The 144,179-nt window shown below is 40.7% G+C and overlaps 1 protein-coding gene across 2 annotated transcripts; it reads left to right on the top strand.

Moving 5' to 3' along the window:
- The first annotated feature begins 92,113 nt into the window (after window positions 1-92,113).
- On the top strand, window positions 92,114-132,645 carry LOC110945581 (synuclein-like). Of its 2 annotated transcripts, XM_051959680.1 has the most exons (6): window positions 92,114-92,421; window positions 106,006-106,047; window positions 106,750-106,877; window positions 107,517-107,543; window positions 109,360-109,416; window positions 132,252-132,645. In XM_051959680.1, exons 1-5 carry the CDS (start codon window positions 92,301-92,303, stop codon window positions 109,414-109,416), a joined length of 375 nt encoding a protein of 124 aa, XP_051815640.1. In that variant the 5' UTR covers window positions 92,114-92,300; the 3' UTR covers window positions 132,252-132,645. The 2 variants fall into 2 exon arrangements, with proteins under 2 accessions (XP_051815640.1, XP_051815641.1); XM_051959681.1 differs by lacking the exon at window positions 107,517-107,543 and having other exon boundaries at window positions 92,116-92,421.
- The last annotated feature ends 11,534 nt before the right edge of the window (window positions 132,646-144,179 follow it).

Here is a 144,179-nt window from a genome sequence, read left to right as displayed (position 1 = left end):
AAAAATCACTAAAAATAAAGCTTTTACAGTAGCCAGATTCTGTAAAAAAAGAAAAGTTTTTCAGTGTAACTTTAAAACATTCAGTGACTGAGCTGTGATCAACAGATGTGACAAAAATCAGGGACTTTTCAGTTGAACAGCAGGCTGTGTTTATGCAAAGCAAAGAGGAGACAAGCCAGTAAATAAATTTAAAATGGAAATAGTTAATTATCTATAATATGTAAAGCCACCCTTTTATTTCCAGTGTTGGCAGCATCTGTGGACATTTGGGATAATGGCAAACATGCTGGTTCCAGGTTTTTTCAATATATGTAAAATACATACTAAAGAAATTCAACAGATTTCATTCTTTTTAGGTTTTATGACATTATAACTCTGTCATACTGCACAGAAGACATTTCTGAATTCTCTCTGCTTCTAGTCAAGGTTGTTCTGTTTCTATAGAGGTGCAGGACTTTACATTGCAGTTAAAATGAGCCCACAATGATGAAAAATATGTGACAGGAACAACAAAAAACACCTAGAATCTGCTTGGAGGGTTAACTCTCTTCATACAGAGATTCTGTTTTGAAGTGTTGTTTTAGGCACCAAGGTGAAACAAATTAAAGGAAGCCAAAGCTGACACATGAAATAGAATATAAAGATACACAACATCTATAAAATAGCTGGAAAACAGCTGTAGAACATCTGTAGTTTTATTTCTATGGTGACTAAAGTAAAATCAAATTCAACAAGAAAAACACTCAGAGAGCACAGTACTCCGCTAAGTTGTATCATTTCCAATAGATAAAGTCTTTAATAAAAAATGACCGTGCATTGAGCACAGGCATGTTATGTGTATGGATATTGAATGGAGTGACCTAAATATGCAGCGGGCGGCAGGAATTAATGGGACTCCCCCACAACTTAATCAATTGTTCTTTGTATCATTTCCAACGGATAAGTCCGCAGCGGCTGATTTGTAGTGGATTGCAATCAGCAGGCAGCTGACGTAGTGCTCACTTGTTGTCATAGTTAAAGTGACACCGTGATGATACACAAATCTTTAACAAATCAGTAGATCCAGACTATAAGCCAAATCACTGCCAAAATCTAATCACTTGGTCCTTGTGCCATTTCTGACCTTCCCGGAAAATTTCATCCAAATCCATTGGTCTCTTTTTTGAGTAATGTTGCTGATGTGGCCGGATGGTTTCTCCCTCCTTGCCACTGTGTGGCACTGCGCTATTTCAATCGTTGCTGTGACAGCGGGGAGGCATCCGGCACCGCTGCATATATATACACAGGTGGGTGGCTTTACCTCAGTCTCATGCTTTCTCTTGAGCTCTCCCTGTGGTGGTGACTGCAGCCGAGCGGGCTGGATCTGGTGTGACCGATCGGGACGTACATAATATCGCTGGTACAGGTAACGGGCTTTTTCCCTTCCATCTTTATGTGATGTGCGGCGCACTCAGTGACAGCTTGCTTTGCTTTGTGCAGTGACGCTGGGAGACGGGTCGCTCCGTTCAGCGTGTCGTGGGTGCTTCTGTGACGACAGGGTAAGCTACGTTGTCCGTGTTATGTGATCTGATGTGTTAACTGGTCCCTGATTTTCTTGTGTGGTTGCTGCAGTCTATTTGCTGCAGTTTTTGTTGGATCTCCTCCGCCTGCATTGCTGCTACGCTGCGCCACGGCTAACCGGGTACGTATCGCTCCAATGAGGAAGTGATCAATGAAACCCAGGTGATGTCATTTAATGATAATTATGCTTAATTGTTTACCTTTACTAGGTTGCAGCTAAATGTGTGGTTCATTGGACGCCATCGCTTCCCTGGACTGGCTGCTGTTTCGGCTCTTTCTTTTGGGTTACGGCTCTCTTTTGGTGTGCCTATAGCTCTTTGCTGCGGCTCTCTGTTTCGGCTCTTTGCTGCGGCTCTCTGTTTCGGCTCTTTTTGCTGGTTCTTTTTGCAGGTTCTTTGGTTACGGCCCTCTTTTTAGTGCCTACAACTTACTGTTCGGCTGTGTTAGCGTGTATTTTCTGTAGGCCTATCGCCAACGTGTTAGATTTACTGCATTGTACTTTTGACGTTAAAAACCTCAGGCTATGAGGATTATTATGCCTCATATTGTACATGTGTGTGTGTGTGTGTGTGTGTGTGTGTGTGTGTGTGTGTGTGTGTGTGTGTATTTTTAATCGTGTATATTGGTCTGGTCACCAGCACTGCTAAAATCGGGAGTACTAATTATTTGTTTCTTTTGTGCAGGTTTGGTGAGCCTCGGCGGCAGTTTAATCCCTGGTGGTGGTTCACGGATCCCCTTTTTCGTTGGTGTGTTGTGTCACAGGTGTGATTATTTGGACCCCCTTTTTCTTCTTTTTGGTTATTTTTGTTTGCCTACCACCATGGTAAGCCAGTCTGCCCCCTTTATTGTTTACGTTCAGTACTCCTGATTTTCTATTTTAAACTGGTGGCTTGCCTTTTATATTTAATAATATAATTAAATAAAGAAATTGTTATATTTTTTGGAAACACGTCTCTTGCTCAAGTGATTATGAACCTGTGTGCCTTCAGTGTTTAAATGGTCCTTGGTTGATCATGTTGAATTGAATGTCCCGGGGGTGAAATTATCCTGGGTAGCGTTGTCGCAACATTTATTTGAATCCTAGCCATTTTTTCCCCATTTTCCATTCCCCTCTTAGAGCTCCCTCGCCACGCCACACTGACAGACAGACAGACAGACACACTGATTGTCACATAACTCTGCCCTTCAGAGGCAGAGTAATAATCTGACACAGAACTGGATTCACTTTAAACAAAATTCCCTTAGACTTTAGAAAGAAGCTGCCGTGTTGTCACTGTCACGATGGTGACACTGATTCTGCTGCCGACCCACCTATGTCCTCACAGTTGTGTCCTCCGTGTCCCGGACAGCAGCGCCACAGCAGACTGGTGACGATCTTCGGTTTCTCCTTGTAGATCGGCCGCGTGGACAGCTTGTACCTGCACACAAACGAACAATAAAAATAATAATAATTATAATGATAATAATGACTGCACTACATAATACCTGTATAGCAAAAAGTAGGTAAGAACACATAAAATGCATATAAATAAATAGAATGTAGTGGAGAAAGAAGCGCATAGTAAAGGGGATTTATGAGCTGTGGCAGTATTGACAAGAACAAACACTCTAACAAGCTATTAAATTTGATGTTTTGTCTGTCAGATCGAGGAATCTCCAAGATACATTATCGTGAGCAGCTTCTAAAATATGGACACCTGATTTCTTAACAGTAAAATTTGGGGTTTTTGACTGCTGGTCAGATGAAACAAAGTTATTTAAACATGTTTACTTGGTCTCCAGGTAATAAAAACATGTATATATCACTACTGTCTGACATGCAACACATCGATTATTAGATAAAATAACTGTCAGGCATAAATCATCAAAGGTTGCGGCTTTAAAGTGCTTCTGATGGGATATTTACCAGCTTGATAGAAGGCATTTTGATAAAACAAACTGCACACATTATTTATATAAACAACATGCCTGACGATTAATTTCATGTGTGAAATGGCAGAAAAACATAAAATATAAATGTGATTATTCCCTGAAAAATAAGTACCGTATTTTCCGCACTATATGGCGCATTGGAGTGTAAGGCGCACCTTCAATGAATGGCCTATTTGAAAACAGTTTTCATATATATGGTGCACCACATTATATGGCGCATAGAATAGAAGCTACAAGACGAAGCCATTTCTGCCGTCCACACAGAGCCGTTTCCAGAGATCAGTTCACATGCCAGACCTTTGGGGGGCGCTGTATTGCTCTAACAATAAACAAGAGAAGAAGCCTGGGCCAGCCTGTGAGCTAAAGTTAGCACTTAGCATCCCATGAGATATATGTTAATCATGAATGAGAAGAGAAGACTGACGGTGGATTGTTTATTACGCTGAGTCGTGGACAGACAGAAGTGTGAAGAGTGTTTGGGAGGAGGTGTGTTCATCATGTTTAACATATGAAATCCCAGGTTTTGCCATGGTTTTTTACTCCCAGAACTGTGCCAGATGGCTCTGGCTACTATCTATTCATTTTGAAATGAGGACCATTTCTGAGGAATGTGAGCATTGTCCCTGATAATGGCTGGTGATCAACCGAGTGGAGATTGACAGAAATGACAAATCACAGGGATGTGATTTTTCCGCAAATTCGTGGAATTCCGCTTTTTTCAGGGATGGGAATTTACCGTGGATCCGCGGATTTCCGCCGATTTCATTTGTTTGAACGCCGATTTGACAAGTTTGAACACTTTGTCGCTGATACTCCCGCACGATGGTAACGATGTTAGCGATAGCTTGTTAACGATGATTGTAAACGGCCCAGCGATTGGAAGTCGCTGCGCCGCCCCGCCCCCCCATCAACAACTTTCCGCTAGAATCAGAGCTTGCTGATCCCATCCCTGCAATCAGCAAACCACACAGTACAAACCCACATGCAATGAGATGGATAAATGCCTGGGAGGGAGGGAGGTGCTTGGTGTGCTTCCCTCCTGTAATGCGCACATTAGTGCCTTGTTGTCATAACAAAAGCGTCTGTAAACCAGGGATTCCAGCAGGTTGGATGCCTTGCGACACCCCCCTGACTACGGTAGCTATGGTTAATCAATATTGATCCATATATATGGCGCATCGGATTGTAAGGCGTACTGTCGGCTTTTGAGAAAATTGAAGGCTTTTAGGTGTGCCTTATAGTGCCGAAAATACGGTAAACATGTTTTAACTACTTTTTTTTTTATCATGTATTTGTAACACTCCCTCTTGTGCCAGTGATCTGATGCAGTTAATTAGGAACAGCTGGGGAGAAGCACAGCTGAGCGCGATGACAATCATGAACAATCAGCTCAGTATAAAGCCTGGCTCGCTCCTCAGCTCCAGTGCTGCGTCATTGCCACATACCTGCCATCGACTTCCTGCATCATGTTCCTGCCCAAGACACACTGGACCCTGCTGCGACCATACAGCTCTTTGGACAACCCAGTCTCACATCAAATTGTGACATAGTCACGTTGGTCCACAATGCAAAACATTACAATCTCACAATTTGGGCCTGAAAATTGTGAAATGCTCACGTTTTTTCCCCCAATTCTTTTCTATGGGTCTGACGAAGGGTCACGTGACTGCTTGCTGCAGGCTTCTCAAAATGAAAACATGGCGGCTATTCCTTTTATTTTCCGTGGAAAATGCATTATTTTAAGATAGTTTGGACAGACAAAAACATTTTGGTGACATTTTTAGCGAGAAATATACAGTGCCTTGCGAAAGTATTCGGCCCCCTTGAACTTTTCAACCTTTCGCCACATTTCAGGCTTCAAACAAAGATATAAAATTTTAATTTTTTGTCAAGAATCAACAACAAGTGGGACACAATCGTGAAGTGGAACGAAATTTATTGGATATTTTAAACTTTTTAACAAATAAAAACCTGAAAAGTGGGGCGTGCAATATTATTTGGCCCCCTTGCATTAATACTTTGTAGCGCCACCTTTTGCTGCAATTACAGCTGCAAGTCGCTTGGGGTTTGTCTCTATCAGTTTTGCACATCGAGAGACTGAAATTCTTGCCCATTCTTCCTTGCAAAACAGCTCGAGCTCAGCGAGGTTGGATGGAGAGCGTTTGTGAACAGCAGTCTTCAGCTCTGCCCACAGATTCTCGATTGGATTCAGGTCTGGACTTTGACTTGGCCATTCTAACACCTGGATACGTTTATTTGTGAACCATTCCATTGTAGATTTGGCTTTATGTTTTGGATCATTGTCCTGTTGGAAGATAAATCTCCGTCCCAGTCTCAGGTCTTTTGCAGACTCCAACAGGTTTTCTTCCAGAATGGTCCTGTATTTGGTTCCATTCATCTTCCCATCAATTTTAACCATCTTCCCAGTCCCTGCTGAAGAAAAGCAGGCCCAAACCATGAGGCTGCCACCACCATGTTTGACAGTGGGGATGGTGTGTTCAGGGTGATGAGCTGTGTTGCTTTTACGCCAAACATATGGTTTTGCATTGTGGCCAAAAAGTTCGATTTTGGTTTCATCTGACCAGAGCACCTTCTTCCACATGTTTGGTGTGTCTCCCAGGTGGCTTGTGGCAAACTTCAAACCAGACTTTTTATGGATATCTTTGAGAAATGGTTTTCTTCTTGCCACTCTTCCATAAAGGCCAGATTTGTGCAGTGTACGACTGATTGTTGTCCTATGGACAGACTCTCCCACCTCAGCTGTAGATCTCTGCAGTTCATCCAGAGTGATCATGGGCCTCTTGGCTGCATCTCTGATCAGTCTTCTCCTTGTTCCAGGTGAAAGTTTAGAGGGACGGCCGGGTCTTGGTAGATTTGCAGTGGTCTGATACTCCTTCCATTTCAATATGATTGCTTGCACAGTGCTCCTTGAGGTGTTTAAAGCTTGGGAAATCTTTTTGTATCCAAATCCGGCTTTAAACTTCTCCACAACAGTATCTCGGACCTGCCTGGTGTGTTCCTTGGTCTTCATGATGCTCTCTGCACTTTAAACAGAACCCTGAGACTATCACAGAGCAGGCGCATTTATACGGAGACTTGATTACACACAGGTGGATTCTATTTATCATCATCAGTCATTTAGGACAACATTGGATCATTCAGAGATCCTCACTGAACTTCTGGAGTGAGTTTGCTGCACTGAAAGCAAGGGGGCCGAATAATATTGCACACCCCACTTTTCAGTTTTTTATTTGTTAAAAAAGTATAAAATATCCAATAAATTTCGTTCCACTTCACGATTGTGTCCCAATTGTTGTTGATTCTTGACAAAAAATTAAAATTTTATATCTTTATGTTTGAAGCCTGAAATGTGGCGAAAGGTTGAAAAGTTCAAGGGGGCTGAATACTTTCGCAAGGCACTGTACATACTCTTTATGTATGAGGAACCATAAACACACTAAAGACACAATAAAGTAGGCAAAAAAGGTAATGAATAAAGTTTCACACAAACAGACATAATGTATTCCATAAGGCCTGAATTTTAACATGATAAACTGTTTCCAAATTTAGTGGCCACAACTGTAGAAGCTCAGTCTCCTTCAGTTTTGTTGGTGAGACAGTTTGGAGACTTTAATCAGGTAACCACAGACGAAATGTAAATGGGGCCTACGCTGACTAATTGCGATTAAAGCTATTAAAAAATTGATTTTAAACAAAAGTGGGAGCCAATGTAATGGGGCTGAGTAATGTGAGGTGGCTGTTTTTGTGCTTGTTAGGAGTCTTCTGTTCAATGGTAGGAACACACATCGGACAAACAACCTCCATGTGACTAAAAACATCCATTACAGCATGTTCTATTAGCAATAGCACTCATACTGTAATGGACCTGTTTACAGCTAATACCTGATATGTGTTTGACCCAAAATGGAAAAAAGTACAAGTTTGATTAAAATTGCCTGGAAAATCCAGACTGACTTTATTTATGTATTAATATAAATACAAATAAAGGCAGTCTGGCATTGTGATGATTGGAGACGATTTCAAAAAGGAGGGGCTAACGAATGCAGCTTGAACGAGAAAGAACCAATCAGCGTAACACGGATGTGACGCACTAACAAATCGACCTTGAAGTCCATGTAGTCCAAACAACAATGGCATGCAGCCGAGAAAGCGTCGCGGTGAATGATTACTGCCGTTTTTGTCACAAAAATCTGCGAATACATGGGGTACTCTCAAGTACAACACTTATTTTGAAAAGGCTACGCAACAAAAGACTCCTTCCAAACGATTAGCGGTGTTAGGAATAACTTTAAATCGGAGCCAAACCAAGTCGGTGCGTATGTGTAAAAGTTGCTTAAATTTACTCACACGTTTGGAACGGGATTTTCCTCTGTACAAACAATGGCAAGAAGCCGAAAGTAACAAGCCATCCGCTGCCTCCTCATCGTCGGAAACGTCAAGTGAAAAGAGGCAACGACTAACGCCATCCAAAACGCCAAGAGACCACAAAAAGATTCGATTTGGCCCCCCTCCTCCTCCTCCGGCATCATCTTCGAGGTGCTGAAGATGACGCAGCATTAACTCCCGCCTCCCGTGCTATGATTGGTCGTACCAAACTGTGCCGGGAGGGAAACGCCATTCAATTCGCCCAATGCCAAACTGACTCTCCTGTATCTCCTAACATGGAGATAGGAGATTACATGGAGATTCAGTTTGGATTTTCCAAACTATGATTAAAGCAGAAAATTACAGTTTGTCAAACGTCTGCTTGAAGCTGCTTCAAAAACGAGTTAATCTCTAGGTTGTTGCTCGAGGTACGGACCCGTACCCGTAGCCTGTGGACTACGGATACGGCACTTGCCATTTGCCAATCAGATACGCGAGATCTGGTCACGTGACTCCCGGTAGACGCTAGCTGTACGGACCCGTAGCATCGGTACGACAGGTACGGACCCTAAACCTGACCCTAACACTAACCCTAACCTTAACCTTTGCTTACCTTTCAACAGTTTGCAGTGGTTAGCAGCTTCTTGACTCGCGAGACTCGTGTACGGGTCCGTATCTGTCTGGCAAATGGAAAGTGCCGTACCCGTAGCCTGTGGGCTACGGATACGGACCCGTATCCGTAGACACTACCTAATCTCTATGTATCCTTGCGTTAAAATGTCCAAGTTTACAGCAGTCTTTTTTGCTCCTATTTTGCCGTTCTACGTCCTGGTGGTCTGAAAATGTACACCAGTATTGCTTTAGGACCCAATATCAAGCATGTGCAGGTTGTTCCAAATCGGTCAAAGAATCTGTGAGATTTTGACCTTAATTGGCCTTTTGGACATTAAAGGGGCACACTTCCAAACTTCAACATGGTATCATCTGGCCCCCTGTTGACCTAGGAGGCTGATATTATATATACCGACTCACGGGGGCCCTAGTACCTGTGGTTAAGATTTCGTCCCGTTCGGGTAAAAAATGAGGGTGAGGGTCTAATTTCACTGGCAGAAGGCTCTCAGGGTCTAACAGTCCAACCCGGTCTCACGGGGATTCGTGAAACTGTCACGTAAGTTTTAGTTTCGGTTTCGTGCGCACCAACACGATTTCGTCATGTTTTTCGTGCCGCTCACCACGAAATGTTTTCGCTGTGGTAATCACATCTGAAAGTGGTTTATACCGGCGGATTCATGACGATCTAAGCTGTCCATCGGCGTATACTGCTTGTGTGATTGCGTTTGCGGCCGCCGGCCGCCGGACATTCTTGAAGTTCCTATGCAAATTGGTAAGTGTACCACCGGCTTATGGTTAGGTTATGGTTAGGTTATGGTTAGGATTATGGTTAGGGTTATGTTTAGGGACGATGTCATGCAAAATATAGCGTTGGATTCGCCGCGGTTTTACTTTAAAAATATAATATACACATTCTTTTGAAATACGTTCTGAGTGGCACGAAAAGTCCGCCGTTTAAAATACATTGGTGTGCATTTCGTGGTGAGCGGCACGAAAAACATGACGAAATCGTGTTGGTGCGCACGAAACCGAAACAAAAATTTACGTGACAGTTTCACGAATCCTCGTGAGATCGGGCTGAACAGTCTGACAAGGCTTAGGGTTTTCCTAACATGAACACTTGGTTAGATTTTTCTACTGGGACCCTGGGGCTGATCTTTTGGTATGTTATACTAGGCTATATTTGGAGCTGAACTGTGGTGGTTTGGTGTCTCTATGACTTTCCTGTGACCCCTGGCACAGGGTCAAAGTTTCACAATTTTGGACACTGAAGCACCATAAATTAGTAATTTTTGCATCAAATGAGCTGAAACTTTTAGGGGTGATCCAGGTGACCTTGGTGAACAATTGATTTGAAGCACAAGTCTCTAGGTCGTTCCTGGAGCTACTTCCGGTTTGGGAGGGGCTAGCAAAACATTTCCAGTGGATTTATATTTTACATGTTTCAGAGGTACCAGATCCCAGGTTTCAGCTCTCTGAGTGTTACAGAAGAGAAATGAGCGCAAAAGAGGGACATTTATGGGGGGCGCTGTCGGACATCATGGTGTGAAGACGTGTTTTTCGGGGCTCCGCTAAGTAGTGGCAAATTTTATTTTAAAAAGCACAATTTATTTTTCCTTTAGTAAGCTAAGTGACTTGGTGTACTAACTGGATGATATTCACAGTCCACCTGCTATTGTAGTACTTCTACAAGCCTCTCATTGTTTACCATCGAGGTAGGCCGCTAGCGAAGCCTGGGGATTTCCTGCTCAACTAGCTCCGCTAGCGGCTACGATCACCGTGAGCTCTGAGACAACCGAGACCTGAATTTTGCCATATGCTTCACTAATTCAGCACTTGACGTGGACGCTTCCTGCACTCGCTCCGCAGAGGACATCCTATTCGCCACGTGAGCGCAAATAAAGGCATTTTTCGGCATTTTTCTGTGAGCTACAGCTACGTTAGCTAGCTATGTTTAGCTATAGCGGCGGCGCTACGGCTACATAAGTCACGGCTAACTTCGACTTTATATCTACTTCTGTAACCTCCTTGGTGTGTTGTAAACTGTTACAATGGCTGACAAGAAGAGACCTATTCGCCGTAGCCCCACAGACTCTGATATTACCCCTGCTAGCTCTAAAAGCTCGGGGTTACAGCGGGATGTTTCTACGGTGAGAGGAGTGGAGAGCTCCGACAACGACTCAGGAGAGGCACCGCTAAGTGAAAGTGTGTTTACTAAGGCACTTGAGAGTTTAAGACAGGACATCTGTGACAAATTGGACTCCAAGATAGACACTGTGACTCAAACACTGCGATCTGAAATGTCCATGGTGAAGACTGAGCTGAAAGCTACAGTGCTAACTCTTCAGAAAACTGTGGATGCTCATCAGGACACTATAAAAGACCTGGAGAAATCTGCCACCACCTGCTGTGACGATATATCCTCTCTTCAATCCACGGTGAATGTTCTAAAGGATGAGGTAAACACTCTTAAAGCCAAGTGTGAAGACCTTGAGGGGAGATCACGGCGCAATAATATACGATTAGTTGGGGTCCCAGAAGGCGTCGAAACACCTCGTGCTAGAGAGTTTGTGTCTCAACTCTTAAAAGACATTTTGCAACTGGATGAGGCACCTCTGCTGGACAGAGTTCACAGATCCCTCAGAGAAAGACCCAAGACTGGAGCACCACCACGTCCACTGATCATCAGAGTGCACTACTTCCATGTGAAAGAGCAAATACTGCGTCAAGCTGGAGATGCTGCCCCCCTCCTTTTCCAGGGCAGGAAGCTGTCAATTTTTCCTGACTTTCCTCCTGCAGTTGCTAAAAAGCGCTCACAGTTTTCTGGTGTTAAACGTCTCCTCCACAATTGCCCTGGGATCAAGTTTGGCCTGTTCTACCCTGCGGAGCTGAGGATTACTCTGCCTGATGGAGTCGTGTGCAAGTTTACTGATCCGCTGGTTGCAAATGATTTTGTAACCAGGGATCTGAAAGACTCTTGTACTTCAGTCTCATAACTGTGATGTCATTGATTGTACTGATCCTTAGCTTTGCCTTGTATTCAAAATATTGACTGCCTCGGTTTTTGAGGTTCAGCTAAGGAGAACTGTTTACTCGAACTGAATAACTAGATTGATATGTGCTTTGTAACTTTTATACAGTTTTTTGTCGCTACTTTAGTTTGTTAGGTGCCTGTCGCTACTAGGACTTCTAATGTTTGGTAAGAGGTACCTGGTGGTTTGTATTAAGGGGGAAGCGCGCATCTTGTTTGGGAAGATGCTTCAGCAGTTAAGGGTAAGTTCAAGTGTTCTTTGTTTTCTGTTTTTTGGTCTCCTCATACATGGTTTCTTAGTCAATGTATTTATTTTTATTCTTAATATAAAATGACCTCACAGACAAATAGTGGTCAACACATGGGTATTTCCTTCAAGTTTTGCAGTTGGAATTGCAGGGGTCTGAATCAGCCAATTAAAAGGAGTAAAGTGCTCCACCATTTACAGCACTTAGGTGCCCAGATTGCCTTTTTACAAGAGACCCATTTAAAGGTAACAGATCACTCTAGATTGCGTAAAGGCTGGGTGGGTCAAGTATATCATTCTACTTTCCAGGGTAAGGCTCGGGGAAGTGCTATTCTAATACACAAATCAGTTCCATTTGTTTCGTCCAATATTATTGCAGATCCTAATGGGAGATACATTATTGTCATTGGCAACATTTTCAATACCAAACTTATTCTTGCAAATATATACGCCCCCAATTGGGATGACCAAACATTTTTCACGTCTTTTTTCAAAAAGATTCCCGATATGTCCTCCCACTATCTTGTTCTCGGTGGAGACTTTAACTGCTGGCTCAGTCATCTGGATCGTTCATCAAACAGACCTGCCAGACAGTCAAACTCTTCTAAAGTTGTTAATACCTTTCTCCAGGAATTTTCAGTAATAGATGCTTGGCGCTTTCTCAACCCCTCACGACAAGAATACACATTTTTCTCTCCCGTCCACCATACCTATACACGCATTGATTATTTCCTGTTGGATAGAAGGCTTATTCCAAATATTCGCTCCTGCTCCCATGGTGCTATTGTTATATCGGATCACTCTCCACTCACACTGGATTTAGTTTTGGGAGGACCTCGCCCCTCTAAACCCTGGCGCTTCAACACTCGTTTATTGTCAGACGAAAAATTTGTTACCTTTGTGACATCCAAAATTGACCTTTTTGTCGCCACTAATGAGACACCTTCTGTTTCACCTTCTCTTTTATGGGAGACCTTCAAAGCTTTTATTAGAGGACATATTATATCATATTCCAGCTTTGAAAGCAGGGAAAGGCGAAGGAAAAAGTCTGAACTCATGACTCGGATCTCGCAGCTTGACAGCCTATATGCAACTTCCCCCTCTCCTACAGTATATAACAACAGACTATCCTTGCAAGCAGAATTTGATTGCCTGTCATCTGTGGAAGCTGAGGAAATGTTACTCAAAGCCCAATATGCCCAGTACGAATATGGTGAGAAGGCTACAAAGTTACTCTCTCACCAGCTTCGAAGCACAGCCATGTCTCATCTTATCCCTCAGATTCAAACCTCTAATGGGATATCTTCTGACCCCCAAATTATCAATGATCAGTTCAAGAAATTCTATTCAACACTTTACACTTCTGAATATACTCCTGACAGTGCATCATTTGACTCATTTTTTGATAATTTAAATGTCCCCACGATTGATCAATTAACTAAGGGCCAAATAGAAGAATCTATCACACCTGAAGAGGTAATTCGGGCTATTGGCTCAATGCAGTCCTCAAAATGTCCTGGCCCTGATGGATTCCCTGTTGAATTTTATAAAAAATTTATACATAAATTGGCTCCCCTTTTGTTAAACATGTTCACACATTCTTTTGAGATTGGATCTCTTCCTCCTTCGCTCTTACAGGCTTCAATATCTCTGATCTTGAAAAAGGATAAAGACCCTCTCTCTTGTAACTCGTACCGCCCAATCTCACTATTGAATGTTGATTACAAAATTCTAGCAAAGCTGCTGGCTATAAGATTGGAAACTGTTCTGCCGGGAGTGATTAGTCCCGACCAGACGGGGTTTATCAAGGGAAGGTATGCCTTCTCCAACCTCAGACGCCTGTTTAACGTTGTGTACAATTCTTCCCAATCAGGTGACCCAGAATGTGTCATCAGTTTGGATGCTGAGAAGGCTTTTGACAGAGTTGAGTGGGGATTTCTTTTTTATGTGCTACAGAAATTTGGATTTGGTAGAAATTTCATTTTATGGGTCAAGCTCTTGTATACTTCCCCGCTTGCCTCTGTCAAAACAAACAATACACATTCTGACTATTTTCCGCTCTTTAGAGGCACAAGGCAGGGCTGCCCAATGTCCCCTTTGCTTTTCGCCTTAGCCATAGAACCCCTTGCTATCTCATTTAGATCCAGCACACAGATTATCGGCATTACAAGAAAGGGTATTGAACAGAGAGTTTCACTTTATGCAGATGATCTGCTTCTTTACATTTCCAAACCTAATATCTCAGTTCCCTCTGTGCTTTCCATTCTTCATAAATATGGCTGTATTTCTGGATATAAACTAAACCTTAGTAAAAGTGAGCTTTTTCCCTTAAATTTGGCTGCACGTCATCACCCACTTAACACACTACCATTTCAAATAGTTTCGGACAATTTTACATATTTAGGAGTTAAAGTAACAGAAAAATTTAAAGATCTTTTTAAATTTAACTTTACGACCCTCCTAGAGAAGGTCTGTCAGGATTTGGACAGGTGGTCACTTCTTCACCTGTCTGTTGCAGGACGTATTAATACAGTTAAGATGAATGTTCTCCCAAGGTTTTCTTTCCTTTTCAATGTATTCCTATATTCATTCCAGTTTCCTTTTTTCAGAAACTCGACGGGATTATTTCTAGATTTGTCTGGAGTAATAAAACACCTAGAATCCGGAAGGCATATCTTCAGCGCCCAAAAATTACTGGTGGGATGGCCTTACCAAATTTTTGTTTTATTACTGGGCATGCAATATTCGGATCCTTCATTATTGGATACGGGCAGATGGTTCTTGTACTCAGCCAGCGTGGTTACATTTGGAGATCTCCTCATGCATTCAATCAACTTTGCCCTCTTTAATATATGCTCCTAAACAACTGCCTAGTAAAGAGTACTACAATAATATAATAATAAAAAATACACTTAAAATTTGGTACCAATTCAGACAATATTTTAAACTTTACACTTTCTCATTGAGGGCCCCCATTTCTAAAAATCCTGCCTTTCCCCCATCTATTGGTGATGCAGCTTTTAAACTTTGGTCTATGCTTGGTATAAAGTCATTCAATGACCTCTATATTGATAACACATTTGCCTCATTTCAGCAGCTATCTTCCAAATTCTGTCTCCCAAAAAGCAACTTTTTTCGGTATTTACAGATTCGAAGCTTTATTAAAGAAAAAACGTCCCACTTTCCAACTAGACCTCCTAGTCAGGGTGTTGATATGATTCTGTCGCTGCCCCCACCATCCAAAGGTCTTATTTCTTATATCTATGAGAGGATACACTCTTTTCGTGACTCTTCAATTAGGATGGTAAGAATAACATGGGAGCAGGACTTAGGATTTACTATTCAAGATGACGCCTGGGAAAAAATTTTATTTAGAGTACACAAGTCTTCATTGTGTGCAAGACACGGGCTAATTCAATGTAAGATTTTGCACCAAACTCACTGGACAAAATTAAAGCTCTCTCGAATCTTTCCAAATGTAACTCCCGACTGTAATCGCTGTCATCAGGCTCCTGCCAACTCAGCTCATATGTTTTGGTCATGTCCTTCTCTCCAACAATATTGGACTGAAGTCTTTGCAATCCTGTCAGCTGTCCTCAACTTAGACCTCCACCTTGACCCACTACTTGCTTTGTTTGGCATTGTACCTATTACTCTAACCTTGCCCAAGTTTAAATCAGATTTTATTGCTTTCCTCACGCTACTGGCGAGACGCAGAATATTACTTTGTTGGAAATCCCCATTACCTCCATTATGCGAGGCTTGGATCAGAGACGTCTTACATTTTAGTAGACTCGAAAAAATCAAGTTCACTATTCATGGATCCACAAACAAATTCTTAAAAATATGGCAACCATTTTTTGACTGTGTTCAGACTTTGCAATCCCGAAGCATACCTCCCTGAACTGACCAATATTACAACTGTTTGTACTTCATTCTATATTTGTTTACCTTATTATTTATTTATTTATTTCTTACTATTGCCTTGTACTATTGCTTGTTTTGTTCACTGAAGAGATTATTTGACCCGAACCAACATAATTTAAGCATTTTTTTTTCTAGGAGACCATGTTCCTGTTTATTTTTGTTTTGTGTGATATGGTGTAGACTCATTTTATCCGCATCTAATGTTCTGGAAAAAGGCAGTATGTCGCTCTCAAAATACATGCATATGTAGTTATGTTTACGGTTCAACATTTTAATTTGTTTTATTTGCTTGATTCTGGAATGAGAACATTTTGCTTTATGCTGCCTTTTTAACACAATGTTTTTCATACAACTTTCTTTTTCTTTTTTTTCTTTCCTCTTTTTGTCTACAATATATGCACATTTTGTTGTGGGAAAAAAAAACAAGCTTAATTGAATTTTTGTAACTGTTTGCTAATGTCTTGCAAAAAGTTCAATAAAAATATATTTGGAAAAAAAAGAGGGACATTTATGAAAAAACATGTTTTTTTGGCCCTCATTCCTTCTTCAGGGCCCCCGGAGGTCTGAAAATGTGCATTAGCCTCTATATATAGAACCTGTGCAGTTTGGTCCAAATTGGTTAAGGAATGTGTGAGATTTTGACCTTTTTAGCCCGTTTTGAAGCATTTGGACATTAAAGGCTTAATCGTCGAGTGAGAAACAGGGCCGTGCTCGGGCCCCTTTTGAGCTAACTCTCTGAAAAAAAATATGCAAGGTCAGGGGGTGGTCTACTAGGAGTGTGTCCAATTTGGTGTCACTAGACCCAAAAATGACCGAGCAGGAATTTTTTTATGTTTGAAGGCCTCAGGCTTCATCACTACTAGTAGGCCTCACTGCTGAAAAAAGCGGGTTCCCATGGGGCTAGACCCTTGAAAACAGATACAGTGCTTCATGTGACTGCTCTGAATAGTCCCACACAATATCAGACTTGAATTCCACTGGGAATGACTTTTATGATACTTGATATGTTGCACAAAATGTCTCCTTCATTCGAAGTCTTCAGATTTAGTGACCCTTGACCCCTTCAAAGGTGTTTTCACAGCAGACTTGCTCCCAGAGCATTCAGCACACCCTGTTCTATGACTTTATGCACTTTGGTGCACTTTGATTGATGTTCTCACACTGTTTCTCATTCATTTTACATTTCCATCTTAACAAAGGCCCCTGTTCCAGTGTCTTTTTTGCTCCTATTTTGCCGTTGTAGGTCCTGGTGGTCTGAAAACGTACATCAGTATTGCTTTAGGACCCAATATCAAACATGTGCAGGTTGGTCCAAATTGGTCAAAGAATCTGTGAGATTTTGACCTTAATTGGCCTTTTGGACATTAAAGGGGCACACAGTGTGTCCTCTGCTTGTCTTGAATCATAAATCAACGTCAGTAAATTTCTCGCTCCTTAATAAGAGATGTAAACGAGATGCCATATTCATTCAATATTCATTACGGTACTGGATGGTTTAAAAAAAACAAAACTTTATTGCACTGTCAGTGAACAAAACAAACGATGAACACCGGACCATGATGTATGGATTGTACTTTATTTCATGGGGAAAAAAGTATTTAATAGGCTGCATAAACACACCCACCAGGAAGTTACGTCAGTTTGTTGATTATCTAATTAATCGAAATCCAAAATATTAAAAAAACTGATCAAAACATTCCACAGGAGATCCCCTCCTCAGATAACCACAAACTCTCTCCTCTCAGAAAGCTTAAACAAACAGACTAAGAGCCCAAAGTGTTTTTTTATGGCCAGAGAGAGCCCTGTATCATCTCGGATGCGATCCAGTACCATCCACCAGGACACCCTAGATTCATGTTTATGACGACCTCTGACATTGCTTAAGAGACTCCTTTTTGCAGACTATCACTATTTCTGTATTAAATTGGGACATGGATGCTTTCGTGTATTTCTAACTTCACATACAGACCCTTTTTGCAGAGAACTGTTAACACCTTTAAATTTAATTACCATTCAAATGTTTGTGGTCCACACCGACAGAACTTTCACACCTTCTTAAGGAACTGAACTGTTTGCAACTCTGAAAAGTGCTTTGATGAACTAAAGCCTCTTCTGGCTGCTATCCCTGTCTGCCATCAGATAAGCAGGGTCATAAATATTCTAATGACCTGCTCTCACCTCTGAAAGGCTGGCAGAGACTTTCTCCTTTGTCCAGTCACAGAACTTCTTAAACTCATATTCAGAAATGTATTTTTGTTATTCTGTGTTTACAAAAGATATAGTGAGATGTCAACATGCATTTTGAACCAACTCCCGTTTTTCTAGCTGGTTTAACCCTTTAAGCTTCAGTCAATTCCAGCCGTTTTCAGTCCAAAAAATTGCTAATATTCTATTTTTAAATTTAAAAAATGACGAAAAATACAGGGAATATTGGACACACATCGCGAGGTGCATTTCCTTGAAAACGACCGATTCGTGGATTTTTATACCGACTTCAGGACATGTTTTGGACAAAATAGTTTACTGGCTTGTGTTGTCTGGATGTAAAAGGTTGGATTCTGGCCGTTTTTTGTGGAATCTTTCTTTCTGTGTGTAATAATGAACCCGGAAATGTGAGTCGCACTGTGTGCGTTGAAGCCGTGTATAGAGAACGGATGGATGAATATTTGTTTTTGTCGGACAAATGTGTTTTTCTCACCCGCTGTGGTAATCACATCTGAAAGTGGTTTATACCGGCGGATTCATGAGAATCTAAGCTTTCCATCGGCGTATAGTGTTTGTATAATCGGGTTTGCAGCCATCGGACATTCTTGAAATTCCTATGCAAATTAGTAGGTGTACCGCCGGCGGTACACCTACTGCGCACTGAAGCGTAAAGGGTTAAATCAAAAGTTAGAGAAATCATGGTTCATTGTCTTTTCAGATTCATTTTGCTTCCACAGCTCAACATTGCTCCCTTTTGACGTCAGAATGCCATGACATTATCGAGGTTTTCACTGTATTAACTATAAAACTTTGCTTTATTCAGGTTTCAAAGAAGTGAAAACTGTTTTATTCTGCCTTGTATGAATGTATGTTACCATGTCTTCCCTGTGATACATATAATAACCATTAGAATGTACCCAAACATATAAAATAGAAACTTGAACTCATATTCTCAGACTAGCTTGTATAATCAGTTTATTTTATCTTTGATCGGTTAAAATATATTGTAAGGACCATGGAGGAGTAAACAGATCGTTCTTTTTGCGCGTTTTAATATTTTTAATCCTTATTTGATCCGGTTTCATCTCTCCCCTGTGAGCCAAAAGGTGGGAGGTTCCTTCAGATTCAAAGGAATGCGCGCCTCAGCCGACACTTCCACACCCCTTCTCAGAGAAAATCCTTAAAACCAGCCATCTTACGTTGCTCGACCTCTTACCGCTTCTTACCCTCTTACCGCTCTTACGCCTTTTTCGACTCTTTCGACTCTTCTTCCTAACCCGCTTCCCGAAACTACGTTTGAGCGATTCTTTTGTTGTCTTGGCGCCTTCTTTTTTTTTTCTTCCCTTTATTCTAAGTCTACACCAGCATCAGAGCAGGCCTCTTATAGCTGCGATTTCTTAATCATTTTTTTCTTCTAATCAAAGAATAGATATCTTCACTCACTACTTAAACAAATCAAGTCCATTTTTATTTGACGACAATTATTTTTAATCAAGAACTAATTCGATCCTGTTTCACGGCTCCGACAGTTTTTTTAGAGGCTTCTTTACCTATCTGCTCTACAGCCAAACCTACCGGCAGAGATAGACAAGAGCCTGCGGTTTTGTTTTGTTTATCAAGCTATTTTTCGGTCAAGTCAACCCCAGAGAAGGACGAACGGTTCCTGCGTTCTCCCCACCATCTGCTGAGATCCACCCAGCTGGCCCGAACAGAACCAGAGGTGCTCAACAGCTCCAAGACGGCAGGACTCCAAGACGTTGCCATAGCGACAGACTTCACGGCCGGAGAATCCGCCGACCCGTATAGTCAGGTCCGTTCAAGGCAACGCAGTCCCAGCTGGAACCTCTGAAGCGACGTCTCAAAATAGCTTGAAATCTTCCTTAAATAGCTCCTGAAATCTTCCTTTTAATAACTCTGTTTAGTCACTTATCAGTCGTTCATTTTCCAAATTATTAATCATCTCGTCATACCTTCAGCGGTCTGATTACTCAGTCCATAATCCTAGTTAGAAATGCAAATCTGAATAACACACACACACACACACACACACACACACACCTATTATCATCTACACCCACACACACACTACCTATTCTCACCCACACACACACTTATTATTCCACACACAAACACCATTATACTTATTACTGTATTAATCACTGTTTTGTTATTAGTTTAGTCAATAAATATCTTTCATTTAAACCAAAATTACAGTCTCTTTTGCGTTTATATGTATTGACTGGGGTCAGTGTTTTTCGAGGATTCTCGACATTCAGATATTAGACTGTTCAACTGAATTAATCCCTTATCAGTTATTTTATTTCTCTACTTTGTAGAGTGGTGCCCCATTTCATAACAAGTGCATACTTATTAAATTAACGTTTAATAAGGCAATATCGCTACAAAACTGATGCTTTTGTCGGGAGCGAGCGATAACATCCGGATTGTCTCAAAAACGGGGAATATTGAAAACTTTAAAATAAAACTAAAAGAGCATTACGTAGCACAAAATTTTAGTTGTTAGTTTACTGGGTTGCTTGGGAATAGAAATTTGTAAAATACAATAATTCATTAAATTAAATCTTAAACTTAAATGTAGTGACTGTAGTGTCACTACAGCAAGATTTTTTTTTTTTTAATTATACCATATATATTGAGAATATTACCAATAGCAAGGATGTAAGGTTTGGTGTTTTACTGTTTATGTGATTTATGTTATGGTTGGTTTCTGAGGTAGATTATTCTTTAATTATTACTGTTAGGTCATGGTATCTTTGAAGAAGAAAATTTTATTTTTATAATTCAAGGTGGGAGTATTATGTGTTGTATGCTTTTGGTTAGTACACGTTTTGTATATGTATGTTATTTGTATTGTTTATATATATTGCAATTTGATTTATATATATTTTGTGTACATGTTGCTTTTTGGTGTTGTCACAAATGAAATTATGAAGACCCCAGGAAGAATAGCTGCTGCTTTGCAAAAGCTAATAGGGGATCTTAATAAAACAAACAAACAAAAACAAACTGATGTGAAGTTCTTTATATGTGGGCAATGTGTCTTTATTAGTTAAAAGACAGGACATTGTAATTGTAAGATGTCATTGACTTACACCTGCATTTTGTGCTTCATGGCACTAGGTGTGCTGTTTGCATGTTGGACATTGTTTTACACAGACACCACCGAAGAAGAAAGGTGCCCGAAGTGCTGCACGTTGTTATCCCCTGTGTTTTCCCGACCACGGTCAGGAAGCGGACAGCAGGAAAGGTTAACAACTGATCACAGTGTCATCTCTCTACATGTTGAATCAAAAACTAAAATCTTTTCAAACAAATTTAATTCAAGTTTGCTCAAAAATGATGAATATTGTCAAATGATAAAACCACTTATCAGTGAAATTGAATCTTCTGAAGAACTTTCCACTCCAGCTAAAAAGTGGGAATTCCTCAAATTCAAAATTCGTGAAGCTTCTATTTCTTTCAGCAAAAAACACAAAAAAGAACCTGATCAAAAAGAATTAAACATTATAAATCAACTAAACAGTCTTTGCAGCAAACAAATGTTGAGTGAAGATGATAAACAAACAATATTAAAATTACAGTCAAATTTAGATGAAATCTACACTCACAAAGCTCAAGGAGCATTTATTAGATCTTGTGCAAAGTGGATAGAAGAAGGTGAGAAGAATTCAGCTTATTTCTGTGGATTAGAAAAAAACAGGCAGGAAAAAAAACAATGTGAAATCTTTGTTAATCAACAACAAAGAAATTAGTGATAATAAATCAATATCAATTGAAACCTACAAATTTTACAGCAATCTCTATTGTTCAAAATTCTCTAAATCTGATTGTGAAACGTTTCTACAGAACGTTGCTCAGCATATTCCAAAAATTGATGAGAAATACAGAGACACCTGTGATGGACCACTCACAATTGCTTAACTTGATGCTGTAATCAACCGATTAGCACTTAACAAATCTCCTGGTTCAGACGGCCTCACAGCAAACTTTTACAGACACTTCTGGATGGAAATTAGAGAATTGCTGTTCAATGTTTTTCTAGAAATTTTCGAAACTTGCTCTCTCCCAACTGCAATGAGACATGGTGTTATAGTTTCTATTCCAAAACCCAATAAAGATCCTAGAATTATAGATAATAGAAGACCCATTACGCTCAGGAACTCCGATTACAAACTTCTAACTTATATTTTTGCATCAAGGCTACAATCAGGACTTTCAAGTGTAATTTCTGAAACACAATCTGGTTTTATGAAAGGAAGATCAATACATAATAATATAAGGTTGGTTATGGACTTAATTGAATATTGTAATCTGATCCAAGACGATGGCTTTATTTTGTTTTTGGACTTTTACAAAGCCTTCGATTCGGTGGAACATCCATTTATTCTTACTGCACTTGAACGTTTTGGTCTTAAATTTAGAAATTTGGTTTGTGGCCTGTATGAAAACATAAATAGCTGTGTTCTTCTTCCAAATGGTTCTACTCCAAGCTTTAAGGTTGATGTTGGTATCCCACAAGGTTGCCCAATTTCTCCCTACTTATTTCTTCTCGTTACTGAGATCTTATCCATTTATATTAAACAAAGCGATGATATTCAAAAACTTAATGTACTGGGTACAGAAATTGTGATCAGCCAATTAGCTGATGACACATTATTTTAAAAAAATAAGGAACAGTTCCCAAAAGTAATTGAAAAAATTGGAAAATTATCTAAAGCTTCAGGATTACGTTTAAACATTAAGAAGTGTGAAATTTTTTCTCTTCATGACACCACTACAAAAGAAATATGTGGCATACCTGTGAAATCAGAGATCAAATATCTTGGTATCCAACTCAGTAAAAACAAAAAAAATATGTCAAACTATCAACATTGAGACAAAACTCAAGGAATGTAAAACCAAACTCAACATGTGGCTCCAAAGAGATTTATCAATATTAGGTCGTATATATCTAACAAAGATGGAGAGCTTGTCAAGGTGCATTTACCCTCTTTACTCAAATGCTGTTTCTTCAAATTTAATTAAATCAATAAACCAAATTAATTTTAATTTCATCTGGCGTAATAAACCACATTATCTGAAAAAAAGCCATATGGTCAAAGATACAAGTGAAGGTGGCCTAAAAATGATTGATTTAGAATGCCTTAATGGTACATTAAAGATAAATTGGCTTAAATCTTGGCTCAAAAATCAGAACTCCATATGGTACTGTATCCCTAACTACATTTTTAAAAAATTGGGTGGTCTAAATCTTTTGCTGGTTTGTGACTTCGAAATTAGTAAGCTTCCTATATCCTTATCAGAGTTCCACAAGCAAATCTTACTGTATTGGAAAATGTTATATGTTCACAACTTCTCTCCACATTTAACAGTAATTTGGAACAACCGTTATGTTCTTCATCGTAACAAATCCTTTTATTATGATGACTGGTATAAAACGAATATTTGGTCAATATTACATCTTATGGATGAAGGAAATTTACTAGATTATGAACATTTCTGTGCAAAACACAACTTCACCCCCCCTTTCTTAGATTTTATGCGTTTACGCAATGCTCTTCCCAAAGAATTTATTTTTTATCCAAAAACAAGTTAATCTCACTTCTCCCATGATTCATGGAACATCTATTATAGATAAAAAATGTAGTAACTCTCTTATTAGAAAATGTTTTGCAGATGAATTATTTCCTGAGGTACAAAATAAAAATGATATTCTTTCCAAATTTGATTAAAAAAAAAAGACCATTTCAATATTGAGAACAATGTATTTATCCTTTCCAGTTGCTCCTAAGGTCAAGGAAACACACTTCAAAATTATGAACAATATCTATCCTTCTAAAGAGCTACTTAGAATTCGTTTTAATATACAAGAAAACAGTTGTACATTTTGTAACGTTGATATAGAAACAACAGACCATCTTTTCTTTCACTGTGTGACAGTACAAAAGTTTTGGGACGATTTACAGAAATGGATAAAAGAAATATTTCCTTCATCACCATCCTGTTTTTCAAGAGATGATATAACATTTGGTATCCTGTTAAATAACAAAAAAGAAGAACTCTGTATTAATGTGATTTTATGTATAGCTAAATTCTGTATTCACCAAAGCAAATGTCAGAAATGCTCACCCAGTTTTTCCTTTTTCAAAAATGAACTTAAATTGTATTTAAAATCGTTGAAATGTATGAAAGGTCCTAAAGCCATTTTCTTATATAGGTGATACCCCACTGGACTCAAGTCAACAACAAAATGACTCCCTTTGAACTACAAACTGAATTTATTGTTCCGGACTCATACCCTTGCACAATTTGTTGCACTATTGTTTATTTTTTTGTCTAATTATTGTTTACCTACTTTATTACCTCTTGACTTTGTTCCCATTTTAAGAGTTTTTCATATCTTTCTTTCCAAAGCCATGGTTGTTGAATTGTACAAGTTTATTGTGTATTTTTAATAAAAAAAAAAAACACACAATACAAGAATCACGGACAACGTAGTTCTCACTAGTTATATAATTAGAAAACACATCTTTTAACTATCTGCAGGTATTTTTCGTATTTTGCAGGTTATTACACAGTTTAACATTTTATATTTTTAAGTAATTACATTGTAAAAATTGTTGTCATTTTGACATGATAGAATGTTTTCTTTGTTTGTTTTTGTAAATGCTTGTCGAAAAAGGCACATTAAGTTGGCCAAGATTCAATGTTGAAAAGAAATAATAAATTTTCAAAAACAAACAAAAAAAAGGTTAACAATAGATATCGTCAGTAACTACACGAATATGTTAAGAGCTCAGATAACGACACATTGTAACAAATAAATACAATAACATATAGGCCTGCGCCATTTGGTTTAGCCCGTGGACGTGTCCATAGCAACCACCATAGCAACGGTGGGAAACGTAACAATTCCATTCCGAGACGTGAAAGATTCATCATAATAACAAACCAAAGATCATACACAAGAACTGAACGAATATTGTGAAATTAAAATGTATATTTTTTTGATGTCACTGTAATGCCTCAGGCTCAGGTAGAAAGACAGGGGGATCTTAACCTGGCAATAGCCAGATTAATAATTGTGTAGTACTTGATAGTACTCCACAATATTAATCTGGGACCGCTCCATGTAAATCCGTTCGGAGGAAAGAGGCACGGATTGGACAATGCAACAGTATGTCCCGCCTCTGAGAGGTTTGTTTTTAGCCAATCGCGGGATCTTCACAACGAGCGGAGCCAATTGGTAGATTAAACTCTTACCAAAACCCGTAGGTAAAAAAGCACAAACATCTTTACCATCCAGAAATGTGCAAAGCGCCTCTCGTTCTTCCTTCAAAGAAGCGATAGGAGATTCAGCTAAAACTGACTTAATAGCAGCATCTACACGATCATTGTCCTCCGTTGCCATGTTTGTTTTGATCTACTGGCGCTTGGTGTCGTCTTCACACCCGGATATCCCGCCCCACACACGAATACTGCTGCGTGATTGTCCCGTGCCAACTTGGCTCTGTACGAACAGTGAATGCGGGAGCGGAGCAAGATGGTTTCTTGAGAGATTTGTGAACTCACAAATATCGCGAGAAATCAACTTGCTGGCAAGGTTAGGGGGTGTCGTTCAGTATAGCCTTCTTTAACCCTTGCCTCAGGTTAAATCAGGACCAGCTCTCCGTTTAAAGGGTTAGATTCTATCTGCCTATTAGTATTCCACCTAACAGGTTTCAGCAGAATAATTAAGCTGGTGTCGAGGAATACTCGCCTAGGTCCTAACTGTCTTCTTCCAAACGTCTTACCCCTCTTACTCCAATAAATACTCTCTTACTAAGCAGCCCTCCTAAGTAGTAGAATTGATTTATTGAACACGTTTGTTAACGACAGCTTTCCTCTTAAAACTGTGGCACTTGTTGATATTCCTAGGTTCGTTTTAGAGGTTTGGAAAACTAACCTCAGGGGTAATGTTTAAATAACTAGTTGGATTAAAGTAACCTTTAAGAACCATTAGATTTAATGCACACAATCAACTTAACTTTTTACCACTATGCAGAATAGGTGAATCATAATCATTTCATTAGACTTCTCTTTAAATGCAATATAGCGTTTTATTAAGCAATTATTAGCAGGGGCACAGCATTATTCATGATTAAACAATTTAATTATTTCTGATTATTTCTAACTTAACTAAATTAAACTAAGCTGAGCGTACCTAAGAATCTTCTCTAATTAGTAAATTTAGGAGAGAGAGCGAACAGCGTGGCCACTACCGTATCACTCGGTCTTGTCCTGCATCTAGTTGAACTCCTCCGTGGACCAGCAGACTCGGTACGAAGTCTTCTTTGTGGGCAGAGGGTGTTCTTCATAGGCAGGGGGAGTGGAGAGGTCCCGATAGCCAATCGTTGGTCTGGCAGTTATCTTTAGTAGCAGCTGGAACACAAGTGCGGGCGTCTCAGCTGTCTTCTCAGTCGGATGGTGGTGGTGGAAAGCCCCCGTCTCATCAGGCTGTGGTGGGTCACTGGGTCCTCCAGCCCCTGGAGTGGAGCAGCCCTCTGCTGCTGCCTCCTGTGCCTCTCTGGATGCCATGGGTGCTTGCCTCTCTTCATCTGTTTGGAAAACTGCAGACCTCTCAGGACTCTCCGTCTGGCAGAGTGTGGTCTTCGCTTGTTGAACAAAGTTAGAACAACTTTGCTTCCAACGATGTTCTCAGCGATCTCTGGAGCCTAAGTCCTGCGTTGTCTTCACGTCTCTTGGGCAAAAGGGTCCGGTGTCGACTCTTCAGAACTTTGGCGATGCTCTCCGGCAGCTCCGGCGAGCAGCATCTCTCCCCTCCGGGGGAGAACTCCCAATTCAGTGTCTGTGTCTCTGGGTTTTATACCCTAGTTCGACTTCAGCTTAGCACATACACATTTCTACACACAATTCTAACTAATAGGTACGCCCAGGTAATTAATTCATAGGTTTAAGACACAACCTTCTTCCTATCACGCATACATCATTCTTTCCATCTTTTCTGTTAACACATCCACTTGTTACACACACTTCAGTTGTCATGACAATGTCGGCCTGAGCCCATCCTGTCATCCTGTGGAAACTCCAAGTTCCTCATTTCTGAGGAGACTTCTGCTTTTCCCATCCTGTCTGCATACAGCTCAGAACAGCACAGATTACTTCCATTCAAAACTCACTTAGTTACACTGAATCACTTCTTTAAATCATTTTTCTTAGCATGATCAAATAACTTAATTTAAATCATTCTCTTCTATAGCAATCATCATTTCCAGAATATATATCAGCCTATTAAAATCATTCTTGCATCAAGCATAAGCATAATCATGTGGTTAACTTATATAGTTTCTCATTTTAACTTTTCATTGGTTTGCTTAAAGCTTTTATTTAGGTGGTGGTTGCTCCTGGGATCTCAAATAACTAGGCCCCACTTGACACCCTCTCCTTGAGATCACAGGTAGCTAACACCAGGTCATTTTAAAAGATACTCATCATCCTCTGGAGCAGACAGGTTAACCACATCACCCAGCTGCGTCCATGCATCGTCTTCAGTGGTGACGGTCACTTCCCCCACGATCTGCAACAGTTCAGATGTGTCCTCACAGCCGCCGATGACTTGCATCTCTGCATCATCTGACAGGATTCTGTTTTCAGCATCATCCAGTTTTTTCAGGGCTCTGCCTGCCCAGAGCCTCGTTGTATTTCTCTGCATAGTAACCACCCCTTTAACGTTGGCTACTCCGACGAAGGGTGGTAAGCCTTGTGTGCTCGTAGCCATGGTTTCTGGTTCCTGGTTTTCTTTAATCTGGAACTGGCTCTAGCTGCTCCACTTCTTGGATTACTCTTCTTTCAAGCAAAACTGTATTGCTATCTAAAACTTGCTTTATTATGTCAGGCTTCTCGTATTTAGCTCTTCTTAGCATGTCAACCACACTGTAGCTGTTAGCTTTCTTTACTGGTTTAGTAACCATATGGAATGACATAGAGTCCACCAGCACTAAAAGGTATTTCTCACCTCTTCTCCCTGCAACCCCCATTGGGCCTGCTACGTCCATGCAGATAGAACCCCAGGGAATAGTGCTCCGGATGGTGAGCCCGTCTACTCTTCGCCCTCGGCATCCTGCGTTGTATCGACCACATACTTCACAGGCCCTCGGCACTTGTCGTATACGGCACTCTGGAATCCAGAGTTGCAGCTTCTCCAGCTCCCTACGGGTAGGTAGTGTGCTCACATGGCCAAGCGCTTCATGTACGACCCGCACCACTTCTTCCACGTACTTCTCTGGGACAATTTTTCTTTTAGGGGTTTGGTCCCATTCCTCGATCCCGACAGCAATTCTTCTCTTCTGGACGAAACGATCTATCTCGTCGTTTCCCAATCAGTGAGCCCCCCAATCTCGTCTGGACTCTCTGGTGCTTCAATTACTCATTTCCTTAGTGACAGCTGCCATCCTCTACAGCCGCTTCTCTGCCTCTGCAGCCGGGGTGCCTGCAGCTGATGTGGCCAACTCTATTTTTGGCCTTACTTCCTCATCTGCGTCTGAGCTCTCGCCCTGCGATGCAGCATGTCCTGTAACTCTCATTTCCTCATCTGTGTCTCTTGCAGACAGTTGCTCCATCCCTCTCCTACCAGTACAATCTGGATCTGGTACACCGGAGTGGAACCTGGGTGAAGCTTCTTCGAAGCGGACTCTCTTACCACTTCACTGATCGTTGTTTCCCCGGGCACTGGGGTTTTGGAGGATGAATCTTCTTCCTCTGATTCATCGGAGCCTCCGACTTTCGCGTCTTCTTGAACTGGCTCTTTTTCTTTGGCAGGGACGAGTACATCTTTCTCTGGCTGGCTCTCAGCCATCGTCTTTGTCGTCTCGAGTTGTCTGCTTCCTCAAAACCTCTCGTAGGACCGTTGAGCAGGGATGAGTGCAGACTCTGTCTGGCTGCTCCGCGGTGCCTCTTTTCTGGGGTGCGCTGGCCCATGGTCACTGCGGCTTCTTCTAGCCTGCGGTTCTCACTGTACCTCCCGTCAGGCGTGATGATCCCGAGTCTCTCTGTCGGCTGATCACCCGTGCTGTGGATCCTCGGTCAGAAGGTCTCGTCCTTTTCCTTCCCCAATCTCCGCAGCTGTGGACCCTCGGTCAGAAGAGATTCGCCCTCTCTTCCCCAGTTTCCACTGAAAGGCTCTGGCGGTTGATTCTAGGTGTCGTCTGGATCCTCAGAATCTTCTTTTGGGCACTTCTCTCTTAGTCGTAATCAAGCCCTGCCCAGGGACGCCATGTCGGTCAGTATCATCTGACAGGAGTCCCATTTTAGCGTCTGTCTTAGTCGAGCCGTGCCCACCCAGGGACGCCATGTCGTTCAGTATAGCCTTCTTTAACCCTTGCCTCAGGTTAAATCAGGACCAGCTCTCCGTTTAAAGGGTTAGATTCTATCTGCCTATTAGTATTCCACCTAACAGGTTTCAGCAGAATAATTAAGCTGGTGTCGAGGAATACTCGCCTAGGTCCTAACTGTCTTCTTCCAAACGTCTTACCCCTCTTACTCCAATAAATACTCTCTTACTAAGCAGCCCTCCTAAGTAGTAGAATTGATTTATTGAACACGTTTGTTAACGACAGCTTTCCTCTTAAAACTGTGGCACTTGTTGATATTCCTAGGTTCGTTTTAGAGGTTTGGAAAACTAACCTCAGGGGTAATGTTTAAATAACTAGTTGGATTAAAGTAACCTTTAAGAACCATTAGATTTAATGCACACAATCAACTTAACTTTTTACCACTATGCAGAATAGGTGAATCATAATCATTTCATTAGACTTCTCTTTAAATGCAATATAGCGTTTTATTAAGCAATTATTAGCAGGGGCACAGCATTATTCATGATTAAACAATTTAATTATTTCTGATTATTTCTAACTTAACTAAATTAAACTAAGCTGAGCGTACCTAAGAATCTTCTCTAATTAGTAAATTTAGGAGAGAGAGCGAACAGCGTGGCCACTACCGTATCACTCGGTCTTGTCCTGCATCTAGTTGAACTCCTCCGTGGACCAGCAGACTCGGTACGAAGTCTTCTTTGTGGGCAGAGGGTGTTCTTCATAGGCAGGGGGAGTGGAGAGGTCCCGATAGCCAATCGTTGGTCTGGCAGTTATCTTTAGTAGCAGCTGGAACACAAGTGCGGGCGTCTCAGCTGTCTTCTCAGTCGGATGGTGGTGGTGGAAAGCCCCCGTCTCATCAGGCTGTGGTGGGTCACTGGGTCCTCCAGCCCCTGGAGTGGAGCAGCCCTCTGCTGCTGCCTCCTGTGCCTCTCTGGATGCCATGGGTGCTTGCCTCTCTTCATCTGTTTGGAAAACTGCAGACCTCTCAGGACTCTCCGTCTGGCAGAGTGTGGTCTTCGCTTGTTGAACAAAGTTAGAACAACTTTGCTTCCAACGATGTTCTCAGCGATCTCTGGAGCCTAAGTCCTGCGTTGTCTTCACGTCTCTTGGGCAAAAGGGTCCGGTGTCGACTCTTCAGAACTTTGGCGATGCTCTCCGGCAGCTCCGGCGAGCAGCATCTCTCCCCTCCGGGGGAGAACTCCCAATTCAGTGTCTGTGTCTCTGGGTTTTATACCCTAGTTCGACTTCAGCTTAGCACATACACATTTCTACACACAATTCTAACTAATAGGTACGCCCAGGTAATTAATTCATAGGTTTAAGACACAACCTTCTTCCTATCACGCATACATCATTCTTTCCATCTTTTCTGTTAACACATCCACTTGTTACACACACTTCAGTTGTCATGACAATGTCGGCCTGAGCCCATCCTGTCATCCTGTGGAAACTCCAAGTTCCTCATTTCTGAGGAGACTTCTGCTTTTCCCATCCTGTCTGCATACAGCTCAGAACAGCACAGATTACTTCCATTCAAAACTCACTTAGTTACACTGAATCACTTCTTTAAATCATTTTTCTTAGCATGATCAAATAACTTAATTTAAATCATTCTCTTCTATAGCAATCATCATTTCCAGAATATATATCAGCCTATTAAAATCATTCTTGCATCAAGCATAAGCATAATCATGTGGTTAACTTATATAGTTTCTCATTTTAACTTTTCATTGGTTTGCTTAAAGCTTTTATTTAGGTGGTGGTTGCTCCTGGGATCTCAAATAACTAGGCCCCACTTGACAGGGGATCTTGTTGTGGTCAAGAATAAAGTTTTTAGATCGCTGTGCGCTGACTGGTGTATGGATGAGCTCAACAAATTATTGCGGTAAAAGCACGTTCATGGAAATAAATACGGTTGTTTGGATTGACAACTAGAGACTTGTGGATCATTGAAATGCAACTTGTTAACAAGAGAGCGAAGCGCGTCAACTAATGAACGGCCAGGGAAGACATCTCAGTAACTAGCAGTAATCATTAAGAGTTGTATAAATGATTTAACAACTCAAAAAATTACACATTGCAACAATACAAAAATAAACACACCGCTTGGTTTCATCTGTGGCAGCGTCCTAATCAACCAGCATAACGGTACAAAATGTGACACTGTCACAATTTAATGCCGTGAAGTGAAATTCAGCGTAAAAACAAACCAAATGTGAAAGTGTTCTATATATATATTTCTCGCTAAAAATGTCATCAAAATGTTTTTGTCTGTCCAAACTATCTTAAAATAATGCATTTTCCACGGAAAATAAAAGGAATAGCCGCCATGTTTTCATTTTGAGAAGCCTGCAGCAAGCAGTCACGTGACCCTTCGTCAGACCAATAGAAAAGAATTGGGGGGAAAAACGTGAGCATCTAACAATTTTCAGGCCCAAATTGTGAGATTGTAACATTTTGCATTGTGGACCAACGTGACTATGTCACAATTTGATGTGAGACTGGGTTGCTTTGGATTAACGGATCACCTCGTCTGCCACCCCCGATACACACTGCACCCTGTTACCCGCACGCCGTCGTCTGAACTCTGGTATCAGTGAGTTACCTTGCCGGTCCTGTCCTCTTCACCCCGGAATCCCTCACAAGTTCTGCACCCCCCTTCCGTCAATTCCCAGTCCGCCTACTGCTCGCCCCATTCCCCACAACCGCCATCTCCCTCAGCTCTGCTCCCCTCCTGGTCTTCTGATTTCCCCTCCTGGACACCTTGTAAGTTTCCCCACTCCCTGTTAATTTAACTTTGTTTCCATCACAGCCCTAAGCCGTCGCCTTTTGTTTTGTTTAGTGTACCCTCCACCACTTTCCTGCACCGTCATTCTTAGTTTAATTTAGTTTTGTTTTGCCCCTTTCCTGTATATCCCTTTGTGCCTCCCTTATGGACTGCTTTATTGTTTAGTATTTGTTTAATAAATTCCTGTTCAATCATCCTGCCCGTCTGTCGCCTGCTGCATGGGTTCACACCACCTCATTCATAACAGTGTTATTGTTGTCTGCTTGATTTTTTTATTTTTTTTTACATTTTTTATTTATTTTATTTTTCATTTTACTCTCTTTAAACTTTTATTAATTTACTTATTCATTTTATTTACTTTACTACTCTTAGTATTTTTGGCTTTGTGTTGATGGTTTTGCCCTTTATCTTCTTTTTGTTCCACTTGTTCTTTTGCTTTACTTGGATGTGGCATTTTTGATTCTTTCGTTATTTTATCTGCTGTTGCTGTATTGATTAATTTAGAAAACATTTACCATATTTAACTCCATTTCTTTCTCCTTGTATTTGGACTGACCAGCCTTCTGTTGAATGGTCTTCCTGAGGATCCTTCTTTTCTTGTTTGTCCTGTTTGTAAAGCACTTTGTCATTATTATAACTACTTATTTTGTCTGACCAGCAGTAACAACCCTACTGCTGCTACTAACTGCTGCACGAAGTAGCGTAGAAAAAGTACCCAAGTAAGTGTCTTTAAACCACTCAGGTGAAACAAATTCAAGTCACAGTTAAACTTGAAGCTGATTTTTTTTTTTAAAAAAACATGAAACTGAGCTTAAAGATGCAAAACATCGAGGAAAGAGCTGGACAAACCTTTCCAGGAACTCTCAGGTTTCAACAGTTTAATAAACAGTTGGTAAAGTTCACAGTGGAAAAAAAGAGTTAAATCTAATTTACAGTTAAAGTTTAGAGTGAGAGCAGCAGGATATTGTAACTGTAGGTTTTTTCTTCAATAAATTCTCCTGTAGCAGTGTTTCATTTCTGCTTTTCTTCTTCACATTTGGTGTTTATTAGTAAGGATTTAAGGAGCAACAAATCAGTGACGTGTAAAAGTCCTGCATTCAGCTTAAATAAATGTTAAATTTACTTGAAGTTTCATAGCAAACATTTTTATTTTGTTATATTTAAAAAAAAAAAAAAAATTGATGCATATAAACTCAATTCATCCGCAGCTGGAAACTGTCTTTATGTGGAAACATTTAAATGCACATGTTGATTTTGGGAATAAGAACATGTTTCTGATTATGTGGCGTCGTTTGTTTTGCGAACATACAGTGTAACACACCTGTTTTTTTATTGAATTAAAATACTTCAAATTTGTTTTGACAGTCTTAGCCTCAAACCACAGTTGACAGAATGTAAAATCACTCACTTCCTTCATTTGATTCTGTTCTTTATTGATTAGAAATCAATCCAAATGAAACGTCTGTTTCGCAAAGCAACTCATCCCAACACCTGTCCACCCCCAAAACAAGATGGCTGACCTTTCACCCAACATCCAATCAAGATGAGAAACACACCAGAGCCGGCCTCCACAGTTCTGCCTTTACACATTTCAAAATGAAAGCACACAATGAGTTTACCTGCTGTATCTGACAACTAGAGCACCGATAACGGGGAGAGAATGGAATAAACAATTATTTTGATAACTAAATAACCCATTTTGGGATCATATCTATGCTTTTCTTTGCTGCACATGTCAAAAAAGCGAATATCTTTCAGTTGTATAGTAAATACAACCAGTATGATAAATAAAATGTTTTTTGTGGTAATGATGTTCAATGATGTTTTGGTGGAAACATAAGCATCTGATTTCACATATTTGTACTCACATGACCAGCTGACAGTTGGGCGACCCACTCGGACATGGACTCTGAGACTTGATGGTGTATTTTTCTGTTCCACATGCAACCACCGTCATCACCACACGCTCCTGTACAAATGGACACCAGTTCCTGCACAACAAACATACAACATCTTTAACTGTTGCCCAGTTTGTTTTTCCATCCTTCCTGCTTGCGGTCAAAGGTGCCCTCATCTAACTGACCACCAACAGGTGAAAGGATCGTTTGACACTTTGGTCGAGAGATGATGGATCACATCCTCTTATCTGAAAGAATAGTCCCTCACAAAAGCACACACTGTTTCCGTTTTTGCACAGATTAAGCAAAAATAGCAAACATTATATGGTGTTAGTTTCTCAGAATGTAAGATTTGATGTTTTCCTTTGTCTTACATAACAGTATACTGAACATCTTAAACTTCTGGACTCTAGTGACAAAGAAATGCAAAAACATACTTTAAGAAAAATGAAACAAACAAAAACAGAGACACAGAGTTCTGGACTACTTGTTGAACAAAACAAGACATTTGAATATGTCACATCAGACTGTGAGAAACTGTAATCAGGGATTTTTCATTGTTATCTGATATCTTAGACACAATAGATGTAGTCACTTTCAGTGTAGCATGTTCAGACTCACACTGTGGATTCAGGGAGCAGCTGTGCTGAAAACAGCCGACTAGAAATACTGAAGACACAGGAGGAGAGTTTGGTCCTCGCACAGGGTCACCCTGCTGAACCTCTCACTCACCACACAGTGTGTGTGTGTGTGTGTGTGTGTGTGTGTGTGTGTGTGTGTGTGTGTGTGTGTGTGTGTGTGTGTGTGTGTGTGTGTGTGTAGAAACACAATCATGGATTTAGATGGAGGACAAACCCTTAGAGGATTTTCTCTCCAGAAGCTGGCAACATTTTACAACTAAAGTTACCACTAACCAGGACACTCTGAGTTAACAACACTCTGCTCTAAGCAACTAACCTGGATAGTTGCAGTTATCTAACATTAGGTTAACTAACCCAAAGATTCTGGGTTAACTAACCCAGTGATACTGAGGTAAACTAATTCTTACCTATGAGATAACTAACCTTGAGTTCTGATTTCACTGACTATGAATTAACGCCATGTGCTCTGACAAACTAATTAGCTGACATGTTCAATCAGTTCAACAGAAAACGCTGAAAGGAATGCTTTTACTCTCTTAATGACATTGTCAATTTCTGAAATCTGGTCCTTCACTTGGTTCCATTGCACAGGACTCCGGGAGATACCCTTTCCCCCTGGCTTCATCTCTCCATCTTGGTTCATCCAGTACTCTCTGATGTCAGTCAGGACTTTGACGGCGGTGCTGGGGGTCAGAGCGGACTGGGTCGTAGGCAGGCAGGGGTCCGGTGGCAGAGAGCGGATCAGAGGCTTGGTTCCTGGGCTAGGGCCGAGTGCGGGAGTTCCGGACGTCTGGGTGGCAAGACAGAGGATTCCGGTGGCGGAGAGAGGACCGGACGCTTGGGTTCGAGGGCTGGGTCTGGATGCAGGGGTTCCGAGTCGTCAGGGAGTCAAGGCAGGGGTTCTGAGAGTTAGCGGCCGGGGAGGGAGATCCGGGACCAAGGCAGGGAGGATCAGAGGTGCAGAAGGGAGTCCGGGCAGCTGGGTCAGGCGAATGCGAGAGCAGAGTTTACAACCTGGCAGGGTGTAGAGGGTTTGACCGGTTCTTATGGAGGAGGTGGTAATCACAGGAACGACTCGCAGCTGCCTGGGTCCTGTGGAGTGTGCTGATTGCCGAGTGGAGACAGCCGTGATCAGAGGGAGACAGGCTGTCTCCCTTTGATCGCTGTGATCTCCCTCTGACCCCAGATTTTAACCACAGAGTCACTGAGAAATTTGCATGTCTCAAAGAAAGAAGAGCAAAACTTGCATACAAAAAATAACACAGATGTAGAGGTGCTGGCTTTAATCTCTAAAATGTGAGGATTTACTTTTTTCTCATTTAATAATGTAAATAGAAATGTTAGTTGACACAAGTGGCACTTTAGAATGAAAGCCTGTTGATTTTCATATGTTCTGAAATCTGAGGAATTACTGTTTTTCTTTATTTTCATTGTAAATATTTAATGTTAGTTGACAGAAGCACTTTGGGCTCAAAGCCTAAGATAAGATAGGTTTTATTTGTCACATGCACAGTTATACATAGTATAATGCCTAATGGTTTCAGTATTTTTTTTTTTCAGGCAAGGTGACAAATTTTTATTGCTTTTATCTTAAATATGCGGATTTGCTGTTTTCTCATTGTCATATAAGGTTCTTAATGTAAAAGTTAGCTCACAGAAGCATTGTCTGCTTTAAGCCTTATAGTTAGGTTTTTTAAACAAAATGTCCAGTGTTTGTTGGTTTCACAGGTATGGATTTGTTTTTTTGTTTATTTGAGTATGTAAATATAAATATATTGTTCCAAAGATTTTGCTGGACAGAAGAAGCACTTGGCACTCTTTGAAGCTGGAAAAATGAATTGTTTCTTTTTTTACTTTTGAAATAAAAAATTGATTTGCATATTTATACATTCTTAATTTGTTTAATTGTAGAAAAGGAGATTTTAAGCATTTGTGTGTACCAATTACACCTTATCTGAAGCAAATCATATCAAACACTGGGGAGATAAATTCAAATTCACTAGCTGGTAACATTTCCGTGCATTTAATTGTCTATTTGACTCAGCAGTAGTGCTTAGGTGTACCCTCGTAGTGGTCCATAGTAATAGCACATCAAATGGCTGTGAACATAATTTACATCAATTCTTGTATACAACCAGTATGATAAATAGCATACTGGTTGCATACAAATAACATACAAATAGCAGAGTCGGTGTTGCCGACTCTGCTATTTGGTTTGGTAAATTAAGTGCGTCCCCCCAAGAGAAAAATTCACCAGCCGCCACTGAATTCAATCATATGCAGTTTATAAGCTCAACGTTTTTCTAAGACCCGCCCCTACTCTACTTCCCATTGGCTAGTGATTTTAGTTTGGTTGAGAGCAAAAGCTGCGTTTCCCTCATTCTACTGATAGAGGAACTCAATGTAATCCTGTCTTTTATTTTGAGCCAAATGCAGACACTACACGCTGGGAATCCGGCATGATGGTTTACATGCTTCACGACGCTGTTTGATGATGTGATCTTTGCACCCCGTAAATGCCAGCGAAATCCAGGCATTATTTTATCGGTTTTTATGATAGGCAAAAAAAAAACAACAACAAAAAACGATAACGATATTGACCGAGAATACATTTTTATGCCAATATCGGGCTGATAATGTCGGCCAACACAGACAGTGACATACCATTTTGGTTCTCCAGTTACAATTAAACTAGTACTTTTTACAACAACAAAAAAAAATGACAATCAAATGTAACTAATATATTTCATTATATTTCTTTAACATACTGGATTTAATTAATCTTTTAAATGTAGTGCTTGACTTAGATTCTTTGATTTCTTTCTTCAGATTGTTCCACAAACTGATTCCTTTTACAGACACACAACGTTCCATCAATTTTGTCCTAAACCTTGGTTTTTTAAAGATCTCTGTTACTTTTAAGTTATACTTGCTTTCTCTTTTTCCAAATCTTTTCTGGATGTTAACTGGCAAAGTATTTGTGTGAGCTTTCAGCATAAATTGCAGAATACTATAATCTACTAATTCTTGAAATTTCAGCAATTTTAATTGAAGGAATAATGGATTAGTAGGATCTCTATACCGTTTTCTACTGATTATTCTTATGGCTCTTTTCTGCAAAATGAAAATTGACTGAGTATATGTTTTCTGTGTCTGTAGTAATTTTGAATCCTTTTTTATGTCGTTGTTGGGACTGTGGTGGTAATTTTGAATTCATTTTTTGCAATTGTGTGTATTTTTAGGGTCCTTTGTCTTTGAGTGGTAATTTGCATCAGATCTTAGTTGTTTTGTGCCCAATATGTGATCATTTTGTATTATTTGGAGTAATTTTACCTCACTTTGTCTCTATTTTGCATCTCTTTTCAGTCATTTTATGTCTTTTTGTGGTCATTTTTCTTTTTTTGCGATTATATTCTGTCTGTTTTCTGTCAGGTCTGCTACTGTGGGCTCCAGACAGTGCTCTCCCCAAAACTCACCTCAGCTGCAATAAAGACAGACTCCACTCACCACTCATTGACGGACGGTGAATGATCAATAGTCAGTACTGTTCTATCCAGCCTCTGGTATCTGAACTTCTGCTAACTTGTGTTCCGTTTCTCCCTAGCCTGGAGTGCCACCTGCTCCTGCTCAACCTGTTTCTTGTCCTCTTGGATCACCTACTCTCCTGGTATTATCAACTCACTTGCACCTCTCCTTGACACCCAGTCCCTCTGGATTCCACTCACCTGGTCCATACTCTCCCTCAACCTCCCTCCCTGTCGTGGCTACCCACGAACCAGTCGCCGCAGCCACCGACCACCAAGGTCCTCCACCAGCTGCAAACCGTGTCCTCCTCAGCCGCTCCTGACCATTCCACCACGGCTAGAATATCTCCCTGGCCCACCTGCCCAGCTCAGTCTCAGTCTGAGCATTCCAGATTAGCGTAGCATTCTTGTTAGAGTATTTTGGATCTTTGAGTGTGTAAATTGTCTTAGTTATTAGTACAGGTTAGCATTGTTTGGCAATTCTGAATCTCCTGTGAGTGTAGTCACTCTTCAGCGTTTGAAACCTTGGTACATTTTGCCTAGTTCTAGTATTCTGCTATTTCTTCAGGTTAGTATTAGTGTTCAAGTTTTTGTATGTGTTCAGGAGCTACTTCTCCTGCCTACTTCCGTGGGTTAGTAGTTCTTGTATTTTGTCTAATATTTGTAAATCTCCGCCAGCCCTCTAGGGGCCCTCTTGAGTCAATCTGTGTAGGTAGAATCATTTCCTGTAAATCATTTCCGGTTGCAGTTTTCTGTCTAGATTTGTAGTCCTGTATTTTCGTCGCCGTTCTTCAAAAATAAAAATCGTTTTTTTACACTACTTCTCCATCATTTCCTGCACCTGAGCCTCAAGGGAATCGTAACATTTTCTGTCTTGTGTTAGTAATTTTGTATCTTCTACGTCTTTTTTTTCAGTCCATTTGTGATCATTTTACATCAGCTCTTACTCATTTCTGTGTTTTTTTTGCATTTCTGTAATTCTGTCTGTCCTTTCTGTGATTTTTCTTTTCAGTAATTTTGCATCTGTAATTGTTTTGTATCCATTTTTGGTCATTTTGTGGGAATTGTGTCTTTTTGACACACAATTTTCTGGCCCTTCGTCAGTTTGTATCCCATCTTTGTAGTCATTTTGCACCTTTTTTTAATTTCACATCTTTAGTGCATTTATATGTGGTAATCTTTAATTTGTATCAATTTGTGATCATTTTTGCATCCTTTTTAGTAATTTCACATGTCTCTGTAGTTTAATATCTGTCAGCAGTTTGTTTCTCTTTGTTGTGACTTTGCTTCCTTTTACAGTGATGTATTCATTGTTTTCATTTCATGGTTCTTTGTAGTTTTTTTTAAAATGGTGATTTAATTTTTTTTTTGCATCCCATTTTGCTTTTTTTCTTGCTAACCTTGTACACTGAAATCATTTCAAAGTAAACTTGGACCTTGTATTTTGGGCTGCACATACCTCCAGGTGTGAGGACGAAGATCAGTGGGCAGACAGGAGACGATCCAAGAGCTGAATAACTCACAGACAATGTGATCACGGAAGTTTTATTTACTGTTCGTTCAGCCGTTATCAGATGCCCATCTGGCAGATGAAAGGACGACACTCAAGAATTTAAAGGCAACTTTGTTATCACAGTGGTGATCATGCAGGTGGATAAATTCTGCTGCTCAAACAGCGAATCAGCACACAGCTAACAATCGGAGTAAAGCTAAAAGGCACAGCAGGATGAGCAGTTATTCAAAGGGGATGCAAAATTATCACAGAGGCAAAATCACTACAATAGGATGCAAAAGAACCAGAAAGTGAAGCAAAATTTCTGGAAAAGGATGCAAAATTATTGTAAATGGGCACACAACTACAAATAGATGAAAATTTTCTAAAAGGGATGTCTGAATAAAGAGGGATTGCGACAAAATTACTTCAAATGAATGATGTTGGCTTGGCATTAGTGGTCCCAAGATTGATACATTCTCACTGGAGTTGAAAAGAGCAATAGGACTTTGTAAAATATTGTCTGAAAAATACCTTATATGCACACTACAAACTGCATGACAAGTGTAATGGTTTGCTGTGGTTATTGAACGCTACTTTGTGATGCATTAGAACTTTTCCAATAGTCTAAAATATGGACAGCATTAGCTATGGGTGTACAGGCTGCATGATTAATCGACCATTAATAACCATCACAATTTTGTCTTCCCACAGTTCAGTAAACATGATTATTGTGATGACCATGTTTGAAATGTCCATCCTGTGTTGCTCTGTGTTTGCAAAACAAACACAGAGCAACCAAAAGTGACCACAAAAAGACGTGAAATTTTCAGAAAAGGCTACAAAATAATCACAAAGAGACACAAAGCACCTAAGAACTGATGTAAAATGACCACACTATCATATTCACATTTTCTCTTAAAGATGTAAATACTTCTTCGACCACTGTCTAGAAGACACACACTGAGAGGACCTACAGGCTCTGAGACTCATGAAACCTCAAATGAACATGTGTGTGCAGCCTGGGTGGCAGAAGCCTATTAAATGCATGCTGGCAGTCAAAACACCACTTGATGCTTCTGTATGTATAAGGCGTGACTCTTGTGTGTTGGTGCACTTCTATCTCTGCGAGGACCAAACCTGATCATAGGTGAATGTTCAGACTTTTTAAAACCAAGATTACAAAGAAATGTTCAAGAAAGAAGAGGCTCAGATGTGCAGAGGACGCAAAGATCAATGTGTGAGGTCCAGAGAAGTGAGCAAGTCTGAACCTGCTGACTGACAGTGCACTTAAAGCCCTTACTGAAGTATCTGAAACATGAGCAAGACGAAGTGAATCTTGTCTGTTCGCTAAACCAAACAACATGCTGGTTGTAATCATTCCTGCTGTTTGCACTGAAACCACAGCTTCCATACAAACACAATTCAGAGATTATCAGAGGCTTCAACAGCGTGAGTGAGTTGAATGAATGAGTAATCTTCCAAAGTTACAGCCTTTTAAGGTCATAATCCCCTTTTTGTCCCTCCTTAACAAGGAAGGATTTTAATACTAAACAAAGCCGTTATGTTTTGGAGATCGCCACTCAAACTGCGGAAGCCTCGTCTTAACTTCATATAAACTTTGGAATATGTCAAAAGAGGTTTGAATTTTTTAACCAAATTACTTAAGAACTTCTCAAAATGATCACAGATGCAGATGCTGAAAAATTACTAGAAATGTACGAAAAATTTACCACAGAGCTATACTATAAAGCAATGTAGAACTAAAAGACTCCAGAGCAACACAAAGAGATGCAAAATGACCACAAAGCAATGTTAAACAAATATTAAAGGGATGAAAATGACTAAAATGAATAAATTGGGTGCAAAATGAGTGAAAAGGCACAAAGACATCTACAATAATCACACAGGGAGGAAAAAATATGATAAAAGGGATGCAAAATTATCACAAAAGTGGACTAAAAATAACTAAAAAAAAGAAGGCAAAAAAAAACACAAAGATGCAGAGAAACACAAAATTTACCACACAGATGCAAATTGACTAGAAAGATGTGCAAAATAAACTCAGATAAGTAGAATTACCACAAAGAGAGAAGCAAAATCATCACAAAGTGGTCCAAAACACCTACATAGCAATGAAAAATGCCAAAAAAAAGGCAGCAAAATTCCACAGAGATCCCAATATTACTCCATGGATGCAAAGAGAACTAAAAGGGATACAAAATTAGTACATATAAACTCATAAACATTCCAGTTTAAAATTAATTTCATCAATTAAAGTTGTTCAATATTAGTTCAAGTTGCTCTCTATTAGTTAAAGTTGATATTATTACTCCGCCAAGGAATGTGGCTGAGTTATGTGACGATTGGCATACCTTTGTGAATCCGTCTGTTTGTGTGTCTGTCAGTGTGCAATATTACTCCAAAACGGATTTGGATTAAATTTTCAGGGAAGGTCAGAAATGACACAAGGACCAAGTGTGTCCAGATTTTTATAGTCTGGATCCACGGATTTGTTGCGGATTTCCTATTATGAGATATAGTGGCTTGCATGGTGTCACTGTAACCACGACAAGAGAATGCTGTCAGTTAGCTGCATCAAATCACTCGGCCCCTACATATTTCGGTCATGCAGTTCGGTATCCATACATAATGTACACATGCATAACACACTCCTGTGCTCACCACAAAACAATTATAGGCAAGCTGAGGAATGCAGTGGAGTTATGTGACGATTGGCATAAGCGGATACTTCCTATTCACTCTCTTAGCAACATTACTCAAAACGGACCAATGGATTTGGATGAAATTTTCAGGGAAAGGCACAAATGACACAAGACCAAGTGATTAGATTTTGGCAGAGATGTGGCATTTAGTCTGGATCCATGGATTTGTCAAGGATTTCCCATTGCCAGATATAGCGGCCGGCAAGGCATCACACTATAACCATGACAACAAGTGGCCTTACTTCAGTTGCCTACTGATGACCACGTGATTGCAATCCTACTGCTGACTTATTGGGACTTCTATGTTGGAAATGATACAAGAAACAATTGATTAAATTGTGGGGGTGTTTCCTGAATTTTCGGATTCTTCCTCATGTCAAGAAACCGCTTCGTAGAAAACATTTCCTGTTGCTCCATATTAGTTAAAGTTGCTCCATGTTATTTAAAGTTGCTCAAAAATGAGTTAAAGTTGCTCAATATTATTTTAAATTGCTCTACATTAATTAAAGTTGCTTTGTATTAGTTAAAGTTGCTCCATATTAGCAAAAGTTGCTCTATATTAGTCAAAGTTGCTCTATATTATTTAAAGTTGCTGAATATTAGTTTAAGCTGCTCCATGTTGCTTCCATGAACAACCCGGTCTCACAAGGATTCGTGAAAACTGTCACGTAAATTAATCTATGGTTTCGTGCGCACCAACACAATTTTCTCATGTTTTTCGTGTTGCTCACAACAAAATTCAAACCAATGTTTTTCGTGTTGCTCACAACAAAATTCACACCAATGTATGTAATATTCTGAAATTAAGCTCGACTGTAGACAGGTATTTTGCAAACACTGTAAACACACACACACTAATATATGTTAGAGAAGCAGATAATAGCAGTAAAGTCAATTATTTTAATAATCTGAAGAGACAATATATGATTATGGCTATATATTACAAATATAAACAAAAAACCGACTTAATGAACACATATTTTTATAAAAACAATAGATAGAAGTGATATAAATCATAGATGGAGTATCAACAATCATTCACATATATATTAATAGATAAAAGTTATATATCAGAGAAAATTATTATATAAATCACATATAGACTATCAATATAATTCATACATATATATATTAAAAAGATATGTCAGAATTGAATTTTCGTTGTGAGCAAACAACGATAAACATGAAAAATTCACAAAAAACACAGATTAATTTACGTGGCAGTTTCACAAATCCTTGTGAGACCGAGTTGCCATGAAAGTTGCTCTACATTTTGTTAAAGTTGCTCTATAAAGTTCAGGTTTACATTTTTTTTTAAACATTAACATATTCCACTGTTATATTGTCTTTCTGGCACTCTTGCTGCCAGATTTTTACTGATTATTTTTCTTTTTCTCTTTTTTTTTTCTTTTGTGGTCTGGACTCACCCGGTTCTAGATGGATAGCTCCCGTCCCTCCCATCTGGGGGTCCTCGTTCCTCCTTGGTGGGGAGAGAACACGCCTCCCTTGCTCTTTCCTTCCCTCTCAGCTCCTCCTCCTCCTTCCACCCGGGGGGTCCCGAGCCCCTCACTTCACAGTGGGCACTCACCAGTAGCCCAGCACCACACCAGTTCTCCCTACCGCCGTCATGACTGCTGACTGGAGCTCGCACGACCACCAGCTGCCTTTAAACCGCCGGAGGAGAGAGAGTGGGGGAGAAACGGGGGAGGAGAGGGAAGGTCACGCCCTTGGCTTCCTCCTCCTCTGTGAGAAGCTGCTGAGTCACATATACTTTTTCCTCCAGGAAACGACCAGGATCAGCTCCTAACTCACTGTGTGGAAATTTTTCACAACATTAAAAACACAATAATGGAGAATGAAAAATATTCACAGCAGTGGCGGCTGGTAAATTTTTCTCTTGGGGGGTGCACTTAATTTACCAAATCGTAAATAGCAGAGTCGGCAACACCGGAACTACAAGAATTGTGTAAATTATGTTCACAGCCATTTGATGTGCTATTACTATGCACCACTACGAGGGTACACCTAAGCACTACTGCTGAGTCAAATAGACAATTAAATGCACGTAATGTTACCAGCTAGTGAATTTGAATTTATCTCCCCAGTGTTTGATATGATTTGCTCCAGATAAAGTGTAATTGGTACACACAAACGCTTAAAATCTCCTTTTTCTAACAAATTAAAACAAATTAAGAAATGCATAAATATTCAAATCTATTTTTTACTTCAAAAGTAAAAAAGAACAATTCATTTTTCCCAGCTTCAAAGAGTGCCAAGTGCTTCTTCTGTCCAGCAAATTTTTGGAACAACATATTTAATATTTACATACTGAAATAAACAAAAACAAATCCATACCTGTGAAACCAAACAAACATTGGACATTTTTGTTAAAAATAAACCTAACTATAAGGCTTAAAGCAGACAGTGCTTCTGTGAGCTAAGCTTTTACATTAAGACGCTTACATGACAATGAGAAAACAGCAAATCCGCATATTTAAGATAAAAGCAATAAAAATTTGTCACTTTGCCTGAAAAAAATACTGAAACCATTAGGCATTATACTATGTATAATGTGCATGTGACAAATTGCCTGGAAAATCCAGACTGACTTTATTTATGTATAATATAAATACAATAAAGGCCGTCTGGCATTGTGATGATTGGAGACGATTTCAAAAAGGAGGGGCTAACGAATGCAGCTTGGAAGGAGAAGAACCAATCAGCGTAACCACGGATGTGACGCACAAACAAATTGACCTTGAGTCCATGTAGTCCAAACAACAATGGCATGCAGCCGAGAAAGCATCGCGGTGAATGATTACTCTGCCGTTTTTGTCACAAAAATCTGCGAATACATGGGGTACTCTCAAGTACATAACACTTATTTTTGAAAAGGCTACGCAACAAAGACTCCTTCCGAATGATTAGCGTGTTAGGAATAACTTTAAATCGGAGCCAAACCAAGTCGGTGCGTATGTGTAAAAAGTTGCTTAAATTTACTCACACGTTTGGAACGGGATTTTCCTCTGTACAAACATGGCAAGAAAGCCGAAAGTAACGAGCCACCCACTGCCGTCCTCATCGTCGGAAATGTCAAGTGAAAGAGGCAACGACTAACGCCAATCCAAAACGCCAAGAGACCACAAAAAAAGATTCGCTTTGGCCCCCCTCCTCCTCCTCCGGCATCATCTTCGAGGCAAAGCATTAAACCAAGGTAGCTGAAGTCCCGCCTCCCGTGCTATGATTGGTCGTACCAAACTTCCTGGGAGAGAAACGCGATTCAATTCGCCCAATGCTAAACTGATTCTCCTGTATCTCCTAACATGGAGATAGGAGATTACATGGAGATTCAGTTTGGATTTCCAAGCTATGTGATAAATAAAACCTATCTTATCTTATCTTAGGCTTTGAGCCCAAAGTGCTTCTGTCACTAACATTAAATATTTACAATGAAAATAAGAAAAACAGTAATTCCTCAGATTTCAGAAAATATGAAAATCAACAGGCTTTCATTCTAAAGTGCCACTTGTGTTAACTACATTTCTATTTACATTATTAAATGAGAAAAAAGTAAATCCTCACATTTTAGAGATTAAAGCCAGCACCTCTACATCTGTGTTATTTTTTGTATGCAAGTTTTGCTCTCTTTCTTTGAGACATGCAAATTTCTCAGTGACTCTATCGTTAAAATCTGGGGTTCCCCTGACAAGTTTCTTTTCCATAGAGAGCACGGCCCAGTGCATTAAGACGATCCTGCGACATCGTGTTCTGAGGAAGGTCTTGATTTCTTTTTAGGGTTGAGAAGCACCTCTCAACCCTTTACAGAACCCATATGCCTGACCCCCAGAGCAAGCCCAAAGGTGACAGTGGCGAGGAAAACACCCTTTTAACAGGGGAAAAACCTCGAGCAGAACCCGGCTCTATATAGGGGGGACCCATCTGCCTGCTGGCCGGGCGGGTTGAGAAGGACAGAGGAGGGCAAGGGGGAGGGATGGGAGAAGAGGGAGTGGTGGGAAGCAAGGAAAACACAACACACATTTGGATACATGTATGACAAGATATGTGACACAAACAAAGTATAAGCTACATTGAAACTGACTCATAATTTACTCTTATGATGTACGGCTCTGACATTAAACATACTGCATATACAGGTAAAAGCCAGAAAATTAGAATATTTTCATAAACTTGATTTATTTCCGTAATTGCGAACAAAAGGTATAACTTTTACATTATATGTAATCATTGCACGCAGACTGATGCACTTCAAATGTTTATTTATTTAATTTTGATGATCATAGGTGGCAACAAATGAAAATCCGACATTCCGTGGGTCAGAATTAGAATATTGTGAAATGGGTCAAGTTTGAAGACACCTGGTGCCACCCACTAACCAGCTGATTAACTCAAACACCTGCAAAGGGCTTTAAATGGTCTCTCAGTCCAGTTCTGAAGCTTACACAAACATGGGGAAGACTTCAGATTTGACAGCTGTCCAAAAGGCAACCATTGACACATTGCAACAAGGAGGGCAAGACTCAAAAGGTTATTGCTGAAAAGGTTGGCTGTTTCAAAGCTCTGTGTCCAAACACATTAATGGAGGGCAAAGGGGTAGGAAACTGTGGTAGGAAAGTGTACAAGCGACAGGGATCACCGCGCCCTGGTGAAGTTGTGAAAAAAACCCATTCAAAATGTGGGGAGATTCACAAGGACTGGACTGCTGCAGGAGTCAGTGCTTCAAAATCCACCACCAAGAGACGCATGAAAGACATGGGTTTCAACTGCCGCATACCTCGTGTCAAGCCTCTTTTTGAACAAGAAACAGCGGCGCAATAGCGTCTCACCTGGGCTAAGGAAAAAAAGAGCTGGACTGCAGCTGAGTGGTCCAAAGTTATGTTTTCTGATGAAAGCAAATTTTGCATTGCCTTTGGAAATCGAGGTCCCCAGAGTCTGGAGGAGGACAGGAGAGGCACAGGATCCACGTTGCCTGAAGTAGTGTGAAGTTTCCACCATCAGTGATGGTTTGGGGTGCCATGTCATCTGCTGGTGTCGGTCCACTCTGTTTCCTGAGATCCAAGGTCAACGCAGCCGTCTACCAGCAAGTTTTAGAGCACTTCATGCTTCCTGCTGCTGACCTGCTTTATGGAGGTGGGGATTTTATGTTCCAACAGGACTTGGCGCCTGCACACAGTGCCAAATCTACAGTGCCTGGTTTAAGGACCATGATATTTCTGTACTCAATTGGCCAGCCAACTCGCCCGACCTTAGCCCCATCGAAAATCTGTGGGGTATTGTTAAGAGGAAGATGCAGAATGCCAGACCCAAAAATGCAGAAGAGCTGAAGGCCACTATCAAAGCAACCTGGGGCTCTCATAACACCTGAGCAGTGCCAGAAACTGATCGACTCCATGCCACGCCGCATTATGCAGTCATTGAGGCAAAAGGAGCTCCAACCAAGTATTGAGTACTGTACACTGCTCATATTTTTTCACGTTCATTACTTTTCAGTTGGCCAACATTCTAACAAATCCTGTTTTTGTATTGGCCTCAGGTAATATTCTAATTTTCTGACCCACGGAATGTCGGATTTTCATTTGTTCCACCTATGATCATCAAATTAATAAATAAACATTTGAAGTGCATCAGTCTGCGTGCAATGATTACATATAATGTAAAAGTTATACCTTTTGTTCGCAATTACGGAAATAAATCAGTTTATGAAAATATTCTAATTTTCTGGCTTTTACCTGTATAGCTAGCAGTAAAATTCAAATAGTATGTAAGTTAGCATAACAAGTATAGTGAGGGCGAATGCAGAGTTGACTGGTGTAAAAAGGGGAGTTGGAAGCAGAGGGCTGGAGGAAGGTCAGCAGCAGCATCCCACAGTGGACATGATGGAGACTGGACCAGTTGGCGGAACATCGACCGCAGATCTGAAGCATCCAGCTCTGGGACCAGGGACAACTCGAGAAATAGCAACAGGGGGAACAGAGTGAATGTACTACAATAACGGTATACATATTAAACGTAAAGGTAGATAGAGAAGGGCTCAGTGCGTCAAGAAAAGTCCCCCAGCAGCCTATAGGCCTATAGCAGCATGACTAGGGGCAGAACGAAGGGACGTCCAAGAGGGAGTCAGCTGTGCAAATGAAGAACAAGCCGAACCCCTGTGGGTCACCCAGTCAGCCCCAACTATAAGATTTGTCAAAAAGGAACGTTTTAAGCCTGGTCTTAAAAATAGAGAGGGTATCTGCCTCCCGAACCCAAACTGGGAGCAGGTTCCACAGGAGAGGCGCCTGATACTGAAGGCTCTGCCTCCCATTCTACTTTTAGAAATTCTAGGAACAACAAGTAAGCCTGCAGTTTGAGAGCGAAGAGTTCTACTAGGATAATATGGTACTATCAGATCTTTAAGATATGATGGAGATTGGTTATTAAGAGCTTTATATGTCAGAAGAAGGATTTTAAATTCTATTCTGGATTTAACAGGAAGCCAGTGAAGAGAAGCAAGTAGAGGGGAAATATGATTTCTTTTGCTAACTCCTGTCAGTACTCTCGCAGCCAGCAATTTTGGATCAATGTTTAAACCCTTTACGCTTCAGTGCGTAGTAGGTGTACCGCAGGCGGTACACTTACTAATTTGCATAGGAATTTCAAGAATGTCCGACGGCTGCAAACCCGATTATACAAACACTATACGCCGATGGAAAGCTTAGATTCTCATGAATCCGCCGGTATAAACCACTTTCAGATGTGATTACCACAACGGGTGAGAAAAACACATTTGTCCGACAAAAACAAATATTCATCCATCCGTTCTCTATACACGGCTTCAACGCACACAGCGCGACTCACATTTCCCGGGTTCATTATTACACACAGAAAAAAAGATTCCACAAAAAACGGCCATAATCCAACCTTTTACATTCTAGACAACACAAAGCAGTAAACTATTTTGTCCAAAACATGTCCTGAAGTCGGTATAAAATCCACGAATCGGTCGTTTTCAAGGAAATGCACCTCACGATGTGCGTTCAATATTCCCTGTATTTTTCGTCATTTTTTAAAATTTAAAATTAGAAATATTAGTGATTTTTTGTACTGAAAACGGGTTGGAATTGACTGAAGCTTAAAGGGTTAAGAGAGCTATTTGGACAACCCGATAATAAGGAATTGCAAATAGTCAAGCCTGGAAGTAACAAAAGCATGAACTAATTTTTCTGCATCACTCTGAGACAGATGTTCCTGATTTTTACAATATTACGCAGGTGAAAAAGGAAGTCCTACAGACTTTGCTTTAATGTGTGAGTTAAAGGACATGTCCTGGTCAAAAATAATCCTGTAGCCATCATCAAGCTGAGCTGTTATGTTTGCTCTCCCAAACATGCCCAGACGCATAGCATTTTCCATGTGGCTCCTAAGCTTGCTCATGCCTTCTTACTTTCTCGGAAAAATGCTTTTAAATACCGCCATATCTGTCTGAAATCCAGGCTTGATCAGTTCCTTGGTTTGAAAAAGCAGGCAAGGGAAGCAAAAATAAAGCACCTGCCTCACTGCATCCTGTCAACCAAGATGTCTTCTCGTACCAGGCCCGTGAAAAAGACCGCGTATATCTCCTCCCTCTGTCCTCCGACTGTTGTCTAATTAGACATCCGGCCGGTCAGGTGCCGAGCTCCTTCACTCTCAGTTTCTCCTGCAGTGGTTCTCTCGAACGGTGTTGTTTTCAGTGACTTCATTGAATTTTCTCTCACCATTTTCTCCTTTTTTTTGGCTCTCTCTATGACTCGTTGATAATTTTGCTTACTAATTACTCCTACACTCTGTGCTGAACGTCACTCACTTTGGCGGTTTTAATTAAAGGCAAGCGGATGAAACAAACCGCTCGCGTCTCTGCTGCCACCCATGGCCGGTGGTGTGTAAAGCAATCAGAGGGAAACAGCAAGGGCGCGGTCAGCCTGCGCCCTGCTGTCTCCTATCTCTTGTATTGAAGAGGAACGAACTGCGCATGTCAAAGTTATAACGAGAGTCAATGGGGAAAGATGAGTGCACCCCCGGCCGGAATATATGTCCACTATTAGTAATTGTAGACAATGTCGGATGTTCTAATCTGACTTTTTATTACAAATTATACATTTTAGTAACTCTCCTACAGGCTCTATTATCCATTTTGCTTGTTAAAAACATAGGATATACATGTAAACGTAATTTAAAAACGTTTTATTAAAGGAAGGGCTTGTGATTCTACATGATGTGAGACAGAAGGGGCCGGTGCCCGAGCACCCTCTAATTGACCAAGCCGCCCCCTGATTCACAGGTGACCAAAACTTAATGAAAACCAACAAAGCACATGAACAGAAAAATAAAAATAAATACAGTTTTTCATTGTAAAGTCTTTCTGTGGTGCTTTCTTGTCTTTGTGTAGGCTTTTTTTGACTTACTGTAGTAATTTTTGTTGTCTTGTGTTTCTGTGACTGCCTTTGTCTCTGTGTAGTCATTTTCTAGTGCTTTAGAGATCATTTGTTTGTATTTGTGTAGTTGTTTTGTGCATTTAATTGTGTTTTTATGTCTCCTTGTAGTCATGTTTATGTATTTTCCTGATGTTTTTGTGTTTCTGTGGTTGTGGCATCTCTTGTAGTTGTTTAATGTCTCTTTAAAGTTGGTTTGTGTCTCTTTTAGCATTTGTTGTCTCTTTGTAGCTGTCTTAATGTGTCTTTGTAGTTTCCTTAAGTCTCTTTGTAGCTGTCTTATGTCTCTTTGTACACTCAAACAAAAATATAAATGCAACACTTTTGTTTTTGCTCCCATTTTTTATGAGATGAACTGAAAGATCTAAAACTTTTCCACAAACACAATATCACCATTTCTCTCAAATATTGATCACAAAATCTGTCTAAATCTGTGATAGTGAGCACTTCTCCTTTGCTGAGATAATCCATCCCACCTCACAGGTGTGCCACATCAAGATGCTGATTAGACACCATGATTAGTGCACAGGTGTGCCTTATACTGTCCACAATAAAAGGCCACTGTGAAAGGTGCAGTTTTATCACCCAGCACAATGCCACAGATGTTGCAAGATTTGAGGGAAGCGTGCAATTGTCGTACAACTGGGAGTGTGAACCCAAGCAGCAGGCGTAGACAGGAGGGTGAAGTAAAATATGAATTTAATTAAAGCAAACCAGAAGATAACTGAACAGAAAACACTGAGGGAGGGAAGGCGGAGGGAAACAATGGAGAAGGAAAACTAAACTAACTAACAGAGGGGCGGACCAGTAGGCCGAGACAAACTGAAACAAAAACTGAACTAAGTAACAGGAAAACTCACATAAAGTCCAGAGTCGGGTGGGAAAAGGAGCAGAGCAGACTGAGACGCAGGAGGGGGTGAGAGACGGCAGGGAAACGGGCAGAGTTTGTCTAAGGGAGGGGCAGAGTCCAGGAAACGACGTGTGGGGGACGATGAATGGAGTGCAGGATTCCAATGGAGTGCGATATGGCATGAACGGAGGAGCGTGGATGAGTCAATGAAACCGGCAGAGAACTGAGCTGGGAGTCAGGCTTAAATGCTGCACTGATTGTCATTTTTGCTACCTGTGCTCTCCACACAGCTGCTCGTACATTACCCTGACGAGCCAGCTCATTGGAAACAGAGGGGTGTGACAGCAATTGGCATGCTGACAGCAGGAATGTCAACCAGAGCTGTTGCTTGGTGTATTGAAATGTTCATTTCTCTGACCATAATCCGTCTCCAAACGGTCCACTCCTCTTCAAATGGCTGTGCTGGATGATTGGCGGGAACTGGTAACACCTGTCGTATACGCCCGATCCAGAGCATCCCAAACATGCTCCAATGGGTTGACATGGTCCAGTGAAGTATGCTGGCCACATGCAAAGAACTGGGACGTTTCAGCTTTCAAGAATTGTGTACAGATCCTTGCGATCATGGAGCCGTGCATTTCCTGCTGCTACATGAGAGGTGATGCTTTGGATTATGGCACAAACAATGGGCCTCAGGATCTCATCACCGGTAATCTCTCTGGTGGCAATTCCAAAATGCCATCAATAAAATGACACCTGTGTTCTTCGTCCATAACAGATGCACTGCCCATACATAAAGCCCCACCGCCACCCACGGGCCACCTCCATCACAACATCTGACATCAGAAAACCGCTCACCCAACCGACGCCACTCAGGAAGCTGGCTGCCATCTGCCTGAAACAGTGTAAACCCGGGATTCATCCGTGAAGAGAACCTCTCCAACGTGCCAGACGCATCAAATGTAGCATTGCCCACTCAGGTCGGGTTACGACGACGAACTGGAGTCAGGTCAAGACCCCGATGAGGATGACGAGCATGCAGATGAGCTTCCCTGGACGGTTTCTGACAGTTTGTGCAGAATTCTTTGGTTATGCAAACCGATTGTTTCAGCAGCTGTCCAAGTGGCTGGTCTCAGACAATCTTGGAGGTGAACATGCTGGATGTGGAGGTCCTGGGCTGGTGTGGTTACACGTGGTCTGCAGTTGTGAGGCTGGTTGGATGTACTGCCAAATTCTCTGAAACGCCTTTGGAGACGGCTTATGTAGAGAAATGAACATTCAATACACGAACAACAGCTCTGGTTGACATTCCTGCTGTCAGCATGCCAATTGCACGCTCCCTCAAATCTTGCGACATCTGTGGCATTGTGCTGGGTGATAAAACTGCACCTTTCAGAGTGGACTTTTATTGTGGGCAGTCTAAGGCACACCTGTGCACTAATAATGGTGTCTAACCAGCATCTTGATATGGCACACCTGTGAGGTGGGATGGATTATCTCAGCAAAGAGAAGTGCTCACTATCACAGATTTGTGAACAATATTTGAGAGAAATGGTGATATTGTGTATGTGGAAAAAGTTTAGATCTTTCAGTTCATCTTATAAAAAATGGGAACAAAAACAAAAGTGTTGCATTTATATTTTTGTGAGTGTAGCTGCCTTGTGTCACTTTGTAGCTGTTTTGTGTCTCTGTGGTTGTCTTATGGCTCTTGTAGTTGATTTGTGTCTCTTTTTAGTGTTTTGTGTCTTAGGGTTTTTTTTTTGTCTTTTTAGTATTTTATGTCTCTTGTAGCTGTTTTGTTTCTTTGTCTGTCAGGGCTCCCTCCTCACCCCCGTCCTTCCCACCTGACATCCTGAGTGGAGTTCGGCTCCCAGCTGACTCCACTCAGGCAATCAACCACCTCTACGGCTCCCGGACAGCTGAGGGACATCTCATTGATTACCACCTCAGCAATAAGAACCGGCTCATCCTTCCACTCCCTGCCAGATTGTTGAACATTACTGACTTGTCAGTTCACTCTCTAGCTGCACAGTAAGCCAGTTGAAACTTTTGTAGTTTTTAACACAACTGTGTCTCTCTGCCTCGACTCTGCTGTCCGGGACCCTGTCTCCGAGTCCCTTGTCTGTGTCCCACCCGGATCCATTCGGCACCCTGCAACTCCCCCATGAACCCTCCAGTCAGCCCGGAACCCCCCTCCTTTTCCTGAACTCCCCGCCAGTCCATTCACACCTTCCCGGAACCCACAGCAGCACGCCGGCTGCTCTCCACCTCCCGACTCCTCGCCCCGGCCCGGCCCCTCCTGAACCCACTCCTTCTGCCGCCTTCCCTGAATCTCCCCTCTCAGTTATCTCCCACCTGCCATTATCCACCAGCTGCAATAAATCATTCTAAATCTCCTCCGGTCTTGGTAGTGTGGCTCTCTGCTCAGGTCCAGCCCTCCCTAGTTTGTGACATTGTCATTGTTTCTAGTTGCTGTGAATATTTTTAGTCATAGATTGTCTCTTTGTTGTTGTTTAATGTCTCTATAGCTGTTTTGTGTCACATTATAGTTGTCTCTTTTTCAGCCTTTTTGTCATTTAATAGTCATTTTGTGTCTCTTTATAATTGTTTCCTGTGTGTTTTATATGTTATTATATATATATTTGTACTCTTTTTATGGTTGTTTTGTTTGTTAGAGTTATTTTATACATACATATTTGTAGTCATTTTATGTCTTTTTGGGGTTGTTTTTTTGTCATTGTAGACATTTTGTGTGTTTTTGTAGTCATTTTTGTTGTTTTGTGTCTCTTTGTAGTTGCTTTCTGTCTGTGGTCATTTTGTGTGTCTTTGTAGTAATTCTATGTATTTCTGTAGTTGTTTTGTTGTTCATTTAAGCTCACATGATCAACTTTTCATTAAAGTTTTTCAGTCAATTCAGACAGAGGCTGTAGTTCCAGATCCTTGGACCTGCTCAGCCATCTTTCCTGTAATGTAAAAGTATAGAAATGTGTATTCAAGTGGGAAGTCTGTTATCTGAGATTACTTACTGACAGTTACACCCTTGATGCATTTCAACAGCCAGCAGCTGAGTTTTAATGCCTTTAAGTTGGAAATTTTGGATGTTCGACTTGAGCTGCTCGAGACGCATGAAGTGAGAGTTATCGGGTAACACAGTGGGTGTTTCTACTCCTTTAACACTCCTTCATTGCTTTTCTGTCTGTCTGTCTTCATGCTTTTCCTGCAGATCTGATAAGAGGAGAGGAAATCCACCGACCTGCAGCAGAAATGATCTCCTTCCTGTCCATGTTTATAGTGCTCTTATAGTTTCATCTTTAAGGAGAACATTGGAGTTTTTGAGACGTTTGTGGACATTTTTCTTTAAAGAGCTGCTTTGAGATTTAAACTTTCAATCTTTCTTTTGTTTTGATTGTTTACTGCATACATAAATAGTGTTTCCCTGTAGTTATCACTGGTGGCAGCAGAGGCTGTGGTTGCTGCTGCTCAGCATAAATTACAGAAAGTGGGTTTCCGTCCACCTGTTTTATGCACATTTTACAATTCTGTCAAAAAACTTGAGTGAAATTATGCATAATTTGGAAAACAACCTTAAAAAATAACCTTTTTGCACTTGGCTGAGGTGTTTCAGTTACATTTTCTTTTGTGGGTCTTCTGAAATTCAGTCAACTGTCTGAACCTCAAAATCTGGCACTGGGTTTAAAAGACATGCTGTGTAAACAAAATTACTATTTACCAAAGCAAGAAATTGGAAAAATTAAAGAAAATGTTTAGATTAGAGATTCTTTTATGCCTTTCAGTATTCTTTGAATTTCTGACCTGACATTCTGTCAGGAAACTTAACTAAATCTGAGTTGGAAATCACGATATTTGATCAAAATCACTTTATTCTATATGTTTCGTTAAATTACCAGATTATTTTAAAACGAAAAAATTCTGCACTCCTTTATCACTTCATGAAGTAATTTTGTCTGTCTGTTTGCATCCTGTTGTGGCCATTTTGTGTGTCTGTAGTTTTGTGCCCTTTTGTGGACATGGTGTGATTTTTGTGGACATTTGTCCTTTTGTGGATGTTTCATATCAATTTGTAGGAATTTTCTTGCCTTTTCATTGTAGTTCCATGTTACTTTTTATATTTTATTTGTATTAATATTATTAATATTATTTATATTATAACAATCACAGTTGACATTAATACAATTTTACAATTTCACTTATAATTGAGAAAAAAAAACCTTGTCATTGTGGTGTCCAAGTTGCCACAAATCATGTACATTTTTGACCATTTGTCCCATCTAGCAAAATAGAATTCTGGTTGTAGCCTTAACATGAACGTTAACCTCTTCAACTTCTGAGTTTCTTACATAACTTCAAGCCAGTCCTCAACTTCTGAAGGGTCAATTTGGAGCCATTTGCAAGTGATTGCTTTTTTTGCTGTGGCAATAAGAATTTTAAGTAAATATTTGTCATTATTTGTCAGGTCTGTAGGTAGATCCCCAATGTTAGCATCGTTTGGGATATTTTAAAACCTAAAATTTGTTTGATTTTCAGTCCAACTTCAGTCATAGGGTCTTATTTTTATACAGGACCAAAAAATGTGTGCATGGTGAGCACCATCATCACCACATCCCCTCCAACATGTAGAGCTGGCTGAATTTATTCTTAGTTGTTGCTTTGGAGTTACAAAATATTGTACCATGTTTTTACAACTGAACTCTTGCCAGTGAGCTGAGCAAGAAGCGGTATAAACGGTCTTACTTATATTCTCCCATTGTTCAGGTGATATGTCCACGTTTAATTCTTTCTCCCATTGAATTCTAATACAGTCTGTTGAGGTCCCTTTACTAGCTATTAAAATTTGGTACAGCTTGTGTGCCTTAGTATAGCCTTGAGAGATCAAAATTATTAACTCGTTGAGTTTTAAATTTTCTGGATTTTGGAATTTTGAACTTACATATTGTCTTAATTGTAGATATCTAAAACATCTATTGATTTCAAGTTATATTTGTCTGACATTTTTGAAAACTTGGCAAAGTTTTCTTGTCCATTGTACAATAAGAGTCATTCCTTCCTGAATCCAATCTTTAAATCTTGAATCCATTTGATTCTGCTTAAATTCTGAATCAAAAGCCACCCATCTAAGTACCCAAGTTTGCTTCATAAAATTTAGTTCCTTTAACAATTGGGACCATGTTGATAAAATACAAAATGTAATGGCGGTAAATTCTTTATGACAGGATAGCATTCATTTTTGGTCCCCAATCAAAGCCTGTACAGGAATTTTTCCACATGAGCTCTCCATTACCTTCCACCTTGCCCCACATAAAGGATCACAACACTGTACTGCTTTAAGTTGGGCCGCAAAATAGTAATTTCGGGGATTCGGCAATGACATGCACCCTTTTTCTTTACAAGCTGTTAATGCTGAGTACTTAATTCAAGGTTTTTGTCCTCTCCAAATGAATCAGGAGATTTGTTTATCCCAGTCACGGAACTGGGAAATTGGAATTTTAATAAGCGACATAAACAGATATGGGTCATTCCGTGTGGTTTCACCAGATGGTGGTTGCTGCACCATTTTCAAATTAGTCCTAAATTTGTATGCCATTAGATAGTCGCAAAAGTGTAGGCCTGTAGCTCAACTAGGTTCTGAGTTGTGGGGGTCTGAAATTTTCAGAATTTGGGCTATAAAAAGCCTCACCAGCATTTTTTTTTCATCTTTAAGTGGTTATTTCTCAGCCTCTAGACATACCAGAGAGCTGTGAGTTGGTAAACAAGGCCTCTGCATGTAGCCAGTGCCCCACAAACATCCTCAGGTGTTTCCCTACACTCTGCAGACCATGGGGGCTTGCTAAAAATTAAGAGATACTTACTCAAGAGTGGGGTTTGGCACCTTAAAAGTACTAGAAATACTGCACAGAAGTGTTCTGACACCCCTGTATTCCATTCTACACAAACTTGTGTGATAACTTAGCAAACTGGAGCTTTCTAGGTACCTCAGTTTGGAAAATATGAGGTCCCAAAGTTGGACAAGATTTTTAATTGGCTATTTTTGGTGGCAAAAATCTCAGTGTGGGACAGGTACCAGAGACCCCAACTTTTTCTACAAGACAGTTCCATCTGTCTTCTATCACTGTACAAAAAAGCAGCAGGGTTATATTTGTAGTTACTGAGATATTCTTACTCAAAATGGCATGGGTAATGTCAAAATCATTTTTTTGATTTTCAGTACTTTAAATTGGGATACAAGTATTAGTAGTCATTCCAATGGTAGTATTATGTACGTTTTGTTCTTTTTGAAATGTTAGTTGTTAAAGGTGACCACCTTCAAAAAGTGTAATGGTATAACTTAGGTATACCTAGTTATAGCTTAGGTATAGTTCATTTTGCTTGTAACATGACATTGTACAATTAAATTTAACATGTTTAATCCCACTGCACTGATACTGTAAAATTCAACATTATTATTGTTATTTTTAAAAGAATCAACCATGAACTACTATAGAGCTCCCTGAATTCAAGTTAGTACATGTAATTTGTATGTGTATGTTATAATTACATGTATGCATTGCAAATGGGTGTCAACATGTCATTTCACTTTTTGAAAGTAGTCACCTTTAACAACTAACATTTCAAAAAGAACAAAACATACATAATACTACCATTGGAATGACTACTAATACTTGTATCCCAATTTAAAGTACTGAAAAGCAAAAAAGTGTAATGCCCTTTTTGTGTTACAAGGTCTAGAGCCATACCAGTAGATATCATGACATGTTGACACCCATTTGCAATGCATACATGTAATTATAACATACACATACAAATTACATGTACTAACTTGTACAAAGCTCAACAAAGCATGCAGAAACAAACGCAATAATCCTAATCAGCAATATACTAAAGGCTACCAGCCTGGCTCAGGATTGGGGGAGCTTAGCTAACAGGGAACCGAGTGGTGAACTTCTGGAGTCGTTGGCAGGTGCAAAGGTGGATGGTGGGGTGGGGTGGGTAGGAGCAGGAGATAGCGTGAGGTGGCATGTGGCGGCCAGTAGCGTAGATGGTCTGGAACAGGGGGAAGGATCCGAAGTGGCAACGGACGGCTGAGGCTTGATTTGGTCACCATTTGGTTTTATCTTGTGAATTCCTGGTCATTTGTTCTCTTTAAGTCGTTGTGCTGTGGGTCTGGAGCTATTTTGCATCCTATTGTGGCTGCTTTGCATCCCTTTGTGGTGTTTTTTTTTTGTTTGCCATTTTGTGTTTTTTTTTCATTACTTTTTCATTTTTTTATGGCAGCCTGTGATTATTTTGTGCCTTTCTATTGTGGTTTAATGCTACTTTATGGTTGTTTTGCACCTATTTTGGTCCTTTTATTGTTGTTTTGTGCACTTTTGTAGGGTTATTTTAGGGTTATTTTTGTCAGTTTATGGTTATTTTACGGGGCTGTACAGCAAGAAGATCCCCGGTTCAAATCCTGGGGTGGGCCTGGGATCTTTCTGCATGGAGTTTGCATGTTCTCCCTGTGCATGCGTGGGTTTTCTCTGGGTACTCTGGCTTCCTCCCACAGTCCAAAACTATGCTGAGGTGAATTGATAACTCTAAATTACCTGTAGGTGTGAATGTGAGTGTCATTGTCTGTCTGTATATGTAGCCCTGTGACAGACTGGCGACCTGTCCAGGGTGTCCCCTGCCTTTGCCCGAGTCAGCTGGGATAAGCTCCAGCACCCCCCGTGACCCAAGTGAAGATAAAGCGGTGTGTAGAGAATGGATGGATGGATGGATGGATGGATGGATGGTTATTTACATCAATTTGTGGTCATTTTGTAGTGTCTTTTAATTGTGGTTTAAGCTGCTTTGTGGTTGTTTTGTTGTCATTTATTTCTTTGTTTTTGTTTTTTGTCCTTTTGGTCACCATTTTGTTATTTTATGTAAATTTGTGGTCATTTTTAGTCGGTATATGGCTGTTTTTGTTGTCTTCAGCACAACCATGAAGCTGCTAGTGGCTCAGGTGTGACCAACAGTCATGAGACACAAAATCTGTGAGTCTTCTGCTTTGGATTCAGAGGATTAAAAAAATGAATTATTCGGAACTGATGCTGTGGAAATGTGAGTCTCACTCGACAACATCGCAGCAGATTAAAGTGAATTTAAGTGAAGCTGGAGAGAGACTGAGGGAGGGAGGGTGTCCAGGCTATTCCTGTCCAGGCCTGCAGAGCAGGAGGGGGTTTTCCGGCGGGTCGGGGCTGGGTGGGTAGGTTGGGTGAGGGTCATTTCCGAGCATTGTTTCAGAGCTGTGAGGAGGAGGAGGAGGAGGAGGGAGCTGATGTGTCAGAGAAAGAGAAAGTCGAGAGAAAACAAGCAGGCTGTGACTTTATATGCATCAGAGCGTGATTTACAAAGATTTCCACAGAAAATAGCCAACCAGCTCCATTTTATTCCATGATTTATACTGATAGTAACTAACTAAAGCTGATCCCTCTACCGACACTTTAATGGATCATTTTATTTAGAATTGTTTGGTGCCCGTTTGGGGACGTTTTGTGGATTTTTGTGTTCGTTTTTTGTCACTTTCTGGTTATTTTGAATAAATTTGTAATCACTTTATCTCTATGTAGTTGTTTTAGGTATTTTTTGTTGTTGCTCTGTGTCATTCTTGTCCCTTATTAAGCAGATATTTCACCTCATCTCTTGTTCATTTTGTGCCTTTTGATTGGTGTTTTGTGGCTTTTTAAAAAAAAATTGTTTTATGTCCATTTGTGGTGGTTTTGCACTAATTTTTGTTGTTTTTGAGTATTTTTGTATCATTTCTGTCATTTTCTGGTTGTTTTTGTGTTTAATTGTTTTGGGTCTCTTTGTAGTTGCTTTGTGTCCCTTTGTGGTCATTGATGTCACTTTTGGATATTTAACATCAATTTGTGGTGATTGTGTGCATTTTGCATTTCTTTGTGCTTATTTTGTGTCCCTTTGTGGAGATTTTTGGGTATTTTTGGAGTCATTTGTCCCTTTTTTGTTATTAATTCGTGGTAATTTTATGCCTCAATATTGTGGTTTTATGTCACTTTGTGGTGGTTTCACACTCATTTTGGTTGTTTTGAGTATTTTAAATTAGTTTCTGTGGTTATCTATTATCAGTACTGGTTTTTGCATGCCTTTGTGATTGAGTAATGTCATTTTGTGGTTGCTTAGGTCTTTATATAGTAATTTTGTGTGTCTATAGATCTTTTGCATACTTTTGTGGTCATTTTATGTCTTTTCTCTTGTACCACTTTGTGGTAGTTTTATTTTTAGTAGCCATTCTGTTACTTTATGGTTATTTTATATCAATTTGGACCCAATTCAAGTTTCTCTGTAGTCGCTGTTTGGGTCTCTAATTATTTTGTCTCTTTTGCAGTTATTTTGTGCCTCTTTGGGGCCAGTTATTTTCTGTCAGTTTCTAGTAATTTTACATCAAAAAGATGCCCACATTAATGGTAGGCCTCCAATTTGAGGCACTCAAATGGATGTTTATGGCTAAAATACTGGAAAACACACCACTGCATATTACCATGCTTGCATTTCACAGGGTATTTTGATAAGGGGACAGTTTCTGTACTCACAAGTCATATTTTTCTAATTAATTTTGTGTTTTTTGTTTTTGACTTTTAGGAATGTGTCATTAGAGATCATTTTAAAATTATAAGTCACTTTGCATGTAAAACTGACGAAATGGCTCAACAGATCAAGTATTCAAAGACAGAAACCACAAAATGATCTCAGTGGTCTTCTGTTATTGTTGTACATGAGATGATGAGCAACTCTGAGGCTGGATTCAAAATGAAAAGTTCACTTCACTGAGACTGAAAGAACTAATGTTAAAATTAAAAGTGTGTGTGTGTTGAAGACGTGACCAGGAGGTGGCAGCAGCTTCGTAAATCCATAACTTTGCTCATCGCACTGCTGTGTGTCCGAATAATCAAATGCAGACAAACAGCCTCAAACAAACATCAATAAAACAACCTTCCACACTTTTTTCTTAATTCTCCAAATATTAAATCAAAATATAATTTATTACTCCAATAAAAACATTCTGGCTTGAGAACTGTTTTTGGTGCTGCGACGTAAAATAAACAAGTATTAATAATCCTTTCTGGTCATTTTGTGTAAGTTTCTGGTTTTTCTACATGAATTTCTAGTCATTTTATATCACTTGTTGTTGTTGTTTGTGTGATTTGTCTGGTCTGAATGTTTGTTGGGTGTTTTGTTATTTCACTTGTTGTTGGGATCGCTGAGTTCCTTTTTGCACAACAATTTTACCATTTGGTACAATAAAGAAACCTTGAACCTTGTTGTTTAATGTTAATTTGTAGCTGTTTTGTGCTTCTTTGCTGTCATTTTGCATCTCACTGTGGAGGTACCTATGTAGTTGTTTTACTTGTTTTGGATTTTTTGTTGTCAGTTTGTGGTTGTTAGGTCAATATGTAGTAATTTTCTTTCTTTTTATATCGTCATTTTGTGTGTCTGTAGTATTTTTGCATTCTTTTGTAGCAGTCCTGTGTCTTTTTGTTGTTGTTTGGCGCCTCTTTGTGGACACTGTGTTTTTGTGGGGATTTTATGTCCTTTTGTGGTTGCTTTACTTCAAGTAGTGATCATTTGTTCCCTGTGTGTACTTGTTTTGTGTGTCTGTTATTCTGCATCGCTTTGTTGTTGTTCTATGTCTTTCTGTAGTCACTGTGCTGCTTTCTGATTATTTCATACCAATTTGTGGTCATATTTAATCTGTACATAGTTGTTTTTTGTGTCTGCAATTATTTTGTGCCCCTTTGTGGACATTTTGTACCTTCTTGTGTTATTTTTTGTCAAGTTCTGGTTATTTTACATCAATACACAGTCATTTTATTTTTCTTTGTAGCTACTTTGTATTATTTTGTGTGGATTTTGAGTCTCCACATAGACGTTTTGTGTATCTGTAATTGTATTGTATATGTCTCTTTGTTGATGTTTTACATTAATTTGTGGTTGTTTTGAGACCTTTTGTGCTCGTTTTGTGTCTTTTTGTTATTGTTTTGTGTCACTTCTAACTTGTTTTACATCTCTATGATTATTTTGCCTCACTTTTTAATGATTTAGCATCACTGCAGTTGTTGTTTAGTGATGCTTTGTGGTCAGTTTGTGGGTTTTCTTTCCACTTTCTTGTTATTTCACATCAATTTGTGGTCATTTTATAACACCGTACTTTGTCAATTTGTGGTCATTTTGACTCTGTGTAGTTGTTTTGCATGTCTTTTCCGTCTCTTTGTAACTTTGCTTCCCTCTTGTAATTCTGGTACTTCCCTTCACTTTTTTTGGCGAACGCCCCAAATAGACGTAAGCTCCATTAGCTCTTATTTACTGTGCATTTGTGTATATCTGGTCATTGGTAGATAAACTGTGTTTGTATATAATCACGTGTCTTCCTATCCTATTTTTATAACTACATTTTTCACACGCAGCCTGTGTTGAAGGTTGACTTGGAGACGCTGTGCTAAGTTGCTGCTGGCTTTGCAGAAACATTCATGTCACTGCAGTCATGAAAACATAATGACTAGAGACAGGAAAGTGGGAAATCAACAAACCCCAACACACACGCTCAAAAATTAAAACACTGCCAGCATCAATTAGCAGGCAGGTCTTGGATTCCTCACAGAGGTGACTTGGATCAACTTGTTCAGTCCTGAGATCTTCTGAGGCCTTAACGCTGCAGACACAAAAACATCATCTGATACATCCAGAACTTTCATATCTCACAGTTAGCACAAGACTTCATGTTGTACATGATATTGTACAAAGATATTTCGGCTGCTCACATCTCTTAAGTCTTTTCAGACATAGAACATGTATTGTATATCTCAAAATATACCAACTTTACAGCAGTAATAAACATGTTTACAACAGAAATAAACATGTTATCAGTTTGATAAGTTGATAAGTAGTTAATAGAAACAAGACAAGAAAGTTAGTGAATATTACGCTGCCGTACATCTGTCTGTGTCCCAGCAATATTAAATCAGATGTTACTGTAAAACTGTCGCAGTGTGTTTATTTGTGTGTCTGTGTGATGTTGTATTGCAGTTATTTTCCACTCCATTATCCTCTGTTTCATCTGAATTCAAGACTCCATTGTGTCTGTCGCTCAGCCGCAGGCGAACAAAATAGCAAGGCATCATGTTAACGAGAACAACAAATCTACATCAAAGCCAAGGATCTGATTACATAACATCTCCTCAATATCAGCTCAATCACAAATTCAATCTTTTTTTAAATCAAGAAACAACAAAAAACAAGAAAAAAATGAAAGTTGTAAACAACAGTTTCTGTCTTGAATACAGAGGTTGACTGAAGTACAAGTTTGAGGTCTGCTTTTTCTACATTTTTATTTTTAAAATAACACATTTTTCTTCATATATTTCTCTTTTTTTAACTCCTCTACATTTAGGACACATAGATAAAAATTGAATCTGACATTTAATCTTCATCTGTGATTCAGATTTTATTCTAAAATAAATTTTAAAAATCAGTGTTGAGTTGATTAGAGGCAAGTTTAGAGATGTTTTTCCTCTTTACTCTTCTTTTTTTCTAACAAAACATTTGTTGTAGAACGCATGTCTATGACTAGACTGTCTAGCATCAGTATTTACAGTATAGCAATGTATTTTTTTGATGATCTCTCAATCAAAGTGGCAATAAATACTTTTACTTTTGATAGTAGAATATCAAATGCATTCATTTAATATCTTTGTGCCCAAAACTGCAGTTTCTCCTATTTCCACTTGATACTTCAAAACTGAATCAGTTCTCATAGACCTCCACGTTAAAATACTCAACTTAACAGAACAAATAAACATGTTTTAAGCCTAGGCTCCAGCACCCCCCGCGACCCTAGTGAGGATAGAGCGGTATATAGAGAATGGATGGACGGATGGATGTATTAAGCCTGGTAGCTACTAGTCTTAATAGATAAGTTTACGGCTAATGCCAACTATACTGGAGCTGAATTTTTAATTAACTCACTAGGGGTGATTGTATTAAGGATTAAAATTCTGTCTAATTAACGGCTCATCATAAGACCACTCTTACAGAAACCTATGAAAGATGTTACCCTGCTAATTTGTGACTATATTAGCTTGCCAGTCTGTTACATTGCTAACATGTTAGCTTGTTACGCTGTTAGAATGGTAGTCTGCTACCTTGGTAGTCTGTTAGCTTGTTGACCTGTTTGCTTGTCATCCTGGTAACTTGCTAGTCTTTTAACTTATTAATCCCTTAGCTTGTTACCCTGTCAGATTACTAGTCCATTAGTTTGTTAGTCTGTTGGATTGTTATACTCTTAGATAATTAGCCTGCTAGCATTATGGTTTATGAGCTTGTGAGTGCATTAGTTTCTGGCCTGTTAGCTGGTTAGCTTATTCACTTGTTGCTTTGTTAGCTTGTTCATCTACTAGTTAGCTTGTTACCCTGTAAGATTGTTATTTTGTTAGCCTGTCAGCTTGTTAGGCCATTAGCTTGTTACCCTGTTTGCTGATTGGTATACTTGTTTGTTAGCCTGTAGCTTGTTAGAAGAAAATGAGTGAAATATTAGCTTAAAAATGCGACAAGAGCAAAAAAAAAAAAAAAACACCCAGAAGCTAGTTGGGTTTCAGAGGGAAAATTGAAGACACTTTCAATTTAGATGAATACATAAAGTCCTCTTCAGGTGAAAAATGATTTAAATAGAGTTTTTATTGTTATATATTCGGGTTGTAAATATTTCTGCCTTTTACATCACGTTTAATGTCCTCGGTTGCAATAAATAAACACCTACAAGCCCCCTGACTGACTGACTGAGTGTCTGACCTGACTGACTGACTGAGTGTCTGACCTGACTGACTGACTAAGTGTCTGACCTGACTGACTGAGTGTCTGACTGACTGACTGTCTGACCTCAGTCCTGACCTGAAACAACACTTACTTTGAAGTCAGAGATGAGCTCCTCAACACTCTCTCCCATATACTCAATGAGACATCTCAGGGTCACATCTCTCTTCTGAAGAACTGAAGCCACTGGATCCTAGAGTTATAAGTGAATAATTAAACCCAATCTTACAGGCAGGCATTGTCAATCAAATCTGTTATTACGCTGTGGGTCTTCACTACATTAAAGCTTGTGTCCGGAGTTTGAATCACAGCGTCTCCCAAAACACTGTTGGTCCCACCCTCCCTCTGATTTCGCCCCTTTATTTGTGCACACGCGTAGTATCTGAGAGGAGTGCCCGGAGTGCTGCAGCATCTTGCCTGTTTTGTTGTTTTCCACTCTTCTACATTTAGTACATTTAGTAAATAATAAAGGAATTACGTTAGAATTCTGTATTGAGTCTAACTTGTCCTAATACCAAAATAACATGAATCTGCTAGAACGAACGAGCAAAGTTTCAATATGTGATTACACTTGTGCATCCCTCTCGATGACGTTGTTTATCAAACTTAGTGCATTTACGCTTGTATATGTGCGGAGCTCATGAATAAATTTTCATATCGCGTCATACTGACATTATATTATAGTATCAAACTAGACTAACACATTTAAGCTTTGTTAAACAATGATACATAAATTGAAAACAAACGGAAACTCCGGACACGAGCTTTAAACAGAGCAGTGTTCTCAAACCCTGATCCTCAGAGCCCACTGTCCTGCATAATTTAGATGTTGTGTGGGGAATATTCATTTTTGCATGTGTATTAAACTATCATGTTTTTATTGCTTTTGCATATTACTTATAATCATTTTAATTACTCTTTGCTTATCAATTATAATCATCATTTTAATTACTTTTACTTATTACTTATGATCATCATTTTATTATTTTTACTTATAATCATCATTTTAATTACTTTTGCTTAGTAATCATGTTATTACTTTTATTCATTACTTGCAATCATCATTTAATTACTCTTTTACTATTACTGATAATCATTATTAACCTTCGTTTGATCATATTATGTGTTAATCATATATTAATGTGCTTGCAACTTGTATTAACTCTATACTCAAATGTATTAAAGTGCTTATGGGTGCATGTTTGAATTCTAGTTCTGGATGTGCAGGTTGTCACATATGCACAGAAAGGCAGAGAAAGGGTGAAAAGTTCAAACAGCAGCTAGATGCTGATGTGGAAGAATTAATCCACTGCTATAATGGATCTGTGTCTGTGTGTGTATCTGACAGCAGTCTTTTTTTGCCCTCTGACTGAAATGGTTTACAGATAGCCTGTGGTTTGTTTCCTCTGGAATAACTGCCAATATCAACAAAAGTATTGTTTGGAAATAAGGGTGCAGGTGTTCGCGTGAGAAAGCTTGGGGGAGGCTGCCTCCCACAGGGGAGGTGCCGGCAAGCCAAGAGTTTTTTGATTAAAATTATTAGGGAGTAAAGATTCGCTCTTTCCTTAATTGTGCAAATACTGGCAGCTGGCAGTGGCAAAAAGAGAGATGAGTTAAGGGCCTGAACTGACCTCTGCTCGGAGGGTTTAAGGGGTTCAGTTGTCAGACAGTGGGTTCAGAGGGCTCCCGGGACCTTTCTCAAGTGTTTGTTTGTGTCTGTGCTGTATCGAAAAAAAAAAACACTTTACATCTTGGCATCTGCAGATTTGGCTCCTGGATTCTCTGATGTTTCAATGGTGAGACTTAGATATTTTGAGACCTAGAACTTAGGATTAAAGTGTTAATGCATAGAGTGATCAGGTTACACAGAGATCTTACGTAGTGGGGCAACTGGCCCCCACTACAAAGCTTAAACAAGAATAAAAGTTAAAGTATTGAACCATAAAACACTGTTGAGAATTAGGATTAATATATTTAGCTTAGTGAGAAAATACTATAGAAGAATCTAAATTAGCAATGTATTAAATTAACCATAAAATGGGAAAGAACATAGGAATCTGATATTAATAAAATAAGATTAAAGTAAATCAATAAAGGGAATGGGATCATTCAAATCTGCCATAAGGTGTGATTAAATTATCAAATTGTTGTTTAAAGTTAAGTTGAATAAAACTGAATCAGTAAATAGTTTAATTCAACGCCAAATGGAACAGAAATCTGCAGATCTCAGCAGAACTGAGCTCTTAAAAATCTGTGTAAAGGTCACAGGGGGCGGCCACATACACACACATTCAGAGACACCTCTTGCAGGAGGAAGACGGAGGTGATTGGACAAGACCCAAGACATCCGGAGAGGCTGTCTCAGCGTGGGGCCAATCAGAATCTTAGTTTAAAAACTCATGTATTAGCTTAGAGATTCATTCTTTCTTGTGATCACAGCTGCATGCAGAGAACCTTTGTCTGGCTTTAGCAGTTTTCTGCTATCAGCATCTGAACAAGATAGAATCTGCGTGCACGCATATCTGTCCATCCTTTGCATTTTTTTACTAAATATTCTTAACTGAATATTTTGACTCTGAGTCTTCCTTGCCTCGTGTTTTCCCTCAGTAGCAGTAACAAAAGAATCCGTTTTCCGACAAATTTGGAGGCACGGACGGGGTTACTGTTATTTGAGGTATCATTTTTGGAAGACCTGCCAAAGCCAAATTGGCCTGGGGTCCGACACCGGAGATTTCTGGGAGGACCTGACGGGGAGCTCCGAGCCACACAGAGACTCACATGACTGGCCAGTCAACGAAAAGAACAAGGTAAGCAGAAACCTGTTTAATCAAATTCTGCACATTGGGCATAGCCAAATTTGTGAGTTTCTGTGAGGTAAGGGGAGATCTGTCAAATTTGAATGAATTTTAATTGTAACTGTTAATAAGCACACATTGGTGTTGGTTTGCATTGGATGGTCAGAACTTTATTATCTTACACCGGTGACTGGACAGAGGACTGCTGATTCTCAGCCTTAAGCTGGGATCAGTTGGTCTGTACCAGAGAGATGATGATGAAGTGTGATGTGAAACGTGAAACTGCCCTTGCAGCCTTAAGCTGTAGTGTATAAGAATTGGTAGGAAATCCCTGAAGGAATAGGGTGCAGGACTGAGACCGTATTTACGGCCAGTTGCTGTTTTGGCACCACTATATAATCTTTTAAAAAGCCCGTAGCAGTACAATGGTTGCGCTATGTACGCATTAAAGGTCACCATTACGTCCAACCTGCAGCACTAGGACATACTGTCTGGGGAAGATTTGATGTGGCCACAATTAAGTAATCTAAATTAGCAATTTTCTGTTGAATTTATTTTACATTGTGGGCAAATGTTTTTAAATTTTGTGTCAGTGGAATCGCGTAAGAACCTTTCGGATTGCTAAACTCTGTACATAATTGTGTTTGTTCCTACATTAGGAATGAGATGCGATCGTTTGCATAGGGTTTGAGTGATTGACAGGCAGGCAGCTGATCTTCACACACGTTGGCAGAAAATAGACGTCATTTTGGTGTGAATGAACAGACGGTCTAAATTTGTGAGAATGCATTGTGGTGTGGATAACTGGAATAAGGAGTAAAACGAGTGCAAGACTTTATTTTCTTTTATTTCTATTCTTTTCTTCTTTTTTCCTTTCTTAGTTTTCTCAGCTGAACGTGATTGCTGTGTTATAGGTGGAAGGGGTGTTTATTGTATGAAAAAGAGATTAATGCTCTCATTCACCTAGGACATAGGCAGTTAAATACAGCTTGCTGGTTGATTTAAATTGTGTGAGAAATTGTAGTCTGTTTTTGTGAGTTTGGAAAGAGTACAAACCGATGACTGGGCTGCTAATCTAAGAGGAATTTCACTACTTTGTAAAAAAAAAAAAAAAAAACAATTGAGAAATTTGTTACATCTGTTGATTGAATTGACTGTACTATTACTTAAAATGTGCTGTTGGATTGATTGAAAAAAAAAACATTTTATCGGAGAGGGGGGTTAGAGGCGATTGGAAAACCGAGCGATTTTCTTACTTTCCCTCTGTTTTCTGATCCCTTCTATCACCTTTTTGATAACTTTCTCCTTGACATGAGAGTGGGAAGAGCTAACACAGAACCAGGATAAAACATTGACTCAGAGAGTGAATTGGGACCACAGATAGTTCTTACAAGAGAACAGGCAGATTTGTACTTTATTGAGGATTATTACGAGGTGCCAGAGATAGCGTACGCATAACCCTCATTGAAACTCGGTTGAAGCTGCTAAAACTGTTTGTGGCGATTTTGCTGGTTGGGTGGATTATTGTTTCTGTTGCTTTCATATTATTGGTTGTGTTTATCAAAGAAAGGTTGATTTGTAAGTGAATGATGGATGGTGCAAAGTTGAAAGAGTTTGTGGTTTCGGAGATGGAGAAAGAGGAATGTCAAAAGATAAGGGTAAAATACGGAAGTACGTTTCGAAGGTTTGGGATAAGTGGGTGAGACAGGGTTTGGTTTCGGGTCAGCCTGGTGCTCCTTTGCCTGGTTCTCAAACTGTCACATGCATACTCACTGCGGCTGCAGCTGAACGTCACGAGAAAGTCATGGAGTGGGAAAAAGACAACAAGCGCACTTGGGGGACAAGATTCAACAAAATGCAGAAAGCTACTGACAAAGAAGTTGTAACTACTCAAATGTGTAACCTCATCACACATGCTTACAAGCTGCAGAAGCCTGCTGCTAAGCTGAAAGAGGAAGTTGCTTCACAGACAGTCATGCCTCTACTGCCATCTAAACAGGAAACCCCTGAACAGAGTTAAACCGTTAAGCCTACGGCTCCGCCTATGGTGTCAAACCCAACCCAGATCTACCCCTCCCTACTCTTGCAGGAAGACCCACCACCCTATGAAGGAACAACACCACCTGATGGACGCAGTGTTGCAGTGCAGGCACCACTGGTCTCAGTGAAAAAAGGAATACTGGACGTCGTCATTCCTGCTGATCCAACGATTGGGAGGATTTCCACTGAAGTGAGAAAAATGGGAGAACAAATGACAAATCTCCTGACAACAACTGAACAACATATGAGAGATGTGGACAGAAAAATCACCTGTCTGACCCAAGAACAACGTAATCTCACTCAAAGCAGGTGTTATTGTTCCATATAAGTCCTCATGGAACACTCCCATTCTGCCTGTTTCCAAAGGTCCAGGAAAAGGTTGGAGAATGGTTCAAGATTTCAGACCAGTGAATGATGCTACTCTCCCAGCACCGTATCCTATTCCTAACCCACGCCTGTCTCTGCAGAACATCAATCCCACCCACCATTTCTTCACGGTGGTCGACCTGGCTAATGCATTTTTCTGTCTTCCACTGGACGAAGAGTCCCAGGAATATTTTGGTTTCACCTATGGGGGGCAGAACTTCACCTACACCAGAGTGCCACAGGGCTACAGAGACAGCCCAGGACTGTTCAATCACGTTCTCAAAGAACACCTCACACCACTGAAGTTGCCTGATGGAGTGGTGTTGCTCCAGTACATGGATGATCTCCTCTTGGCAGCCCCAACAGCTGATGCCTGCCTGACAGCCACCCATGCCCTCCTCACCCTGCTGGCAAAGGAGGGTTTATAAGGTGAAAAGAGAAAAAGTGCAAGTCTGCAGAAGAATGGTTGAATTTCTTGGAAGAGAAATCACACAAAACGCCTATGGCCTCACTGAATCCCAGAAATCATCTATCCTCTCCCACTCCAAGCCAACAACCGTCCAACAGATGCTCGTCTTCCTGGGGCTCACTGGTTACAGCAGAAATCATGTGCCATGCTATGTTGAACTCACCCAGCCGCTCAGAGACATGGTGGCTGAGGCGGGCAACCGTAACCTGACTGCTGCCCTCACATGGACTCCTGCTGCTGAAGAATCTTTCACACAAACCAAACAAGCACTGGCACAAGCAGCTGGGTTGGCATCCCCCGATTACACCAAACCTTTCTACTTGGATGTTTCTGAAAAAGGAGGGGTGGTAAATGGTGTCCTTTTTCAGAAAAAGGAGGGAGAGAGAAGAGTATTGATGTACCACAGCTCAAAACTCGACAACATGGAAGTGGGTCAAACAGGCTGCACCAGACACTTGGCAGCACTAGCAAAAGCTATCACAAAGACCAGCCACATTGTCATGTGCCATGAACTTAAAGTCAACACCAACCATGGAGTGGTCGCTTTCCTGGGATCAAGTGCTTTCACGTTCTCCACAGCAAGAAAAAACAAAATCTCCAACATCCTGCTACAGCCACATATCACTTTCCACACTGAAGGAGTGAACATGGCAACTGGATTGCAGACTGAAAGTGAAATCCCACATGACCGCACTGAAAGAGCAAAACTGGACATTAAACTGAGAGCTGATCTGGAAGCAGAGCCACTGGAATATTCTCGGATGATTCTTTTCACCGATGGCTGCTGCTACAAGGGAGAGAATGGAAATGTAGCATCCTTTGCTGTGGTGGAACTGAATCAACAAACAGGAATCTATGACACCAGAGACACGGGCATCATCCCTCAACCAGCGTCAGCTCAGTTGGCTGAGATTGTGGCCCTCACTCGTGCACTGGAACTATCAGCTGGGAAAAGAGTAAACATCTACACGGACTCAGCTTATGGACATGGAGCTGTGCACGTGGATGGACCACAATGGGTGAGAAGAAATTTCCTGACCACGGCTAACACTCCAGTCAGACACCGAACACAGCTGGAGGAGCTAGTACAAGCAGTACACCACCCTGCTGCAGTGGCCGTGATGAAATGTAAAGGCCATCAGAAACTGGACAACATTGTAGCCAGAGGAAATGAGGCTGCTGATGCGGCTGCAAAAGCAGCAGGAGGTTACACTGTAAAACAGATGATGCTGACAGAGACACAAATACCTGAACTGACAGAAGAAGACATCAAAACCATGCAAGAGAAAGCAGGAGTGAGTGAACAGAGTGAGTGGTCAAAGAAAGGGGCAACACAGAAAGAGGGACTTTGGAGGTCCCATGATGGAAGATTGGTAGCTCCAACAACGCTCCCTACTGCTGAAACAAGCGCATGGACCTGCACATGAAGGACGAAAAACCACACAATTGAACATTGAAAAGTGCTGGTGGCACCCACACATGACTGCACTGGTGGAGAACTACGTGTCAGATTGTGAAACCTGCAATGCCCACAATTCCAAGACTCCGTACAGATGTCCCATGGGTGGATATCCTGTCCCGCCTGCTCCCTTCCATGATATCACCATTGACTTCACAGACATGGGGGCTGAGAACTGGGTAAGGGGGTACAGGTATATGTTGGTTATGGTTGATCGTTTCACAAAATGGGTGGAAGCAATTCCTTGTAGGAATGAAACAGCACAAACAGTGGTTAAGTGGTTAAAGAATGAGCTGATACCACGATACGGGGTTCCACGAAACATCAGATCAGACAATGGGTCTCATTTCAATAACAAGCTTTTAGCCGAAGTTGAAAAAACCCTAGGCATCACACACCGTTTCGGGTCAGTTTATCATCCTGCTTCACAAGGGTTAGTGGAGCGAGCAAACCAAACGCTGAAAAGAAAAATAGCTACGATCTGTCACGATACTAAGTTAAAATAGGTGGATGCTCTTCCTCTGGCACTCATGTCAATGAGAAACTCACCAGGGGCAAAAACACATCTGACGCCTCATGAGTTGCTGACGGGCAGACCAATGCCTGGCCCGCCCAGAGATGGGGGTCATATGCCATCTCTGGATGTTTGGCAGGTACAATGTGATGATTACATGACTGCACTAACTAAGTTGACACGAGTTTTGTCTAAACAGGTGCAGTCAGCAGAGCCCGAGACAGCTGAAAAGAAGACTCCAGCACTTCTGGTGGGTGATTGGGTGCGGGTGAAAGCACACAAAAGAAAGTGGCTGGAGCCCAGGTGGACTGGACCATATCAGGTAACAGAGTGTACCTCGCATGCGGTCCAGGTAAAGGGTAAAGCTGGAGCTAATTGGCACCACCTAACTCATTGTGTACTCACTTCACCACCCTCTCAAAAAACTGGAGAGATAGGAACCGATCTGGCAGAATCTAAGGAGGCTCCAAAAACTTAGAGAGTATTTGGTGAAATTTTACAGAAAGCTTCCTATAATGGCAGGTCCAATATTAGACCCACAAGGGCCTGCAAAGAGGCCAGGCCTCTATGACCACTGGGGGTTCTTTTTGTTCTCATAATAGGAGCCCTGACGATTGTTACTCCCATACTGGTGTGGGAATATCAATCAAACACACACCATACACTTAGCATGACCATTGACTCATCTACTGACACACAAAACCGAACTAAACGCTCTACTGGCTTGATTGGTTTCTTCCTAGAGTCAGAAGCACAAAGGGCAGTTGCGTCTGAATTGCAAAACCTAAAGAATCTCACATTTAAAGCGGGAGTTGAGGGAATGGTAAAAGTAGATCTCTGTTCCATTGTGCAGTGTGGAAAACATCAGTACAGCCACTGGGCAGATGAGAAATACATTTGCAAGTCATATCTTATGGCAGATACTGCACCACAATGGTGCGACTCCTGGAGTAGAGTGATAGCAAATACAGGACCAAAAGATTGGGGTTATCAACCTAGGACAGATTCAGAAGGAATATTTCCATTAAAAGGGAGGCTATCAATCGTAAAAGGAAGGTCGGCTCCTAATTGTAAGGCAGGAAGTTGCATATGGAGCGATAGGAGTGCCAAATCAAAATATAAATAAATAAATAAATAAATAAGTAAATAAATGTGGAAATATAAAGAGAAATAAATAAATGTGGAAATATAAAGAGAAATAAATAAATAAATAAATAAATAAATGTGGAAATATAAAGAGAAATAAATAAATAAATAAATAAATGTGGAAATATAAAGAGAAATAAATAAATAAATAAATAAAAAGGAAAATTTTGTCTTTGCTTTTACCTTTTCTGTTTTTCCTTTTATTTATTTATTTATTTATTCTCTTTATATTTCCACATTTATTTATTTATTTATTTATTTCTCTTTATATTCCACATTTATTTATTTATTTATTTATTTCTCTTTATATTTCCACATTTATTTATTTATTTATTTATTTCCCTTTATATTTCCTCAGGTCCACCAAGAAAAGGAAAAATGCAAATCAGTTTGCTCTGGGCGGGGATTCTGAACACAGGAGTCCTGCCTGACCCCAGCTCCCAGCACGGCTGAAGTGAAGCCATGTCACCGTTGAGCTTCGGCTGATTCTGCCACTGATAAGAAAATAAACATTAATTTACCGAATTAGCAGCGTCCTTTCAGTGTCTGATGGCAGAATCAGCCGAAGTTCCACGGTGACACGGCTTCACTTCAGCCGTGGTCGGAGCTGGCGTCAGGACAGAAGCCTGTGTGCGGGTACGACTCCCCCCCTGAAAAGGAAGCCCCGCCCAGACGAAACTGATTTGCATTTTTCTATTTCATGGTGTCAGGCCATTATGAAATAACCACCAAGAAATAAAATGCAAATCAGTTTGCTTTCACTTGGTGGACTGAGCTGTCAATCAAATGGCTCTAGGCGGGGCTTCCTCGTCGTTCTCTGCTATCAGCATCTGAACAAGATAGAATCTGCGTGCATGCATATCTGTCCATCCTTTGCATTTTTTTACTAAATATTCTTAACTGAATATTTTGACTCTGAGTCTTCCTTGCATCGTGTTTTCCCTCAGTAGCAGTAACAAAAGAATCCGTTTTCCGACAGTTGGAAGAGGGAAACATCTAAAACATGCAGGACAGTGGGCCCTGAGGACCATGTTTGAAGAACACTGAAACAGAGCTTATATATTTTGATTGAAACCCTATTTAAAATTAGTTAAGTAAACTAAATATTAATCGAAACATTCACCCATCTGAAAAACTAATTACTCATTGTATTAATATATTCCTGTAACTTTTTCTTCAAACACTCTTGCCTTACCTGTATCAGTCCCATCAACGTGTTCTTGATGCGCTGACCCACTGCTCCTCCCTTTGCACTGAACAGCTGCAGGAGCTTTGGAGTGTACCTGTCTAGCTGCGACATAAACGTTGACTCCAGAGGAACTGTAGTGCACCTAAGAAACTCCTCATTGATCTGAAAGACAGCAAATGTTTGAGACTTTCAGGAGGTGTAAACACAGCCTTTGAATTTATACAATCATTACCATTATTGTCAACAAATGTAGGTTCAGGAACACTAAAATGAGAAGTGATTTACCTGGAATGGTTCGAAGAGGGCAGGCCAACTTTCTTTGAATTCTGCCACTCCCGGGGACTGCACAACCACTTCCGGGGACTGCACAACCACTTCCATCCTTCTATAGCTGTATGTTTTGTCCATCATGTAATTGATGTTCTTGACACAGTCCTTTTTCTTGCTGGCTTCAATGTGATCAAGTCTCACGTTCTCAAGGGTATCATCAGTTTCCCCAGCTGGGTGTGAAGGAAGAAAATTTACTTCTGCCTTCATTGCTCTCTCGATGTTTTTAGCAGGTTTTCTGTCGTCTTCAGTCTTGTGTTTCATCGAGTTTATCAGGAGCTCAGGGCTTCCCAGTGCTTTACGTTTTGTCCGGTAGTTTCCACATTTGTATTTCAGGCTTTGTTGCCACCCATAAATTCCATTAAAAGAGCCTGACTCCTTCAGGCACGGATCTTTATCCACTAGGGCTTGTGCTACCGCACACCTCTGAGCATCATTAGGGTAAGCCGTGTAAGAAAATATTGCCTCAGCCAGCCGTTCCAGGATGTCCGATTTACACTTGGTGAGGTCAGTGTGGTTCCATCTCTTAAATAAGTCTCATTGCCTTGCCTCAAAGCAAGCTCAGTGTTGTACGAGAAAGATGGAATTGGAAATACAGGAGGCCACGCTTTCTGCCTTTCAGTGACAGGGGGGCTGAGAATGATGGTGTCGTCTGAGTCCACAGAGAGAGAGGCACAATCAGAAAAAGAGGACACATCTGATACATTAGGGGTGCTTTCCACAGGAACAATGGTCAGTGTTAGGTCCAGTGGTGGATACACTATTTTAAGTGTATCTTTATCTTTCAGTTCATTTGTAGAGGTAAGGGTGAAGAAGTCATCAAAGTCTTCATCTTTGTACTGAAGACTTATTTCTGTGAGTGTTATGCCCCTGTCTAGGGGGTAGGGTGCACAACATAATGTAAAAAAAGAAGAAAAAATAACCCCGAATATTTCCCCAGTCCCCAAAAGAAACAACAGACAAGTTCTAAAAAGATACCAGAATATTTATTTTGCAATATAACTACAACTTAAAGAGGCCACTGCATGGGCTGTTCATTCAAAACCAACAAAAGACGGATACAAACTAAAGAGGCGTTTCTTGCTCTCAAACAAAAGAAATATCCAATCCAAAACATACACAATAAGCAAAAAAAACCTACTAAACCAAACAACAAAAACTCCGCTACTCTAATCGAATTCAAAGATTTGGAGGCTGGGGAGACACACAAAGGGTGCTGCTGTCAAAGTGGCTCCTCCATCACTGCCGGCCGCCAGGATTTGAAATAACAGTCAGCCAATCAGCATCGTCTGCCAATCACGCCTCCTGCACACAAAGATTACACAGAACCACAGAGCACCCACTCCCAGACAATAACACAGTTTGAAACTACAACAAAAAAAATACCAAATACGGCCACGGCCGTAACACCCCCATCACTAAAGAAACAAACATTTCCCCCATAATGTTTGTCTCTCAGGGAGGGAGATGCGCACGGGACAGAGCATCGGCTATCACATTTTCACTGCCTTTCTTATGGTGGATCTCAATGTTAAAATCTTGCACCAGCAGTGACCATCTCATCAGCCGGCGGTTTTTGTTGCTCATCTGCGCCAAAAACACCAGGGGTTATGGTCGGTGAAGACCAGAACGGGCAGTGGACTAGGCGCCAGGTACACTTCAAAATACTGCAAAGCAAGCAACAATGACAGCGCCTCCTGCTCGATGGTGCTGTATTGGAGCTGGTGTCTGTTAAACTTTTTGAGAAATACGCCACCGGATGGTCAACACCACTGGCATCCTCCTGCAGCAGGACCGCCCAGCACCACGTGCGCTGGCATCCACCTCCAGCTTGAAGGGGTGCGCGAAGTCAGGAGCTGAGAGGACAGGTGTGCTGCAGAGGAGCGCCTTAACTGACTCGAAGGATTTCTGGCATACTGAGGACCAGACGAATGGCCGAGAGACACTGGTCAGGCTTGTCAGAGGGGCAACTACATCAGCGAAATTCCTGCAAAAGCCTCGGTAATAACCTGCCATTCCGAGGAAACGGCGGAGCTGGCGGCGGGTCTGAGGCACGGGATAATCAAGGATGGCCTGAACCTTCGAGGAGAGAGCACGCACCTGCCCCTGGCCAACCTCCTTACCCAAGTAAGTCACGGTGGCCCTACCGAATTCACATTTGGCCAGGTTGAGGGTGAGAGACGCCTTCTGCAGCCTGCCAAAAATAACACGAAGAGTGTTTACATGCTCACACCACGTGCTGGAATAAGCAACAACATCATCCAAGTAAACCTCACAGTTACGAACATCAGATAGAACTCTATGCATAAGACGCTGAAAGGTGGCAGGAGCATTCCGCAGGCCAAAAGGCATGACCGTATACTGCAGGAAACTGTCGGGGGTCACGAAAGCAGAGATTTCAGACGCACGAGGGGTTAACGGGACTTGCCAATAGCCTTTCAACAAATCTAATTTTGTTACGAATTTGGCTGAACCAACGCGGTCCACACAGTCCTCCATCCTGGGCAGAGGATACGAGTCAGGCTTGGTTGCTTTATTAACTTTTCTGAAATCCGTGCAGAACCGAGGAGTTTTATCCGGCTTCGGCACGAGCAAGCACGGAGAACTCCACGCGCTGCAGCTTGGGACTGCCAAGCCATTCTCCAGCAGGTAAGCCACCTCCTGCTGAAACAGAGCGCGTTTTGTGGGGTTCACGCGATAAGCATGCTGTTTAATGGGCGGATGATCACCAACGTCAATATCATGGGACAGAACAGTAGTACGGGAGGGAGTATCTGAAAATAGTGACAGGTGATCATTGATTAAACTTTAGACATCTTTTATAGCGGTGTCACTCAGGTGGGAAAGGTGGGTTTTTAAGTCTGCCAAAATCTCTGAATTTTGGAGACGAGCACAGGAGTCAGCCACAGAGACACGAAGGCCGTCGCTCTCCGGGAAATACTGAGAAGGAGGCAGAGGGGCACTAGCAACAGAGAGCACGGCTGGGGATGACGAAGTGACATCTAAGTCACGGTTATAATACGCCTTCATCATATTGATGTGGCACACACGAGTCTTCCTCCTCCTGTCTGGGGTTCCAACCACATAATCAGTTTCACTTAGTTTTTTCTGCACTGCATAGGGCCCACAAAATTTTGCTTGAAGGGCGGAACCAGGAGTCGGAAGCAGAATCAGGACTTTATCACCAATTTGGAATTCTCTTTTCACACTTTTTTTGTCAAATCTCTTTTTCATTTTCTTTGGGATGCCGAGAGAGAGCTGCGCGCGGCATCGCAGGCTTTGTGAAGGCGCTCCCTAAAAGAACTCACATAGTCTAACACGTTTACAGGTGGGCCTGGAGTATCAGACAGGTATTTCTCACGGAGCCATCTCAGAGGCCCACGCACTGTCTGACCGAACACTAATTCGGCGGGACTAAAACCGGTAGACTCCTGTACACTTTCACGCGCCGCGAGGAGGATAAAAGGCAGCCCCTCATCCCACTCCTTGCCAGACTCGAGACAATATTTTTTTAGCATTGACTTTAACGTCTGATGAAAACGTTCCAGTGCACCTTGAGATTCTGGATGAAAACTACTGGCTTTTCGATGTTTTATGGACAGAGTGGAGAGAGCCTGAGCAAACAGCTTGGATGTGAAATTGGTACCTTGATCCAAATACGGCCACGGCCGTAACAGTGAGGATGGAAAAATGTTCTTTTACAGCTGCAACTAATTCATCTACAGATGAGGGAATGCCACTGTTGAGAGTAAGTTTCTTGACTTCATGATCAATGAGGACCTGGAATCTCACAGTTTGTTCCATGCCTTGAAGGGCAGAAGAAACACAGATTACACTGTGATTCTCAACACTTGAAGCAGACATGGCGCTTTAATGTTACCATTCGCTTTCCTGTAACAATATAGGCTGACAGAGGATAAACATCACTAAGATTTCATTGTCCAACAAGAGTTACATGGCATGTCTTCTCCAGATAAAACCCACGATAGTGCTCATCGTACCAGGAGATCTGTGTTTGAATCATAAAATGCACTTCTTCCCCAATAAGTGCAATTTGAAGGATCTCTGCAAAATCTGGAAGACCTGCAGTGGAACCATGGACCACAATCATGCCTTTTGAGTACCTTGTTCCCTGACAGGTGACTGTGTCAGCCAGCTGTACTTGAGACTGACAAGGAAATAGACGTCTTATCGATTCCTGAACATTTACATGCAGGACGTCTACTGGCACTGTTGTCACTCTTGCGACACTCAGATTAGGCACTACGGTGGAATGCAGGTGGTGGCTAATCATAAGTTGATGTTTTGTAGCCAGGGATAGTATAATATTTTTGAAGTTGCCAGTATGCCTCACAATCCGCTTAAACTGACTGTGTTTTCCTTCGAATCTCATTGTCCAGAAAGCAATAACTGGCCCAAATGCTTTAATCAATGCAGGATAGTGTTCTAGAAAGTGATGCTTTGGGATCAGTCTTTCATTAGGAAACACTTCTTGAAATCTGTGCCGATGTTCTGAGATTTGTGAGTCAACATAGCAAATGCTTTCTTCATTATGGACTGGAGTAACAACAAGTTCAAGAATGTCTTTCAAAGACATCAGCAGAAGCCAAGCTGGATCATTCAAAGGTATTCTGTGGCCAATAATGAATGGCAACAGTCGTATAAGGGCCCAATTTTCATGCGCGTTTCCTCCTGTTTTCTTTTGTGAGGAGAAGGTTGCTGGTACTGGCTGAGGACAGTCAATTTTGTCAGTCCATTTATAAGGAAACTGTGTGATGGCACTGTTAAGTTCACTGAAAGTGAAATATTTCTTTGAAATAAATACACTGAAGCAGAGTCCTAACTCCAAAGGAACAATCGCTTCAAAAATGTCATGTAGTAAGTCTGGTGGATAGCCAGAGACACAGTGGAAGTAGCTCAGATGTTCAGTGAATGGGCAATCCTTTTTCACAAAGTAACTGTGTGTCAGAGCAGGGTTTTCTTTAACAGTCATCATATGAATGGCATGGTCTTCTTTGGTGCAAGCAGGAAAGGCACCCAACCTCACTTCCTTCGTTTGAAAGTCTGATCGCTCTCCAAGACAAAATCTACAAATGTATGGCCCAGAGAAATTTTCTACAAGTCCAGAGATTGAGTGGGCCCCAAGATTATCTGCAACTACACAAAAACACTGCCTTTCACTTTTTTGCAACTGAAGAAATGCATATGCCATCACACTCCAAGGTAGCAATGTCTTTTAACAGAGGGGCAAGCACTTCAGCATAACCAAATCTTTTGATGTCAACTGCTTTGCATAAAAGTGCTAGGTATACAGAGTTAAGAGTGGACCGAGAAGCATGAGGGATGTTGCCAAAAACCCAATATACTGCTGTTACTTTATGTTTTTTTCTTGATGTTCCCAGTGGGTTACAAATCTCAAAGTCATCCACATACAGTACAAGAGGTAGTCTTATTTCTTAAGAATAAAACAAATTTTTTTGTAGACCGTACCATCAAGGTATGATCTATATTCTGCAGATGATGACTGGTCCTCTTCTTTAGTTAGTGCTTTTTCTGTCAAAAGTTTTTTGCGCAAAATTTGAACCAAAGACTGAAGAATGGGGATATACTGGAAACTTCTATTCTCATTTGGTTCAAGGATGTACTCAACAGGCTCAACAACTTCAAATTTTTCTTTATAATACTTATGTCTCCTGAATGATGATGAAGAGGACCACTGGTTCCAAGTGCTTTGCTTAGAGGATTGGATTTGCACAGTTCCTCCACAAGAGATGTAACAAATGTGTTATCAATAGTTTGGTTATTTTTCTTTAAATGAGAAACAACAATATCAGGAATTGCAGCTACTGGTGCAGAACTTGCTAAGAAGTAAAGATCATCTACCAATTCATCAATGCATCGAACTGACACATTATGAACACTTTCTAACTTCAACAGGAGGGATGCTATGTATTCTACATAGACATCAATTCCATCTTCCTCTTCATATTGTCCATTTGAGGTAGTTACGTCACAGTTATCATCAATGCCATCAATACCCTCTTCAGAATCTTCCGAATTAAGTGGCTTGCTTGACTCTGCTGGCTGTCTTTGACAAATGATCCCTGGTTTAAAATCCTGTAAAGAATGGGGACTGTGCTTTCTGTGTTTGTGTGTTGCAAAGATTGAATAGACATTAGTTTGATGATCACAGCCCGTAAAAACACACTTTACGGTCTCAATATTCTTTAGATGATGATGTATGTGCTCAAAAAAATCCTTTTCACTCAGAAATCCAGGTCTTTGACACACTAGGCAGGTGAACAAAAGAGTTTCTTGCACTGAGGCAAGTGCGTTTGCTTCTGGGTGGTACCTTGACAAGTGACAGCGGAGGGCACTCCAGTGTTTGAAAGAGCATGGGCAACCTAGGTGTATACAAGGCAAGGCGTGGTTTTGTCCATAGGTTCCATGATGCAGTCTGTAATGCTTTAAAATATCACCCTGTTCTTGTACAACACAGCTGCATAATTTACAGGGCCATCCCATCTGTCACAGAACAAAATTAAGAAAGGTATTACTATGGGTGTAGGTTTTAACAAAAGTCCCATTCCATAGCAATAGCTTAAGAGAATGCTGAGAATTTTTTAATCTATGTTTTCCTGTGAAGCTTCAAAAATGTTTGTGTTGAACTGAACTTTACCTGACTTTCCATCTGCATATATGCAGATGGATAGTCTCATTCATCTCATTCATCTCATTCATCTCCTCACCCCCATATACACACGTGGACAAAATTGTTGGTACCCCTCAGTTAAAGAAGGAAAAACCCACAATTCTCACTGAAATCACTTGAAACTCACAAAAGTAACAATAAATAAAAATTTATTGAAAATTAAATAATCAAAAACAGCCATTACTTTTGAATTGTTGATTAACATAATTATTTAAAAAAACAAACTAATGAAACAGGCCTGGACAAAAATGATGGTACCTCTATAAAAGATTGAAAACTATTTGACCAGAGTGACATGATTAACTCAGGTGTGTCATTTAATTGACATCACAGGTGTTTCCAAACTCATAATCAGTCAGTCTGCCTATTTAAAGGGAGACAAGTAGTCACCCTGCTGTTTGGTGAAAAGGTGTGTACCACACTGAACATGGACAACAGAAAGCGAAGGAGAGAATTGTCCCAGGACATCCGAAAAAAATTATAGACAAACATCTTAAAGGTAAAGGCTATAAGACCATCTCTAAACAGCTTGAAGTTCCTGTGACAACAGTGGCTCATATTATTCAGAAGTTCAAGACCCACGGGACAGTAGCCAACCTCCCTGGACGTGGCCGCAAGAGGAAAATTGATGACAAATTGAAGAGACGGATCGTTGGAATTGTATCCAAAGAGCCCAGAGCAACCTCCAAAGAAATTAAAGGTGAACTCCAAGGCCAAGGTACATCAGTGTCAGATCGCACCATTCGTCGTTGTTTGAGCCAAAGCGGACTTCATGGGAGACGACCAAGGAGGACACCACTGCTGAAAAAAACTCATAAAAAAGCCAGACTGGAATTTGCAAAAATGCATGTTGACAAGCCACAAAGCTTCTGGGAGAATGTCCTTTGGACAGATGAGACCAAACTGGAGCTTTTTGGTAAGGCACATCAACTCTGTGTTCATAGACTCAAAAACCAAGCATACGAAGAAAAGAACACTGTCCCTACGGTGAAACATGGAGGAGGCTCAGTAATGTTTTGGGGCTGCTTTGCTGCATCTGGCACAGGGTGTCTTGAAAGTGTGCAAGGTACGATGAAATCTGAAGACTATCAAGGCATTCTGGAGAGAAATGTGCTGCCTAGTGTCAGAAAGCTTCTCAGTCACAGGTCATGGATCTTCCAACAGGACAACGATCCAAAACACACAGCCAAAAACACCCAAGAATGGCTGAGAGAAAAGCGTTGGACTATTCTAAAGTGGCCTTCTATGAGCCCAGATCTGAATCCCATTGAACATATGTGGAAGGAGCTGAAACATGCCATTTGGAGAAGACACCCATCAAACCTGAGACAACTGGAGCTGTTTGCTCATGAGGAGTGGGCCAAAATACCTGTTGACAGCTGCAGAACGCTCATTGACAAATACAGAAATCGTTTAATTGCAGTGATTGCCTCAAAAGGTTGTGCAACAAAATATTAAGTTATGGGTACCATCATTTTTGTCCAGCCCTATTTCATTAGTTTGTTTTTTTAAATAGTTATGTTAATCAACAATTCAAAAGTGATGGCTGATTTTGATTATTTAATTTTCAATAAATTTTTATTTATTGTTACTTTTGTGAGCTTCAAGTGATTTCAGTGAGAATTGTGGGTTTTTCCTTCTTTAACTGAGGGGTACCAACAATTTTGTCCACGTGTGTATGGGGGTGAGGAGATGAATGGACACATTAAATCTGTGTGTAAATTACAGTGTGACAGAAAAACCATGTACTGCAATAACCTATAACCTGGTTGATTTACTTTAGGATTTAAATTGCTGTACTTGATGTTGACACAGAGCTTCTGGGTTGATTTTCTCTTGTCCGAAAGCCTTCTGAAAATGCAACAAGAAAAGGGATTTCAATGCAAAGAACCAATCAAAAATATTTATATCTAAAGTGAACAAGTAGATTAAAAATCTACAAGTTCATCTCAATACACATATAAATATTGTGAAAAGTTCATTAGTTTACCCATTTAATTTTAGAAATATACACTTTTGTATATTCAATTTTCATTAGATGGAAAGTAAAATATTTCAAGCCTGTTTTGTGTGCATTTTAATTATTACAGGTTATGCCATTCCTACATCCAGTATCTATATATATAAATATTAGAATATTTAAGAAAAAAAGCTTTACACAGATGACACTATGTCTGTCATTCCCTATCCATGGGAGAGCTGTTTTTATCTGCCATGTAATAATTTTCTTTGCCATGACACTAACAAGTAGTAAGTGTGTGAGTGCACGCGCAGTGCTCAGACACACCCCGCCCGCAGCTGTTCTGCGGCACAGCAATTTAGGAGAAATGCTCCCAGTTGAGGCCACCAGTCACCATGCACTGCTAGCATTAGCTGGACTATCCGGAGCTCCAAAAATGGTGTTTAACAGAGCCCTAGAAATCGATTCTGTATGGCCATCCATACAAAATCGAACACGAACTAAAACAGCGCTGCTAATGATTAGCTGGCATGTTAGCATTAGCTAGCTGCTAGCTGGAATTTCTACAGTATCAGTAAAACATAAATAACAGAAGCAGTAGCAGAATAAAAATAATTATAATCCTACTAGAAAACGATCATGAAGACAACATTTGTAGACGATATAAATTAGAAACCGCATTTGTCTACGAAATAAACTTTGTAAGGTTAGCAGTTTTTCACTCCACCACATTAAGCAACATTACGGACCTTGTGGCCTACAATACTGGCTAACACAGTGGGAAAACAAGACAAGCCATGTTTCTGCATTAAAGTCGCGATAAAATATAGCAGCAGGCTCATACTAATTCGGCTAAAGTCTAATTTGGAGCAATGAAAACGGTTACTTACATGCCTGCCGTGATGTACAGCCTCTCCCTGCAGTCAAATGAAGGAAGGCGCCAGTTTTTGAATGATGCCCGGACACGTTTGTCCTGCAGGATGTGGGCGTGTCCGAAAGCTTTAGTTTTGGTAAACTCTCTAAAATTGAGTTTGCTTAATCAATTTTTTGAGAAGTTCAGTAAAATCAATTTTAGGATAGAAAATTTTAAGTTAGTTAAATAGTCACACTTATTACTTATCTGTAACTTTCAGAAACACAAAATAAAATTTAAATTGATTTATTGGAGCAGATATGCTTTGTAAAATAAAGTAATAGGAACTTCACCACTGAACTACTATTTACAGTGTACAGAGATGAGGTTGGGAGACTGTCAGTGTGGTGTTCAGAGAACAATCTCACACTGAACACCACAAAAACAAAAGAACTCATCCTGGACTTCCGCAAATGCAGCTTGGACCCGGCCCCACTCCTCATCAATGGGGTCTGGGTTGAAAGGGTCCACTCATTCAAACTTCTGGGTGTTCACATCTCTGATGACCTCTCATGGACTGTTAACACCACAGCGGTGGTGAAGAAGGCCCAGCAGCGACTCCACTTCCTGAGAGTGCTCAGGAAAATCCACCTGGAGGAGAAGCTGCTGTTGACCTTCTACCGAGCCACCATTGAGAGCATCCTGGCATACTGCATCACAGTGTGGTATGCTGGGTGCACTGCAGCCAACAGGAGAGCGCTGCAGAGGGTGATCAACGCCGCCCAGTAGATCACTGGCTGCCCCCTCCCCTCCCTGGATGATATCGCCAGCTCTCGCTATCTCATCAGATCTACAAACATTATCAAGGACCCATTCTACCCCAGTCACAATCTGTTCAATCTTCTGCCCTCTGGTCGGCGCTACAGAGCACACAAAACAAGAACAAATAGACTCAGGGACAGTTTCTTCCCCAGAGCCATCAGTGCTCTGAACAACAAGAAAACATGAACACAATAACATCACTGGGAACACGCATCATACGTGCAATCTTGCGCAATATTCATTTCACACTTAATCTCCACTCACCTCCAAGAACAATATGCAAAGTCACTTTATCAGTATGTGCAATTTAAAGCGCGTTTTTTTTTCTATAATTGCCGCTCTTTCTCACTGTATTTTATTGTATTTGTATCGTATTTTATTCTATTTTTATTTATTTCTTTATTGTAATGTATATATTTCTCTAAACACCAAATGGAGCAGCGCTCCCAATTTCGTTTTATACCCATACAATGACAATAAAGGCTTTCTATTCTATTCTATTGTATTCTATTCTATTCTATTCTATTCTAAATATAGAAGAGAGTTGTATTTTTTTTCATTGCAGTACCTTCTCTTTTGTACTTTTGTATATATTATATTTAACAGAACCCTTAAAAAGAAGACAAAGACATATTGTTTCCTCTATGAAAATCGATGACATATTACATTACCATATGATGGACAGTGTGCGTGCTGGTGGTCAGTATTGATCAGTGCTGATGGGAGGACGGCTGTCATCGCCACGGCAACCCACAGCAGCCCATACTGTTGCCGCAGAGGCATCCTGGAAAACAATGAAATAAAATGGGGTCTAAAAATAGATCGGTGCTGGGTGTCGGCCAATCAGAGGAGAGGTGAGGCAGCCGAGGGTGAGGACTGAGTATGTGTTTGTGTACTTTGCTGAGTCACATTCAGGTTGGGAGGGAGGACGATGACTCAAGTCGTCCTTTATCATTTCCTCTGTCCTACATATTAATCCATGATAAGATGCAGCACTGGGCGGTGCAGCCATGACACCCTGTCACATGACAGTCCAAAATGCATTAGCTATTATGTTTGCTAAGTGAAGATCCTACTTGACCAGGTATAAGGTTCTCAGTTAGCTCTCAGTGTGCGTTAAACTGAACAGATATGGTTTCAATTTTACCAAACACAGTGGACAATTTAGATGATACAGAGTCAATTATTTATCTCTGGAGGTGGTGGAGACCAAACATGGAGCTAAATTAACTGGTCATATTTCCATGTTATCATACACAGTGATTGGCAAAAAGGCAGATATTTCGCTCAGGGACTGGTGGAGAACAAAAATGGTGCTAAAAGAGAGAGAATACTGGACTGGACTTTCAATTTATCAAACACAGTAGAGTATTTTGCTGCTAAAGAACCAGATATTTCCCTCTGGAGATGGTAGAAACCAAAAACAGAGCTAAAAGAGAAAACTGGACTAGACATCTAGTTTATCAAACACAGTGGATAATTTAGCTGCTAAAAAGCCAGATGTTTACCTCTGGAGGTGGAACATAGAGGTAAAAGAACGAATACTGAACTGCACTTTCAATTGATCAAACACAGAAGATAAATTAGCTGCTAAATAATCAGCTATATTTCATTGGAGATGGTAGAGACAAAAACAGAACTAAATGAGTGAAAACCTTACTATTCATCAAATTTATTAAACAGTGGATAATTTAGCTGCTAAAGAGCCAGATATTTACCTCTGGAGGAGGACCGCCAGATTTCGTGATTCTACTGTGTTTACAAAAGAGGTTATTTAAAAACAAATGATCCTCAAAACAGTGATTGTTGTTATTACCCCTATCCCTCCCAGCCATCTCAAAATCTCAGGACAGGAATGTAATGATCACTGATCTCTTTGACAGAGGAGGAGAGCAGAAAAAATGGATCCATAGGCTTGGACCACCACACCAGGAGGACTCAATGATGTCTGATTGACCAAAGCCACCCCACCCCCCACCCCCCCGCCAAGCCCAGCTCCTGAAAAACAACCTCACACCATAATCCCCCCTCCATCAAACTTTACACTTGGCACAATGCAGTTGGACAAGTATCGTTCTCCTGGCAACCGCCAAACCCAGAGTCATCCATCAGATTGCCAGATGGAGAAACGCGATTGGTCACTCCAGAGAACGCGTCTCCACTGCTCTAGAGCAGTGGTTCTCAATCCTGTTCCTCAGGACCCCATGTCCTCCATGTTTTAGATGCTTCCCTGCTCCAACACACCTGACTCAAATGATCAGCTCGTCATAAGGCTTCTGCAGAGGCTTGATGATGAGCTGATCATTTGAATCAGGTGTGTTGGAGCAGGGAAGCATCTAAAACATGCAGGACATGGGGTCCTGAGGAACAGGGTTGAGAACCACTGCTCTTGAGTCCAGTGGTGGCATGCTTTACATCACTGCATCTGACACTTTGCATTGCTCTTGGTGATGTATGGCTTGGATGCAGCTGCTCGGCCATGGAAACCCCTTCCATGAAGCTCTCTGCTGAAGCATTAGTCTTGAGCTAATCTGAAGGCCACATGAAGTTTGAAGGTCTGTACTGCAGAAAGTTGGTGACCTCTTGGCACTATGCACCTCAGCATCCGCTGACTCCGCTCCGTTAGTTTACGTGACCTACCACTTGGTGGCTGAGTTGCTGTCGTTCCCACACACTTCCACGTTCTTATAATACAGCTGACAGTTGACTGTGGAATATTTAGGAGAGAGGAAATGTCACGACTGGATTTGTTGCACAGATGGCATCCTATCACAGTTCCATGCTGGAATTCACTGAGCTCCTGAGAGCGACACATTCTTTCACAAATGTTTGTAAAAGCAGTCTGCATGCCTAGGTGCTTGATTTTATACACCTGTGACCATGGAAGTGATTGGAACACCTGATTCTAAATATTTGCATGGGTGAGCAAATACTTTTGGCAATATAGTGTATCTCCCAAACTGAATGTTGCATTCATTGACTTAAATTGCCTTTTCTCACTGTTACAGCTGCAATTTTCTATAGAACAGGACTGAAATGTCTTGACTGTAACTTCATCTTTGTCACAGGCTAGGCTGGGCGGACCAACACAGAGAGCACCACTACCAGAACCGGAGTAATTGCAAGGATTTATTGTGGGAGGATGAATGTGGAATGAGTGCAGGGACCAGAGCGCAGGGACGGGGAATGCGGAGAGCAGAGGAATGTGGCCGGGTGGGTCTGGGGCCGGGCATCGGCGGTGGTCTGTGGTCCGGGCGGGGGCCGGAGCATCTTGGATGACGGGGTGGATCCCTGGCGGCCAGACTTCAGGGCTAGGAGTTCAGCGAAGGAGGCAGGAGGCAGTTCTCTGACGATCCGGGGGGAATTGAGGAGTTGCCAGTGTCAGGCGGAGACGGTGCTTTTGCCGGTGAAGTTCTGGGAGGGGCTCCGGGAGGCTGGGAGCTGATGGTGTCTGGCCGGTAATGTTCCGGGAGGAGAGCCGGAGGGCAGGGAGCAGACGGCGTCTGCTGCAGCTTCAGCAGCCGGGGAGGAAAAAGGGGTTTCAGGAGGGGGTCCAGGCAGAACGGGGAAACCGAATGGGAAGGGGACTGGTGCCGAATGGGTTGGGGGGTTCGGATAAGGGTTCCAGACAGGGAGGCTCCCGGGCAGCGGGTTCTGGAAGAGGGCAGGAGAGAAAACGTTAGTAACAACGTTAAATTCACAACAGATTTTCAGGAGGCTAGAAAGTGAACTGACTGAGCAGTATATTTCAACAATCTGGCAGGGTGTGGAGTGCTGAACCGGTATTTATTGCAAGGTGAGTGATCAGGGTAATTTCTTCCAGCTGCCCGGGGCTCGAGGAGGAGATTGATTACCCGAGTAGAGACAGCTGTGAAGCCGAGCTCTACTCGGGTGCCGTCCTGCAAGGGAAAACAGGGGAATAGGGATGGATGGGAGACCAAAGAGCAGATAGGGAGAGAAAACAGGATAGAGGATAAGGGAGGGGGTTAGTTTGGGATGCCAGGCGGGGAGGGATGAGTAGAGGGCCCTGACAATCTTAGTGTCAGTTAGCTGTCATTTGTTAAACATTAAATAGTGTGAAGCCATGTTGATGTTGCTGCACTCCAAACAGATTAAAGGAAGTGGCCCTCCATCTTGTCCTCCTCTGTTTTTTCGTTAGTGGTGAGTTGAGTTGAGATCCAAAGAGAAATACAAAGCTAACTCCATCATGCTTTATTTTTATCTCAAAGCTTCCTCCATCAAATACATCTTCTCTGCGTGCATAGTTCTAACTGGGTTAGTGTAGTTACAGCAGTGTCTTTGTGTCTGTGAACAAAGACTGTGTAATAAATTATGGATTATACGGTTTTATCTCAGTATGTGTGTTAGAAGAGCAATGACTCATATGACTTAATGTTGTTATGTGGTTGGTTACGTGCTTTTTTCTGCTTCACACACTAACTGAAGACGTTGGAGATCTTTTTGACATGTTAGTTGGATGGATGAATTGATGCAGCATTGGCAGCTGTAAAGAGGAAGTTGAGCTGGAAGTCAAAAGCTCTGGATTTATAGTCACAAATAAGCACAAACATATCACAAATACATGCAAAACTACTTAATTATTGCAAAGAATTACAAGATAAAAAAACTGTAAAATGATCAGTCTTGCAATAATTTGGAGTAGTTTGTATATTCATGGCTGTAAATCAAGAGATTTGACTTTCAGTTCAGCTGTTTTGTGTATTTGTAGTCACTTTGTGCATGCTAGTCACAATTTTGCTCCAATTCACAGTACTTTTTGCAAAATTGCATCAAATAAATGAAAAATGATGGTAAATAAGTGCTAAACTTTAACTCGTATGGATAAATGAATACAAATTAAACTACTTAAAACCGTTTTTAAAAAAAAAACACTAAATCAACCACAAACAAGCACCAAACTACAGCAAATAAATGTACAACTTGCAAAGTACAAAGGTTTTAATATGCATTATTTTTCTTTTAAATATTAGTAATATATGTAAAATAATTACGTTGCTTATTTAAATAAAGTATAGAAATATTATCATTTAATGGACAAATGTTGTAAAAGAATGAATTAATATTTTGAAAAGCAACAGATTTTTGATGTGGACATTATTACAATTGATCCATTTTTAACTGTTAATGTTTAAATGAATACTTCTTCCTGTTATTTTACTCATTAGTATCCGTAGTTTAGGAAAACAGGGAAAGTCTCTCTCTCTCTCTCTATATATACATATATATATTTATGTGTGTGTGTGTGTGTGTGTGTATGTATAATGTGGATATTATTTATTTACAATTTTGACCTACTTTTTAACAGCTAATGTTCAAATTACTACTTTTTTATGTTATTTTACTCATTACTCATACTGCAATTTAACAAAATAGAGAAAATCTGTAAGGTAAAAGCAAAAAAAAAATAAATTACTGCTTACTAAGTTCGCATCTCAACATTATAAAGGGACAAATGATCATTTATGAAAACAGAAAACTTTTTGATGTGGATATTATTTACAATTTTTGGCCTACTTTTTAACAGTTAAGGTGCAAAATATTACTTTTTTATGTAAATTTACTTGTTATAATCTGTTATTTACAAACACTTAATAGTAAGTGTTTTGAAAAATCAGGCTTTGAAACTGTTCATTCCAAAATCCATTCCAAGGTTTTTCAGGTTTTGTTGTTTCCATGAACTTTATCAAACACAATATTGAATGATAACACGACTAGTGGTCAGTTTTTTCCTGATAAAATGCTGGAAAGACTGTTTGTATTTGCACTGGGAATCCATTGTTTTCCTCTCATCCATTTGTTTCAGCCTCTTTTTCCTTCTCATCTCCACCTCTTTGCCTGCTCCGCTGCACACCACTGGTCACAAGTTTCTGCTATTTATTACCCTCCCTTTCGTGTAACAGCTCTCTCTCTCCCACTCACGTGCCCTTTCTCCACCCATCTCATCCATTAGCAGCCAGAACAGATCGTTGGCAGACAAGAAGAGACGAGACAGCCGAGGCAGACAGAGCAGCAGCAGCAGAAGAAGAAGACGAAGAAGAAGAAGAAAGACAGACAGAGAAGTTGAGAGAATAAAAAGAAGGAAGCATCATGGACGCTCTGAAGAAGGGATTCTCCATTGCGAAGGGCGGAGTGGTGGCTGCCGCTGAGAAGACGAAGGCTGGGGTGGAGGAGGCCGCTGCCAAGACAAAGGAGGGGGTCATGTATGTCGGTAAGGGGGATGGAAGGATGGATGGGTGGAAAGTTAAAAAAATAATAAATCAACGTTTGATTTTCAGAATTCGAGTTTTAAGTGGTTAAAGTGAGACTAAAATGATCCAAAAGAGTCCAAAAGTGATGGAAAAAGTGAAATTCATCATTAAATCTATGAATCTAGATAGAAGGAGGACCAGGAGAAAAAGTTGTACAGCAAATCTGTGCAGTGTTTTTGGTGGAAATTGAAAGAAAGAAGAAGAACGGAGGGGAGAAGAGAAAAATCTGACAGAAAATGTGAGGAAAAATCACAATTAAACATGAAGAAAAGAAGAAGAGATGAAAGAAGGGAGAAAGGAGTAAGAGAAGAAATTAAATCTGACATGAAATTCAATCAAATTTGGGGTAGTTTTGGTGGAAAACGAGCCAGAGATGGGTGGAGGACAGGAATAATAAAAGAAGAGGATAGAGGGACTCAATGTGACAGATGGAGGAGAAGAAGCTGAATTTTAAATTATTTCAATAAGAAAAAAGAAAGATGATAGAAGATCAAGACGGAGGAAGAGTGAATTTTAAAGCTGAATTTTAAATTATTTCAATAAGAAAAAAGAAAGACGATAGAAGATCAACGGAGGAGGAAAAGTGCAAATCATCCCGATGCTGTGCATTAAATTTTAAATATGTGGATGTCCGTTTGAACCAGGAATGAGTAAAGAAAAGATGAATAAAAAGATGGAGAGATGAAAAAGGGGAGGAAGGAGTAAGAGGAGAGGTTCAATTTGACATGACATTCAACTTTAAGATATTTTTGGTGGAATATTAACAAGGGATGGGCGGAGGACAGGTGAAATTCAACACCAGACTGGGATGGACAAAGGGAGGGATGGAGTGAGTGACAGAAGGAAGACAAGAAACCGAATCTTAAATTATTTAAATTAGGAAAAAGAAAGAGAGGACGACAAGAGGTGGGTGGGTGTGGGTGTGAATTTTGTGATTTTTGGTGGGAAATGATCGAGGGACAAGTGGGAGACCAATAAAATCTAGCACCAAAACAGGAATAAATAAAGGAGGAATGGAAGACAAGAAGCTGAGTCTTAAAAATGTTTAAAAGAAGAATGATTGACGGGGGAGGAAAAATGCAATTCATCATGAAATGAATTTGCAGGAGGCACGAAGGAAGAAAATATGGAGATGAAGGAGAGAAGGAGTGAATACAGAAGAAAAACTGATCAAAAGAGGTAAAATTTCACATTAAACTTTCAGAAATCTTACGTTTTTTGTGGAGAAAAATTAACAAAAAATGGGTGGTGGACAAGTGAAATTCAACACCAAAACAGGAATAAATAAAGAGAAGGATGGAGGGATGGAAGAAGAGACAGATGGAAGACAAAAGCTAAATCTTAAAATATCTAAATCAGAAAAAAGACGATATAAGGCAGAAGGAGTATGGAAAAATGCAATTCATCCTGACACTGTGCATTAAATTTAAAGATGTAGAAGTCTGTTTGGAGTGGAAATGAAAGAATAAAAGATGAATGAAAAGATGGAGAGATGACTGAGGGAAGAATAGAAGCGATTAAAGTCATGAAACTGGTGAAAAGAAGTAAAATGTCCAGAAATTAAAGGGGTTTTTTTTGGTGGAAAATGAACAAGAAATGGGTGGAGGAGGAGTGAAATTCAACACCAAAACAGGAATAAATAAAGAGAAGGGTGGAAAGATGAAAGTAAAGATGGAGGACAAGAAGCTGAATCTTAAAACACTTAAATCAGAAAAAAGAAACATGATGGAAGAGAGATGGCAGAGTAAAAGTGCAACTCATCCTGACATTTGAAGATGTGGAAGTCCGTTTGAAGAGGGAACAAGGGCAAACAGGATGGATGGAAAAATTGAAAGAAGAGGAAACGAGAGAAGGAAGAAAGGAGAAAAACTGGCCAAAAGAAGTGAAATTTCACATAAAATTTCCAGAAGTTTGAGTGTATTTAGTGGAAAATGAACAAGGAATGGGCAGAGGACTACTGAAATTCAACACCAAAATAGGAAATAAATCAATCAAGGGAGGAATGGATGGATGGAGGAAGTGATAGATGGAGGACAATAAGCAAAAAACCTTAAATTATTTAAATTTGAAAAAACGAAGGAATGAGAAATGAGACAGGGGAGGAAAAGGGCCAAATCATCACAATCGATCAAACAATTTGAAGATTATCTCCTGGAGGAATTAAAGAAGAAATGATGAATGACAAAAGGAAGATATGATGAGAGATGGAATGCCTAAAGGAGAGAAATTGGCCAAAAGTTCACATCAAAATTCCAGAAAGTTAACAAACACGCTTTGTTGTTTTTTGTAGTTTACGTTTGGATATAAGTGTTTATTTATTGCATACAATATGCATATCAGCTGTTGCTGCACTGTTCAACATCGCATTGGGGAAAAAAAGTCGGGCCTGATAATTCTGAAAACCTGTCTGAACGGGATCGGGCCCAAACCTGTCGGAGCCGGGCCGGGCTCAGGCCCAGAAATTAGGCCCGTGCAGACCTCTACCGGGCCCTGCGTCGGAGACCAGCTCCTGTGCATGAGTCACCTGCTTAACCCGCTGAGCTATATGGGCATCGGGTACACAGTAAACAAAATTATTTAATAAATACCAGCGCACCGGCCCACCCTTCCACCGGCCCACATGTGGACCGGCCCTTCTGTCAAACAACCGAATGATGTTTACACAAATTTTGGCCCGAAGCCACATCTAATTGCCGACCCCTGCATTACATTATAAATATGGGTCGATGTAATGCAAAATATAGCGTTGGATTCGCAATGCTTTTACATTAAAAATATAATATACCCATTCAAAATGCCCTAACTCGCTTAAATCTGACAGAGGAGAAATATGACACATGAGGAATATTTGATTAATTAAACATTCTATTCAGGTGTGATTAAGATTCAGATATGGAAATAAAATCAAACCTGCAGTTACAGTAGTTTTAAATACATTCTGAGTGGCACGAAATATCCTCCGCTTGAAATACATTGGTTTGAATGTCGTTGTGTGCACCACGAAAAACATGAGAAAATCGTGTTGGTAGAAAATCGTGTTGGTGCGCACGAAACCACAGATTAATTTACGTGACGGTTTCACGAATCCTTGTGAGACCGGGTTGTACAGTAACCACCTAAGTGATTGTATTGCACTTGTTAAATAAAGGGGCACCACCCCGGTTATCCAGTAATTATTAATTTCGGCAGAATCTCAAGGAGATTCCTGTTGAAATACAGTTAATCAGTCTGCTATCTGAAAGTCTAAAGTTCTCGATTGAAACTGACTTCAGTTCTCACACACAGAAAACGCACAAGACCATGGATTGGTCTAAATGAAAACATTTATTAAGTATTCTACCAAAACAATGCAGGTGAGCTATGTACAGTGAAAAATATAACGTGTGTGTGTATGTGCATGAATGCGCGTGTGTACCTGTGCATGTGAGATTGTGTGTGTGGGTGTGTGTATGTGTCTGTGGATCAGATTCAAATCAGCATATCAAAAGAAGAGGATTGTGGTGAAAGAAAGCCAGATAGCGGACGACCTGACTCAGTGAAACGGTAATTTAGACTACGATCAATACGTAAAACAGGAACGAAGTGGCTGCATTTAAATAATCAAGTGGTTAGTGACATCAACCCAGATCAGGAGCAGAGAAACTCAGTGGTCCCTTACTTATTAGCAGAGCTGTTAGTCAGAGTCTCCATAGGCTGGGACGTAGTTGCAGCTTGATGACGCCTTCACAACGTAACGGGACATCTTTGTTTCCCAGGTGCTGTGTTGTCGCTATGGCAACGGCTCAAGTCCTGCCCAGAGCTTGGTTTGGCACAAGTGGGTCTGGACCAGCAGACCTCTGAAGCGTAGGATACTGCGAGCGATCAGCACAGCCGGTGTCCAGGGTTGATGAAAAGGTCACTTGATTAAAATAATGGCTCTCGTTCTAGTTTAGCGGCATTAGCGGAGTAATACATCTTTACCATCCAGAAATGCGCAAAGCGCTTCTCGTTGTTCTTCCTTCAAAGAAGCGATAGGAGATTCAGCTAAAACTGACTTAATAACAGCATCTACACGATCGTTGTCCTCCGTTGCCATGTTTGTTTTGATCTACTGGCGCTTGGTGTCATCTTCACACCCGGATATCCTGCCCCACACACGAATACTGCTGCGTGATTGGCCCGTGCCAACTTGGCTCTGTACGAACAGTGAATGCGGGAGCGGAGCAAGATGGTTTCTTGAGAGATTTGTGAACTCACAAATATCGCGAGAAATCAACTTGCTGGCAAGGTTAAGGGCAGGAGGGCCTGGGCGGAAATGTGTTACTATTTTCAGTAATCTGATTACTCTCCCTTTGTCTTCAGGAGAAAGGGAAGATGATGTTTATCAAAACAAACTAAAACGCATGGTATTAAAAGCGCAAACGCGATCTGTTTATTCCTCACCATTATCCCGTCAACCAAAAGTGATCATGATTATACAGGCTAACAAATACATGAGTTATTTAATTCGTTCAAACTATATGTGAATGTGCTCTAGATACTAAAAATATACGTCACAGTGAAGATATGGTTCCATGTCATGCATATCATAATGAAAAGCACAAGTTTCACCTTTTACATTCTTAATGGAAAATAAATTCAGAGGTTAATAATTGAATTAATTCCAAAATCATCGTGCCCTCCGACGTCGGAAGGGGGCATTGTGGGACTCTGGAAGAACAGATGTAATGAGGTCATATTAAACCATTTCAATATAATCGCAAGCTTAAAGTTGTAAAGTAAGTTCAAACAGCAATCTAGAGATTATACAACAAAGGCAGCTTTCTGAGAGTAGCTTATATGTTAAATACAGTCAACAATGGCAACATCTGCTGGCAAAATTCGATGCACTACATTAGTATGAATTAGCATTAAGTTTATATCTATACCTGAGACAACCTTCTTGGATGACACCCATTATTATTTTGGACTTTTTTAATGTATATGTTGCTGTAATGCCCCATTATATTTCTCAAACAGTGTGTCAAAAGTTGTTTTTCCCCCACCTTAACACAGTGAGGGTGAGGCCAAAGAATATAGATCATGATAGCTGGGTTTCAACTGAGAACTGGCAAAAGAATCGAGGAATGAATCCACTAGAGAGTATCCGTTCATTGGTTGCTCAGGTACCAGTCAGTGAAAATTTAGTTTCCTTCATTTTTTCTTTTCTTTTTATCTTATATAACCCGGTCTCACAAGGATTTGTGAAACTGTCACTTAAATTAATCTGTGGTTACGTGCGCACCAACACGATTTCTCATGTTTTACGTGTTGCTCACAACGAAATTCAAACCCATGTATTTCAAGCGGAGGACTTTTCATGCCACTCAAAACGTATTTCAAACGAATATTTTTAATGTAAAAGCGTTGCGAATCCAAGCGGAGGACTTTTCATGCCACTCAGAACGTATTTCAAACGAATATTTTTAATGTAAAAGTGTTGCGAATCCAACGCTATATTTTGCATTACATCGTCCCATATATATAATGTGATGCCTTTATTTTTGCTGCAGGATTTGGGTATTTGAGATTAAAAAACGTTAGTGTTTGTTTGTTTGCAAACGGGTTTGATTTTGTTTTCATATCTGAATCTTAATCACACCACGTGCGTGGATTCACCGACCAGCGTGGATGCGAGGACCCGTCCATCGCTGCTTGCAGCTTTAATTATTATTATTATTTTTTTTTCTCCCGTAAAGTAAATTGGCTTTTTGGCGGCCTTATCATACTCCAACACGCGTGAAATTTGGCGTGCACATCAGGACTGGCGAAAAATTTGATATTTTATGGGAGTTGCGCATGTGCGTGGCAAAATGGCTCTATAGCGCCACCTGCAAAGTTGAAAAAGTAGTCATTAGGCCAACTGCCACAATGTTTAATGTACAGCTACAATATTTGGTGGGCATATGCAGAACATCAGGACACACCAAAAAGTCAATTACAGCCACGCCCTAAACCCAACAGGAAGTCGGCCATCTTCAATTTGCTGTAAATTTTTCAAACTTAATCGCTCCTCGAGAAATGAATTGCCTTTTTGGCGGCCTTATCATATTCCAAAACGCGTGAAATTTGGCGTGCACATCAGGACTGGCGAAAAATTTGATATTTTATGGGAGTTGAGCATGTGTGTGGCAAAATGGCTCTATAGCGCCACCTGCAAAATTGAAAAGTGGTCATTAGGCCAACTTCCACAATGTTTCATTTACAGCTACAGTATTTGGTGGGCATATGTAGAACATCTGGACACACCAAAAAGTCAATCACAGCCACGCCCTAAACCCAACAGGAAGTCGGCCATCTTGAATTTGCTGTAAATTTGTCAAAATTAATTTCTCCCGGCAAATGAATTGCCTTTTTGGGGGCCTTATCATGAACCAAAACGCGTGAAATTTGGCGTGCACATCAGGACTGGCGAAAAATTTGATATTTTATGGGAGTTGCGCATATGTGTGGAAAAATGGCTCTATAGCGCCACCTGCAAAATTGAAAAAGTGGTCATTAGGCCAACTTCCACAATGTTTTTTTTACAGCTACAATATTTGGTGGGCATATGCACCACATCGGGACACACCAAAAAGTCAATCACAGCCACGCCCTAAACCCAACAGGAAGTCGGTCATCTTGAATTTGCTGTACATTTGTCAAAATTAATAGCTCCTAGTGGATAAGTCTGAGAGAACTGAAATTTGGCCAGTACATGCACCAGACCTTTCTGATGAAAAGTTATCAAAAACTCAACCAGAAGCCAAAAGGTGTGGCCATGGCGGAGCGTCAAACTACTCATCCTTCGCCATGAAACAGGAAGTGGTGTCTAATTCTTCTCAACATGCTCCAATCTGCCTGAAACTTTACATGTATTATGACAGTCCTGTCCTGATGTCATCCACATAGGTATATTCATTGACAGTCATAGCGCCACCTTGTGGTTTCAGGAAATAGACATCTTTTACACTTTCATGCCCTATTGTTACCCGGTTGATCATATTCACTTCAAATGCGGTGACAACAGGCTGAACACATTGATGATGCATCCCAGTGAAAATGGTGACTTGTCATCAAAGGGCGTGTCTGTGGCGGCCAAACCAATTTCGATGATTCGCCATGACAATTTAACGATTCATATCTCAGCTGAACAAGATCCTATCTGGCACAAACTTCACATGATGGACACCAGGTCCAGTCTGAACACATCCACACTCATAAATTCTGAAAAAGTCATAGCGCCACCTGTTGGTAATAGTAAGTTTAAGGCCTTATATTTTCAGGTACAATGGCCCCAAACTTGGTGATATCATGCTGGAAATTCATCAGTCGAGTCTTCACCTCTTGACTATCCCACACTGTCAAGGGTGTGACATTTCATGCAACGCTGTTGCCGTAGCAACCAAATATCGCCATGCAAAACAAAGTGCTGTTTGACAGGTTAGAAATACTCCAATGCTCACTAAAATTACCAAACACATCACCATCGACCCAAGCAATGACACCGTATGCATCTCGGCACTGCACATGCTATAGCGCCCCCTACAGTATTTTTAACAAACAGCCCCCCCAGCACGTTTCACCTACATCCATGAAATTTGGGAGACTTATAGAGCACATCAGGACGCACAAAAAAGCCTCTTGGAGCCATGTCCTAAACCCAACAGGAAGTCGGCCATCTTGGATTAATTGTGAGATTTTTGATGATTTTTCTCTTTTTTGAGAGTTAATACCTCCTAGGGGATAATTCCAGGAGACCTGAAATTTTGTCAGTCGACACAGCAGGACTTGGTGATGAAAAGTTATCAAAAGTTTAACCGGAAGCCAAATGGCGTGGCCATGGCGACCATTAGAGTTTTGATGCTTCGCCTAGAAACATCAACTGCTGTATAACTCTCCTCTGCATGCTCCAATCTGCCTCAAACTTTCCATGTGTGATCACAATCCAATCCTGATCACATCTACAGGCCAACAGACACTCTCAGTTGCAGCGCCACCTGTTGGATGGACAGTAAATGCTGTATAACTGGACTCTCCATGGTCAAATCAGCCTGAAACTTTTCATGAGTGATCAGAGTCCAACCCTCATCACATCCACTGTTTGAAATACACTCTGAGTTGCAGCGCCACCTGGTGGTGGATGGGCAGGAAATGCTATATAACTAGTCTGAACATGCTCCAATCTGGCTGAAATTTTACGTGTGATTAAACTCTGGTCCAGATGTGATTCAGAGGCCGACACACACTCTCAGTCACAGTGCCACCTGGTGAACGTGCATGGATTCGCCGACCAGCGTGGATGCGAGGACCCGTCCATCGCTGCTTGCAGCTTTAATTTTTTTTTTTTTCTCCCGTAAAGTAAATTGGCTTTTTGGCGGCCTTATCATACTCCAAAACGCGTGAAATTTGGCATGCACATCAGGACTGGCGAAAAATTTGATATTTTATGGGAGTTGCGCATGTGCGTGGCAAAATGGCTCTATAGCGCCACCTGCAAACTTCAAAAAGTAGTCATTAGGCCAACTGCCACAATGTTTCATGTACAGCTACAATATTTGGTGGGCATATGCAGAACATCAGGACACACCAAAAAGTCAATTACAGCCACGCCCTAAACCCAACAGGAAGTCGGCCATCTTCAATTTGCTGTAAATTTTTCAAACTTAATCGCTCCTCGGGAAATGAATTGCCTTTTTGGGGGCCTTATCATAAACCAAAACGCGTGAAATTTGGCGTGCACATCAGGACTGGTGAAAAATTTGATATTTTATGGGAGTTGCGCATGTGTGTGGCAAAATGGCTCTATAGCGCCACCTGCAAAATTGAAAAGTGGTCATTAGGCCAACTTCCACAAAGTTTCATTTACAGCTACAATATTTGGTGGGCATATGCACCACATCAGGACACACCAAAAAGTCAATCACAGTCACGCCCTAAACCCAACAGGAAGTCGGCCATCTTCAATTTGCTGTACATTTGTCAAAATTAATAGCTCCTAGTGGATAAGTCTGAGAGAACTGAAATTTGGCCAGTACACGCACCAGACCTTTCTGATGAAAAGTTATCAAAAACTCAACCAGAAGCCAAAAGGTGTGGCCATGGCGGAGCCTCAAACTACTCATCCTTCGCCATGAAACAGGAAGTGGTGTCTAATTCTTCTCAACATGCTCCAATCTGCCTGAAACTTTACATGTATGATGACAGTCCTGTCCTGATGTCATCCACATAGGGATATTCATTGACAGTCATAGCGCCACCTTGTGGTTTCAGGAAATAGACATCTTTTACACTTTCATGCCCTATTGTTACCCGGTTGATCATATTCACTTCAAATGCAGTGACAACAGCCTGAACACATTGATGATGCATCCCAGTGAAAATGGTGACTTGTCATCAAAGGGCGTGTCTGTGGCGGCCAAACCAATTTCGATGTTTCGCCATGAAAATTTAACGATTCATATCTCAGCTGAACAACATCCTATCTGCCTCAGACTTCACATGCTGGATACCAGGTCCAGTCTGAACACATCCACACTCATAAATTCTGAAAAAGTCATAGCGCCACCTGTTGGTAATAGTAAGTTTAAGGCCTTATATTTTCAGGTACAATGGCCCCAAACGTGGTGATATCATGCTGGAAATTGGTCAGTCGAGTCTTCACCTCTTGACAATCCCACACTGTCAAGGGTGTGACATTTCATGCAATGCTGTTGCCGTAGCAACCAAATATCGCCATGCAAAACAAAGTGCTGTTTGACAGGTTAGAAATACTCCAATGCTCACTAAAATTACCACACACATCACCATCGACCCAAGGAACAACACCGTATGCATCTCGGCACTGCACATGCTATAGCGCCCCCAACAGTATTTTTAACAAACAGCCCCCCCAGCACGTTTCACCTACATCCATGAAATTTGGGAGGCTTATAGAGCACATCAGTATGCACAAAAAAGCCTCTTGGAGCCATGTCCTAAACCCAACAGGAAGTCGGCCATCTTGGATTAATTGTGAGATTTTTGATGATTTTTCTCATTTTTGAGAGTTAATACCTCCTTGGGGATAATTCCAGGAGACCTGAAATTTTGTCAGTCGACACAGCAGGACTTGGTGATGAAAAGTTATCAAAAGTTTAACCGGAAGCCAAATGGCGTGGCCATGGCGACCATTAGAGTTTTGATGCTTCGCCAAGAAACATCAACTGCTGTATAACTCTCCTCTGCATGCTCCAATCTGCCTCAAACTTTCCATGTGTGATCACAATTCAATCCTGATCACATCTACAAGGCCAACAGACACTCTCAGTCGCAGTGCCACCTGTTGGATGGACAGTAAATGCTGTACAACTGGCCTCTACATGGTCAAATCAGCCTGAAACTTTTCATGAGTGATCAGAGTCCAACCCTCATCACATCCACTGTTTGAAATACACTCTGAGTTACAGCGCCACCTGGTGGTGGATGGGCAGGAAATGCTGTATAACTAGTCTGAACATGCTCCAATCTGGCTGAAATTTTACTTGTGATTAAAGTCTGGTCCAGATGTGATTCAGAGGCCGGCACACACTCTCAGTCACAGTGCCACCTGGTGGACGTGCATGGATTCGCCGACCAGCGTGGATGCGAGGACCCGTCCATCGCTGCTTGCAGCTTTAATTATCTATTATTTCCGCTATGAATATTACTATGTTCAGCACCCCATTGATTTACACCTGCATTTTGTGCTTCATGGAGCTCGGTGTGCTGTTTGCATGTTGGACATTGTTTTACACAGACACCACCGAAGAAGAAAGGTGCCAAAGTGGTACACGTTTTGTTTTGTTTTGTTTTGTTTTTTTTAAATTGAAACAGGAGTCTGTCCGCATGAATGTCCAATGGGTTAGGGGTTGTCCATGAGTTTGATATCTTCAATCATGTTAAAAAGTTTTACAGCAGTCCGTTTAGATATCTGCATTTGTGTATGAAAAACTTCCCAAATATTATAATAAAACAGACCCAAATCGAACCCGCGTCCGAGACTAGCTTTTGTACATGAGTCACCTGCTTAACGTGCTGAGCTATATAGGCATCGGATACCTACTCATCAAAATTATTTAATAAATACCAGCGCACCGGCCCGTCGGTCAAACGGCCGAATAATGTTTACACAAATTTTGGCCCGAAGCCACATCTAATTGCCGGCCCCTGCGAATGCAAAATATAGCGTTGGATTCGCAATGCTTTTACATTAAAAATATAATATACCCATTCAAAATGCCCTACGTAACTCGCTTAAATCTGACCGAGGAGAAACATGACACACGAGGAATATTTGATTAATTAAACGTTCTATTCAGGTGTGATTAAGATTCAGATATGAAAACAAAATTAAACCCGTTTGCAAACAAACAAGCACTAACGTTTTTTAATCTCAAATACCCAAATCCTGCAGCAAAAATAAAGGCATCACATTATATATATGGGACGATGTAATGCAAAATATAGCGTTGGATTCGCAACGCTTTTACATTAAAAATATTCGTTTGAAATACGTTCTGAGTGGCATGAAAAGTCCTCCGCTTGAAATACATTGGTTTGAATTTCATTGTGAGCAACACGTAAAATATGAGAAATCGTGTTGGTGCGCACGTAACCATAGATTAATTTACGTGACAGTTTCACGAATCCTTGTGAGACCGGGTTGTCTTATATCCATTTTTATTGTTCTTTGTCACATTTCCTTTCACCATGCAATCTTTTCTAAATCAGCCAGGAGACTATAAACTATAAATGGACGTTGCCTTCAGATCTGAAAAGTAAAACCAGCGAAAAATTGGCTGCATTCTTTTTAACAGCCAACAGAGGGCGACTCCTCTAGTTATAGAAAAAAACCTGATTGTATAGATGTCTATGAAAAAATACTCCTACTTGACACATGATTGATTACCTTGGTAAACATTTTCCTAATGAGTTTATGGTCCCAATCACCAGTTTTAAGTTTCATGCAAAACAGCATGATGTTCATTTAGTAAATTATGGTCCCACTTAAAAGAAAAATAAGATAATAAAATGGGATATGTTTTAGAGCTCAACTGTGAACTACAGTCTCGAGACAAAAATTCCAAGATTTCAAGTGAACTTCAGAACATATTGACATAGCAGAGAAGAGACAGAAAGAAAGACAAGGAAATAAAAGTACAAATATAATAAAATGCAACATTGCTCAAAAAACAGTGAACTGAGGAGCAAGTTGTTGAAAAATACATTCAGTATGGTGAAACATCTTTGCGTAGTTGAGGTGCAAAGTTGAGGTTTTAAAAATGTAAATACTTCAACATCTTTAGTAAGTGGAGTTCCCATTTTAACACTTGTGTGCACTATCCAGATTTTTATCATTTTAAAATAAGCATAGAAATTCAACATTTTAATTTTTAAAAAATGAAAACTGTGTCTTACTGCACACAAGACATTTCTGAGTTCACTCTCCTCTTAATCACAGTTGTGTTGTTTCCTTAGAGGTCCAGGATTTAAAATCTAATATTTGTTTGTCGGTGATGGGAAGAAAAGACAATCAAATCTCATTTAATATGCATCATATGCGGTTCTAACTGTTTCCTGTAACTGCTTTAATGTGCAGCAGATCAAGGCCTGGTGGGAAAAAGCTGCTGAAGCTCCACACAGTGTATTTATGTGCTGCAGTGAATCACAGGCTGTGTTCAGTCAGACAAAGAGTCCGTTCAGTCTGATCCATCGCATGTCCGACCAGTAGGACACCCACTGGCTGAATTATATCCCAGAATCTGGATTGGACAAAGAACAACAAGAGGAAGGCTGAGTGTTGAAACCAGCTGCAGTTCCTTGGATGTCTGCAGGACTGTTACCTGATTTGACCTGTACCGGACAGTCTACTGTCTATAAATGTTAAGAAAGAGAATAAAACAAGCACAATAAAAGCACAGGGTGGGCTTCATACAGGCAACTGCTGGCTGCTTCAGTGTAAACTGGGTGACATGCATTAATAATTCAGGGCTCGGCTTGTCTCTGCAGAAGAAACCAGGTCAGATCCAGAGAAATACTCACTCTGAACTCCTGCTAACAGCTGTTTATTTGTCGGAGCTGCAGGTAAACCCGATCTGAATCTCGTTTTATTTCCCTCACATGACTGAGATCTTCCGATGTGAGCTGCTTTTATGCATAAAATCTCAAGGATCAGCTGGTAAACAAACAGCAGCTACTACGAGCACATAAATGTCTGATAAAGAGCCAAAAAATCCTGTTTTCATTCACGTTATATCTAGTTTCTCTTTAACCATTCATGAGGAGTTCTGAATTTAAAGCCAAGTGGAATGAACACTGACAAAGCAGAAGTGATTAATATAATAATTTGACTATCCAGTGCATTCTACTTATGTTTCATTTTTTTTCTTTCACTGTTAGGAAACTGTCAAATTTAGACAGAAGTCAATAAAGGCTCCTACCATGTTTCAGAATTTGAAATAGATGCTCATATGTCTGATTAACATTTTGACAGTGGTATTGTCATGTTTTTTTCCCATCTTTTCCAGGAAACAAGACAATGGAGGGAGTGGTGACTGGTGTTAATACAGGTAAACAAACTAATACAGCAGTAATTAGTAAAAAAAAAACAAGCAGTGCATCAACAATAAAGCAAATGGCTCCTACTATAATTGTATTTCCACACTGATTAAATGATTAAAACTAAATGTGGCTAAACATGCACATGATTAATGTGCACTTAATATTGTTAGCAGTATAATTAATTACTAACGCCAGCCTGAAAATCCACCCTGAAAAGTTCTTTAAACAGTAAAACTAAAATGAAACTGGAGTAACTGCATGCTCAGTTTACAACAGGACAATACAGAGTCCAATAATCTCCCATAAAATTCCCAAAAAACAAATTTTGTGAAAGAAAAATCGCATTTTTCAGGTAATTGGGCTCCTCGTCTAATTGGCTGTTCCTTAACAAGTTCATTAGGATAAATGACAGACACAATTTAAAATGTTTTTCTTGGTAAATGTTTTTCACACTTTGTATACTTCACCTGAAAATTTACCAGCCACAGTAAGTACTTTATGAGGCCAATATATAAGGAAAATGTTATCATGGATTATTAGTATTGAAAATAAACTATTAAATTATGCAATGAAAGTAATTATAAAGACAAAATAATCCAGAATGAATCCGAAGTATCTCCATTATTTATTAATCTATTATTGTCGCCATCTGCCAGTAATTGAATTTTAAATGTAATTTTAAAATATGTTTACTGTTTGTGGTTGTACAGTTGCCCAGAAGTCGAACGAACAGGCCAACATCGTTGCCGACACCGCGGTAACCGGGGCCAACGAGGTCGCCCAGGCAGCGGTGGAGGGGGTGGAGAACGCGGCGGTGGCAAGTGGATTCATCAGCATGGTGAGTGATGTTATGTGACATGACCTCAAACTCAATGTGGACTTTTATTTTAATTAGAATTGCCTCAATCGGACATCTTTAAAAAAATATTATTATCATTGTTTTTTATTTAATCAGTCTCAGTTTCAAGTTTATGCCTGCCAACAGTGACTTTTATATATTATAATTATTATTATTATTTAAATTTCAATAAAGATAGTATCAGTTGGACCATTTTTCAGAATATAGTTTTAGAGTAGATGGGTTATAAAGTATATTACTATAACATTATTATTGGCAAAGAAGTTGCAGTTAACAGTAATTTAATCAAGTCTGAAAACTATAAGAGAAGAAAACTATTGAACTGTATTTATTGATACTAATTTTACTAGATTTACTTTAAGGAAAAGTTGTTTAAATGGCCAAAGTAATCCCCACATTCCACCCTACAAAATTTAAAAATATTTTTTTAAATTTTATATGTTGTTGAACTGCAATGACCAAACTATTTCACAAGTAAATATCAAGAAGATGTTCAATAATCAGAATAAACAGTCTTACAAAAATACATTATTTCCTTGATTAATTGTTATTTTCATCTGCCTTATGTTTATAATTTTTATTTTTTGTCTCAAATCTGTGGTGATTGGCTGTGAACAGGAGGAGGCGGGACCAGTGCCTGAGGAGGTGCCTGACTGGTTGAGGATGGGGGGTTGGAAAGCATGATGCTCGTTGCCTGTCAATATAAAAGCATTTAGGACTCACAGCTCCATAAATCTAACATTTGTGATATAAAAATCCAGCAGTACTCACATCTGGACTCAATCCACCTCACTACACACCAGATTACAGAGAAAATATCATAAATATTGATCACTGTTAATTTCATTTAGTCAAAATTTTGGATGTTTCAGAAATAACTGTAATTTGCTGAGAGTCTTTTTAAATTGTTCAGTAAAAGTGAGGTGCAGCAGGGACTCGTAATTGAAGCACGAATCAGTTTTTCACCATCATATTCAGTATAAAATGCTTCGATTTTGTTCCTGACATGGAAAAAAAATGTTCTTTTCTCAGATAAAATTTGGCTGGAGTCTGGAATCATTCCCAGATCTGCACGATCTGTTGGCGGAGCATCAAACTCTGACTGCAGCATCAGTCTTCCTATTTTTAATCCTCCAAAGATGCTCCTTATTTTCAAATTCAGTAAGACAGGCGAACAGACTCACTCAGCCCCACAATAGTAAAAACACTGAAAGGTGAAGTGAATAACATTATATTGTCATCATGGCTCCTGTTAGTCAGTGGGATAGATCAGGCAAGTGTTGGAAGCAGGAAAAATGGGCAGCGTAAGAATCTGAGGGACTTTAACCAACTGCAATGATGGCTAGATGACTGGATCAGAACATCTCCAAAGAGACAAAACATCTATAAAGTAATGCAAAAAGCACCCACAGTGCACTCAGCAACTGGTAGTAAAACTATTACCATTGGCGGAAGCATCGGAAAGAGCAGAAACAGCAGTAGTAGTTTTCTTGAAGTGATCACAGGGCACATCATCTTACGCATGTAACATTACACAAAAAAAAACTCTTATGTTGCCTGACAAGTCTTAAAGCATGATCATAAAAGCTGTTAACATTAATATGTAATGAAAGTTTCCACTCAGAGATTAACAAAACTAACAAACTATAAAGGAGAAGAATGCACAACACCTGTAATGTTCGTCAGTATGCTGATGACACCTTTCTTTATTCTCTTTATTCTAAAAACATAGCCTCGTCAATTATGTTTCTTTATTAGGTTTAGATCAATTTCACCATGATGCTGTTCACTGAAACTCTTTGCCAGCTGTATTTTCTTGATGTTTGGATGAGAATATGAAAGGTTTATGAACAAAAAAAAACGATTAAAAAAAGATTAGTGTTAAATGTCTCTTGTTGAAGGATTTAGTACTACTAATAAAAAAATCACCTCCAATTCACACTAACATGGCTGCTTTTTTCAGCTTCGCCTCATCTTTGGCTTCATACAGCGTTTTTTCCCCCAGCTGACAACCACAAAGATTTCTGGAATGATTCTACAGATATAAAGCTGAATTTCTCCCAAAACAGATGGTGCAACAGATTGTTAATTGTTAAATCCGTTGAGATCTCTTTGATTAAGAGAGTGTTCACACTTTACAATTTTTGTTTAGATCAAAGCAAATCCCTTGGTAAGTTTAAAAGCCTCCCAATCTGGTAGTGACTTTATCCATATAATTTAGGTTTAATAATTTATATATAACTGCTGCCAGGAGAAAGTGTGAATGCACCCTAATGTACTCATAAGATGAAACTCATGGCCGGAGGGTGTAAAAATCTATGTAGTTCTGGTACTAGAACACTTGAATAGAGTGAAGGCATTTTTCATGCTATTAGCTGCACATTTGTTTTGGGAGAAACACAGCTTTCTATAAGGATGGATTTGTACAGAAATCATGACTTTTCTTCCATCTCCTCTGCAGAATGACCTCCCAAAAACAAATGCAGGAGGAGAACAAACTGAACATGTTGCACAGTAGGTAAGTACGAAAAACTACAGAAAACTGAACATATAATTGCTGCATTTTTGGGGGGTGGGTGAGGAGGGCTATTTTCAACTGCAGATTAATACTCATTGGCACTCTGGACAATATTTGGGGCAGCAGGATGATGTATTATATGAAAAAGTAGCTTTGTTCTCACTGATTACAAAAAGTCAGTGTAATTATCCTTTTAATTTTAACTATCTCCTGTAAATGCTGTGTCACAGATGTATACAACCTTTCAACTGCCCAAGCACATTCTTTTAGCTATACAGTGAGCTTTAAACTGAACTGAAGATACACATTGTAGCACAGTTACACTTTAAAACATTTAAAGAACCACGAGAATAACTTGTGCTCAGAAAACTGTGAAGTGGTTTAAAAATTAAATATACATACTTTATGTTGAAATCAGTTGCAAAGATATGCCTATTAACTATGAAAACATGCAAAGTGACTACAAAGAAAAACAAACATCGACAAAGATGCGTAAAATGGTCAGAAAGAGATGCAAATTAGAACAAAGAGATGCACAGCTACTCCAAAGATATACAAATTGACTATAAAGATACATCAGTCTACCTAAAAGACATGTAAAATGACTAAAGGTTAAACAAAATAACCACAAAAAGATGGAAAGTCACTCTAAAGAGACACAAAACAACTGAATATAGATGCAAAATGAATATAAAGAAGTTACTACACAGTCATGCGAAACAAACACAGAGAGACACCAATTCACTACATGCATACATAAATCAGTCACAAAGATATGCAAATTAATTAATAAATATGCAAAATTATTAAAACCTACTGCAAAGACATGTGAAATAACTATAAGGCGAAAAGAAAAAACTACAGAGATGTAAAATGACTAAAAAAGGGACACATGTCCACACGGAGATGTAAAGTCACTACAAAGACATGCACAACAATCACAAAAGGATGCACAATGAATATTAAGAGATGCAAAGTGACTAAAAACAGATGCAAAACAAATGCAAAGAGATGCCAAATCCTTTGCAAAGACATGCAAATTAGCTACTCAAATATGCAAAACGATTAACAAATAGACTAAAAATGACCGCGAATACATGCACTCCAACATGCATGTGCACACATAGACCTAAAGGGGGGCTTCAGCCCCTGCCCTTTTTGCCTCGTATTGAAAAGTGCCCTCTTTTGCCCTTTTTAAAAAATATATGTATAAAAATGCGCACTGCATTAATACAACTGCACAAAAAAAAAAACTGTCCCCCTCGGTATTTTCTTGTAATTCGGGGTTGTGCCGCGTTGAGCCTGTCGCCTCTGTGTCTTGAGCCTCTGCCAGCCCTCCTACCTGTGACGTGCAGGTTAGCACAGCTCAGCCACAGAGGCTGCGAGAGACAGAGAGAGCACGTCCTGGTTTGTGACTGACCTGGTCAGAGAGAGAGAGAGAAAGTGGCACTGACCCATAAGAGTGAGTAAGATGCGACTGCACAATATTAACCTGTGAGTAAAGATCTTAGCCGACCATTCGACACGCTAAGCCAGTGTTTCTCAAAGTGTGAGGCGTGCCACCTCCCTGGGGAGACGCGGAGGTGTCCCAGCAGGGGGCGCGTGAGTCACCCGGGGAAAGAAGTTGAGATGTCTCCGCTAATAATAACATGGCCCCTAATGTTGTTCATACGCATAGAGATGCTCTCTCGCATGCACAATCACAAGCACGCATAGATAAATAAATTGAGCGCGGGCGCAAATAAACTGTTCGCGCGCGAGAACACCACAAGAGCCCACGAGAGGAAATATTGAGCGTGTGCGAGACAGAACATATATAGCATGTGCGCGGAGACAGAACGTATATAGCATGTGTGCGGAGGAGGAAGATGAGCAGCAGGAGGAAGAGGGGCAGAAGAGGATGCGCATAATGCTTACAGGTTATTTTGGAGGAGATAGTTGGATAAATCTCCTCTTCTTCCTCCTCCTCTTCATCCACCTCCTACTCCTGCCCCGCCACCCCGAACCCCCCAATGCCGAGCTCCCATCCAGCCATCTGAAGGCACTGATCAGCACAGTCAACAGCCTAGGGCCGATGTTCAAGATTAACTGGTGATTACTTTCTGCAGACACCGACACCAAGGTCCTATTTAAACATTTTAACTTTTTTATTGGCATTTATCCAGGTTGTTTTCTCCTGACTAGATCCTTGCATGTGTTGTATGTATTCTCAGATGTATGTCACTTTGGATAAAAGCAACTGCTAAATGAAACTGTACAACTGTAGAAATATACAAAGCAGAAGTCCAGACATTAAAAACATACAAACAAAATTAACAATTGTATCACACATAAAAGCAAAACATATCTCTCACAGGTACATATTCTTATGTAGCTACATGTATGGAACCCTACAGAGGTAAATACTTATCACAACAAAATTTGACACTATCAAAAAAATTCAAATTATTTAATTAGAAAGGTGCTCAAGTGGCACTTGCACACAATTAACCAATTTGCTCAAACTGGGCACACAGGTGGGCACACCTCAAACTGGGCACACAGGTGGACACACCTCAAACTGGGCACAGGCACACCTGTGTGGCCACATTTGGCTACACATGTGGGCACACAGGTGGAGAGATTAGGGGAGTACAGCTCTCTCTCTATGTATAAGGTTGGTTAACCCATTATAACCTTGTGGGTTTAGTGAAGAGAAAGTTTAGACAAAGCAGGCATTTCATCAAGCGAGTTATAGTAGTTGTAGAGTGGTTGATAGTGTGATTGCAGTTTGATTGTGACAGAGTGAGTGGCTGTTTGAAAGTGAGAGTGTCTGAGGTAAGGTGCGTCTGGTGTTATTGTCTTTTTGTGATTGTAACTGTTTTGTATGTCTGTTCTGTAATTTGTCTGTCTGTGTCTGTGTATCTGTTAAGCGTTTGTGGCATCTATAGGTAAGTGTGAAGGTAGTTTCATAGTCAAGTCTGAATGTAGATAAGTTAGTAGATAGGTAAGCATAGGATTTAGGTTAGTTTACATTAGTTAGGAGTTGTGGTAAGAAAGGGCAATACAAGGAAATCGCTCTTAAAAAAATGGACCTCAAAATGGCACAAGAGGTCCTTGACCTGAAAATTAACAACAGTTACCCTGAAGGCATCACTGCAAAACAAAAATATGTGATCAGAAGAAGAGTTGAAACCTTCATGGTAAAGGGTAAGGTGTATAATAGGGATTTGTAGTTTGTCAACTACACTATGTAATTTCATGTAGCCACGCCTACGAAACATCTGTCTCAGAAACGCGAGAATCACCAGTTGATCAGATCACCAGTTAATCTTGAACACCGGCCCAAGCTTTTATGGGGCCCTAAGCACAATTAGTTTTGAGGGGCCTCTCAACCCACCACCATAGTGTCACCTGTGATTTACTAAATTTTATTAAAATACTTTTATTTTAAATATGTATAATAAATTATTTTAAAAAATTTTATTTTATTTTGAAAAAACAGTCATGATCTTCCGATCTTAATTGAAAATGTTTTTGACATATCACCATCTGTATTTAATCTTTATCCATCTTAATTATGCCTGCAGCACAATGCCAAAAAAAAAAGAAAGAATACAGAAAAGGAAGGAGAAGGAACACCAGGAAGCAGCTAAGGGTAGCAGACCTCTTAATGCATGGCTAAAACCAATTGCTTGCACCAGCTTTCCTGAGAGAACGCAGACCTCAGAAAGACCTGAGAAAGAGGCAGAGACCTCAGCAGCAAGACCAGAGAGAGAGGAGGAGGATGTAGAAGCACCAGAGAGAGAGGAGGAGGATGTAGAAGCACCAGAGAGAGAGGAGGAGGATGTAGAAGTACCAGAGAGAGTGGAGGAGGTTGTAGAAGCACCAGAGAGAGAGGAGGCTTTAGATGCAGCCCATGACACACAGGAAGCTACAGAAATCCCAGTAAATGTTGGTGAAGAAGAGTTGACACAAAGAGAAGGAGATGATAGTACTGCTGAGGAAGCCACAGATGAGTATGTTGAAGTTGAAGGAGCTACAAGTAATGTAGGAGAAGAGGTCTTATCCAATATTGCACTCTTAAAGGATCCTACAGATCCCGCTCACCAACAAACCTTTGATCTAAAATGTAATGCCAGCTATGTCAAAATGTGTGTTGATAGAGGACCATGTCAACCTGTACTTAGATGTCCCAAAAATGCAGATGGTCGATCATTTCAAATAAACTGGTACAACACAAGGCCCTGGTTGGAATACTCACCTGGAAAGGACGGTATGCACTGCTTCAGCTGTCGTCTTTTTCTGAATGAAGAAAAATACAGCAAGTCTGTTTGGAGAGTGGCTGGATTAAATAACTGGAAAAAAGGACTTGAAAAAATACAAGAGCATGCAAACTCAGAGGTCCACCTAACAAGCATGGTGCGATGGAACACCTTCAAAAAGAGTGCATTACAAGCAGCTCCTGATGTATCAGACAGTCAAGGCAAGGCAATGAGAGAGCAAGAGAAACAAAGAAACAGGGAAATTTTGACCAGGTTGATTGACATCATTTTATATCTTGCACGGCAGGGAAAAGCACTCAGGGGTGATGATGAGTCTTCTACAAGCTCAAAACAGGGAAACTGCCTTGAACTTGTCAAGATGGTTGGCCAATATGATAGTGTGGTGAAGCTACATTTAGACATGGTGAAAGAAAAACAAAGTTAATTAAAGCTGCAAGCAGCGATGGACGGGTCCTCGCATCCATGCTGGTCGGCGAATCCACGCACGTCCACCAGGTGGTGCTGTGACTGAGAGTGTATGTCAGCCTCTGAATGGCATCTGGACCAGAGTCTGATCACACATGTAACATTTCAGCCAGATTGGAGCATGTTCAGAGCAGTTATAGAGCATTTCCTGTCCATCCACCAGGTGGCGCTGCGACCGAGAGTGTATTTCAAACGGTGGATGTGATGAGGGTTGGACTCTGATCAGTCATGTAAAGTTTCAGAGTGATTGGAACATGTACAGGCAACTTGTAAAGCATTTCCTGTCCATCCAACAGGTGGCGCCATGACTGAGAGTGTATGTTGGCCTATGGACATGATCAAGATTGGAGTGCTATTACACATGTTAAGTTTGAGGCAGATCGGAGCATGCAGAGGATAGTTATACAGCAGCTGATGTTTCATGGCGAACCATCAAAATTCTGATGGTCGCCATGGCCACGCCATTTGACTTCTGGTTAAACTTTTGATAACTTTTCCAAACCAAGTCCTGCTGTGTGGACTGACAAAATTTCAGGTCTCCTGGAGTTATTCCCTAGGAGGTAGTCACTCTCAAAAATGAGAAAAATCATCAAAAATCTCACAATTAATCCAAGATGGCCGACTTCCTGTTGTGTTTAGGGCATGGCTCCAAGAGGCTTTTTTGTGCGTCCTGATGTGCTCTATAAGCCTCCCAAATTTCATGGATGTAGGTGAAACGTGCTGGGGGGGCTGTTTGTTAAAAATACTGTAGGGGGCGCTATAGCATGTGCAGTGCCGAGATGCATACAGTGTTGTTCCTTGGGTCCATGGTGATGTGTGTGGTAATTTTTGTGAGCATTGGAGTATTCCTAACCTGTCAGAAAGGGCTTTGTTTTTCATGGCGATATTTGGTTGCTACGGCAACAGCGTTGCATGAAATGTCACACCCTTCACAGTGTGTGATTGTCAAGAGGTGAAGACTCGACTGACCAATTTCCAGCATGATATCACCAAGTTTGGGGCCATTGTACCTGAAAATATAAGGCCTTAAACTTACTATTACCAACAGGTGGCGCTATGACTTTTTCAAAATTTATGAGTGTGGATGTGTTCAGACTGGACTTGGTATCCAGCATGTGAAGTCTGAGGCAGATAGGATGTTGTTCAGCTGAGATATGAATCGTTAAATTTTCATGGCGAAACATCGAAATTGGTTTGGCCGCCACAGACACGCCCTTTGATGACAAGTCACCATTTTCACTGGGATGCATCATCAATGTGTTTAGGCTGTTGTCACTGCATTTGAAGTGAATATGATCAACCGGGTAACAATAGGGCATGAAAGTGTAAAAGATGTCTATTTCCTGAAACCACAAGGTGGCGCTATGACTGTCAATGAATATCCCTATGTGGATGACATCAGGACAGGACTGTCATCATACATGTAAAGTTTCAGGCAGATTGGAGCATGTTGAGAAGAATTAGACACCAATTCCTGTTTCATGGCGAAGGATCAGTTGTTTGAGGCTCCGCCATGGCCACACCTTTTGGCTTCTGGTCGAGCTTTTGATAACTTTTCATCAGAAAGGTCTGGTGCATGTACTGGCCAAATTTCAGTTCTCTCAGACTTATCCACTAGGAGCTATAAATTTTGACAAATGTACAGCAAATTCAAGATGGCCGACTTCCTGTTGGGTTTAGGGTGTGGCTGTGATTGACTTTTTGGTGTGTCCTGATGTGGTGCATATGCCCACCAAATATTGTAGCTGTAAATAAAACATTGTGGAAGTTGGCCTAATGACCACTTTTTCAATTTTGCAGGTGGCGCTATAGAGCCATTTTTCCACACATATGCGCAACTCCCATAAAATATCAAATTTTTCGCCAGTCCTGATGTGCACGCCAAATTTCACGCGTTTTGGTTCATGATAAGGCCCCCAAAAAGGCAATTCATTTGCCGGGAGAAATTAATTTTGACAAATTTACAGCAAATTCAAGATGGCCGACTTCCTGTTGGGTTTAGGGTGTGGCTGTGATTGACTTTTTGGTGTGTCCTGATGTGGTGCATATGCCCACCAAATATTGTAGCTGTAAATGAAACATTGTGGAAGTTAGCCTAATGACCACTTTTCAATTTTACAGGTGGCGCTATAGAGCCATTTTGCCACACACATGCGCAACTACCATTAAATATCAAATTTTTCGCCAGTCCTGATGTGCACGCCAAATTTCACGCGTTTTGGAATATGATAAGGCCGCCAAAAAGGCAATTCATTTCCCGAGGAGCGATTAAGTTTGAAAAATTTACAGCAAATTGAAGATGGCCGACTTCCTGTTGGGTTTAGGGCGTGGATGTAATTGACTTTTGGTGTGTCCTGATGTTCTGCATATGCCCACCAAATATTGTAGCTGTACATGAAACATTGTGGCAGTTGGCCTAATGACTACTTTTTCAACTTTGCAGGTGGCGCTATAGAGCCATTTTGCCACACACATGCGCAACTCCCATAAAATATCAAATTTTTCGCCAGTCCTGATGTGCACGCCAAATTTCACGCGTTTTGGAGTATGATAAGGCCGCCAAAAAGCCAATTTACTTGACGGGAGAAAAAAAAAAATAATAATAATAAACCCTAGGGTTTCAATAGGGTCCTTGGCACCGCTGGTGCCTTGGACAGTCGGTGCCCTTGCACCGCCTGTCCTCGGCACCCTCGGTGCTCGGACCCTAATAATAATAATAAACCCTAGGGTTTCAATAGGGTCCTTGGCACCGCTGGTGCCTTGGACAGTCGGTGCCCTTGCACCGCCTGTCCTCGGCACCCTCGGTGCTCGGACCCTAATTAAAGCTGCAAGCAGCGATGGACGGGTCCTCGCATCCACGCTGGTCGGTGAATCCACGCACGTCCACCAGGTGGCGCTGTGACTGAGAGTGTATGTCGGCCTCTGAATCGCATCTGGACCAGAGTCCAATCATACATGTAAAATTTCAGCCAGACTGTAGCATGTTCAGAGCAGTTATAGAGCATTTCCTGTCTATCCACCAGGTGGCGCTGCGACTGAGAATGTATTTCAAGCAGTGGATGTGATCAGGGTTGGACTCTGATCAGTCATGTAAAGTTTCAGGCTGATTGGAAAACGTACAGGCTACTTATAAAGCATTTCCTGTCCATCCAACAGGTGGCGCCATGACTGAAAGGGTATGTTGGCCTATGGAATTGATCAGGATTGCAGTGTGATTACACATGTAAAGTTTGAGGCAGATTGGTGCATTCAGAGGATAGTTATAAAGCAGCTGTTGTTTCATGGCGAAGCATCAAAACTGTGATGGTCGCCATGGCCACACCATTTGGCTTCTGGTTGAACTTTTGATAACTTTTCATCACCAAGTCCTGCTGTGTGGACTGACAAAATTTCAGGTCTCCTGGAATTATCCCCGAGGAGGTATTCACTCTCAAAAAAGAGAAAAATCATCAAAAATCTCACAATCAATCCAAGATGGCCAACTTCCTGTTGGATTTAGGGCATGGCTCCAAGAGGCTTTTTTGTGCGTCCTGATGTGCTCTATAAGCCTCCCAAATTTCATGGATGTAGGTGAAACGTGCTGGGGGGGCTGTTTGTTAAAAATACTGTAGGGGGCGCTATAGCATGTGCAGTGCCGAGATGCATACAGTGTTGTTCCTTGGGTCCATGGTGATGTGTGTGGTAATTTTTGTGAGCATTGGAGTATTCCTAACCTGTCAGAAAGGGCTTTGTTTTTCATGGCGATATTTGGTTGCTACGGCAACAGCGTTGCATGAAATGTCACACCCTTCACAGTGTGTGATTGTCAAGAGGTGAAGACTCGACTGACCAATTTCCAGCATGATATCACCAAGTTTGGGGCCATTGTACCTGAAAATATAAGGCCTTAAACTTACTATTACCAACAGGTGGCGCTATGACTTTTTCAAAATTTATGAGTGTGGATGTGTTCAGACTGGACCTGGTATCCAGCATGTGAAGTCTGAGGCAGATAGGATGTTGTTCAGCTGAGATATGAATCGTTAAATTTTCATGGCGAAACATCGAAATTGGTTTGGTCACCATTTTCACTGGGATGCATCATCAATGTGTTCAGGCTGTTGTCACTGCATTTGAAGTGAATATGATCAACCGGGTAACAATAGGGCATGAAAGTGTAAAAGATGTCTATTTCCTGAAACCACAAGGTGGCGCTATGACTGTCAATGAATATCCCTATGTGGATGACATCAGGACAGGACTGTCATCATACATGTAAAGTTTCAGGCAGATTGGAGCATGTTGAGAAGAATTAGACACCAATTCCTGTTTCATGGCGAAGGATTAGTTTTTTAAGGCTCCGCCATGGCCACACCTTTTGGCTTCTGGTTGAGTTTTTGATAACTTTTCATAAGAAAGGTCTGGTGCATGTACTGGCCAAATTTCAGTTCTCTCAGACTTATCCACTAGGAGCTATAAATTTTGACAAATGTACAGCAAATTCAAGATGGCCAACTTCCTGTTGGGTTTAGGGTGTGGCTGTGATTGACTTTTTGGTGTGTCCTGATGTGGTGCATATGCCCACCAAATATTGTAGCTGTAAATAAAACATTGTGGAAGTTGGCCTAATGACCACTTTTTCAATTTTGTAGGTGGCGCTATAGAGCCATTTTGCCACACACGTGCAACTCCCTTAAAATATCATATTTTTCCCAAGTCCTGATGTGCACGCCAAATTTCACGCGTTTTGGTTGATGATAAGGCCCCCAAAAAGGCAATTCATTTGCCGGGAGAAATTAATTTTGACAAATTTACAGCAAATTCAAGATGGCCGACTTCCTGTTGGGTTTAGGGCGTGGCTGTAATTGACTTTTTGGTGTGTCCTGATGTTCTGCATATGCCCACCAAATATTGTAGCTGTACATGAAACATTGTGGCAGTTGGCCTAATGAGTACTTTTTCAAGTTTGCAGGTGGCGCTATAGAGCCATTTTGCCACGCACATGCGCAACTCCCATAAAATATCACATTTTTCGCCAGTCTTGATGTGCATGCCAATTTTCACGCGTTTTGGAGTATGATAAGGCCGCCAAAAAGCCAATTTACTTGACGGGAGAAAAAAAAAAAAAAAACCCTCGGGTTTCAATAGGGTCCGAGGCACCGCTGGTGCCTTGGACAGTCGGTGCCCTTGCACCGCCTGTCCTTCGCACCCTCGGTGCTCGGACCCTAATAATAATAATAAACCCTAGGGTTTCAATAGGGTCCTAGGCACCGCTTGTGCCTTGGACAGTCGGTGCCCTTGCGCCGCCTGTCCTTCGCACCCTCGGTGCTCTGACCCTAATAAACCCTAGGGTTTCAATAGGGTCCTAGGCACCGCTGGTGCCTTGGACAGTCGGTGCCCTTGCACCGCCTGTCCTTCGCACCCTCGGTGCTCGGACCCTAATAATAATAAACCCTAGGGTTTCAATAGGGTCCTAGGCACCGCTGGTGCCTTGGACAGTCGGTGCCCTTGCACTGCCTGTCCTTCGCACCCTCGGTGCTCGGATAAACCCTAGGGTTTCAATAGGGTCCTTGGCACCGCTGGTGCCTTGGACAGTCGGTGCCCTTGCACCGCCTGTTCTTCGCATCCTCGGTGCTCGGACCCTAATAAACCCTAGGGTTTCAATAGGGTCCTTGGCACCGCTGGTGCCTTGGACAGTCGGTGCCCTTGCACCGCCTGTCCTTCGCACCCTCGGTGCTCGGACCCTAATAATAATAATAAACCCTAGGGTTTCAATAGGGTCCTAGGCACCGCTTGTGCCTTGGACAGTCGGTGCCCTTGCGCCGCCTGTCCTTCGCACCCTCGGTGCTCTGACCCTAATAAACCCTAGGGTTTCAATAGGGTCCTAGGCACCGCTGGTGCCTTGGACAGTCGGTGCCCTTGCACCGCCTGTCCTTCGCACCCTCGGTGCTCGGACCCTAATAAACCCTAGGATTTCAATAGGGTCCTTGGCACCGCTGGTGCCTTGGACAGTCAGTGCCCTTGCACCGCCTGTTCTTCGCATCCTCGGTGCTCGGACCCTAATAAACCCTAGGGTTTCAATAGCACCGAGGGTGCCGAGGACAGGCGGTGCAAGGGCACCGACTGTCCAAGGCACCAGCGGTGCCTAGGACCCTAATAACAAGAAGAGGAGCTGGGTTTCATTACTGTCAAACAGAACACAAAATGATATCATAAAAGCCCTGGCCACATTCACCAGAAGACAGATAAGACAAGAAATGGAGGAGGCCAAAATCTACTCCATACTTGTGGATGAGACAACAGATGTGCCACACTGCGAACAGGTGTCCTTTGTGGTACGGTATGTGTGGGAAATGGCTGTCAAAGAGCGTTTTCTTCAGGTCTGCAATGTGTCATCTACCACAGGGGAGGAAATGGAGAAAACAGTCCTGGAGCTGTTAAAGATGAATGACTTTGACATAGAACACATGCTTGGTCAAGGCTATGATGGTGCTGCGAACATGAGCGGGCAGTACAAGGGGCTGCAATCAACAATCCTGCAGCTCAGTGCCAAGGCTCTGTATGTTCATTGCCATGCCCACTGCCTCAACCTCGTCCTCGTCGAAAGTGCCAAATCAAGCCTGCACTTCATCACGTTCTTTAGCCTTGTGGAGAAGCTCTATGTGTTCTTCACAGCATCTCCAAAAAGGCACACTGCATTTACAACATGTCAAGAGGAGCTCCACCCTGGAGAACGTGCCATTCATTTACAGAAGCTATCCGACACACGCTGGGCATGTAGAGAGAGAGAGCATTGAAGGCCCTTAACAAGGTAATGGATGCTGTGGTAAAGGTCCTGTCTGACATCACAGCCCAAGAGCCTCCAGATACTGCTGCTGGTGATGCAAGAATGTATCTTAATGCCATTGATTTTGAGTTCTTGCTATGCCTTGCAATAGCCACCCCAATTTTTGATGTCACTGCACTTGCCTCTGATGCTCTGCAGAACCAGGGTATTGATCTGTCCACGGCATACCGTATTGTTGAGGGAGTGATGAATACCTTATCCAGCCACAGAACAGAAGAACAGTTTTCAAAACTGTTCAAGGAGAGGAAGTGAAGCTGAAGACAGAGCTCAGAGTTTTCCATGTGTCTTTCCAAGACGCTCACACACTGAAGGGAATCCTAACAACTCTGAGAGACAACAGTGGACATGACATCTTCCCAACACTGGAAGAAATGATGAGAATATATGCCACGATTCCAGTGACCACTGCAACAGTAGAGAGGTCTTTCTCCAAGCTAAAGCTGGTCAAAAATTCACTCCGAAGCTTATGCAAAGAAGAGAGGCTCTCTGATCTCCTTCTTCTCTCCATTGAAAAAGACATACCCATAAATCACAATGAGGTGATTAATATCTACAGGGACATGGCCCCCATACGGCTACTGCTCTAAGGCCCCTGGAATGTTTGGCACCTGGAGGAAGGACTGATTTTCATATCTACATTTTTCCCAATTAGGCAAATAAGTTTATGTTTTACTGCTTAGTGTCATATTCAGTTCTTATTAAAGAGTTCATCTTCAATAAACAGCCTAATAATCAACCAGTGTGTTGTTGCTTTGCACGTCTCTTAAGCCTATAATGTGAGTAAACTAATGGTGATCATAATTCGTTGACACAAAAGAACTGGCAATTGCATACCACTTTCACATAGGGCTTAGTTAGTCTTCTTTAGTATCAGTACTTAATTTTCCAAATTCTAATTTATAATGTTATAATTTAATGTTATACATTGTATTATATTATAATTTGTAATATTATAATTTCATTATAAATTATAAATTCATTTCATTAAGGACCGAAGGAAAAAAATTGCGCACATTGTGCCCTTTTCTAACTTTGAGCCCCTGCCCCTCTGAAATCATGTGCACGTCCCTGCACTCCAAAGATATACAAAATAACTACAAAGATAGAAAAAAACAATGTAAAGACACGTAAAATGACTACAAAGTGCAGCAGAGTAACTACTAATAGATGCAAAATGAATATAAAAAATACTCAAAATGACCATAAAAAGATGCAAAAAGAACATAAAAAGACGCAAAATTACCACAAAGAGATGCCAAATGAACAGAAAAAAGACACAAAACGACCACAAAGAGAAGCAAAATAAACACAGCAGGGCTCCAGACTAACTTTTTTCCTAAGAGCACAGTGGCCCCTAGCTTAAAATTTTAGGAGCACAAGCAGAAATTTTAGGGGCGCACACCAAAATCGATTTGCAAAGTAAATATTCACATTTCCTCTCATTTTCACTGTATTACTGATAAATACTTGAACAATAAATGCAGAAACTATAATGTTTTCAGTTCACATTTTATTGTGCAGCAGTTGACACAACATAACAAGAAAAGCACTCAGAGAGTGCAGTACTCCACCACGGCTGCTCAGTTGACGTATCATTTGCGATGGATGAAATATTAAATTAAAAAATGGCCTTGTATTGAGCACAGGCATGCGTTATGCATGTGCATGTTATGTATTTATACCAAATAACATGTAAATTACCCTTATAAAGGTCTGTTGATCATCAATTTTGGCAAGCCTTTGTTTTGCTAGTTTGAAAATAATGATTTCCTCCAAGCCTTTATTTTGAAGGTGTATTTTTTAATGGTACGGTATTTTATTTTGTAATTATTCCAGCGGTACAGGAAGTATTTATCTAAGAAGCGGTTTCTTGATATGATGAAGACTCTGGCGAAAAGTCCGAAAATTCATGTAAAGATGAAAGAAAACGATTCCACGCTGTTGCTGTCAGTAAACGATGTGTCTAAGCTTAGAAGTTGCAATGGGGACAAGCTCTTTCAGTGTTTCCTGAAGAAAGGAGTGAAAATGACCCCAAAGAGATGCAAAGCGAATATAAAAAGACTCAAAATGACTACAAATAGATGAAAAAAGAACAAAAAAGATACAAAATGACCACAAAGAGATGCCAAATGAACATAAAATCATGCAAAATGGCCACAAATAGATGCAAAACAAATATAGAAAGACACAAAATGACCACAAAAAGAAGCAAAATGACCACAAAAAGAAGCAAAATGACCACAAAAAGACACAAAATGACTACAAAGAGATGCCAAATGAATATAAAATGATGCAACAAGACAACAAAATAAAACTAAATGACATAAAAAGATACAAAATGACCACAAAGAGATGCCAAATGAACATAAAATCATGCAAAATGGCCACAAATAGATGCAAAATGAATATAGAAAGGTACAAAATGACCACAAAAAGAAGGAAAATGACCATAAAAAGACATGAAATGACTACAAAGAAATGCCAAATGAACATAAAATGATGCAAAATGACAACAAAGTAAAACTAAATAACATAAAAAGATGCAAAATAGTCACAAATAGATGTGAACGGATATAAAATGACCACAAAGACAAACAAAAGCAAAATGACCTCAAAGAGATGCAAAACGAACATTAAAAGATGCAAAATTACCACAAAAAATGCCAAATGAACATAAAAAGATGCAAAATAACCACAAAGTGATGCAAAGCCACAACAAAGAGATGCCATATGAACATAAAATGATGCAAAATGACCACAAAGAAAAGCAAAATAACATAAAAAATACAAAATGACCCCAAAGAGATGCAAAGTGAACATAAAAAGACTCCAAATGACTACAAATAGATGAAAAAAGAACAAAAAAGATACAAAATGACCACAAAGAGATGCCAAATGAATATAAAATTATGCAAAATGACAACAAAATAAAACTAAATGACATAAAAAGATACAAAATGACCACAAAGAGATGCAAACTGACATAAAATTACAACAAAGAAAAGCAAAATAAACATAAAAAGATGCAAAATGACCACAAAGAGATGCAAAGCAAACTTAAAAAGATGCAAAATTACCACAAATAGATGCCAAATGAACATAAACAGACACAAAATGACAAGAAATTGATGCAAAACAAACAAAAAAGACACAAAATGACCACCAAGAGATGCCAAACGAACATAAAATCATGCAAAATGACCACAAAGATGCAAAACAAATATAGAAAGATGCAAAATATCAACAAATAGATGCAAACCAAACACAAAAAGACATAAAATGGCCACAAAGAGATGCAAAATGAACATATAAAAATGCAAAATGACCACAAAGAGATGCAAAATAACATAAAAAGATGCAAATTGATCATAAATAGATGCAGTAACAACTGAAGAAGGTAGCAACACTGGAATATTGAAAACACTCCATTCCAGGTAAAAGCTGTTCCTACAAAATGTTATAAAAATGCGTCTCCATTCAGACAATGTTGTCTGCAAGCATTGAACTAATTGGTTTAATATTATATACATCAAATTACATCATTCCATCTGATTAAAATTGTTTAAACTTTTTCACAACTGTTTATATCCTAACTGTAATGATAGTAGTACTATCAAGTATCCACTAGTTGGCAATATAGCTTTAAGTGTGTTATGAGTTGTGAACAGACGAACAAGAATGCTTTGTTTTGAGCAGAGACCATAGATATACTAGATGCCTCGCGCCACTGTCCAGCATAGGCTGGCGATGTGTCAGTGTGCCGCCATCTTGGAGTGGGAGTGAAGTTGTAAACAACCAACGTCTGGTATATGCGAGACCATTACACAGACACAGTTTTCCGCTCATAACTTACCTTGTAATGCATAGATTTCGATATGGTATGGCTCATTTGAAAGCTTACAAGGTCGTCTTTTGATTACACTCCCAAAGAGATGGTGTCAATCAGCACAACAAGTTTTAGGGACCCTTTTCCTGCAACTGTTTGTTGTGTTGACCTGTTGTGATGTCAGGTTTCTCTGATCACCATGATAAGCAACTTCTAAGTTTTATTTATTTAGTCTACTGATTATTCCTTTTTTGTGCCGTATTTCCATATGGGACTAACATCTTCGAACAATTATCTTGAAATTACGTTGAAGGTTAATATTAAGTTAATAAAAATTTTGAGGGTTTTTCTATTTTCTCATTTTCAGTGCTTTACTATTAAAGAATTTTCAAAGCTGGCACAAAGTTGGAACCATGCCTGTAGATCATTCAGATGAATGCATCTCAGATGCGCTGTCAGATGTGTCCTAAGTCACTTGCCGTACTTACCAATGTGCATGCTCTACTTACCTTATCCAAGTGGATCACAGTGTAATGCTGCTGCCCTGAGTTCGAATAAAGCTTCTGTTGACTGCAAAACAACCTCATATACTCATTTCAACGATGCCTAAATTCTTCAATTTACTTGTGTTCCATGCGTGCATGAAAAAAAGCTAGATATAATATTGATTTCATTAACTGCTCATCAAAAACAATATATCCTTTTCTAAGTTCAGTATGAGTTTATTTCTGAAACCCAATTTGCCATCTCTGTGTGCACTTCTCCAAAGATATAGCCACATCAAGAAGTGACAGACTGACAACGTCTTGGTATCATACCATGGGTTTTTGCTACAATATCTGCACTGTAAATAATTACCAGGATTTCACAATATTCAACTGTACTTTTACACAGTAAATTGCTGTACTATCACTTTACAGGATTTAACTTTAATGTTCACAATATAAGACTGTAATTTCAAAATTTACTATAAAACCAGTGTCACTACAGTAAACTGCTGTGATATTTGCTGTTTTGATTATTACCAGGATTTCACAGCATTTTATTGCATTATTCCACTGCAAAATACTGTATTAAGACTATCCACTGCAAAAACACAGCAAAATCCATGAACCGCGCTGAATTGTGGGACCTGCCGCGGATTTTCAAGATTTTAACGGTTGATCCCACCAAGAAGAAGTTGGTTCTACATATTCTGTCAAGGTAGTTTACCCTCGTTTTCCACCTTTGCTTTCACTATATTGTCATTTTGAACGAGTGTTAATTCCTCTTTTCTCTGACGCTTTTTATTTCAACACAGTCAACGCTGTTCCTGTGAATCGCCTTGTGACGCCCATCTCATCGAAGGCTGCGAGTAACGGCAACCACACCGAGGATTAACCTTGCCACGGTTAGTTGGGTGGATTAACTGTTTCTGTGAGCTATAAACCAGTGACGTTTTGCATCGCGGTAGAGTGAATCTTTGCTCCACATTTGATTTGAGATTGTGGCTGTGGTAGTAGATGCCGTGATTTCTCATATATATTATAACACGCGCCCCATTTTTTCATGCTTGTTCTTTTTTTTAGGAAAACGCTGTACTCAAATAACACGCACCCACATTTTGTCTAAACCTTACTCTCTCAGACAACTCAAAATTACAGAATAACTTGTTCTTTTTGCCGTCATTTTCAACGGCACTTTACTGTAGCACAATTATTGTCTCCCAGAACACATCTGCTGATGATATTACGGTACTTGAAGCAATGATTTCACGTCATGTCCCAGCACGCTTTGTCGTAGTGTACTAACACATCAGAGACGGCTATCAACGCGCCTTTCTTGACAACATGGCAGCGCCCTGTGTTAACGCGTGAGTGGTACCGTAACACGAGAATTAAGTGATTGATTATTACTATATATGAGACACTGTGCAAACACCCACGCTAGCTGACGTTTCTCTTGCATCTTGCGTAAAAAATTCTTTGTACCGCAGCACCTAATATAACGTCAGGTGATTTTAAGCCCATTTCACATATCTATGAACGGCTTGTAACCATGGTGTCTGTCTTTGAAGCAACTTTTTTTAAAGCCACCAAATGATGGAATAAAAAGTTGATACTGTAACTTAGGTCATTAACCTGCTGCATATGCTCTAGTTCATATAGTTAGATTTGCATTGGTTTTCCTGGTTCTTTGTAGTTGAAGAGATTTTGCTGCAGAATATCGATCCATTTTCCTCTTTACATAGCCACCCGCAACATATATTGTTGTTATTATTATTTAGACTGATGTAAGTTGTTAAAAAGATAAGTAAGCCTGTTTTGATTACATTAGTAATCAGTACTAGTATCTTTAAGACTTGCATGCATTTAACCTTTGTGCACCCTGTAATTTTTGATAACACATATGAGCAGTGTTTCTTAACCTTTTTTGGCTTCAGTACCCCCTTTTGTCTGATTTCTTAATCCAAGTACCCTAAGGCCGTAGGCAAATATTCAAAGGGGGCCCTCCAACTTTTGGCAAAGTTAGTCTTATTTTGTGTCATTATGACACATAATGTTCCGACTGATGAATCTCTAAATCAGTGTGGCCAGTGAACTGACAACTGTGCACCGTGCACAAACTGTGGTGCAACAGATGTATGATACAGTTATCTTATTTTACAGCCATGTGCCACTGCCGCTGATGTGCAAAGGACGCAGGTGCTGCCAAGCACCCCCTGCTTGATTGTACAAGGTACTGTTATTTGGATTTTATCTTGATATTTGTAGGGAATATGTGAAAACTGAATATTTTATAAATGATTAAAAATGTATTACATAAGTTTACATATTGTAACTTGCTGACTGGTGTTTTGAGCATGTTTTTGCTCAATTTTGTATCTTATGTCCATCTCTTATGAGTCTGATCTTTTCTGATTATTTTTTCTTTCATCATTCAATGTTGCTAATCATCTAAATGAAACATTCAGCATTCCACATCCTTATGACAGTACATATCTGTTCATTTCAGGTGACCTGATGAAGCCAAGGGCGTGGATGCTGTCCATTGAGGAACAAGTAGTGAGCGGGTTGGCTGCACTTTTTGCCAGCTTCTACAATCTTAATCTCCAGTACCCTGAGAAAAGTTCATGCACTTTGGAGTTTATTCAGAGGTATGTTAATTTTAAAATTAACATTTTATTGGCTTCCTCTGTTCACACCCTTGCTTAAGGAGAAATTTCACTCAAACATGAGAATCTGACACATACACACACTAATGCACACTATGGGGCAAAAATATCTACTAAGGGTATAACTATGAGTGTGTTTTTTTTATTTAAAAACTGAAACTACAAAAAAACTAATTATGGATCAAAATCAGTCTTGTTACCAATCTTTGACATATCCAAGGGTCTGATACCACATAAAAAATTTCTCGTCTCCGATCACTTTTATATTGAAAATCAGCCATTTTCGGTCATTTTCAACATCTAAAACAGATATAAACACCAGATTATAGATCCTTTAAGGGTATAAATTAATGCATTTTTTGAAAAAAATTAAAAACCAAGTTTTGACAAGTTACATAAAATTAACCATCCCAACCAAAAGTCATACAGAGAAAGTTATGGCCAAAAAATAAGGGAAAATTTCCCTCAACGGACAAAAAGTCCAGAGGGTTGATAAAACATACACACGTGGACAAAATTGTTGGTACCCCTCAGTTAAAGAAGGAAAAACCCACAATTCTCACTGAAATCACTTGAAACTCACAAAAGTAACAATAAATAAAAATTTATTGAAAATTAAATAATCAAAAACAGCCATTACTTTTGAATTGTTGATTAACATAATTATTTAAAAAAACAAACTAAAGAAACAGGCCTGGACAAAAATGATGGTACCTCTATAAAAGATTGAAAACTATTTGACCAGAGTGACATGATTAACTCAGGTGTGTCATTTAATTGACATCACTGGTGTTTCCAAACTCATAATCAGTCAGTCTGCCTATTTAAAGGGAGACAAGTAGTCACCCTGCTGTTTGGTGAAAAGGTGTGTACCACACTGAACATGGACAACAGAAAGCGAAGGAGAGAATTGTCCCAGGACATCCGAAAAAAAATGATAGACAAACATCTTAAAGGTAAAGGCTATAAGACCATCTCTAAACAGCTTGAAGTTCCTGTGACAACAGTGGCTCATATTATTCAGAAGTTCAAGACCCACGGGACAGTAGCCAACCTCCCTGGACGTGGCCGCAAGAGGAAAATTGATGACAAATTGAAGAGACGGATCGTTGGAATTGTATCCAAAGAGCCCAGAGCAACCTCCAAAGAAATTAAAGGTGAACTCCAAGGCCAAGGTACATCAGTGTCAGATCGCACCATTCGTCGTTGTTTGAGCCAAAGTGGACTTCATGGGAGACGACCAAGGAGGACACCACTGCTGAAAAAAAACTCATAAAAAAGCGAGACTGGAATTTGCAAAAATGCATGTTGACAAGCCACAAAGCTTCTGGGAGAATGTCCTTTGGACAGATGAGACCAAACTGGAGCTTTTTGGTAAGGCACATCAACTCTATGTTCATAGACTCAAAAACCAAGCATACGAAGAAAAGAACACTGTCCCTACGGTGAAACATGGAGGAGGCTCAGTAATGTTTTGGGGCTGCTTTGCTGCATCTGGCACAGGGTGTCTTGAAAGTGTGCAAGGTACGATGAAATCTGAAGACTATCAAGGCATTCTGGAGAGAAATGTGCTGCCTGGTGTCCGAAAGCTTGGTCTCAGTCGCAGGTCATGGGTCTTCCAACAGGACAACGATCCAAAACACACAACCAAAAACACCCAAGAATGGCTGAGAGAAAAGCGTTGGACTATTCTAAAGTGGCCTTCTATGAGCCCAGATCTGAATCCCATTGAACATATGTGGAAGGAGCTGAAACATGCCATTTGGAGAAGACACCCATCAAACCTGAGACAACTGGAGCTGTTTGCTCATGAGGAGTGGGCCAAAATACCTGTTGACAGCTGCAGAACGCTCATTGACAAATACAGAAATCGTTTAATTGCAGTGATTGCCTCAAAAGGTTGTGCAACAAAATATTAAGTTATGGGTACCATCATTTTTGTCCAGCCCTATTTCATTAGTTTGTTTTTTTAAATAATTATGTTAATCAACAATTCAAAAGTAATGGCTGATTTTGATTATTTAATTTTCAATAAATTTTTATTTATTGTTACTTTTGTGAGTTTCAAGTGATTTCAGTGAGAATTGTGGGTTTTTCCTTCTTTAACTGAGGGGTACCAACAATTTTGTCCACGTGTGTAAAAGATCACCTGATATTAATGCTTTATTGATTATTTGATTTACAGATGCTTCTTGAGTATCAACCCAGAAACGGGCTCCAAGGCAAAGAGGAAGCGTGGAGGCATCAACCCACACGTCAGCACACTGATGAGGAAACTTGTGGACTTTGAGTGGCAGGCAATGTAGACGGAATTATTTTTTTTCTTTTAATAACTTAAGGGTATCCCTTTTTGTTTGTCATGACCCCTGGATTCCGTTTGGCAGCCATTTTGATTTCATGTACATTTGAATAGCAAAAAACAACAATTTTCACTATTCCTGATCCAGACAACATGTTTATTACTTTATTGTTTAAACACTGGAAAACACCTGTTATGGTCTTCAACCTGATACAACCACGCTGATATTTGTTAACTTTTTCAGCATGAAAACATCTCAAAAGGACATCTTTAGACCACCACATTACAAATAAGAGCCAACAGAATCTATTTCTCCTGTCTGACTTTGAGTGGTTTTACTGTTGCACATTTTTGCTGTTGCACATTTTATATTGAATCGTTTTTAAAAGTGTTTGTTGAGATGTTTACATTTTGTTCGGAATATGCAGGCATGTTTGCCAAGGGAACCTACGTCTCCTACTTGTTTTATTTTGAAATTGTTTGGGTTCTCAAAGTGAGAGCCATTGGAGGCATTTTCTGGCAGCTCATGATGAGCCAAGGCAGTGGTTCTCAAATAGTCCAGTCCCAAAAAAATTACATTTATTTCACAAAAAAAGATGTGCAGTAATACACAATGCCTTCATGCACAAATGAAAAGTGCTTTAAAAAATTGAGAACAATCACAATAATGTTTTAAAAAAATATATAAGAAAATGTAGTCTTTATATTATTATTTTAATACAAAATTAGATGCTACTATAGCACATTTTAGCCTTTTATAAGGACTAACTTCCCCACAGACTTCTTCACTAAAACTTAGTCTTCATATTTCTTACAAAGTTAGGCACAATTTTGCCTCTTTTTTAAACAAAACTTTATGTAATATAAGAACTAACTTTTCCATGGACTTACTAAAACAAAGTGACATGTGAGGTTTTTTTTTGATGGCCCGCAATTTAATGTTGGGTCCCTAAACTGGCCCTCAGTCATTCAAACTTTGAGAACCCTGTTAAACTGTTTATAATGCTGTAGGTGTTTATTTTATTCAATATAATGCAGTGAAATGTAACATGTATTCTATTGTTCACATTTTTTTTCATACTGGCTTGACCAAAAAAAGGCATGTCTGCCATGTTCCTGTTGAATTTAATTGCACTTTGCACTTACTGTAAGCAGTTACATTAAAAAGTTAAAAAAAAAACAAATTATCATTTTTTTCTGTTTTCGTCTTTTATTGAGCATATGAAAGCATGGTTGTGTAGGTGCAGTAAAATCACAATTAACAAATGAATTTTACAATATCTTACAGTATGAATTAAATTGAACTTTTACAGTAATTCATTGTAAATATTTTCACAGCAATTTACTGTATTTATTTCACAGTAATTTACAGTAAGTCCACAGCTAAATACTGCTGTATTACTGTAATTCCTTGGGCATGGCAACCGTGAATTTACAATAAAGTGTTGCTGTTTTATTGTAAATTACTGTGAAAAATTTTCAGTAAACTACTGTGAATTAATTACAGTAAATTGCTGTGAAAATATTTACAGCGACTTGCTGTGAAAGTAATGCAATTATTAGCCAATAATTTACTGTAATTTTACAGTGAAAATTCTTACAGTGTGGTGAAATCTGTGAAAAGTTCAATGGAAAGGACATACTCACTTGTGGAATGTGATTCCTTGTGCCTTTGTGTTTGGGTTGCGTTGTATTGTGCAGCCCCAGGCTGCACAAGACTGTGGCATTTTGAGCTTTTTGGCAATCGGTGTGTGACAAACACGCTTATCGCTGGTTTGTTTACTCCCGCTTGCTCCCGTTCCAAGATGGCGGCGCACTGACGCATCGCTCATTGGCCAGCGAGGCATCTAGTTTATCTATGGCAGAGACTACGTTGTTATCTGTTAAAATAAAATAGCTTGCAGCTCGTAGAAGCTAGCAGCACAAATGTTCATGCATGACTTCTTGAATAACAGAAGGCAGAACATTACACTAACCCTTCTTTTATTTTCTTCTCTCAGACTCCGAACTTCCTGTCATCTCTGAGAATGGACCGGAGAAGAAGAAACTTTACACTTTAGCCGTCGCTCAACCCTGAAACATCCTCCATCTGCTCTAATTAACCTCATTAACCATCACTCTCCCGCCCGTTGCTGTGGTTACACCACCTCCACTCATCTCACAGTTTTAATCCCCGGCGATGAAGATAATCAAGTCGCGATTAACTTGAGCTGACTGGCCGGTGCGAACCTGCCTGACGGATACCTGAAGCTGTTTAAATGCATGTCGCTTGAAGTACTAGAATCTAATGACCAATCGGTGACGAACACTGCGGCTGTCACTATCTCTCCCTGTCTGTGTCACTGATTAAGTTGATTTCTTCTTTTGTAAGTAAAATAAAAACTTTGAAATCCACCCGCAGGCTTTGTTTCTTCTTCTTGACTGTCAAATCAACTTATATATGCTGCCACTTGGGAAGGTCATCAGGAGACATGGTATCAGCTTTCACAGCTATGCTGATGATACTCAATTGTACATCGCCATGTCTCCTGATGACACAGGGCCTATTGATGCTCTTTTTAACTGTGTATCAGACATCAAATCATGAATGGCAGGAAATTTCTTGCAACTCAACCAGGACAAGACTGAGGTTTTAGTTGTCGGTCCTAAAGCTAAGAGAGAGAAACTTTTATCAAAATTGCTTTCGCTGTCATTTAAACCAGCTGACTATGTAAAAAATCTGGGCGTTACTTTTGACTCTGAGCTCAATTTTACTCCTCACATTAAACAAGTAACAAAAACAGGTTTTTACCATTTAAAGAACGTAGCCAGAGTCCGCCCGTTTTTCTCTCTCGAGCAAATACAGAGATTCTGATGCATGCTTTTCTTTCCAGTAGAATGGACTACTGTAATGTCCTGCTCTCTGGTCTTCCCAAAAAACTATTTCCCATCTTCAATTACTCCAGAACTCAGCTGCACGAGTTCTGACGAAGACCAGAAAATCACTGCATTGGCTCCCTGTGTGCTTTAGGATTGATTTTAAGGTTCTTTTAATGGTTTTGAAATGTCTTCACGGTCTTGCGCCATCTTACCTCTCAGATCTAATTTTACCCTATGAGCCCTCGCAGACCCTGAGGTCCTCTGGCACCGGCCTTTTAATGATTCCCAAGGTTAATACAACAATCCACGGCGAGGCAGCTTTCCAGTACTATGCCCCTCGTTTGTGGAACAGCCTGCCAGGGGACCTGACGACTGCAGAGAACGTAGAGACTTTTAAAAAAGGCTTAAGGCACACCTTTTTACATTGGCTTTTACCTAATGTCTGTATTTATTATTTATATCTACATTTATGCACTTATTTATATTCTATGTACTCTTTTGTTTATGTATTTTAACATTTGTTTTAACATCCTGTTTTACACAGTTTTAGTTATATTCTTAATGTGCTTAGTTACTTTATTTTATTCTACATTCCTATGTTTCCTCGGGTTGGGGCCTTCTGCATCTGGGGCTGTGGTTGGCTCTCGGTCCGGTGACACCGACTTGGGATCCATTCTGTGTCACGAACTAGGGAGGGCTGGACTCGAGCAGAGAGCCACACTACCAAGACCAGAGGAGCTTTAGAATGATTTATTGCAGGAGTGGGGAGCAGCTGGTGTAGTGGGGGGTTTTGGCCAGGAATGGGGGTCCAAGCAGGAACAGAAGGGGTCCAGGCAGGAACGGGGGGGGGGTCCAGGCAGGAACGGGGGGTCCAGGCGGGAGGAAACCGGTGATGAGTTGCTGGGGAAAACGGACAAGGGTTCTGGGTGGCTGGATCCCGGACAGCTGGTTCTGAGTGGAGGCAGGAGAAAACAACATAAGAAAGAAGGCAGGAACTCAAACAGATTTTGCAAGAGGCTAGAGAGCAAACTGAACTGCGTGGTCCTTGTTCAACAATCTGGCAGGGAGTAGAAGGATGAGCCGGTTCTTATTGCTGAGGTGTGTAATCAGGTCGATGTCCTTCAGCTGTCCGGGAGCCGTAGGGGTGGTTGATTGCCTGAGTGGAGTCAGCTGGGAAGCCAAACTCCACTCAGGCACCGAGCTGCAAGGGAAGACTGGGGTAGAGGAGCAGATGGGAGACAGAGAGCAAGACAGGGGCAGAGGAGCAGATGGGAGACCAAGGAGACCAAGGGAGAGACAGGGGCAGAGGAGCAGATGGGAGACAGACAGAAACTGAGTGACAGAGAGGGGAGCATGAATGAAAGAGGGGAGCAAGAGAGAGAGAAGAACCAGATGGGAAAGGGGGTATTGGGGATGTCAGGTGGGAAGGACGGGGGTGAGGAGGGAGCCCTGACACTCTGGCTTTTTGGGAGGTGGGGAGGCTTCTGCCTTTCCCTCTGCCCCTGCCGTGGTGCACCCTATGTTAGGCTGGCAACTGCCAGCTCTGGTTAGTGCTCTCTCTCTCTCCTCCTCTCCCTCTTTTCTCTTTAAGGGGCCGTTTACACGAGGACGCTTGCAGGTGAAAACGGCAAAATATTTCAACAAAACACCCTACCGTTTATACGAGGATGGCGTTTTGGGGGCTTGAAAACGCAAAAATTTGAAACCGGCCTCCAGAGTGGAAAAGTAGAAAACGCTCCGCCGTTACGTTTCCGTCTAAACAGCAAAACGCAAAACTTTGCCGAGATCTGACCACGTCGCGTACGCGATTACGTCACACACGTGCTTTGGTTTGCCGGCCGGTACAAGGACGTAAACAAAGATGTGTGATTATTTCCATCCTTCCTACCTTCAAGCAACTCTGGCAGCTCTATGTACACTACAGGAGTCGTAACAACAAACGTACAGAATCTGTACAGATTCCATTCATGAACATTTACCGCGGCGGAGATCCGAAAAGGGAGACAGTAAGCATGCGCGTAGACATGGCAGAGTTTTATCACAGCGCCACCTAGCTGCCTGGCATGCATATCCAATCGAATTCCACACAGAATAGAGTCACCGTATATACGCAGATTTCCTTCAAAACCGCTCGTCTAAACGTGAAATGACAAGACGCCACTTTTGCGTTTTCTGTTAGGATGGTCCTCGTATAAACGGCCCCTCAGACTCCTTTGGACTGATTGCTGCGGCAGGTGTCCCTCATGAATCATCAGGAGCAGGTGGAGGCATGCACTCGCCACTCTCGTCTGCCTGCTATTTAATGAGACGCCACACTCCATCCTGTGCCGGATCGTGACACTACCGGCGATAGTGACTACTACACTACTGTTTTATTCTATGTAAAGCACTTTGTGCTGCATTTCTAATGTATGAAAAGTGCTTTATTAATAAAGATTGGCTTGATTGATTGAAATATTGAATTCATTTGGTGATGGCATGCAACAAACTTAAAAAGACACCAAATCTACTACCAAGATACACAAATCTACTACAAATGCACACAAATCAGTAGCAACAATATGTAAATTAATTACTAAATACTCAAAATGATGCCAAATATAAACAAAACAAGTACAGACACAAAATGACCACAAAGAAATACAATGCTGTCACAAAGAGATGCATAGCTTGTCAGAGCTCCCTCCTCACCCTCGTCCTCCCCATCTGGCATCCCAAATACCCCTATCCTATCCATCTCCCCCTATTTCTCCCTCTGTGCTCCTCTCTCTCTCTCTTGCTCCCCACTCCCTCTCTCCTGTCAATTCTCTCCTCATTACTGCACTAAGTGGAGAGCAGTCTCAAGGCTGCTTCCACTCAGCTGATTAGCTGCTTCTCTGGCATCCGGACAGCTGTGGCTCATACGACTGATTACCACCTCTGCAATAAAGACCGGCTCATCCTTCCACTCAATGCCAGATTGTCAAACCGACTACCCTGTCAGTTTGTCTCTAGTCACGCTGTCTTTCTCTATGGAGGAGAGGCAAAAAGTAACTCTGTTTCTCTGCTCTTTCCCTCAGTAGAAAAGCCAGCTGTCCAGACCAGAGAACTGTCAGCTTTGGGCCATTCCTTAGAGAAGCATAATGGTGGTGCCTCCGAGCAGTGGTTCAAATTTAACTCAGTTTCAACACCTCTATTTAGCAATTCAGTAAACACAGACAGACACAAACATACATATATTTTTCCTTCTAGCTCTGCACACAGACTTGCATTAGCCCTAATCACCTGCACTTCTGATCCTTTCACAAAGTAATAAATCATCACACCTTCACACACCATCATTAAAATTATCCATCCTCTGATCAATCCATTAAAAATCAATTTTTGCAGAACATCCATCATACATAATTGCAATCTGAGGTTTGACTCATGGAACACACATTGTTATTTTAATTACATTTACTTTGATCAATTTTATGACTTTCTTAACGCTTTTAGGTTCTTTTGAAAGCAGTTTGACAGTACTGGTGACCACAGGCTCAGGCCAAAAGGCCCCAAACCCCACCCAGAACAATTTAGATTCAACAAAGAATTTTTATCACCTAATGGTGAATTATTTCGGGCCCTTTGGGTGGTGTCTCGGTCCCCCGCGCAAGCCCTGGGGGTCCTCAGTCATCGTCACCTTCTCCTGGCTGGAACTCTGCCAATTGTTGAGGATGGGCCAGATGTCCCCAACTTATGATCTATGTCTATACTAATCACTCAATATACTAACACTTATAGATCATTGCTGGGTTCTTGTTGTAAAATAACCTAAGTCTCACCAGAAAAGATGAAAAAGGAGTCCAGGAGTCAAGTTCTTCAGATGCATGATATTGTATTTGGTTTGCAGTTGAGTAGTGGCAGAAATCTGGGGCAACGAGTCCGCCCAGAGATTTGGGCTTTTGCAGTAGTGGCTGAAATTTGGGGCAACCAGTCCACCCAGAGATTTGGGCTTTTGCAGTAGTGGCTGAAATTTGGGGCAACCAGTCCACCCAGAGATTTGGGCTTTTGCAGTGTGCTTAACTTAATGCGAGGTGGTTTTTCCAGTAAAATTTTGAAATTATTGAATCTGATTATCTGAACCAGGAGTTTGTGGGATGGATTGGGATCATGTTGAAAAGATTCTGCTGATGAGAAAGAGTGGTAGGTTCATTCTGTGAAGCAGGTTGTCATTTATTGTTTTAATAAGAGGAGTGAAATTGAGGTTTATCAACTCTGACAGCCTGAGGGAGACCTTTACACCCAGGTAAGTGATATTGTTTGTGCAGATAGGGATGGGGGGGCTGTAGGCTGCCATATCCCAGGTGTTATTTTGCAAGGGGAGGATTGATGATTTGTGCCAGTTGATGGAATAATCTGAAGCTTTGGAAAAATATTCAGGAAGATTTATTGTTTGTTCTAAAGAGGGTTGAGGGTTTTGCAGGAAGAGGAATATGTCATCAGCATAGAAACTAATTTTATGGTGACTATTGGGTGCTTGCATGCCTTTGATAAGGGGATCAGTCCGGATAGCTGCAGCCAGAGGTTCTTTAAAAACAGTAAAGAGAAGAGGAGAAAGTGGACATCCCTGCCTGGTCCCCTTATGAAAGTGCGAAGCTTTGTGATGTTAGTTCGTTAGTGGTTATTGTGATGTGTACAAGATTTTAACCCAATTGATGAATGACTCCCCAAAGCCAAGCTTTTGGATTGTGGAGAAAAGGAAGTGCCAATTAACTTTATCTATTAACTTTAAATTAACTTTATGAACTGACTGTGCTTTACATGAATGATAAAATTGTCTGTACTGTGCATGTGAATGCAGGTGGACATTCTCATGACATTAAGCTGATAGTGGATACAGGTTCATCTGTTTCCATTATTCCAGTGAGCATGTACAAGACTCTCTTTCCTACATGTGAACTTGCTAAGCCTACAGTGACTCTGCTCACATATGCAAAACAGTTAATACCAGTTATGGGATCTTTGCATGCCACAGTGACTCATGCTGGAAATACAACTACAGGCTCATTTATGGTGGTTGAATCAGGTGCTGCTTTGCTAGGACTGGACTTATTTGTTGCTCTAAATATGTGCATTGAGGGGAACAAAATCCTTCCTGCCACAAGCCCCAATGACCCCCCTGCTCCACAGACTGCACCTACTATGCTAAATGTGACACCTCTGACTGCACCAAAGATACAAGTCCAGGAAATTGGATTTGTCAAAGGATTCATACACAAAATAAAATTGAAACCAGATGCAGTGCCAGTACAGCAGAAGCTCAGGAGGGTTCCATTTACTGTGAGACAGGCTGTTACTGAGGAACTCAAAGATGTAGAAGAAAAGGGCATCATAGAACGCATTGATGCATCTCCATGGGTCTCTCCCATAGTTGTGACCCAGAGAAAAGAGGGAGGAAAACCTCGTACGTGTGTTGACCTCAGAGGGCCAAACAAGTCAATTGTTAGCGAGTGTCATCCCTTACCGCACATGGATGAGCTGTTCACTAACCTGCGAGGAGCCACAGTCTTCTCTACCATTGACCTAGCCTCTGCTTATCACCAGATGATGCTACACCCAGACAGCCGTGACCTGACTGCATTCATCACTCATGAAGGTCTTTTTTGTTTTTGCAGAGTTCCATTTGACCTTGCTTCAGCTCCATCAGCTTTTCAAAAAATGATGTCAGTCGTACTTGCAGGTCTACCATGGGTACAAGCCTACCTTGATGATGTCATATCTTATGGTGCTACCCAGCAGGAACACGATGCTAACCTACAGAGGGTGCTACATGCCTTGAATGATGCAGGACTCAAACTGAACATGCATAAGTGTAAGTTTAACCAGACATCTTTGTGCTTTCTAGGCCATACCACATCAAAAGATGGTCTTCACCCTGACCAGGACAGGGTCAGAGCAGTGGCTGACGCACCTGCCCCACATGACATGCCCTCCCTGCGCTCATTTCTTGGTCTTGCATCATGGTACAGTAAATTCATTCCCAACTTTGCTGCTGTTGTTGAACCACTATGAGTGACACTACTGATGCTTCTGACTATGGACTCGGGGCTGTGCTTACTCAACTTCACCCAGACAATTCAGAAAGGATTGTGGCTTTTGCTTCCAGGACACTTTCTCTTGCTGAAAGAAAGTACTCTACTGTTGAACGTGAAGCACTTGCCTGTGTTTGGGCAGTAGAAAGGTGGAGAACCTATCTGTGGGAACGTCACTTTGTACTACGTACAGATCACCAAGCAGTCACAACTCTCCTTACATCTAAAGGTACTAGCCGTGCTGGATTGAGAGTTGCCTGATGGTCTGCTCGACTGCTTTGTTTTACATATGATGTTACTTACCGTCCAGGGAAACAAAATGTTGCTGCTGACTGTCTATCCAGACTTCCACTTCCCACTACAGGAGACACTGCTGACAGACCAGACATGGTGGCTGCTGTCTTCATGGAGTCTTCTCATGCCACCTCTATATCAGAGTTCACAACTGCCTGTGAGACATGTCCTGAACTGACGCAGCTGAGACATCAGATACAGACAGGTTGGCCAAAATGCAAAAAGGATGTGCCACCTGAACTTGCTCCTTACTTTAATGTGCGAGATGAATTGGCTGTAGATGATGCACTTATTATGAGGGGCTCCGATCGCATGCTTGTTCCTACTTCACTCCGGTCCAAAGTGTTAGATTTAGCACATGAAGGGCACCAGGGGATAGTACGCACTAAGCAGAGACTACATGAGCTATACTGGTGGCCAAAAATGGACAATTGTGTACAGACTTTGATAGCTTCATGTGTGTCATGTCAGTACAATGACAAAACAGCAAAAACTACACCTGCACCACTTATACCAGTGGAACTTCCAGATGGTCCATGGGAAAAGGTGGCCATTGACATTACAAGTCCTTTTGAGCGTGCCACATGGGACTGTCATTATGCCATTACTCTCACTGACTATTACAGTAAGTGGCCAGAAGTGGCATTTGTCTCTACTATAACAACAGAGGTCATTATTCAGTTCTTAACCTCTGTGTTCAGTCGGGAGGGAACCCCTTCATTCCTGGTTTCTGACAATGGATGTCAGTTCACCTCCACTGCATTTGCTAACTTTCTCAGGTAGAGAGAGATAAAACACCTGCGCTCCAGCGTCTACTATCCAAGAGCCAACGGAGCTATTGAAAGATTCAATAGGGTACTTAAAGAGTGTATACAGACTGCTGAAAGAATGCACAGACCATGGAAACAAGCAGTTACAGAGTTCTTGCTGAACTATCGTGCCACACCCCATGCTACAACAGGAGCTACTCCATTTGAGCTACTGAGAAACAGAAAGATGCGCACAAAACTCAACATCCTTCCTGTCTCACACAACACCCAAACACACAAACGAGTGAAAGAAACTGTGAGACAAAACCAACAAAAGAGCAAGCAGTATACAGACAGGCAGACAAGGGCGAAAGTTCCCATGTTCAAAGTAAACAACACTGTACGGGTCCGGAGACCTGAACATGTTCCAAAGGGGTCATCCAGATTTACAGAACCTCGGACTGTCGTTAAGAAGTTAGGACCAAGCACCTACACACGTGGACAAAATTGTTGGTACCCCTCAGTTAAAGAAGGAAAAACCCACAATTCTCACTGAAATCATTTGGAACTCACAAAAGTAACAATAAATAAAAATTTATTGAAAATTAAATAATCAAAAACAGCCATTACTTTTGAATTGTTGATTAACATAATTATTTAAAAAAACAAACTAATGAAACAGGCCTGGACAAAAATGATGGTACCTCTATAAAAGATCGAAAACTATTTGACCAGAGTGACATGATTAACTCAGGTGTGTCATTTAATTGACATCACAGGTGTTTCCAAACTCATAATCAGTCAGTCTGCCTATTTAAAGGGAGACAAGTAGTCACCCTGCTGTTTGGTGAAAAGGTGTGTACCACACTGAACATGGACAACAGAAAGCGAAGGAGAGAATTGTCCCAGGACATCCGAAAAAAAATTATAGACAAACATCTTAAAGGTAAAGGCTATAAGACCATCTCTGAACAGCTTGAAGTTCCTGTGACAACAGTGGCTCATATTATTCAGAAGTTCAAGACCCACGGGACAGTAGCCAACCTCCCTGGACGTGGCCGCAAGAGGAAAATTGATGACAAATTGAAGAGACGGATCGTTGGAATTGTATCCAAAGAGCCCAGAGCAACCTCCAAAGAAATTAAAGGTGAACTCCAAGGCCAAGGTACATCAGTGTCAGATCGCACCATTCGTCATTGTTTGAGCCAAAGTGGACTTCATGGGAGACGACCAAGGAGGACACCACTGCTGAAAAAACTCATAAAAAAGCCAGACTGGAATTTGCAAAAATGCATGTTGACAAGCCACAAAGCTTCTGGGAGAATGTCCTTTGGACAGATGAGACCAAACTGGAGCTTTTTGGTAAGGCACATCAACTCTATGTTCATAGACTGAAAAACCAAGCATACGAAGAAAAGAACACTGTCCCTACGGTGAAACATGGAGGAGGCTCAGTAATGTTTTGGGGCTGCTTTGCTGCATCTGGCACAGGGTGTCTTGAAAGTGTGCAAGGTACGATGAAATCTGAAGACTATCAAGGCATTCTGGAGAGAAATGTGCTGCCTAGTGTCAGAAAGCTTGGTCTCAGTCACAGGTCATGGGTCTTCCAACAGGACAACGATCCAAAACACACAGCCAAAAACACCCAAGAATGGCTGAGAGAAAAGCGTTGGACTATTCTAAAGTGGCCTTCTATGAGCCCAGATCTGAATCCCATTGAACATATGTGGAAGGAGCTGAAACATGCCATTTGGAGAAGACACCCATCAAACCTGAGACAACTGGAGCTGTTTGCTCATGAGGAGTGGGCCAAAATACCTGTTGACAGCTGCAGAACGCTCATTGACAAATACAGAAATCGTTTAATTGCAGTGATTGCCTCAAAAGGTTGTGCAACAAAATATTAAGTTATGGGTACCATCATTTTTGTCCAGCCCTATTTCATTAGTTTGTTTTTTTAAATAATTATGTTAATCAACAATTCAAAAGTGATGGCTGATTTTGATTATTTAATTTTCAATAAATTTTTATTTATTGTTACTTTTGTGAGTTTCAAGTGATTTCAGTGAGAATTGTGGGTTTTTCCTTCTTTAACTGAGGGGTACCAACAATTTTGTCCACGTGTGTACCTGCTCAATGATGGTCGAAAATGGAATGCATCCAAGCTTGCATGCTTCCCAAAAGAGGCTCGAGCTTCCATCATTAAGGACAATGAGAATGTGTTTGATGAACTAACAGTACCTGAAATCGTGCAAGAGAATGCACCTAACCCAGGCCCAAGAAGGACCCTGAGAGTGAGGAACCCACCTCAGTGGTTGACAAGTTTCGTGAGATACAACAAGCGATACAGGGAATATGGACTGGAATACTGATTTAAATGAAAATGTTCTGATACTGTATGTTAAAATGTTTATACAGTTACTTTACACAAGTGAAAGAACTCATTCAATGTGCTTGCCGAATGAGATAAGGTAACTTCATGTTTCCATACATCGTGCAATGTTTACATCATATTACAGGGTTATTGCCAAACAGTATTCAGACTTAGGTTTTAAATAGTTACTACCTGAGATGGGGTTCAGTTAAGCCGTAACAGTTATTGCGTACACATTTTGCGACATGATGGTATTTCTATTGGAACTATCATTTTACATGTGTTACTGTTACAGGATGCTGTTTCAAACAAAATGCTTCATTTTACTGGTCGATGTACGGGGTGATGTCTTCAAGGAAAGGGGAAAATGTTATGTTCTGCAGTTATAATAAGCGATCACCAGAAGGCGCTACTGAGTATACTAAGGTGATGTACCGGCGGTTTCAGTAAGTGATGAAGAAGAAGAAAATAAAGCTATGAAGTGAAGCACAGAGAATGTTTCTTCGGCTGGTTATTCTTTATTTCCTCAAACTGGAAATACCACAGATCTATTATGTTTTGGAGTCCGCGCATATTATTTGGAGAAAACCTGCCTTTAATAAAACTGGTCTCATCTGGATAAATAATGGTTGGGAGTATTTTTTCCAATCTGTAGGCTAGAGATTTTGTTATAATCTTGAGATCCACATTTATTAGTGAGATGGGACAGTAACTGGACAGGAGGGTAGGATCTTTTTTGGGCTTAAGTTTGCCTGGAAAATCCAGACTGACTTTATTTATGTATTAATATAAAGACAAATAAAGGCAGTCTGGCATTGCGATGATACGAGACGACTTCAAAAAGGAGGGGCTAACGAATGCAGCTTGAACGAGAAAGAACCAATCAACGTAACACGGATGTGACGCACAAACAAATCGACCTTGTAGTCCATGTAGTCCAAACAACAATGGCACGCAGCCGAGAAAGCGTTGCGGTGAATGATTACTGCCGTTTTTGTCACAAAAATCTGCGAATACATGGGGTACTCTCAAGTACAACACTTATTTTTGAAAAGGCTACGCAACAAAAGACTCCTTCCGAACGATTAGCGGTGTTAGGAATAACTTTAACCCGTTGCGCTTCAGTTGCGCTTCAGTGTCCCGCCCGCGGTACACTTTGAGATCTGCATAAGCAGTTTGCTAAATGTCTGAAACTGCAAACGCGATTATACAAACACTATATGCCGATGGAAAGCTTAGATTCTCATGAATCCGCCGGTATAAACCACTTTCAGATGTGATTACCACAGCGGGTAATATAAACACATTTGTCCGACAAACAACGAATATCCATCCATCCGTTCTCTATACACGGCTTCAACGTACACAGCGCGACTCACATTTCCGGGTTCATTATTACACATAGATGAAAATATTCCACAAAAAACAGCCATAATCCAACCTTGGACATCCAGACAAAACAAGCCAGTAACATATTTTGTCCAAAACATGTCTTGAAGTCGGTATATACTCCACGAATAGGTCGTTTTCAAGGAAATGTACCTCGCGATGCGCATCCAATATTCCCTGTATTTCTCGTCATATTTTTATTTACAAATA

Source organism: Acanthochromis polyacanthus, chromosome 15 (genome assembly GCF_021347895.1).
Source record: "Acanthochromis polyacanthus isolate Apoly-LR-REF ecotype Palm Island chromosome 15, KAUST_Apoly_ChrSc, whole genome shotgun sequence".
In the NCBI taxonomy this organism is placed as follows: domain Eukaryota; kingdom Metazoa; phylum Chordata; class Actinopteri; family Pomacentridae; genus Acanthochromis; species Acanthochromis polyacanthus.
Note: the sequence above shows the minus strand (reverse complement) of the source record. Positions and strands in the feature narration are given on the sequence as shown.

Bases quoted from the DNA above. Each gene is read 5' to 3' on its own strand.
- LOC110945581 (XM_051959680.1), top strand. From the start codon at position 92,301: ATGGACGCTCTGAAGAAGGGATTCTCCATTGCGAAGGGCGGAGTGGTG. The intron at 106,878-107,516 runs GTGAGTGATGTT...GGCTGTGAACAG, and splicing joins CAAGTGGATTCATCAGCATG to GAGGAGGCGGGACCAGTGCC. The intron at 107,544-109,359 runs GTGCCTGACTGG...TCTCCTCTGCAG, and splicing joins CGGGACCAGTGCCTGAGGAG to AATGACCTCCCAAAAACAAA.